Source organism: Micromys minutus, assembly GCF_963924665.1.
Source record: "Micromys minutus genome assembly, chromosome: 3".
In the NCBI taxonomy this organism is placed as follows: Eukaryota; Metazoa; Chordata; class Mammalia; order Rodentia; family Muridae; genus Micromys; species Micromys minutus.
This window is the reverse complement of record NC_137972.1, coordinates 31,798,574-31,942,752: the sequence shown is the minus strand read 5'-3', so window position 1 is coordinate 31,942,752 and position 144,179 is coordinate 31,798,574. Positions and strand designations below refer to the sequence as shown.

The 144,179-nt window shown below is 47.0% G+C and overlaps 1 protein-coding gene across 1 annotated transcript; it reads left to right on the top strand.

Annotated features, from left to right (window-relative positions):
* Nucleotides 1–47,760: 47,760 nt before the first annotated feature.
* On the top strand, nucleotides 47,761–133,104 carry HRH1 (histamine receptor H1; the record flags this gene model as incomplete). Its single annotated transcript, XM_080914887.1, has 2 exons — nucleotides 47,761–47,780; nucleotides 131,603–133,104. The coding sequence occupies exon 2, from the start codon at nucleotides 131,638–131,640 to the stop codon at nucleotides 133,102–133,104; it is 1,467 nt and encodes a 488-aa protein (XP_080771013.1). The 5' UTR covers nucleotides 47,761–47,780; nucleotides 131,603–131,637.
* Between the last annotated feature and the right edge of the window lie 11,075 nt (nucleotides 133,105–144,179).

Here is a 144,179-nt window from a genome sequence, read left to right as displayed (position 1 = left end):
CCTTGTTATCTTTAAAAATGGCATCTGTGTTGAAAGGTTATTTATGTCAGCATCATCCTTTTCTACTGTCTTAGTTTGAGGAGAATGGGGCTTACTTCATCTTACAACTCTTTCGGGTTATGCTGTAGAAATAAGGGATGTCAGAGCAGACACTCAAGGGAGGAACCTGGAGGCAGAAACTGATGCAGAGGTCATAAAGGAGTGCTGCTTATTGGCTTGCTCCTTATGGCTTTCTCTTCCTGCTTTTTCAGATACTCAGGACCACTGTACCTGGGCTGGTACCACCCTCAGTGAGATGGGTTCACCCACATCAATTATGAAAATACACTGTAGGCTTGCCCATAGTCAGTATAATGGAAGCATTTTCTCAATTGAAGTCCTCTTTTGCAAAATGACTCTAGCTGTGTCAACTTAACACTAAACTAGTCAGCGTGTATGGCACATGTACATTCACATCATGCAGTTCTTTTTAAAATAATATTTGCAGTCATAAACCAGCATAAACCATCTAATTCCAGAATGTTCTCATCATCTCAGAGAGATGCTCATACCCATCACTTACAATCAGAGCATCATGGCCTTTGTGTCTAGGCATTTTCATTTGCACAGGCTTTAGGGGTCCATCCTTGGGTCCTCCAGTGTCAGTACTGGATAACAGTGTCTATGTGTTCTTTGCATGATAGATATTTGGGCCTACTAATGTTCTCTGACTATAGCCAGGACTACAGCTCTGTCTGCTCAGGATTTCTTCTCCTGCTCTTATTCTGCAACAGGAGACATTTGGGGAAAGATGACTTGGGGACACTGTTTGGGCCCAGTGTGATATATAGATGTGGTTCGTTGTCCTTCACCGCCCTACATAAACATAGCCCAGGGTGTGATGAAGCATTTCAGTGTGTATCATGGTGTTGGGGGTCACAGAGGACAAAACAGATCAGAAGGGGACAGAGACTGACATCTTGGGATTAGACAAGACAAATTAATCCCCAGACACAGCATTATAATTGGACTAGATTCTCATCACCATCTAGTCAAAATTGCCTGTCAATCGCAGAAGCAGAGCACTCCCAATAATGTAGCATTAAACAATATTCATACACCACAAATTATCTTCTGTGGTGGAAAAGATAGAAAATAGAGTTTACCAAAACTTCTCGTCTGAAGGACCTAGACCCAAAGCCACACATGTGTGTGGCTTTCCGTGTTCTCTGAACTCCAGCTCAGTACAAAGCAAATGTAGTCAGTATCATGGTATGAGAATGTGGCCTAGCATCTACATAGAAAACATCAAGGAAGTATGGAAACTAATTGAATTGTACCAGCCTGCAACCCCACCAGCAGTGGAGGAGTGTTCCTCTTTTTTCACATCCTCGCCAGCATCTGCTGTCACCTGAGTTTGTGATCTTAGCCATTCTGACTGGTGTGAGGTGGAATCTCAGGGTTGTTTTGATTTGTATTTCCCTGATGACCAGGGCTGTTGAACATTTCTTTAGGTGCTTCTTAGCATATTCTCATTACATATTCCTCAGTTGAGAATTCTTTGTTTAGCTCTATACCCCATTTTTAAATAGGATTATTTAATTCTTAGGTGTCTAACTTCTTGAATTCTTTGTATATATTGGGTATTAGCTCTCTATCAGATGTAGGATTGGTAAAGATCTTTTCTAAATCTGTTGGTTGTGGTTTTGTCCTATTGACAGTGTCCTTTGCCTTACAGAAGTTTTGCAATTTTATGAGGTTCCATTTGTCTATTGTTGATCTTAGAGCATAAGCCACAACCACTCTGGAAATAAGTCTGGTGGTTCCTCAGAAAATTGGAGTACTACCTGAGGGCCCAGCTATACCATTTCTGGGCATATACCCAAAAGATGCTCCAACATATAACAAGGACACATGCTTCACTATGTTCATAGCAGCCTTATTTATAATAGCCAGAAATTACAAAGAACTTAGATGTCCTTCAACAGAGAAATGGATACAGAAAATATAGTATATTTATACAATGGAGTACTACTCAGCTATTAAAAACAATGACTTCATAAAATTCTTAGGCAAATGGATGAAAATAACATCCTAGGTGAGGTAACCTAATCACAAAAGAATACAATTGGTATGCACTCACTGATAAGTAGATATTAGCCCAAAATCTCAGAATACCCAAGATATAATTCACAGACCAAATAAAGCTCAAAAAGAAGGAAGACCAAAATGTAGAGGCTTCAGTCCTTCTTAGAAGGGGAAATAAAATACTCACAGGAGGAAATACAGAGACAAAGTCTGGAGCAGAGACTGAAGGAAAGGCCATCCACAGACTGTGGGGATCCATCACATGCATCCAAACCCAGACAATATTGTGGGTACCAAGAAGTGCCTGCTGACAGGAGTCTGATACAGCTGTCTCCTGAGAGGCTCTGCCACAGCCTGACAAATACAGAGGCGGATGCTTGCAGCCAACAACCACTGAACTGAGAATGAGATCCTCAATGGAGGAGCTAGAGAAAGGACTTAAGGAGCTGAAGGGGTTTGCAACCCCATAGGAAGAACAACACTATCAACCAACCAGACCCCCCAGAGCTCACAGTGACTAAACCACCAACCAAAGAGTACACATGGAGGGACCCATGGCTCCAGCCACACATGTAGCAGAGAATGACCTTCTCAGGCATCAATAGGAGGAGAGGCCCTCAGTCCTGCGAATGCTTGATGCCCCAGTGTGGGGAAATGCTAGGGCAGGGAGGTGGGAGGAAATGGGTGGAATCGGGGGTTTCTGGAGGGAAAACTGGGAAAGAGGATAACATTTGAAATGTAAATAAAGAAAATATCCAATAAAAGAAAAGAAATAAGAAACTACTAGAATAAGGTAGAATATAGAAGGAAAAAGGGTGGCCGGGGAGATGTAAGCCTGAGGCCCTGAGATCCCTAGAACCCACACAAAAAGCTAGATAGCATTTGTTTATAGTACCAGCTCTGGGTGATACTGTGCATCCCTAGGGCGTGGTGGCCAGTCTAGCTGAACGGACACACCCCAGGTTCATTGAGAGACCCTGCCTCAAAAAATAAGGCAGAAAAAAAATTAAAGACACCTAACTTCCACACGCACACACACACACACACACACACACAGAGAGAGAGAGAGAGAGAGAGAGAGAGAGAGAGAGAGAGAGAGAGAGAGAGAGAGAGAGAGAGAGAGACCCCAGCTTGGCTCTTGGTGAGTGAGTCCTATGGTCCCAAGTGTAATCTCTCTTTAGAAGCCCAGCTTCCCAAGTAACACTACACCTTCTGCTAGTGGTCAGCTCTGTGTGGCTCTCTGGACCCCAGATACTTTTCACCAATTGAGGACCAGCCGCTCTGTAACTTGCCTTATCTCCTATAATGCCAAGAAGTGAACAGGAACTGAGCTTCCCGCCAAGAGAAGGGCTGAACTATTAACTGTGGAATTTTGTCATGGAGAAAGATAGCAAATGTAAATATTTGTGGGATCTGAGCCATCTCAATTCTTTTTCTGTTACTATATATGAACACTACAAACTGGATAATTTATATAGAAAAGAAACTTATTTCTTATAAGGTCAGAGCAGCCAGAGCAGCACACAACGAGGCCCAGCATTTTGGCTCAGGTCTCTCCTCCTTGTCTTAGAAAGCCATAGACTAGGGTTCCATCTTGATGACCTCATATAACCTTAGTTACCCCCCCCACAAAGGTCAGCCTCTGAAGGCCATCAATGAATTAAGCCGCCACTCTCCTAAGCACTTCATTGTGGGGACTGAATTTCATCATGAGGACATTTAAACCACAGACATAGCCTCTGTCCTCACAGAGGTACACAGATCCCACCCCGTTTGTCCGCTGTATCATGTACATTTTCATCTCTTACTCATACTCTCCCTCCTAACTATCTATCTTCTCACCATGATCGACAGACAAGCTTTTGCTATAAAGGCAGTTGATAAGCATTTCAGGTTTTGCAGGCCATGCATTCTTAAGGCAATCTATGGAGACCATGCTGGACACAGACAACACATGCCTGTATTCCAGTACAGCTTGAGTCACAAGTATCACAGACTGTAGGCAAGAGTGTGAGGTTCCGGGAGGACTCACAGTTCAAGAGGGAAGGGCCTGAGCTTATCCTAACCCAGGATTTCCAGGCATAAGCTATGAATAGATTCCGTGGTCAACTAGGGCAGTGGGCTGTGATTCTTCATGTCTCTGTCTGTCCTTTGGTTTGCTTCTACTCTGTCCGTTCTGTCCACAAAACCTCACAAAGGCTCAGTTCTTCAGAGACATAACCCGCTGCTCCTAAACCAAGGAAGAGGACAATGAGCCCCGGTAACTAAATTATGCTTATCATCATGGGGGGCGGGTCATAGGCCATAGACAGGGGACGGGAGACACATCCTTCATTTGGTCCCTGGAAATCCTCGGCACTACCTAAGAGAAGCAAAGAGCCAAGAGGCCCCAGCCTAACCCGGGCTTGCTTCCACAGCCAGGCAGCAGCCCAGGAGAGCCCCCTCTCTTCCTGACAAGCATACACCTTTTCTCTTCTCAGTAGCAAAGATGGCAGTGGGAAGGTCAGGTTTTTTTGTTTTGTTTTGTTTTGTTTTGTTTTTTGCCAGGTTTTTGTTCCCTTCTGGGTTCATGGGCAGAGGGTCATTATTGATAGAGCAGCAGCAGGGGAGATAAGGGGTTGGTGAGCAGAGCTGAGGAATGTCAGGGGATGGTGTTCGGGGGGGGGGGGGATCTCGAAGCTCTGGCTGACTAACAACCAGGTGCTTCTTTATTTACACAGGTTTCTCAGAACAAAAACAGAGTAATGATTACAAAAAGCAGTACAGATTAAGTGTTTGATTTTTTTTTTTACACAGGTTTCTCAGAACAAAAACAGACTAATGACTAACAAAAACAGTACAGATTATGTGTTTGATTTTTTTTTTCATTACACATCCAGGGTCACAAGTTCAGTCACAATTAGAAGATACAAACAGAACAGATTTTATTGTTATTATCAGCCCTGTGACTCCAATGTAAAGAATCTAAATAATGCCTCCTCCAAATCACACACATTTAATATATGATGGCCTGTTTTTAGGCTAGAAGTGTTTATAGTTTGAAATCACTCCAGAAAACAGAAAGTATCTGAATCGGTCTTTTTTATGACTAGCAAATCTTAATTGTTGAGTTTATTCTTAAAGGAAAATATCTTTTAAACTAAAATTTTAGAGACCTCTAAAGCCTATAATAAAAAGAGTGCTTGGATCTGTAACCTAGTCTCCTGACCAGTCAGAGTCTGTTAAGTATCTAAGATTATCTTGCACCATTTATACTGCTTGAGTTTGCTCAGGGCAGATACCCCAAGAAGATTCCTGGAGTAACGGCCACATCTGTCTATCTATCTGTGTGCTTCTCTGTGCTCAGTGATCTCCGGAGCATAAGGAAGACTTCCACATCATAGCCAGACAAAGTTAATTTTAGAATTTTCCTAAAAAGACTCAGATGCGGTTTTCTCTGGAGAAGAAATAAAATGAAGCATCATGCAGAAAGTTCCTAAGAAGGCAGCACTTAGGAGCCAAAACCCTAAAGTCAGAGATAAAGGGTAGGGTTGCAGCAATCCATTCAGCTTTGCTGGAACTGTGTCAAGCTGCTGTGCTGGCTTCATAACTCTGTGTTTCCAGTGGATGCGGCTGTGCCAGTTCCCCAAGTTAAGGTTCAGTATAGTTAGCCCCTTCTGTCTGCAGGGCCACACCCACAGACTCAACAAACATGGATCCTAAATATTCTGGAGCTCAGGGATGTTGTGTTCTCTAAACAGTGCAGGACCAGGATTTGGGTAGCATCTACATTCTATCAGAGTAGAGATGAGATGACATATACAGCAGGTCTGTATGGGCTTTATGCAAATTCTACAGTGGTTTATGGAAGGGACCAGCACATCTGCAGATGTTGTTATCTGTGTCTCTAGATGACAGTGTTTACCAAGTACTGAACACTGAGGGCCGAAGCTTGGGGTCTGGCAGGTAGACAGAACACTAATGGAGTGTTTCACATGCATAAATTATGAAAATAAAATGAGTCATGGACAATGGATAGTTTGCTGAACCAGGTCTTTAGAGGTAAAGACTGCTTGTGCAACCAGGCATAGTTTAGGATGTGTGGAGGTCAGAGGCAGATACTACTTTTGAACAAAGTGACCCCTATTGATAGGGAGCTCAGGGCAGCTTTGGACTGGCTCCTTGCCCAAAGTGCTGGAGAGTGCTCTTCATCATAGAAGCAAGGCTGATGGTCAGAAGGCATCAACTCTGATGTCAGAGGTAAACTTTCCAGTACCTTGGGGGCGGGAAATAGTGTGATACGCTGGAAAAGGCAGATAGTTGGGGCTCATGGTTCCCAAATGCCCATTAGCATCCTTTCCGTGAGGCCCAACCCCCACCCCTTCAGAAGTCACCACAACAAGGGGTCCGTTTATCTTCATGGAGGATCAACAGCAGAGCCTTTGCTGATTAGCATAATGACTGTTAAAAATAAACGAGTTTCCAGAGGTGAAATTCGTAGCTTGTTAGGCAGCTTAATGGATGCTGGAAGCAAGCTCTTGAGATGAGTGCAATTCAGACTATGTAGCTTGGCTACAGCATTTTAGAGGCCTCTCTCCTGGCATGAACCAAGTGTAAGGAACCGGTCGGCCCCAGGGAGGCACTTCTCCATGTCCCTAATAGACCGTGTCCAGCCATCAGCTAAGGATGACTTGGGGTGACCTGTAGCAGCCATAGACTATGATCAGAATGTTGTCTTGCACCCAGCAACACCGGAACCTGCTTTCTAATACTAGCTACTTAATCAGTGTCTACATGGAGGCAGAACTGGACTGCACAACTCGATAGCAAGATTGCCTTTGTTACTTTCATATCGGTGTGACAAAAATACATGCCAAGGAAGGGGATATTTATTTTGGTCATGGTTTCAGAGCCCTTCAGTCCATGATGCTGAGGGAGGGGGGGAGCTGCAGCTCAGATCACAGCAAATGAGGAAGTAGATCCAAGTCAGAAGCCAGGGGCTGATAGATCTTTCAAAGGCCCACCCCAGTGACCTACTTCTACCACTAAGGTCTTACTTCCTGAAAAGTCAGTAGCCACTAGATGAAGTGCTCTAGCTCGAACCTGTTGGAGATATATTGTGTGTGCATATATGCAAGTGTATGTTTGCATGGATATGTGCATGTGTGCATGTGTGGGCATGCGTGTGGAGACCCGAGGTCGATGCTGGGTATCTTCCTCTATCACCGTGCTCTCCACTTTATTTAATAGGCAGGGCCTCTCACTAACACCTGGCTAACTGATTTGTTAGCCAGTAAGCCAGGGGTCTTTTTGGTGGTGTGCTGTCCCTCAAGGGTGTGTGTGTCAGAGACTTGGTCCTAAGCAAGACCACATGTGAAGTAGAAGAACCTTCAGAGGTGGGCTTCATGGAAAGTCATTTGGTTGTTGGGGGGCTCTCCTCTTATGACTGCTCTTTCTCTGCCCCCTCACACCTGGACCATTGTTCCCGTTAGACTTGATTGTTATAAATAAGCTGTCTCACTTTGATGATCTGCACATACTCCCACCATGCAATGCAGTCTACCTTCCACAGAGCTCAGCCGATGTCAGCCCTGTGCCCTTGACCTTAGAACGGTGAGTTAAGTTAAAAGAAAAAAAAATCTTCCTATAAGTTACACAGAGCTTTTGTTTCAGTCACCGTATTTGTTACTTTTCCTGTGTTGTGACCCCAATACCTGACAAGATACAATTTAACAGAGCAGGAAGTTATTCTGGTGGATGGTTGCAGGAGATATGGCCCATTGTGGCTGGCAGAGCTGGGGACAGGAGGTGGCTGGTCCCACTGCATCTGCAGTTGGGAAGCAGAGAGTAGTGCTTAGCTGGATTTCTCATTTTTGTGGACTCTGGCATAGAATGGTGCTCACTCAATGAACCTAATCTGGGCAACCCGTCACAGACGGGCTGAGAGAGGTTTGTCTCTGTAGGGACTCTAAAGCCTATTAAGATGACAATCAAAATTAGCCATAAAGCAATAAATATAGCCTATTGAGTGGTAGTGATGGTGCTGTGCATGCATGCCTGCATGTGTGTGTGAGTGTGCATGTCATGTGTGTGTGCGCGTGTGGTGTTTTGATTTGTTTTGAAACAGGATATCATTATATAGCCTTAGGTGACCTGGAACTGGCTATGTAGGCCAGAGTGGCCTTGAGTAGTTGGTCTTACAGAGATCCTCTTGCCTCTGCTTCCTGCATGCTGGATTTAAAGGTGTGTGCCACCATACTGGGCACTTTTTGTTTCACCTACTCCCAAACAGACTAAGACAGCACTTACTACTTTGGATGTCATTATTCACATTACTCTTCTAACTAGACTAGAGACAACCACCCCCCTGCCCCGAGGTTGAGAGGAGTCTGTCCATTTTACACCCATGCACAGAGCACACAGTAGGTGCTCAGCAGACATTTGTGGACTGGCTGACCAGTGGTCACCTCATTCCAGCCCTGATCACTATGCACAAGCCAAGTGTCCTTTGGGGAAGGGACCACTTTTAACATAGTCCCCAAATGGGAGACTGAGGGTCAGGGAGATGCTGTTGCTCACACAAGACTGTGGTTTTCAAAGTTGCTTGGCCTGAGGCACTGAAGGCTAGATGTCTGCTTTGCGCTTGAACAGGCTAGGTTGTCACCACATAGCAGAAGAGCCAGGAGTCTGAGCTGAGGGAGAACAATAGAACAATCTGAACTGGTTCTGTCTGGCCAGGAGTCACCGGGCCACTCCGGAGCCAAAGCCCTGTTTCCGTGGAAGCTTTCAAGCCAGGAAGCTGCAGACTTCAAGAGCTGGCTCTGGGCCAGAGAGAGTTTGGCTGGGGTTTTAGCCCCCAGAGCCCTATCATACCCACAGGGCCCCGCAATGCTACCATAATTATCCACATTCTGTAAAGAAGAAAGACACTCCATGGAGAGGAAGTGACTTGAACATGGTCACATGATTTGTGGATGACTCAGAATTCATGGTTTGTCTAAATCCACATTCTTTTCAATTACTATGTCCCCTTCCAGAAAGAGAACACTTTTCAAGATTAAGAAACAACAAAGGGCCTGCTGTGGTCTAACTAAAACCCAATTAATTATGTTTCTCTAATCGATTAAGGTCCAGTTCCAGGGCAGTGACAGGCAGACAGGGAAGTTAAATACCATGGCGTCCCATTCCCCAGAGAATGCCACATCCTACCACATAGATCTAGTTAACTACCAGTCGCTGTGATTTTTCCTGTCATCTTTGTGTTATGGAAATATTCTCTGGTATGGCTAAGCCCTCTCCTTACATGTAGAGAAACTGAGGCACAAAGCTTAAGCAGTTTCCTAACTGAGCACATCTAGGAAATACTAGAGAATCCAAACCCCACTTGGGTCCGGCAGCCATTCCTCTCGCCAGTGCACTTGGCTGGACTCTGTTTATCGTTCTGCACCCATTGTGTCATTTAATGCTCAGACGCTTGTGATTCTCTGTCTTATAACTGAAACAGCAAACTCAGGATGACACCGCGACCAGCCTCTGCCAGCCAGAGATCCCCTAGATGCAGCTTAGCTCCCTTGAAGTCACCTGTCCTGCCCAGCAGCTCCAATAACTCACCAGTTCCATGGGGTAGCATAATCTGAGAACTTCTGAGATCCTCCCAACCCACCCAACAGGAGTGATTTTCCTCATTGGCAGAGAAAGAAACGGAAGCTCAAAGAGAAACTTTAACCAACACAAGATCACACCACACATCTCTCGGAACAGTGATTCCTACCCCAGCCCATCCAGAATATCAACTGACCCCCCCCCCAAATCCTCAAATCTCAAGGCCTCTTTCTTGAAGCCACTCAGAGCCTGGAGAGTCAACTGCTGTTGCCCCTTGTGGTGGTTTAAGTGAGAAATGTCCATAGGCTCCTGTATTTGAACATTTGGTCCCTAGATGGTTCTGTTGTTTGGGGGTGTTATAGAACCCCAGAAGGTGCAGCTTTGCTGAGGGAAATATATCATTGGGGTGGCCTTTGGGAGCTCATAGCCTCAGCACACTCTCTGCTTCATGCTTGCAGTTAAGATGTGATCTCTTGGGATTTTGCTCCAGCTGCTGCCATGCCTCTCCCCTGTACCATTATGGATCCTCTCTCCGGAGCTGTAAGAACATATAAAATTTTCTATAAGTTGCCTTTGCCATAATATTTTTATCACTGAAACAGAAATTAGACCTACCTAGGACTCCAGATTGAGATCCAGACCCAGCTGTGTGACTGTCAAGGTCCTTCCCATTCTTAGTCTGTTGAGAAAGGCAAGCGTAGGGAATAGCTCAGTAATCTGGGACTCTGCTCAGTTGGGCTATAGACACCCTTCTAACAATGCACATGGAAACTTAGACCTTCATGCATATACTGTACACACACCTCTCTTCTTATCAATATACCTGGTAACCGAGGCCTCCTTCCAGCACTGAGCTACACACACAGCCCTCTCTAAACAATGGAATTAGTTTCTCTTCCATTTCTATTCAAACATATTCTCAGTATAGACAAGTATGTAGGATGAACAAATCTGCCATGAACAAATTTGGGGATAAACTGTGTCTTATAGATGAACTCTTAGGGAGAATATTCTATTTTCCATTTTAAGCCTATGCATAATTATCTTTATGGTTAAAATCGGATGCATAATGGGAAGGGACATTTTCAGTGGGTAGAAGCTTATGTAATGCAGACCTGCCAATCAAAATAAAGAACTTCCTTGCTATGCCCCTTAATAGCCAAATCCCTCCTTCTCTTGAACCCCTCAAAAGAAAACCCTGTACAATAACCAGTGACCTTGAGTGCCTCGCTCAGAGTGGTCCCTGTCACTCTTGACAGCTAATTTCCTTCTGATCTGTATTATTGCTTTGGATTAAATAAAATAATCTTGTGCCATTACAATCTGTGCAAATCTTCATTTCAATTCCTTCAATAAGAGTCCAAGAACCAGGAAACATTGGCCTAGACCCTGACTACCAGTTACACTGAGGCCTAAACCTCACAAAGTTGGCCCTTTCCTGCCCTTTACTCAGGAGGTGAGGGAGCAGATAAACAGAGCCAGGCGCCAGAAACTTGAAAGGCACACAACCCTTGCCAAGGAAAACGCCAGCATGTACAGGGGAAATATGGCTTCCCAATACCACAGGCTAGACTCCCATTTCCTTCTCCGCGCTCTGTCAGACACACCTCATCTCCCCAAGGAACTCTTCTTGGATCCAAATTCATCCTAAGAGGATGTATCAAGTATCAACTTTGTGCCTGAAAAGATGCTCCTAGCTTCAGGACAATAGAAACTGCCCATGCCTACTCTGCAGGGGAGATTGAAGTTCATAGGAGTGAACTGTGTGGTAACTGTGTTATCTAGTTTTATCTCAATTGGACAGTAGCTAGAGTCAATTTGGAAAAGGTAACCTCAATTGGAAAAGGTGCCTCCACTAGACTGGCTTGTGGGCAAGCCTGTGGTGCATTTTCTTGGTTGATGTGGGTGGGCCTAATTCACTGTGGGTGGTGCTGCTCCTGGGCTGGTGGTCCTGGGTGCTATAAGAAAGCATGTCTTTGAGGAGCAAGCCAGTAAGCCGTATTCCTCAGCAGGCTCTGCCTCGGTTCCTGTCTCCCGGTTTCTGCCAAGAGTTGCTGCTCCGACTTCTCCAGCTGACAACCTACAAGCTGTAAAATGAAATAGCCATTTTCCTCCCCAAGTTCCTTTTGGTCATGGTGTTTCATCACAGCACTAAAAAGCAAGCTATGGCAGTGACAAAGCCACGAAAACAGATCATAATGTGAACCCTGGTACATCTGACTTAGAAGGTAGAAAAAAATAGTGAAGTCACACTTGGAACACACATGAGCATCCGGATTCCAGCCTTGTGCAAAGCAAGCTGAGAAGTGCTTCCCTTGTTTGGGGTTTTCCACAACACGAACTCTGATACAGTCTGTTTCTTATGAACCATTAGCTGCCTCTTCTTTCTCTTTTATGAACATTTATAAATCGGTCTCAATTCATAGCAGACGCAGTTTTGACACTTCAGAAATAAATTTTTTCATATGTTCCTAGGGGAACATATTGTGTGTACAGAAAAACTTGCAAGCCTTTTAGGATGTAAAGGATGGCTTCTATGTATCTATTTAATAGATTAATTGAGGTGTAGGGAGAAGGGGCAGGAAAAAAATAGGCTAGGCTAGAAAAGGAATGAAAGATGAGAGGACAGGACAGGACTGAATAGGACAGAACTGGACAGGACAAGACAGGACTGGATAGGATGGGAAAGGACAGGATAGGATAGGACAAGACAAGATTGAGCTAAATTGAGCAGGACAAAACAGAATGGGACTGGACAGGACAAGATAGAACTAAATAGAGCAGGACAGGACAGGACAGAACAGGATAGGACAGAACAGGACAGGACAAGAAAGGAAAGGAAAGGAAAGGAAAGGAAAGGAAAGGAAAGGAAAGAAAAGGAAAGGACTAAATAGGACAAGACAGGACTGGATAGAGGCAGGGGCCCAGAGAGTTGGCTCAGCAGTTACAGCTCTTGCTGCTTTTCCAGAGGACTCAACTTTCCTTCTCAGCATCTATGTTAACTGATTCACATCTTTCTTTAGCTCCAGTTAAATCTGCAGGCACATGTGTACACACACACAAACACACACACACACACACACACACACACACACACACACTGTGTGTGGGGGGGGAGTGGCTTGTATATACACAAAAGAATAAATATCTTTAAGAAGTGGTTCCAGTCAGGCAGTAGTGGTGACACCTTTAATCTCAGCACTCAGGAGACAGAGGCAGGTAGATCATTGTGAGTTTGAGGCCAGCCTGGTCTACAGAGTTAGTTCCAGGACAGCCAGGGCTACACAGAGAAACTCTGTCTCAAAACAATCAAACAAACAAACAAAACCAAAAACCAGCCAAATGAACAAAACAAAAATAAAATAGCTAGTTCCAACTGTCTGGAGAAGTAGATTTGGCTTAGCCTCAGCTCTGCCTCACACAGCTGTGTGACCTTGGGTTGGATTTTCTCACTTCCCTTCTCTGAACCTCACATATAAATTGAGGAAGTTGAACATGATCTCTAAATTTCCCCCCATTCAACTCTAAAACCATTTATTTATTTATCTAGGTAGTTAGAGTGCTTGTGTGTGCATGAGCACATGTGTGCAGACATGTGCTCCACAGCATACGTGTAGAGGTCAGAGGGCAACTTGTAAGAGTTGCTTTTCTCTTTCTACCATGTGAGTCCTGGGGATGAAACTCAGGTCAGGATTGGCAGCAAGCACCTACCTCCACACTCTAAACCCTCTTGCCATCCCTGGGCCTTCACATTCCACTCCCTGAAATTTAGTATGTTCCATGACTGCCTTCCTTAAAACAATCAGCTTTTGTTTGTCCCCTGGAAGCCATTTAACAAGTCATGGTCATATAACAGAATGGTAATTGATAACGCAACATGTATGGACCATCATGTTAGCTGGATGACACTGTAAGCCCTACGGTCTGGTGGCAAACTGTGGTAGTGGCTGCTTTGTGGTGGGAAAGGGGGGATTTGTGATATTGATTGAAAAGTCCCAGGGGACATTGGGGATATGGTGGAGATGATGTGGCCCTTGATTCAGAAAGAGTTTGCAGGGTTATAAACAGGGAAACTTAATGAAACCGGAAACCAGGGAGGCAGATTACTGGTTAAGAGCTGATTGCTTTTCCAGAGAGCCTGGATTTGATTCCCAGCACCTACATGGCAGCTCACAACCATCTGTAACAGTTTCAGGGAATCCAGACCCTTCTTCTGGCCTCTGAAGACACGAGGTACACACATGGTACATATGCACACGCAGGCAAAATATATATAGAATAAAATTAAACGTTTTTAATTTAATAAATTAAACTGGATATGCTTCATCAGTCCTTTACCATGTCCACATTATAATCCATTCCATACTGTGAACATAGTGAATCCTAACATGTAAATGGATACATGCATGTGTGTTGTTTCTAACACTGTGAATATGATACATGTCACGAGGAAGCCGCTAACACCAAGTTTTTACAAAACAATTAGCCAGTCTACCTCTTGGGAATAATCACGCTTCTGAGAGGAAAAAAAATGACCAGATCTGGCTTGATAAGCGCCCTTCTCGGTGAGGCTGGAAAACAGCAGCATTTCCAGGATGAGGGCTAAGGAAATCTGTTTGGGTCTCGTGGAACCAGACAACACCATGAGTGGAAATGGGGGATATAGCTGGTAGCCAATCCCCTGTCCCCACCCCAGCTGTGAGAATTGTTATCTGGTTTTGGCAGCCCTACCACCAGCCCTGCCTTTCTTGGCACATTAGGAATCCTTAAGGGAATGGGCGGATGTGTCTGGTGACTGATGTGTCTGACTGAGCTCAGGCCCTGCTCAGCCTGTGGCCCCTGGGAGCCACCTGGCGTCATCTTTCCATCACTCTCAGACAGAGCCTCACCTTCTTTCCAGGAGAAGTTCTTTTGAAGTCCCCAATGGTGATGCCCGATTCCAGGTAGACCCCCTTGTCAACTTCCTTGGGCTGGGAACAAAAGACCAGTTTCTGGTAAAAGCTCCAGCTTAGTGAAATCAGTCTTCTGCTCGGAAAGTGTGACCAGGTACCCATGAGAGCACCAGGTTTCAAAGGACAACAGACAATCGAGCCTTTGAAGGATAGTGACTGGGACAGGAAACAGAAGCCTGCAGGACGAGGACGCTCACCTGGAAAGTCCCCAAAGACAGGCAGACAGGATAAGTGGTCTGGTACCAAGGTGAATCCATGCAAGCTGCCCCTTAGGGGTGGAGAGAGGGAGGGGTCTGCTTGCAAGAAAGTGCCTGCCATGTACTCAAGACACAGAGTGTGGAAAAACCTACTCCTCCTCTTTCCCGTTCTGAACAGAGGCATTAGGATATGCATGTTTTAAGGAAAAGACAGCAGCCAGAGATAGATGGCAACTTGAGCAGAATCCCACAGCTAGCAGACGTCAGGACTAGAGTCAAAGTAAGGTCCATCTGATCCCAAAGGTTTTCTAGCTAAGTTTTTATTGCATGGTGAACACCATGACCAAAAGGAACATGAGAAAAGGGATTTATTTAATCTTTTGTGGTCTATCATGAAGGGAAGCCAAGGCAGGAACCGAAACAGACAGAGGAGGAAGAATGCTGTTTATTGGCTTGCTCAGCCTGCTTTCACATATAACCCAAGACTGCCTGCCCACTATAGGCTGGGCCTTCCCACATCAGTCAATGAACAAGAAATGGAAGAGTTGGCGTGACAATTAATGGCATCAGCTGCTCTTTCAGAGAACCTGGGTTTTGTTCCCAACAACCACGTAGCAGCTCACAACTGTGAGTTTCAAGAGATCTTCAGGCCTCCACAGACATAGCACACACATGGGGTACATACAAAAATGCAGGCAAAACAGTTATACACATAAAAGCAGACAGACAGACAAACAAACAAACATGAAACATAGAAGCAGTCCCTCAACTGAGTCTCCTTTCTCAGATGGCCGTAGCTTGTGTCAAGTTGACAAAAAAAACTAAACAGCACCAAAGTCTAGTCTTTCCTTCCATGAGGCTGTGATCCTCCCAGGCATGAGACTAACTTGCTCTTTCTAGAAAACACTCTCAACAGGGTTCTGCATTGAGCAGATACTGCCATGTCCAGGGTCAGCACTCAGACTTCTAAATAAATATGACAAAAACCAGAGAGGGCCCTCCCCACCACTCCACACCCTCCCTAGGCAAGCACTAAGGCAGGGCCTCTGCCAGTTTCTGGCTGTTGAGAACTTCAGCCACAGCTTATGACCAGTGAGTGACTCCACTCTACAATAGATGGGTGTTTACCTTTGGGATGGAGTGCTTTTCCTAATGCAGTCAAAACACAGTTAACACTCCCTCATGACCTATTCCATGTAACAAACAGTCTAGCAGGGGTTCTTTTCCACTCAGAGTAAGCCTGCCATCCACCCTTCAACTGTGTGCTCATTGGCTCCTAAGAATTCACAACTGTCCCGCCTCCTTATTTCTAGAGAATTGTTCTGAACAGAAACCCCCAGGCTCTAGGACTTATGGCTGAGATGAGAATATGGAACTGGCGCATCTCAGCTGAGGCAGAAGTACCTCTGTGATGCTTAATCAATGCTGGACCCCCTGAGGGGTCAGGCCAAGGCCAGATTTACACCCAGATTGCTCCCTGTTTTGTTCAGCCCATCCCTAGCTTGCCAGTTCACCACGCCTTCCATAAAGGACATGACCTGATGTCCCCAAACAACCCCAAGTCATTTTACAGAAGAGTTGATTGAGCTTAAGTTGAATGTCTTTGGTTTGGTCTGTTCCCCAAATCCAGTTCTTTGTGTCCTTTCACCCGGCCTCCACTGGCTGTAGCCTCAGCTCCCCTTGGCTCTACCCCCACAGTGAGTCATTGTCCTTGCTAGGACTTTATGTCATGGTCAGAAATCGAGGCGTAGCCACAGGAGAACATGGCTGACACTTTAAATGAGATTTCCCAGAAGCCTCATTTGCTCTGTCTAGGGAGGCACATGGGAGCTATAGACACATACACAAAAGGCAGAGCCTGAGCCCTATGGCCACCCCACCTGTTCAACATCTGGCCTCTCTAAAAGGAATAGGTTGGTTCATTTTAGGTATATGAGTGTTCTACCTGCATAATGCATGTGCCCAGATATATGTGCACCACATGTATGCCTGGTACGATTGGAGGTTAGAAGAGGGCATCAGATCCTGTGCAGCTGGAGTTACAGAAGGTTGTGAACCACAATATGGTATTAGGACCTGAACCTCAGGTTCTCTGCAAGAGCAACCAGAGCTTTAACCAGCAAGCCATCTATCTCTCCAGCCCTGAGGCCACAGACTCTTTAGCCCTGAATGCCTGGCTCTTCTCTGCACATAATGCATCCTCTAGCCTCTCATCTGTCTCTTGCAAATTAAAGCAAAAATTACACATTGACCTGCAGGGGTCCTGGGTGTACAAATTTATGATCTTTGACAGAGGTTATTGACACAGTTCTGGGAGAACGGGATCTTCCTGTCACCCTGCAATGTGTCTCTGTGCGTTTCCACTTAAATCCCTTAGGCTGTCACTGTTCTGATCTCTATCACCATGAATTAGATGGACCTGTCCTGCTGCTTGCAAATGAAATCACACACTGGGTCTACAGCCGTCTGGTTCTTACTGGAGTGCTGTTTCGTCTGCCCCAGTGTATCCATCCATTCTTGGTTGATGGACACCTGAGCTGGTGCCACTCTCTAACTGTTGTGAGGTTAATATGAGCTCTTCTCTTCCTTTTCCTTTCTTCCTTCTTTCCTTTCTTTTTCTCCTTTTTTTTTTTTTTTTTTTTTTTTTGGCAGTTTCTTCCAGTTCCTCTGGCTGGCCTGGAACTCCCACAGAGCGAGGCCATCAGTGGACTGTCACCATGCCCTTCACTCAGCCTCCCCTCTCCCTCTCCTTTTTTTACTGCTAACTAACTACATTTCCATTCGAAAATATTGCGATATTCTATGAACCATCTTTTCTTAAAAATGGTGCTGAGGCTAAGTGTTCACTGCCCTTCCAGAGGACTGAGTTCCATTGCCAGCACCCATAGCAGGCAGCTCACAAGCTCCTTTAAGACCAGCTTCAGGGATTGAATGGCCTCTTCGGGCCTCCCCGGACACTGGAACACACACACACTCACACACACACACACACACACACACACGCACACATGCACGCACACACACACTTTAAATCTGGGACTGAGTGGAAATTAATTCCTATGCACTTCTGACATGACGGAGAAGCATCATAGCAGAAGTCTGCCTGTGGCTCAGCCAACACCTCCAGCCAGCAGGTGCCTGCTGTAAGAGATGCATCCTCTCCAGGAGTTCTGTGGCCATGGAGACGCAGTCACGAAGCATTCCATGTGGTAACATTTCAGCTTAAATTTCCCCTAGATTTCACACCATCCCTGTGTGTCTTTCTCACCACTGATGGGATATGGGATACGTTTATATCAGGAAATCACATACATAAAAAATTTGGACAGCCGTATTCTCTTGAGATAGCCTGATTCTTGCATCCAGCTCCCGTACATGTCGTGCTAGCCCCCATTAAAATTACACTGAAGCTTTTAATTTTGATAAAAGTTCGACATATCCAGTTTTCTTTTGTTGATTATGTTTTTGGTATCATACCTCAGAGATGAATTGTTTCTGATCTAGTTTGTAAATGGCCCATGATCCACTTTACACAGGGTTACTCAGTTTGAAGGAGGATGATTGGTTAGCATAAGGAGCCAGTCTTCCCAGCTCCGCTGGGTGGAAAGACTCTCCGGTTGAATGTCTTGGCACCTGCCAAAGATCACTGGGTTACCATGGAGGGGCACCTCAGTTCTTGTTCCCCGGTTTATGTGCTGCGCATCTCTCCTGTCCTTAGCACAGGAAATTTTGAATATGAAAAGTGTGACTCACTTTTTAAAAAAAGTTTTGCTATTCTGGGTCTTTCCCATTTCCATATGAATTTTAGAATCAGTTTGTCAATTCTTAAAAAAAAAAAAGAAACAAAAAATAAACAGGCAACTCTATGTATGGTAGGAGGGGCATTAAATCTGTGAGTAGATTTTGGCAGCACAGATGTCCTAACAAAACCCATGTCCTCCAGGGCAGGCGTCTTTCTTCATGTGGAGCTTTCTGATTGCTTTCAAGGAGTCTTTGCTTCACAGTTTCTAATGTCAAAGTCTTCTCAAATATTTTAGTGTTATGTTTATGTATTGGGCATGGGGCATAAAAACCATGGTATGGTGTATGGAGGTCAGAGGACAACTTGAGAAAATTGATCCCCACTTGGCACCAAGTGGGTTGGGGGATAGAACTTAGGTGGCCACATTTGGTGAGGAACACCTACCTTTACTTGTGTCAGGCTCCAAAGAAACTCAGGACAAATGGCTAAGGGTATTGCCTATTTAACACACCAAAGGAGAGTGCTGGCCCAGGGTTAACACACCAAAGGTGCACACTGGCCCAGGGTTAACACACCAAAGGTGCACACTGGCCCAGGGTTAACACACCAAAGGTGCACACTGGCCCAGGGTTACTCAGGACCTGTGGCCCCTCTGCTCTTCTTATCCTGCTTCCCACCCTAAATGTCTCCAGCCCAAGGCTTTGCTTTCCTTCCCCAGCTACTGATCCCTATATGATCTGTCCATTTTCCCATGTGCTCTCTCCCTTTTCTTCCCCTCACTCTTCCCTTCTTTCCTTGCTCCTATACCTCCCATCTCATGGCCTGGTATCTCCTGTTGACCATGTTTAATCTGCTACCCTCTCTCGCTCTCTCTGCTTTAGACTTTTCCAGATGCTTCTAGCTGACTTCTCCCTTGTATTAACAATAGAAACCTCTCCTCAGCCATACCTTGCAGATGGCTCACATTTTCATCCAACCTGCTGAGCCATCTAGGCAGCCATAGTGTTACTGTGGTTTGTTTCTTTAGTTCCAGGGATTTTGGACCTTTCATTATAAATGAAATCGTGCTATCATTTTATTGGTGGGGCTTTCATTGCTAGTGTATGTCAGTAGCATTGACTTCTATACGTTGACTTACTTTATGACCGGTCCAGCCTTATCTGCTACCTCCACTCTCTCTTTCATGCATTCATTCGGCTTTTCCATCTGCAAGATCATGCACTCTTACAAACAGATGGCTTTCGTCCTTCCCAGTCTGGATGCATGATATCTGATTTTCTTGACCTTTGGCGGGGTCACTCTCCATGTTAGCCACAGCAGATGCCTGCTACTGATCAGGGTAGACAGGCTGCCTACCTTTTTGGAGTTAGTTTGTGGCTTCCACTATCCACAGTCTCTCTCAGAAGCACCCCAATTCCCTTCATTTCTTTTTAGTGGAGAAACTTCCAGTAAGTATAAAAATAGACAGAATATGTGACATGCATTACCATTATCAACTTGGTTCTGTGTTGTCCCTACTCACCCCTTCCCTCAGACATTACTTGGAAGCAAATTCCAGATATATTATTTTGGCATGCATTCATAAGTATTTCAGCACATCTTTAAAAAAATGAGAATGACTTTTAAAAACAGCCACAGTCCCATTATCACATTAAATACCAGTCATTCCTGGGCACCAGCAAGTGCTCACTGTTCAGTAGAAACTTCTCATAAACATCATAAATTGTCTTTTAGGTTGTTTGTTTCAACCAGGAACTAAACTAAGTCTACTCACGGTGACTACTTACTATGTGTTTGAAGACTCTGGTAGTTTTAAGCTTTCCACCTTTAAAATGTACTTTATTTTTTTAGACTATCATTTATTTAATTACTTTTATTTGTGTGTGTGTGTGTGTGTGTGTGTGTGTGTGTGTGTGTGTGTGTGTGTGTGTGTAGTGGGTGTGCATGTGGCACCCAAAGGATAACTTCTGGAAATTGGTTCTTGCCTTCTACCATGCAGGTCTCAGGGAGTAAACTCAGGTTATAAAGCTTGGTCACCGGTTCCTTCTACCAGATGAACCATCTTACTGGTCCTAGAATGCATTTCCTTTTGGCTTTTATTCTTATTTTATGGGTGTGGGTGTTCTGTCTGCATCGTGTTTGTAAAGTGCATTTGTATGCCAGAAGAGAGTGCTGGTTCCTCAGGGACTAGAGTTACAGATGGTTGTGGCTGCTATGTGGGTACTGGGAATTGAACTCAGGTCCTCTGCAAGAGCAGCCAGTGCTCTTAACCACTGAGCCATCTCTCCAGCCCTGTCTTAGTTAAGTTTTTACTGCTGTGAACAGACACCATGACCAAGGCAAGTTTTATACATGACAACATTTAATAGGGGCTGGCCTACAGGTTCAGAGGTGCAGTCCATTATCATCAAGGTGGGAGTATAGCAGCATCCAAGCAGGCATGGTGCAGGAAGAGCTGAGAGTTTTACATCTTCATCTAAAGGAAGCCAAGAACAGATTGGGCATTCTCAGGCAGCTAGAAGGTGGGTCTCCAAGTCCACCCCCACAGTGACACACTTCTTCCAACAAGGCCACACCTTCTAATAGTGCCACTCCTGAGGTGGGCATATGCAAACCACCATAAGCCCCTACATTGCACCACATTTTTTAAAGGAAAACATGCCGGCCATCTTCGTGGTATCCCACAGTTTGGATTTTGCTGGTTGGACCACTGTGGTGTATGGTTAAATGAGTTCCTCCTTTGAATCACCTGGAGACCAAGGGCTGGCCCACAGGTGTGTTGTCCAGAATGGTGCTCAGCAGTTTCACGGGAATGTGTGGGGGTGAGGGTGTGGGTGGTGGTTATCTAGTCCTGACTGAGTTATATGTATTTCAAATGCTAAACACAGACCAGATTTCAAAGACTTAATAAAAACTGGAAATAATTTCATTCCTTTTTATCACAATGACATACTTGGATGGTAATAGTTTGGATGTGTTGGTTTTAGGAAGGGATGTTAAAATTGATTCCACTTGTTTTTTATATATATATATATGTTTGCAGGTTATTTCCAGAAAATCTCTAAATGCATATCTGACATGTGTGTCCTATATCTGTGAGTTGGGTCAGAGCTGGAAAACAAGTGTGAGTGTGTGTGTACATGTGGGGAGATCAAAGGGCAACTTTGAATGTTGTTCCTCAGGCACCATCACATTTGCACAAGGGCCAGACTAGTCAGAGGGTCCCAGGGACTCCCCTTCCTACTCCCCACCAACACAGGGGTCACAGACACTTGCTACTGTGTTTTGTCTTTTTTTTTTTTTTTTTTGGCATTGGTTCTGGGATTCAAATTCAGGTTCTCATCCTTACATGGAGATTACCTACTGAGACATTTCCCTAACCCAAGATTTACCTTTGATTTTCTTTAAAAAAAAAATATTTACTTATTTAATGTATGTAAGTACACTGTAGCTGTCTTCCGACACACCAGAAGAGGGCATCAGTTCCCATTACAGATGGTTGTGAGCCACCATGTGGTTGCTGGAAATTGAATGCAGGACCTCTGGAAGAGCAGTCAGTGCTCTTAACCACTGAGCCATCTCTCCAGCCCCCTACCTTTGATTTTCTAAAGACTATTTGGTACTGCATTATGTCCCCAGAAAGTGCACAGGGTCTTGCTGTTTTCTTTGTAGTGTTTGCAATTCTCAATTCCTCAAACATGCTTCTACACTGCCACTGGCGGATATGAAAGCGTGATTGTCTTCTGTTACACCATCCATATTTATTAGTCCAGAACTGATGAAGAAGAGCTTGTGATCTGAGGAATATTACTTATCTCCTCATAAAGGATTCCCCAGGTGTCTCCGAGTCCTAGTTCGTACTGTGTTGCTGCAACCAAAACCCTGAGGCTGGTAAGTAATAAGGAACATTGCTTAGCTGTTGTTCCGAAAGCTGGAAGTCCAAGATCCTATTTCTGGTGTGACTTGTAAAGTTCCCTGCATAGTGGGACAATGGAAGGACCAGCAGGCAGCTTGAGTGCCAGAGACCAAAAGGGGTGGCTAGGCAGCCCCTGCAAGTACCTGCTTTTGGTGAGAATAACCTATGCCCATGGGAAAACCTCCACCTCTAAGAAAGACATGGGTCCATCTGTGAAGGCGGTGCCCTGTGATCTCACAAATGCCATTGCCCTGACAATCAGATCTCCTAAGAAGCAAAATGCATTAAACTGCACTCCCTGTGTAAGGCCGTCCACTGGCATCCTTGTGATCTGTCCACACTCTGCTATCACCCATTTATTTGCTTGCTAGCCTTTTCAGTGGGGTGTCCTCCACTGCAGAGTGAGCCTGTGAGAGGAGGGGCTCCCTCCGAGACTTAGTCATCTATGAAGCCTTGGCCTCTTAACACAGTGCAGTGAAGCTCAGTTTACAGTATGAATAAAAACATTTTGAGGCAGTTAGCCTCAGACCTGAATCCAAGAATGCCAGGCTGCTTCACAATTCTGGCACCAATCAAAGAACCCCAGATCAATCCCCACCTCCATGGGCCCCAGTTTCCTCGGGGGTTAAGGTAGTGGGGTCACTGGGGCATGTGCCTTTAGCTCTCAGAGACTTGCCCTTGATCCACAGGTCCTAGGTCAGTTCCTGCTTTCAGAACTCTCATTCCTGCTGGACTGGAGAGGGGCAGGTGGCAGATGATTAAGGAGACACCCCACAGTGAAGAAGTCCAGAAGCTAATTAACCCCAACCCAACTGGCCTGAAGGAAGCCAGCCAGGCTGTGCAGCGATAGTGGGTGGCATTAGTACCTAATGGCTCCTCTCATCACTGTCCTTTCTGAAGTCCCTCCTGCTTACCACAGCACTTTCAATCAACTAAAGAACATCCACGGGTACCTGTGGCCCCTAGGCCCCTGGAGGGAAGAGAGCATGGTACAGAAAGCTGCTCTGCCAAGAGGTAGCAAGTGAGCTGGCCAGACTGGACCAAACATCTGATGATAACAAAGGAGCCATACAGGGCAGGGTGTCTCAGGTAGGCTTTTCATTGCTGTGACCAAGGCAACTCATATAAGGACAACATTTAATTAGGGCTGACTTATAGCTTCAGAAGTTCAGTCCATTATCGTCAAGGCAGGAAGCAAGGCAGGCACAGTAGTGGAGGAGCTGAGAGTTCTACTACATCCTGATCTGAAGGATGCTAGGAGAATACTGGCTTCCAGGCAGCTAGGGAGAGGGTCTCAAAGCCCTCTCCCGCAGTGATGCACTTCCTCTACCAAGGCCACACCTCCTAATAGTGCCACTCCCTGGGCCAAGTGTATTCAAACCACCACACAGGGGAAGGGAGCTGTTGCTCCTGCTCACAAAGCTGTTGGGAAAATTTAGGGAAGACAGAGGAGGCAGCCTGTTTGCCTACTGCATCCTGAAAATTCATATCTAAGACTAGCTTCTCACATGTCATCAGGGTCAACTTGATGGTCAGGATCATCCTGACCTCCTCTTTGAGAAACGAATCTCAGGATTAAGGCCAGTTTGTTCTGAGTTATATAGTGGTAAGGGGACAAGGGAATGGAAAGGCAATTCCTTCAGACCTATCTGGTAGTTCAAAAGAATTTCCTGGCCAGACACCTCTTCAAGAATAAAGCTGAGTCTTTAGGGTGAGAGCCAAGTGCACATACAACTTCAGTGTTTTGGAGGCTGCCATCAGCCTAGGCCCACGATGGCACCATTGAGTAAGTCCTATCTGGCATATCAGACAGGGCTCCTCATGACAGATGTTCCTACATGCATAGGTCAGAACTTAGCCTAGAGAGGCATACAGACTACAACCACAGCATTGGGTAACCAATAAGATACAGATGATACCTGTCCTAGTTAGGGCTGCCATTGCTGGGATGGGGGAGGAAAGGGTTTATTTGACTTACATTTTCAAGTCACTGTACAACATCAAAGCAAGTCAGGACAGGAACTCGGACAGGGCAGGAGCCTGAAGGTAGGAGCTGATGCAGAAGACATGAACAGAGTTGCTCATTGTGGTTCGGTCAGCCTGCTCTCTTAAAGAATCCAGGATCACTAGCCCGGGGATGGCATCACTCATAATGCGCTGGGCTCTCTTGTCAATTGCCAATTAAGAAAATACCCTATAGGCTTGCCTACAGCCCCATCTTATAGAGGTATTTTCTCAATTGAGGTTCCCTCCTTTCAAGTAAGTCCAGCTTGTGTCAAGCTGACAAAACTAGCTGGCACACTACCCTTGAGGATTTTATCAAGAGCCCTAGATACCTTGAGGTAAGGAGCCTCTTTTCTCTGGGAGGAAAAGAGATTGATAGTCCTTAAAGAAAACTTTGTGAGACCAGAGTGAGCCAAGCCCATTTCTAAGCATTTGGGAAACAGCACCCCCCTCCAATGGCTTTCACCTTTTTGGGTGCTAGGGATACTGTTGTGCAACACCAAGAGTTGCTATATGACATCGTGGTCTGTGAATGGAGACCACTGGACACTGGAGCTAATGATACACAGCTTATGCAACAGTTCAGGGATGCCCCAGGAAGAAGGTTCAAGTGACAAGTAACACCAGAAGGTGTAACGTGTACCACACAAAAAGGAGATAAATAATGAGGAGGAAGAAACAGGGAATGGAGGGGGGGAAGGTGGGAGAGGGAATAGGCTAGGAAATGGGCACAGAAAGCGACTAGGGAGATCTGAGTAACAAGGTTAGCACAGGGGTTGGACTCCTAGCAGGGAGTAGGCCATTGAAGAAGAGTTTGCAGTGTTAAAACAGTGCCTGTGACTAGAGGGAGGTCCATGGCAATCCCTGAGGGAGCAAGGAACAGTAATCTGGCCTCACTCACACTCCATCATTCCATTCATTTGTGCCTCTCATCCATCGGCACAGGAGACACAGAGTAAGGTATCAAGTGGATGCAGAGAGTTATAGAAGATGTTTTGACCCAGTGTCCCTAGTCTCCACATCCCCAGGTTCACCTAAATTCAGACAGAAACTGTTCTGAAAGTAAAAACTTCATCTGCACCAGGCAGACCTATTTCCCTCAAGCTCCAGTGAAATAAGTATTTGCAGAGGATTTATGTTGTATTGGCATAGGCAGTCATCCGGAGACTCTTTAGAGTACCAAAGCCATCAACTATCTCAACACTTGCAGGCTTTGTTCCAATAGAACCTGCACCCACTTTCCCTGGTAAGTGTAGCTTTCACTCCTCATTAAAGAAGATTCATTTTGAAACAGATGGAGACAATCACAGAGGTTCACAGCTGGTCAAAATTCAGAGAACAGACCATGGAGAGCCCAATCCTAACTCATACATCTATAACACACTCCTACACACAGTAACATCAAAGAAGAGAAGACAGACTGTAGTAGCCATAGGACCAGGATATTTGTTTCTATACACTATGGTCATCTAAATAAGACTATCAAAATGACAAACCAATCAACATGACGATGTGGGTGGAGGAAATCTCACAATATCCTATCCCTAGGTAAAGAACTATAGGCAATAATGACTGTTGAGAAAGGAAGAATCAGTCTTCTCCCAAAATGAATTCTCTGACAGGCTATGCAATTCCAAGTGGTCAGTCCTAAATACATGTGCATCTAAGCAACACTAAATAGACTCAGTAGGTTGTATGTATGCATGTATGTATAACAATTATTGTAGAGGAATTTTAATCCAGCAACATTGCTTGCTGCTCTGGCATGGGATCACATTCAAAGATGTGTTCCAACTGGAAGGCATACATGATATATACCTTTAATCCCTCTGTCTGGAATACAGTATACACCTTTGATCCCAAATAACATCTAATTTGAGGGGCAGACAAAATGATGAATCAGAGGAAGATTTGACAGAATGAGTCAGAGATAGGATATACCCAATTCTGTTGCAGTAAATATTAAAAAATAATAAATTGGTTTATCTCTTTACCAGCCCTGAGGTCTCACTCCTCAGGCCTGACCCTGATACAGAGCTGCACGCACCTCTGGTGCTTGGTCCAAGCTGCCAACATGGCCCAATTTGTCTGTGCAACTCCCTTCCCTGGTGGTTTTCAACTGCCTGTTCTCTGCCTCTGTCCTGGGGTATTTCTGTACCCCAAAATCCCACAAACACAATTCTACAGACAGATAGTTTTTCATACAGGTTTATATATTCAACTCTCAATCCATAAACCCTCTAGACAATAAGATTGCATCAAATAGACAGAGATACAAACTGCCCTTCTATATGAGATAATAGACCTGTAAAAATCCTTAATGTTCATAGCTTTTTAACACCAATCAATATCACCTGGGTGTAGCTGATCCTTGGGAAGCTCCGTGTTGCCACGACCTTCCCCCTCCATCCTCTGACCTCCTCAAACCTCTCAGCCCTCTCTACCTCCCTCACCCCGCTCAGTCACTGACTTTCCTTTATTTTACTAATTAAAATAGGAATGTTCAGTTGGAGTTACATGACTAGGCAGCCCTTCTTGGGGAAGTAGAATTAACATGAAAATTCAAACAGCTTCAGGGCAATCCACGCAACTCTTATGAGAACAGACAAGAAAGAGAGGATACTTACAATGATGGAGAGAGAGGAAAAGAAAATCAATTCAATCCTGTTGTGGTCAGCTTGATTCAGAGCAGTTCAGTTGAGTGCAGTTGAACTCAGTTCAGAGCAGAGCAGTTGAGCTCAGTTCAGAGGAGAGCAATCGAGTTTGGTGCAGTTCAGAAGCAGTGTTTCTAAGCACAGTAATTCAATCAGAAGCCATGAGAAGCCAGTTTGAATCAGCCATCTTAAGGAGTTTGAGCCAGAATAGCTGGCTGAGTTGATCAGCCAACCAGAGCTCAGAAAGAGCTAGAAAGGGTCTTTGAGGCTTAAACACTCTAGACCTGGGTTAGCAGAAAAAGACTGGAAGCTGAAGCCTTCAAGGTCTGGGCAGAAGATTAGATTATATGGAGGTTAGAAGCTTCCAGCCCTAGGCTTAGGCCTAGGGATAGTTAGATAGAAATACTCCAGGTACAAAACAAGCTGTGTATTCACACAGGTTGGGTATGGCTCTCATCTTTGCCCTTCCTCTGAGGAAATAAAAGCAACATTTACAAAAAAATAACTAAAGAAGAGGTCATGAATTTGAGAAGATGTAGAGAGGACACAGGAGAAGCTGGGGAGGAGAAAGGAAGGGGTAAATTTACATATAAAATGTATGTAAATACAATACAAAAAAGCTCTCCAAAGAAATTAAATGCAAACATATTTGAGAGGATATGCATGGCTCTGAGATGTGTACTACATTATATATAGAACATAGGCAGCTGAGAATATTTGGAGGGTTCAGGGAAGTCCTGGAACCAATTTCCCATGCATACCAAGCTATACTGATTTTACACATGGTGTCTGAGCCTAGATGAGAAGGAGGCATCCAGTAGATCATATGACATCTGAATATGAGCATTTCTAACAGAAGGATCAGACTGCCTAAGGTTAGAAAGCAAGAGGGGCCTGGATGTCCCTAGTGGGAAAGAGAAAGAAATTAGAAGACAGTAAAAATGTGGGGAGCATCCTTGGTGTGTACTTTTGAATGCCTAAAAGCCAGAAGTTCTGAGACATGAGGGGTGTGGCAACTAGGATTGCAGTAGGGTCCCCCTGGACTGTAGCTAGGCAGAGGGAGGCAGTGATCCAAGTTGGAGGCTGCTGCAGAGGTCCAGGTGGAAGATTCCAGAGACCGAGACAAGAACAGGATGAATGAACCTCCTCACTACAGGTCCAGAAACAACTGAGTCTGCTACCAGTAGACAGAAACCTCTGCAGGTGGGAACCATAACAAACCTGTTTTCCCTTAAGGTGACTTTCTCTCAGCTATAAGGTTATAGACACTGGACACTAACACAGGAGGGAGTGGTTGTAGGGAGACCCTGTTTTGAAGGTAAAGGGATAGGATTTTCTACTTGCTTATTGTTTATTTAATGCATTTCAATGTTTTGCTTGCATATATGTATTTCACCAAGCATGTGCCTGGTGGCCTCAGAAATCAGAGTTGGGCATCCCCAGAAACTGGAGTGAAGGATGGTCATAAATCACCATCATCAAAGCTGAGTCCTATGCAAGGGCAGCAAGTATCATTTCTCCAGCCCCACGACTTTCAGTAGGTTGTTTGTGGAGCATGAAACTGTGGCTTTTGTCCACTACCCCAAGCAAATACCTTTGCAATCTGTGATCCCCTCTCCTAAGATATGGTTGGGTTGCTGCTGTTAAGGGTGGGTGGGTAGGGGTCTAGGTGGGAATGTCTAGGGGTTATTGTTGTCTGGGAACAGGGGGGTGTACCTGAGGGTGCTGTAGTAGTTCTGCCCCATCTCCTACCTTCCTGAAGTGACCGCATATGAAATGAGGGAAAGCCTCTGTGCTGCTGAAACGTCAGGGAGGAGAGAGGAGGCTGAGGAACTGATGCTGAGAGCTGATACTGGAGGGCAATGCATGGCTGCTTATTAGACCACGAGCTTTAGTTTCCTGTCATTTAAAATTTCCCCACGTGCTTAATATTAAAAAAATCTTCTTGGAATTTATCTGATGTGGTTGTCACATGAATCTATGCAATGATAAATTTTAAATATCTACACACACACACACACACACACACACACACGTGTGTGCACTCCTATGTACATTAATAAGCATGGAATGATGCCAACTCTTGCTTGAACTATAATGCTTGTGATGTTGCAACTGTGTGACATGTCACTCTTGATAGGAAATGGCTGAAGACTATGGGGACACTGTATAGTGCTAGTGAAAATAGTAGCTACATGAAATCAACAGTCCTCTTCGATTTGGGGGGAATAAAAGGTCCTGTGATTGTCAACATGACTATTTGGAATTAACTAAAACCACAAGATGGTGGGGCACACCTGTGAGGGAGTTTTGCTTAGTTAGATCATTTGAAGTGGGAAGATCAGTTTCTGATCCAGATCTTTCAGGTGGGAAGACACACCTCCAATCTGGGCCACACCTTCTGCTGGGAGCCTATGTAAGGTCACAGAAGAGGGAAGCTCTTATTCTTTGCCTACCTGCTCTCACCTCACTAGCAAGTCCATCCCTCACTGCTGTTCAAGCTGACTTAGGTGTTCCAGCATATACTGAAGATCAGCTGAAACATTCAGCCTCATGGACTGAGCAATGCCTGGATACTTGAACCTTGAACGGAGAGTTTGACAGGCACATGCTACAATATGGATGGAGATGCTCTGCTTTGCTAAACCGTACAGTTGCTAGAGGACAAACATTGCATGATTCCATTGATATGAGGTCCTTAGAATTTTTATTGTACCCAAACATTGCAACTCAAATTGACCCTGATAGTGATGGAGCGCTCCTTGTTACCTGCTCTGATGCTCTGGGTTCTCAAATGACACACACACACACACACACACACACACACACACACACACACACACATGCAACCTTATATTTTAATATGCCTTAAACAGCTCAATAGCTGGACCACTTCCAAACCTCCACATGGCTAACACACTCCGGTCTGATATTCCTGAGTTATTACTTACTAAGACCTATATCCCATCTTGGTTGTCTCCGATCCAGACCTGAAGCCCTCTAGGACAGGATTCCCCAGCACCTACATGATGGCTATGCTCTCTGCCCAGCACATCTTAGGCGTGGTCTCTACTCCTTTTCTGTCATGGTGGCTCTCTTTCTTCCTGCTCCTTCCTCAGTCCCTTGCTGGAGAATCCTAAAATCCTGCCTCTGTCTCCTTGCCCAGCCATTGGCTGTTGGCCACTTTATTTACCAATCAAAACTAACTTGGTGCAGGGTCCCTCAGCATCTTACATGTGGATAGGATGATTCTCCTATTTTGGGGACCGTATTAACACAATACGTGCAGCATTAGACCAAACCAACAACATAGAATAACTAGATTCAAAGAGACAGCATGGTGGGTGCGAGGGCTTGGAGGAGGAAGAGAGTGTGTTAGTGTTTGACGTGGACAGTTTCTGTTTGGGAAGGTGAGATATTCAGAGGGTGTAGGCTGCAGCACTTAATGCTATGAAACTCTATGCCCAGAAGTGGTTAATTTTGTATTATGTATGTTTATCATAAGACTGGAGTAAAACAGATGTATCAAACCTCAGGAAAAGATAGTGACAGGGGGTTGGTGAGAAGCCACCAGGTCCCCAGCTTCTGCTCTGAGCATGACAAAAGGCAGGAGAGCTTCTGGCAGATGTGCCAGCTGACCCATGGCTCCAGGTGGTGCCTTGACAAGAATTCCAGGCAGAGCTGTCAGACAAGCATGACATTTCCCATGAGGGACTTACTATGACATTGAAAAATCACCTATCCAATGACCCACCAATCTCACAATGACAACCACCCAGGAGGGGTCTACAAGCTGACAACAAACAAAGTCGACCTAAGCAGCTAGTCAAATCCTTCACATCTGTTACGACTTAACGCAAATTTCCCTTCCTAGAGGAAGCCTGACTTGGTTTCAAGGGGAGCTGGTGCCTCTCTGTGCCATGGTACCTGTGTGCCCTCCTGGCCCAGGGCAGCCCCAGTGACTGTTAATTAGTTGTCCCAGTTTGAAGGTTAAGTCACATCCAGATTTGCTTTCTGGAGATTCCCCTGGAAGTACATAGGTGTAACTGAGGCACACATGATGTGACATGTCTCCCCTGTCCCTGGAAGCTTGGGGCATGTCTGCCTTACTCTTTGGTGGGTCCACTGCATGTACCCCAACACTTTCTATACAGACTGAGTTCAATCATTGGCTCAACATTCTGGTTACTGCGTCTGCACACAGGGATTGTGGAACTTCCCCCGTCAGATGCTTTGCTGGGCATGAAGTACTTGATGGCGGTGTCCAGATGTTGCCTCATGGTCCGCCGCTCCAGATCCTTCTGGCAATAGAGAACCAAGCCTCTTGTTCCCTGCCATGCCTCTCTAGCACCCAGCCTGTCCTATGGGTCTCCCTTCAGTTTGGCTGGGATTTTGCCATGCATAGCAGTTTATACTGTTTCTGACAACCCCCTCCCTGTTTCCTCCTGTTCAGGTGACAGTCATTATTCAAATGTAGTTAGAGGGTCCTGTAGGCACTGGCTCTGCCTTTCATTGCTTACAGGGGCTGAACCAATAATCCCTGTAGCACTGTGTCTATCCTGACCTGGCCCTGGAGGACAAGGGCCAAGTCTGTTTCTCTTGTTCCCTCTTTTAGAACCAGCTCTTGCATAGCCACTCCTACCCGACTCAGAGCAATACAATACTGTCTTTTTGAGTTTTCTTTTATCTCGTTTTGGCCACTTAAAAAAAATACTGTCTTCTCTTGCTTAGTTCCTTCAGGAAAAAAATTATTTATTTTCCTTCTCCAGTCCCAGACCTCAGCTCCATCCCTCGGTCTCAGCTGTTGGGAGTGTCTAATCTGTCTCTTATCCTCTTTATGCCCTCCTGAATTTTGATTCTCCTCCAAAACCCAGCCTTAGGAACATGACTTGTACTAGTGACATCAGCTAAACTGAAAACGTGTCTGGCCGAGTCAACAGGAGAGATGGGACTTGTGAGCCTCTTGGATGTGTCCAGACATTGTCATCCACTCACCCCAAATGTTCCGCCTTCTCTGATTAAATCTGCTCGTCTGCAGCCACAATGTTCGTGATCGATACAACCGATAAAGGGCAGCGACGGAACGGCTCTAGCCCAGCTGCACACTAGAGTCCCCTAGAAGCTTATTAGAAACAGCAATATCATGTCCTACCCTTGGAGGTTCAGATCAACCCTTCAACCCGAGGCCAAATCAATGTGGCCACGTCTGTCACAGCAGTAGCCTGTTCTCCAGCACCAATTTCTGCCTTAGCCAGGGTTTCTTTTATTCCTGTGATAACCACTATGTCCAAAAGCAACCTGGGGGGCAGAGGGTTTATTTCAGTTTACAACCTCCAGATCACACTTAGTCACTCAGGGAGGTCAAAGTTCAAGGCAGTTACTTGGAGGCAGGAACTGAAGCAGAGGCTGGCCACAGGGCTGGCTTGCTCTCTGTGGCTTTCTCAGCCTGCTCTCTTATATATCAAGGATCACCTCAGCAGGATGGAACTTCCCACAGAGGGCTGCCCCCTCTAACCCCACCACCAATCATTAATTGAGAAAATTCCTTATAGACTTGCCTGCAAGCCAGTCTGATGGAGGTGGTTCCTCAGTTAATAGTCCCAGTCTGATGGAGGTGGTTCCTCAGTCCCACTTCCTAGATGATTGTGTCAAGTTGACTAAAAACAAAAAACAAAAACAAAAAACAAAACAAAACAATAAAAACCTGACCATTACAGTAAGGAAGATAGTAAGAGCTGTCAGCACTCAAGGGAGGGCTATGGGCTACAGATGTGCATGTGGCAAAAAAAAAACATCTGGACTGTGTTCTGAGAAACATATCATAGCTGATGTCATCATTTTCAAAAACCGTGGAGGACACTTCCTCAGACTAGATGGCCTGGGTCATTCACTCCCTGTATGTGGCCTTCTGAGGCAATCAAGGGGAATAATAAACAGGATGTTTTTTTTAAAAAAGATTTATTTATTATAATTATATGAGTACACTGTAGCTGTCTTCAGACACACCAGAAGAGGGCATCAGATTCTATTATAGATGCTTGTGAGCCACCATGTGGTTATTGAAAATTGAACTCAGGACCTCTGGAAGAGCAGTCAGTGCTCTTAACCACTGAGCCATCTCTCTGGTCCCCAGTAAGCAGGATGTTTAAGGCTGCAGCCACCACCACAGGGCTTCAGCGTTATAGTCAACTTTTGTTATTAAGTCAAGAGACTTACTCTGCTGTATATGGTACAGTCATTGCATAGCTCTCTAAGTTGATTAAGTTGATTGTTAATTCCAAGTGCCAAGTACCACACATAACTGTCTGTGCAGCCCACACAGTAGGTCTATTTACACCAGTGTCACTACAAAAGAATGATAAATGCCTGCCAGGATAAGTCCCTGCCCAGACTTCCTTCAGTGACAAACTGTGTCCTGAGCAATATAGACCAAGCAAACCCTTTCTTCTCATGCTACTTTTCCCACAGAATTTATCATAGCAATAGAAAGTAAACTAGGATATTGACCATGCTATGGTCAATGCAGCCACGTGGTCCATGACTATGAACAGAATCTACAGCGGTGGGATTGGCCAAGAGAAGAGCATGAAGAGTTGAGCATTGGGTCACCCCTGCACTGAGAAGTTGGGGAAAGGAAGGAACAAGAAAAATCATCTGATAAGGCTGGGCCATTGAAACGGGAGGAATAGGAAGAGACACTGAGGCTGAGACCTTACCATGGATCCTGCCATGTGATAGCTACTTGGCAGCCTCAACAAAGAACATCACTGCTCGTAGGGGAAGAGGATACCTGACAGCAGGGGTTTAAGAAAACTGGAAGGAAGGAATGGAAGAGACTGAGGAAAAGTTTTGCTGCAGAGGGCAGTAGGGTAGTGGGGCACTAGGTGGCCTTGGCAAATCTCACCTCTTGGTATGCAAGAACTATTGTATGTAGTCCTGTGTTGTTGGATCAGGGATATATGTGTGATTGATTACCACCAAGAAAATGTGTCCAAAACAACAGTACTGCTTCAAGCTTAAGAAGCATCCACAGTCTTGAACAAAGGTGCCATATTCTAAATAGGACATGCCACTAAAGAGGGACATAGAAACCCTCAGGTAAACAATTCCAGATGAACTCTAGCCACCAGCCAGTGCCAGTCTGGCCTATAGAGACCCCAGAAGGCAATAGCCCCACTGATGCCACATGAATCAGAACAGTCACACAGCTGAGTCTTGCCAGACTGCTGGAGGCAGAATAAACTGATAGTTGCTTTAAAGCGGTTGTTACAGGCTTACTGTTGCACAACAGTAATGACCCCAGATAGACATATGAAGGGGTATTTGGGAAAGGCTTTGTCAAAAGGATTGTCATCGGTATGATGTTTCAAAGCTCGGAGGAATGACAGCCTGGTTGTGTGCTGGCTAAGAATGATCCAAAAGTAAAACAACAAACAAACAAACAAACAATGGTGTGGCACATGTACATGAGAGGGGGTTGTTGGAATGATGTTTCTAAGCAGAGGAGAGGCATGGGACATGGGATGAGTGTAAGACCCAAGCCCAGACATACAACCCCACGGTCAGTTCAGCTTTAGCAATGACTAGGAGGCAGAGTGTGTCACAGAGGGAGGGGTATTTGTTTGTTTCCTGTTGTTACTATAACTGAACAGCTGATGCTATGCAATTTATAATGAATAGAAGTTTATTTGGGACATGGCTTTGGAGACTGGGGAGTCCAATATCAAAGTGCCAGCATGGCATAAAGTCTCATTTCTTTTGTAGAACCCGGCGAAACCAAGTGGGTCTTTCCAACAAAATCACTGGTGCTGTCACGGGGACCTTACCCTTGCCTCAAGGATGATTCTCCAAATCCCTTATATCTGCTTTTGGGGACTAAGTCATCTGAATTCCAAAACAGAAGGAATTTGGGAGGACACATTGAAGGCAGAGTGGCAGGCAAACCTTGGAGTCCAGGGACATTCTGTTTCTATTTCCTGGAAGCAGGAAGTGGTGGGTGAGACCAGGAGAGGCAGCATTCAGGCTGCAGCAGGCAAAGGCAGACACACCGGAATAGGAGAGCCAGTGTGGGGGAAGTCTTGAAACAGTCAAGGCCTGGAGTCTTAACTGAGCCCAGTTGATTCTGAGAAAGCTAATGGGGGAAAAAAAGATAACAAAACAAAACCAAAAACATAGCTAATTTTCAGCCACAGGCAAGCCTTAGGGAGGCAGGGACAAGGGTATGAGAGAGAGGCGACCAGAGATGTGACTTTTACCAGGCAAGCCTGAAAGAGAAGTGAGAAGAGATAGACTCAAGGAAAATGTAACCTTGATTAAGCTTAAGATGGGTGTGGGGAGTGAGGAGAGGGAAGAAAAGAAAGCAGAAAGGAAAGCCATGTTGTAAACCAATGTTATGCAATGGCCTTCAGCATGGAGATGCTTCTGATAACAGTGGTGGCTAGGGCACAGGAGGAGACAGTAGAACCCACCTACCTCACCAGGGTCTGACCTGGAGACCTGACTCACATTTTAATTTGATCTCAGTTCTGCCTGCCTCTCCCTGTCTTTTTCTTGCTGTCATGAATTTCCCTCCCTTCACCTGGAGCTCAGCAAGCTGCCCCTTGCCCAAGCTCCAGTTCAAGAGGTTCTTCTTTCTAGAATCTTCTTAGAAGCCAAGTCCAAACCACAGTGGCCAGAAGGGCTTTCCCCCACCCAGCACTTTGATAGAAAGAAAGCTAGGCTTTGGCTTCCAGACAGGGAAAACATGAGAGTGACCACACACAGCCTGCACTGTGGAAGTGACCCTGTGACCTGAGGCGTGCCAGAGCATCTGCTTCCCACACCCACCTCCCAACAGTGTCACCTGCGGCAGTCTGAAGCCAATGTCCCTGATTATTCTAATCTTTTCTGCTTTTTTTCACCTTTTTGAGACAGAGTCTTATGTGGTCCAGACTGGCCTTGAACTTTCTTTGTACACAAAGATGACTTAATTCCTGCATCCACTATACAATTGCTGGGAATGTAGCCCTGCACTTTCATATCTAAAAGTCATTTTCAGCATTTGAATTTGAGTTCCCATAATTATCCAAGCTGGTCAGTTTAATTTGCTTCTAGCCCTTAGAGGGCCATGTGAACCTGTCTTGGGCATACCCTCTAAGGTGACTTGGGTGCATATTTAAGCCTGTAATTATACAGTTGTAGCCCAGGCTTCATCCTCTGTCACCTCCAAAGTCCCTCAAGCACCTGACTGTCTACTCGATATTAAGCCTGCCATTGGCTTGTGGTTCTGACAGCCATAGCTTTACCCTCATTCAGAGTCTTAGATGCCTGTTCAGCTTAAAGGTGGGGGTCGTGGGGAAAGCTGCTTGTGTGGTATGGACAACAGACAACTTGGTTCTCTTATAAGAGGATCTGGTGATTCAGAAAGTTGACCAGAATTACAGGATGATCCAAGAGCACCCTCTACTCCCAACTCTATAGCCAAGAGAAAGTCCATCTACAGGCTTGCTCACGTGTTCATAACATCCGTGTTCATAGCAACCAGAAAGCATCAGCCAATGGATCCATTTGCAAAAAGTAGAGCATCCAGACACTGGAATGAGGTGCTGATTCAGGAGAGAGAAAAAGAACTTGAAAACAACCATGGAAAATGAAAGAAGTAGCCACAGAACACTGCAAACCAGAGGATGCTATCCACACACGAGATCCTTGGATGTCTAGACACCCGGGAGTGCGGGGGCGGGGGGAGTAGGGAGGAGTATTAAGAGTTAAAGAATTCTTTTGGAGATGATGGAACTATTCCATAAATTGAGGGTGGTGACAGTTGCTCAGTGGTACAACCATACCAAAGCCATCGACCTTTATGTTCAAAAGTATTTTCAATAACAGATTTTAAGTACCATGAATTTTTGGCTCATAGAACTTTCTAAATAATAAAAGAAAAATAATTAGCAATCACTCTGGAGGTGGTTAGGAATCAAGGGGTCAAGCTGGGGTTTAGTCCCTTTGACCTGGAGCCTGTGTGCAATGAATAGCTCAGGGGACATTCTGAAGTGGAACATCGAGGTTTCCACTCACATCTGGACTTCTGCTAGCCCCTTTGACAGAAGAGGGATGGTAGACCAAATACATTTGCCAAAGCTAGTGAAACCCCATCCATCCCCCAGAGAGAGCAGGAGAGCAGAGATGGTTTTTACTCAAAAAGGACAATGAACCCTGTCTCCTTGCTCTGTGCAATGGCCCAAAGTTCCCTCCTGCACACGCCCTGCAGCTACCATTTCAACTAACCCTTAGGGTCCCTAGATACACCTCTGCCACACACCCAGATTATTCATTCTTTCTGCTCTAGAACTATTCACCCTCTGTGCCCCAGCAAGCCCTGGGAATCCCCAGCAACTTTCTCTCTCCCTTCAGACCTTTTTGGGATCATGCTCTCCAAGGTACCCTGTTGCAGTAAATCTCCAACCCCAATAAGCCTGTGCAAAAAAAAAAAAAAACAAAAACAAAAACAAAAACAAAAACAAAAAAAACGAAACAAAAACAAAAAACAAAAACAACAAAAAAAAAAAAACCAAACTCACACAACTCAGTTGCAATATTTATAAGCTGCATGTCTACATTACAAAGATTCATCACTACACTACTCTATTCCCCGGCTATGAGATTCCTTGCTACTTGTGGCTTCTTCAGTCCATGTGGTTCTGTTCCATCTTTTTTCCACCTCCTCTTCCTCCATCTTCCTCTGTCTCCCTTCATCTCCTCGACTCCTTTTGCTCCTTCTTTTCTTCCCCTTCTCTAAAACCTCCAGCCCCACCCTCCCCCTCCACTGCCCAATTACAAGCTCTAGCTTTTTTTTGTTTTTTTTTTTTTTTTTTTTTTTTTGATCAGTTAAAATGTGGAGAAAGTTCACATGAAATCACTTGAGTACATGAGGGAATCAGAAGCACACAGCCTGCAGGCAGCTTAGCAGGGTAGAGAGTATCCTTAGGCACTCAGGATAGTGCCTCAGTTGGCCTATGCTGCTTCTGGGCAGCTCTGCAGGTCTTTGCATTTTCTAGGCAGTTGGGTTGAACTCTGCTTCTTCTAGGCAGCTGAGCATATCAGAGACTCTCAGCAGTCTTTACTGTTTATATGCTCTTGGTGAGGCAGGAGCCTAGTGAATCAGTTCCAGAGACTTCCTGAAGCTACTTTGAGTTGTTTACTTCCGGTCTTAATGAGCTTCCCACCATTTCCCCCTTAGAGCAGTGGTTCACCACCTTCCTAATGTTGGGACCCTTTAACATAGTTCTGCATGTTGTGGTGACCAGCAGACATAAAATGATTTTTGTTGCTATTTCATAATTGTAATTCTGATATTGAGGGGTTGTCTCAGTTCCTAAGATGTGTGTTTTCTGGTGGTCGCACACGACCCACAAATTGAGAACATCCTCCTGTTTTTCCTCCCCATCTTTAAATTTCCCTCCAACATGGAAGGTTTAATCTTGGCTGAAAACTGCCACTTGACGCCTGCTGATTGCCATGCGTCTTGATCTTATGTCATGCCACATGGCTAAGGGTGTGTAGGACTTCTTCCTAAGAGCAAAGTGCCATGTTCTTTTGACAGTTTCTACTGCTGTATAGGCTGGCCTGTTTCTTTGCAGAAAAATAGGCATGCATATTCTAACACTAATTAGGCATGCTTATTCCAATTAATTCTAAGCCTCTCTGGGATTAGTCAGAGGCTCTCAGGTAAGGTTGCTGTCTCTCAGACATTCTCTATTACCTCAGGCTATGAATGCAGACTCCAAAATTTCTCTATCCCTCTTGGATCCCTAGAGCAGTGTTGCCTGGAGCCATAGGCATCTGAGCTCCAACTGTCAGCCTGACTACATAGGTCTCAAGTCAAGACCTCTGCAGGGGGAGACTATCCTACCCCATACTCCACCAGCCCTTGCTTGTGGGATGGGGATTGCAAGTTCTTCTCAAAGCTTAGCTGGGAAGCTATATAGGAGGCTCGTCTGGAAGTGCCCAGGATAGAGAAGAGGAAACTTACTGCCTTGGCTGTTCAGTGGATCACCCCAGTACATAGTGACTCACAGCAGTAACAGTAATGTCTGACTCCCATAGTCTGGGTAGTTGAAATTTGAAAAGCAGCCCTGCTGAGCACTTCTAACACTCTCTCTCTTGCTTTTGCCTTCTGGTTTTGAAGGCTTAAGTTGACTGAAGGGACCTGCTGCAATGGCTCACTTCTCTGATCCCAGCCCAGTGCTTAAATGTTGGTAGGAGGCTTTGGTTCATTTTATAGTGACCCTTTCCATGGAGCTCTTGAGGGTCCTCTGTTAGGATCTAGAATGTAGACATCACATGCTGTCACTCAGAATGGTTCTTTTTGCCACACAGGTCATCCCTATTTTCCATGGGCTCCACAAGCACATAAGAAGTGGAAGGGAGGTAGAGACCACTGTGCCATCTTGGACATGAGCTGCCTCAGTCAAGGCTGGTTTCTTTCATTGCCTGTGACCAGATGGAGAGCCACTAGCCACCAGCATGGCAGGATTTGAAGTCAAAAGCCCTGCCTATGCAGGACCCACCATCTCTATGCAAATGATTGCTCAGTCATTTGCTGAGCACCCTCAGGAGGTATCTAGCAGCTACAAGGTGCATGGTGGCAGAGCCCCAGTCACTCCCATCTCTTCTGGCAGCTAGCTCATTGTTTTTTTCTACCCTAGAGAGAAAAACTACCTGGAAAGAGTCTGGCAAATCTGTGCACAGAAAAATGTGGGAGGAGTTATAGAAAATGAGCTGGCTTTAGAGCTGGGACCAGACTCCAGCAAAGATACCCAAGTGCCCCTGGTAAACCCCTTACTTTTGGGGAGCAACTTCCCAGGCCCAACTTCTAAAGACCTTGTGCATGCAAACTGTTCTTGCCATGCCATTTGCCAGACACCTGCTATGGATACAGATGGAGCTCCTGCCCAACAGTTACCCACACTCAGATGGAGGAGAGCATTCATATATAGCTGGCCAGCAGAACCCGGGAGGCAAAATGACAGACACAGGGGGATCTACATACCCACCCATCCATCCTAGGCACTTGCAGAGAGCCTCCTGTATTGCTTCTCAGTTCAGCTCTCAGAAGGACTTGCGGTTCCCACCCCACAAGCAAGAGCTGGTAGGGTTTGGACTAGCATAGTCTCCCCCAGGTGAGGAATGATTGATGTTGAGAAGGTGCTCCTGAGCATGGCTGAGCCTTGGATTTTCCTGGCAGACAGAAGAGATAGCTGGGCACTGCCAAGGCAGGGTAGAAGCTGAAAGAACCTGTGGGGCTGCAGAGGGGCCAGAGTGGGCATGAGCCAGTGAGTCAGTGACAGTGAGATTGAGAGACAAGGACAGAACAGGCACAGGGATCAGATGACATGGGTCCCTGTAGTCCCTGGGAGTATGTGGGCTTAACTCTAGGGCTTAAGTGAGCACAGTCAGCTGGGTAGCTGCAGGGTCCTTGTTCTACTGTGTTGGAAGTGGGTTACAGAGGGCAATGATACTGTTAGTTTATTTGTGGCCAAGACTGGCAGATGAAATAGGAAAGGACAAGAGGGGACATCACCAGGCTGTATCCTAGAACCATCTGCCAGACTCTGAGCTCACATCCATCCTGCTGCATAGGAACCTCAGATGACTCTGTCTCCAAAAGGCACATTGGCTGGCACTCTGGTCTCCCTTCTGGATTCTTCCCTTCCCCTTGCATGGTAAGGTCAGCCTGGCCCTTCACATTCCCTCACTGTCTCCCTTTCTTTCCGGTCTGCACAACTTTTCACCTGAAATCCAGCTTTCCCATGCCCACCCAGGCTTAGTCTGGTGTCTTCCAAATGCCACCTCAGAATTTCATGGACTTTTAAGTTTATTTCTATTGCATTCATCTTGAAAGGGTTTGAAGTATGTGCTTTGAATTGTGGGAAAGTAAGACCATAACCATTTTCACCATATGCTTCACAGCATAAACCCAGCATTGCACAACCATCACCCACTGTCTACTTCTAGAATGTTCCATTCTCCTAAGCAAAGGCTCGGTGATCACATAGTCTTTATAAAGGGGTCTGCATCCATTAGAATACTCTCAGGAAGGGATACAACTCCAGTCATCAAAAGTCTGGGTTAATTCCAGGCATGGCTGGGTCTAGGCTCAAAACAGGAGCACCCTGTGTATGGTCTTCCATCCTTCACTTTCTGCTTATTCGAGTGCTGGTATCTTCAAGCTGGTTCACCCTGCCTTGGTGGCCAAGTGGCTATTAGCAGCTCCAGCATCCGCCTGCTGAGCAAACCCTCAGAGAAGACACACTTCATTACCAAGGACACTAGCATTTCTCAGGACTGGTTCCCTTTGGCTTGGTGTTGATTGTGTGCTGGTCCCTGAACCGATCCTTGGAACTGGAGAGCAGGAACATGCCGATTGGGCCAGAGTCACGTGTCCTACAGCCCAGTGGCTAGATGTCCTCAACAGAGTGGTCTCCACAGCACAAACTGGGTTCTTCCTCAAGGAGAAGGGGAACAGGAATAAGAGGATTCAACAGACTGCTCATCACTCTGACACTTGCAAGTGCCCCTCCCCCTAGTCTTTTCTTAGTAAATGGCTTCACATTGTCAGGAATCTCCTTAGCTGTCCCCACCCCTGCAGCTTATCACTGCCAGCTCCCAAAGCCATTCTGCCAGGCTTCCAGGATCATCTCCTTCTCCTTCCCCTTCCCTCCCCTCCCCCTCTCTTGATACTAGCCCTCATTTGTTCCTTTCCTGGCTCCATGTGCCCCACCCCATCTATTGAGCTATTGAAGACTTTGTGACCATCTCTTTACCCCCTTCATGGTCATCATTCTCAAGCCTAACTAATCACTGCTCTCTGGAGCCTCCCAGGCTTGTGAGGTTGTGTTGCACATCAGTTCCCTCCCATCTGTGGCTCTCCCTTGCTGTCTGTTGGGCCTCTCAGGCAGGATCTGAATTTGGCACAAGACCTCAGCACCCTTAGACAAGTCTCAGCCAATCAGAATGTGGAGAACAGTGCCTCTCTTAGGCAGGGGTGTGTGGGTACACCGAGGAGCCTCCTGTCCCCCCCCCCCATCCCCAGCTCTCTAAGTTCCAGCTGTCACAGAGCTGAACAGTTTCCCTGGGGAATTTGCAATGTGTCCTTGAAACTGCTGAGAGAGAGAAGAGACAATTTAACATCGACCTATGTGAATGGGAGCAAAGATGTCTCCACAGATACCAATGTGGAGTCAGAGACTTCTGCACCAGGGCCTGGCAGACGAGGAATTAGAAAGACTATTATATACTGACTGTAAGGACCCTGAGGGAGGAAGAGAAAGGCAAGAGAGTGACACAGAAAGCACCCACATGTGTAACATCCTGTGCTGTGTGGTGTACAATGACCCTAGGACACTGAACATGCATGTGACCCACCTTCTACATAGGCACACACAGCTTGTGTTCATGGAGTCCCTGCCTTGTGAGGGCATTTATTCTGTTCTGTGGAACTGAGTCACTTAACCTTTTCTACTTGCCATCATCCTCATTTGTGGACGGGGAGAGAGGCTTATGAGCAAAGTGGCCAGTACTTTTCCAGGACGCTGCTGGGATTTGGGTGCAGTCAGCTTGATATAGCTGCCTCTGCTTCTTCCTTTTCCAGCCCTGTGGCGGGCTCCCTGGTGACTTACTCTGCATGAAACCCTTTCCCTTAAGCCGGTAAGAGAAGAGAGGTGTGGGCTGGAGAGATGACTCAGTGGTTAAGAACACAGACTGCTCTTCCAGAGGTCCTGAGTTCAATCCCTAGCAACTACATCGTGGCTCACAACCATCTGTCATGAGATCTGATGCCCTCTTCTGGTGTGTCTGAAGATAGCTATAGTGTACTCATAGACATAAAATAAATCCTTTTTAAAAAGAGAGAGATGGGACACATCCACTCATTCCAGTATGAAATCTTTCATACTTAGCACATTCAATGACTTGGGTTTATCCCAGCATCTTCAGATAGAAGGGATTGGTATCAGCTCAGGACTTCCCAAGACAAAGTTCTCATTACAAAGGAGATTTGTTTGCCTCCCCAGGGGGGAATGAAAAAAAAAAAAAAAAAACAGGAGGCAGGGAGGCAGAGGATGGAAGAGAAGAGGAAGGGATATTTGTCTGGTAGGGGCAGAGGCAGAGGGAAGGATGGTGACAAAGGACTGTGAGGAGACAGACATGGATCACAGGCAAATGACAGTTTATAAAGGTAAAAGGATGAGGTGTTTAGTTTTAGTTGGACATATTAATTAGGTGAACCTAAGGGGGCTTCCAATTGCTGCACTGCAATACTGTGATAGCTGGACTTTGGCAGCCTCAAGAGGAGGAAGTGGCCAAATAAGGGATAACCCTTGGGGGTTAGCTTTAGGAATGTAATCTAACAATTTTTAGCAAGACAGAGAGGATGGTGGATAAGGGCGAGGCCTGCTGGAGCCATGCTTGTCAAGCTTGAGCTGGCTAGATTCCCTTCAGATAGACAGATAGTAAGATAGATGGACAGACAGACTTACTGCGCACTGTGTATCTTGCTAACTTTGAAGTGGAAGAGTGAGACTTCTAGTCTTAGCTTTCCATCACTGTGACAAATCCCTTGAAAAAAAGAATCATCAACTTTGGGGATAAGAAAGGGTCGTTTTAACTCATGGCTTACAAGATCTGCTCAATTATTCCAAATTGAGGCAGAAGTTCATGACAACAGAAGCTCATGGGGGAGGAAGAAGATGCTTCTATCATGGTGGCCAGAAAGCAAAGAGAGAGGGAAAGACTAAGAGAAAGAAGCAGGGGATAAGAATCAGCCATCAGATACTGTTCCCAGAGGCCTCGATCTTAATCCTCACTCTCTCCAATAGTGTCCTCAGCTGGGGACCAAGGCTTGAACACACCAGCCTTTGAGGACGTTCCAGATCCAAACTGTAGCACTAAGGCCAGGAACTTGGGCTTGGGTGAGAGGCAACTGAAAGGCTGACTATGATGACAGAGCACCGCCTGCTCTTTCCCCTCTCTGGTCCCGGAGCAGACTCTTTGTTCTCCCAAACCAAGCAGAAAAGCAGCCAAGCAAAGAGCCATCTTGTCTAATCTGGGCAGTTTCATTTAAGAAGAAAAAACAGCTTTGGGGGTCTCTCAGCACCCAGTGTGTGCTATCCCCCGAGGGACTGGCTGTGTCAGCTCTAATGGGTGGGGAGTTGACTGGGCACCCTGCCCAGAACTATCTTGTCTAGAACTTATGGCGTTACTTGAGAATCCAGCATAAGAGGCACTCACTTCCTTTGGGTTGGAAAGGCTTTGTGAGCTTACAGTCACATCTATGCAAGGCAGTCAGCTTCCTCCTCTTCAGTGGGGGAGGGGGGTGGGCTGCAAGTTGACAGCTGATACTTTCCAGTGGGATTTGTTCCCAGTCAGACATGTTTCTATGGCTGACAAGCTACGGGTACCTTGGACAGGTCCCTTCTATGGATCTTCCTCAGTTTCCCTATGTGAACCTGGAGAAGTTTGCCTGGATTTTGGTGAGCCACAGTTCCTGTTTTCCAGAGGAGGAGGGAAGGGAGGCAACTCAGTTACTGAGCACCCACCAGAGTCAAGGACTGCACTGACTGACTTCCAGACACACACATTGGCCCAATCCCAGCAACAGTTCTGGAGAGAGGGGACTCCTGCGACCTCCAGATCCATTGTCATATTTCACTCATCACTCCTGAGTCTGGGGAGCCAACTCTTGTTCTCTTCTAGTCCCTAGTGGCTAAAGAGTGAATGACTCTACCACTAGACCATCCATCAGCGTAGGACTCAGGCTTGGTCAATCAAGAGCAGCCATTGTAATTTCAGAGCTCTGTATGTGGCTCAGCCCAGGCCAACAAGAGTTAGTCTTGAGATATTTGCTGAAGTATTCAGAAGTGGTTTCTGTGTCAGTTGGCCATCCCTCTGCTTTCCCTGTGGAAGAGTTAGCTTGTCAGTAAAGTAGACACAGACTGGTTGCAGACTTGGGCAGGCTCATAGGGATGTTTTTGAGCTTCTGGAATGGGCTGTGCCAAATCTAGATGCATCTGCTAAGCTTTGAAGTTCAAGAACCCTTTCTGGCCAAACCTGCCTATTACTGGTTTCTGTTGCTTGCAGCAAAACACACTGGTCATACAAGTTCTGGATAAGACCTGGATGCTGTACTTATTTTACCTACAGTTAGGGAAACTGAGGCTCTAAGTAAATGCAGAGATGGCAAGTGGCCCAGAGGGGTGTTTTAAGGGGCTTTCCCTCTTTGCCTCTAAGCCCTGCTCTGAGTTCAGAGCTCCCTTCTCTCACTGGCCTCCACAAAGTGCAGAGGCCAGAGCCTCCACAAAGTGCAGAGGCCAGAGCCTCCTAGCTTCTAGATCGGGTTTAGGACTTCCTCTCTGGAAGTCTTGGCATGATTTAATAAGCTGACTGCTCTAGAAAACAACAAGATCTTGCTGGGTAATCTAGGTTGCCTTAAACTCAAAACCCTCCCTGACTCTACCTCCCAAGTGCCCTGATTACATCACACTCAGCTTACTCATTTGCAAACCAGAGAAAGACAGAGCCTCCTCCTAGAGCTTCTTTGAGACTAGCCTTGTATTTTCACTTGCTGCCTACCTCTTGGTAGTTGGCTGACTTCAGATGGACATGGCCCAGGTTACACTATGCACTGTCAGTCACAAATATCACAGCAGAAATTACAGCAAAACTAAATGAAACAAACCAAACCAAGCAAAACCCAACCCTCCTCCCAAAACAACTGAGGCTTCACATAATTTCTGACAATTTGTTTCTAAAATGCTGATTTTTCTAAAAATCCCACATGTAGAACGGGACCTAAGTAGGCCTTAGGAAGTGAAACCTTCTCGAGGAGAGTTCCAAGTTATCAGGCCTTTGCTGACTTTCAGGAAGCAGAGAGATGAGAGGGACCCCACTATTTCCGAGGCTCTCTGCCACATGCCCTGACTGCTGTACGCTCCACAGCTGTGAAAAGGAAATTTCTTGCCTTCCAGTTTATAACAGGTGCAATCCTAGCCGCTCACTCAGTTCCAAATTGTGCATTAGTCCCACAAAGAGTAAACATGGAGGCCCTAGTGTAGCAACCGGAAGTAGACCATGTTGTAGATTCCTGTGCTCCTTGGTCTCCTGAGGTACAGGTCAGAAAGGGTCAGTCTTCCTTGGTACCCAGGCCTGCCAGCTGTCCTGAATTCAGTCACTTGTTGCCTGGGTTCCTAATGGCATTTCAAATGAGTCTGGAGCCCCACCTTGCAGACAGGCACAGAACAGGCTCAAGGTCAAGGGCTACAGTGGTGCTCTTACCAAGAAAGTCCTTTGTGTAAATGTCATCATGAGCTTGTCCTCAGCTCCACTACGTTGAAAACTTAGGCCCTTGGATAGAAATGCAGTTCTCTCTGTGACGCTGCAGATGCTAACAGGCCTCGGTTTCTTCATCCGTAAATAGGGATGATTGCTTCTTTCTTTCTTTCTTTCTTTCTTTCTTTCTTTCTTTCTTTCTTTCTCTTTTTCTCTCTTTCTTCTTCTTCTTCTTCTTCTTCTTCTTCTTCTTCTTCTTCTTCTTCTTCTTCTTCTTCTTCTTCTTCTTCTTCTTCTTCTTCTTCTTCTTCTTCTTCTTCTTCTTCTTCTTCCTCCTCTTCCTCCTCCTCCTCCTCCTCCTCTTCCTCCTCCTCCTCCTCCTCCTTCTCCTCCTCCTCCTCCCCACCCCTACTCCTCCTCCTCCTTCTTTTTTTTCTGGTGTAGTTTGAGATTTAAATACAGGCCCGAGGACAAACAGTGAACTAAGGCCAGATGTCCACAGAGACTAAGGCCAGAGTTCCACACAACTCTGTGGAAATGAGGGCGGGGCTTGCATTCCTATGACTACACACCACTGCAGGAGGATGAACCCCTTCTAGGGGGCAGGGTGTCATAGCAAGGAGGGGCCACTTCCCTTCCTTCCCTGAATGTTGCCTGCCATTTGAAGCCACAATCGTACATTAAAAGGGTTTTCCTGGTAGCAAAGAAGAAAGGAGAAACGCCCTCTCCTAGCTCAGAAAACAAAAACAGTTCCTTAAGTTTCCCTGACACACACACACACACACACACACACACACACACACACATGCCTTCCCCTCTTAGACCACACAGGTGAACAAGGCCTTGAGTTCCAGCTCAGCACTTGCTGGATGAGAACGGGAGGGCAGGAGGGAAGGGAGAGGGAAAGAACGAGAGCACATTCATTCTTCGGGGGTCTAGAGAAACAGTGGCCCTGCGGTTCTAAACCTCCCGAGTCTTGGTGACCCAGATCAGTGTCACTTTTTTTTTTAATTTGTCCCTCTATCCACCTGTGGTTGAATTTGAGAAGCACCCTGTGGGCGCCTCCTATCTGAAGTCTGGTCTGTTGCTCTGCGCGCCTCCGGGTGAGCATGCGGTGGCAGTGGTCAGGTTTCCTACCCGTCCTTGGCATGTTGCCAAGCTCAGGGCTTCGCCACGGATGCGGGGCGCGGCGGTGGAAGCTGGGCGGAGGAGGGTGCCCTGGGGACCGTGGTAGGCGGGCCCCTCAGCGGCTCCTCCCCCGCGCCCGCCTCCGAGTGCTCCCGCCACCCCCGCGGGCTGTCGCCACCGCACGGAGCAGCCTGGCCACAGCCGCGGCCAAACTTTCCCCGGGAGCTGGCTGGGGTGAGTCGGAGCGCAGCGCGGGCAGGGGCGGGAACCCGGTGGCGGGCAGCGGGCGAGGATGCGCTCAGGCCCAGCTCTGAGCTCCGCGCCCCCGCAGGGCGGTGGGGACACCCCGCAGGTGGCCGTACGAGGTGGGCACGCAGGATGCTCTGGTAAAGCGGGCGGCCTGGGCAGGGTAGCGGAGCTGTGGCTGCTACGCCCAGATGCGCAAACACCTGTGGCTTCCCGGATCTGGGGCCAGGCGCGCACCGGTTAGAGTCGGCCTCCTGACTTCTGGGCCAAGGGTCCTCCACCGCGGCTCCCCAAGCTTCCTCAGGGTTTGACTTGATGCTAACCGTGGACACAGACCCTGGGTGGAGGTGCGATCTCCCTGCCAAGCTCCGGACACCCACTATCTTACAAATCCTTCTGAACCCCCAGGATCCAGGTATTACTAGTATACCCACTTTTCAGAGGAGGAAACCGAGGCTTGGGGAGGGAAAGTTGTCCCTTAGAGAAGAGTCTTGAGCCTGAATTGGGTGAATCCATGCTTCTTAGCTAAGTGGAACCCAAACCAGGTGTCTGGATATGAGAAGCGTCTGAACCAGCGCTTCCTCCTTTCCTAGCTGACTGTATCTTTTTTCCTGTCGGAACCAAAAGGTTTGGTGCTGTGGCCAGGGTGTGTTCTGATAGCAGAGATCTTGGAGGGCTGCCTTTTCCGGGACAGCATTAGGGGGATATCAAATTCTGGATTTACGCTGGGTTGCTCTGAAAGTTAGAATCTTGAACCAGAGCACAACTGTTCTTTACAGAAGCCACCTCTGAGGCGCTTGCTGGCCTGGGAGATGGAGATACAGGGTTGCTTCCAGGCAGGGTGGCTGTCCTCCGACAGGGGGCTCCCACCTCCAGACGGAATGGAGCTGAAGGAATTGGAAGAATCCCTCCAGAAGATCCCCAGACTGGGTGCTTGGAGAACGCATTCGCATTCCATTATGGGGGGGGGGCGGGGTAGGGGAGAGGGAGGGCAGGACCGTGAGCCTGGGTGAAGTGTGCTACTGGAACTTGAAGGAGAGGGTAGGTGGAGATCTGATAGTAGGGTTTGAATGCCACACTCTTGAAGGCCTGGAGGCCACCAGCAGCTCTTGGAGACAGTGAAAACCCACCCAAGATGATTATGGATTAACATAGTTTATACAGCAGCCACGCAAGGCACCATTATTGAGCAATAGGCGGGCACTCAGAGAGGTTAAATAGATTGCCTAGAATTGGCCAGCTGGTCCCTGGTGGAGTGGACTGAGTACCAATCTTGCTTGTATCTTAGACTATTGGTGAAGCTCAAGTGGCAGATGGAACCTCAGGTCCTTCTGTGCTGTGGCTGGCAGCGGTGAGATAAACAATAGAGGGATGCTAGGCAACAGGTCCACAGCCTCCTGCTTCTGCCTCCAATAGGTCTCTTTGGGTGGGTTGCTGCTGTTGAGTAGCTTCTCTGCAGGAATCCCTGCTCAGCCCATGTAGACACCCTGCTGTCTCGGGGCTCGCTGGACCTTCCATCCAAGGCCACCTAGCCATCCCCAGAACCCTGCTGCTGGTGGAGGGCAGGGTTTGACTGCTGCTGTGTTTGAAATATGTCAAAGACCTGCAGAACCAGGAGGTAGCTGGGTATTACCCACTTACAATTTTAGAGCTGTGCTGCCTGACAGGGTCCTAGAACCCACTCCCCAATACTGGACAGTTCTGGCCTGGAAGGGGTCCCTAGCCCTGAGCTGAGGGTTGTGGGGAGGCATTTGTATGTGAACTTCTCTTCTGCCCACACTCCTCTGTATAGTCAGGGAGCACCTGGCAGAAACACAGTGGCTTTTCCTCAGTACCAAGGCATGGCAGAGAGGTTGAAGGTGCATTTCTGGGCCCAGTCACCATGCTATCTTATGTGTCATGACAAGAGTCTATACCTATTTCTATTTCCCCATGTTTTGATTGGAGATACTCATGGCTCCTTCGTTCTGAGGGGTGGAGAGAATTAACTGTGTTCACACTAACTTGGCACTTGCAAAGGTACCTTGTAACTCACCAAAGTGCCCTTGTAGGTGCAGTAGTTGCCAGTGTGACACAGACAGACCCAGCTAGGCAAACCTGTGAACTCCTGGACACTATGCACCCCTTGCTGCTTTGGCTTTGCTTTGTGACACTGGGAATTCCAGGGGAGCCTTGTTCATGCTAGACAAATACTCGCCCAAAGAGCTGCATCTCCAGCCCCAGGTCTCCTGGATTCCTCAGTTGTAAAATGGAACAGATCTAGTTAGATGTTGTGTATGGCAAAAGTCTTCTTGCAGCCTCTAATTTTAACAGGTAGAAGATTCCTCAGCCAGCCAGCCCTGTGCCAGGTCCCAGGGACACGCCAAGCATTGCTGTCATTGTCACTGTTACCCAGCCCCATCTCCTTACCCTGGCAGATTCAACCTTGTGCTCTTGTGTGGTATGGATCTGGAGCAGTTTCAAACACATTTTCTAAAAGGAAGTGGTCAGGTTAGGATGGACTTGGGGAGTCTTGGGTTGGAGGACAGAAGTTGTTTCCTGTCTCCTGGGTTTGAACTGTGTGGCCATTGCTTGAGTTCTCCAAGGAGAGGAAGGAGTCTCTTGACAACCACAGGGTTAAAGGGCACATATGAGATCTATTGGTATATTTCACAAGATCTGTTCACAGCTGTCCCAACAAAAGACAGCAGACACTGCCTCAGAGAGAGTGCAGCTGGCTGTGGGGATGCCACTTGCCTTCTGAGCCAGGAGAGTGCATTCAGAGTTCTGCAGGCTCTCTCTCCCAAGGAAGCATACTCAAGGTCGAAACTCATTTCTGTCCCTGAGAACTGAATAACCGTGGACTCTAGTATCCTCATCTGTGAAATGGCCATGAATCATCCTTACTAGTGTCTGTTTCTCAAGATTATCTCAGCCAGACAGGCACAGAGGAGAAGAAAGGGGGTGGGGGTGGGGGACAGCTGAGTGTATAAATGGCAAAGAATTACATGCAATTGTAAATAATTCTCATTAGCATTCAGGCCAGGCATTAGCTGTAATTGCTCCTGATCCAAGACACTTTATCTGAAAGCTGTACCTGGCAGAGAATCATTCAAGCCTCAGTCACCCGCTGCCCTCTCTTTCACAGAGATGCGGAGCATTGCTGAATCTCGGGATGTAATTATAACAAAGCTTCTGTATCTTACTTATAAGTGACTCACTTCTGCCATTAATGGTGGCAGAGGACTCAGCCACAAACTCTTAGGGAACAGTGCTGCTGCTGCACTCAGGGCAGGGTGGGGGCGGGGCGCCTCACCTCTTTTGCGCATCCATCAACCCCTTGGTAATTCTCTGATGATCCTGCAGGAGGATCACAAGGACTGAAACTAACAGCTCTCACTTGCTTGCATGGCAAGGAGCCCTTACACCTTGTTGAGCTTAGAAGAATGTGTGTTAGCAACCACTGTATTGTTAAAGAGGATGGGGTGGGGAGAGGGGGCGAAGGCAACTCCAGGGATGAGTTGAAAGCATGGCCACTGGCATCCACTGGAGTTGAGTTTGTCTGTGAGGTTTGGATGGGTTCCCAACTAGAGGATGACTCTCACAGAGCAGGGACTGTGTCTGTCTTACAAAAGGCACTTATGGATGCCTAGTGGAGAACTGAACCTAGTTTTTTCTTCTGTAGACAGAAGTCAGATAGAACATACCTCCCCTAGGGTTTGCTGTGAGAACTAATGGATGGAAAGTTATGATCAGAGTAAAGGCCTTGGTGATGCCTTTGGCGACAAAGAGACAGACAGCAGAAGCACACCGTTGTTCAGTGTAGAAAATAGAATTCTCTCACTCACAGTCTACAAGGAAGCAGTAACACAAGGCAGAGCCATATCCTGTATTAGACAGCACTCTACAAGAGCATATAGGTATCTGTTTCCTCCTCACTCAGAGGCAGGAATCCCTGTTCTCACTTTACAGGGGAGGAAACTGAGGTTCAAAAGAATTGATTGAACAGTGTGGACATTTTTAGCTACTTCTACAAACAAGATAAATACACACGAGAGTCTAAAAGCATTATGGGATGGAACCTCAGGTCCTTCTGTGCTGTGACCGACAGCAGTGAGATAAACTATAGAGGGATGCTAGGCCACAGGGTCCACAGCCTCCTGACCCTGCCTCTAATAGGTCTTTTAGGGTGGCTTCCTGCCATTGAGTAACTTCTTACAGGAATCCTTGCTCATTTCATGTAGGTTCCCTGCTGTGAGTCAGGGCTTTCTAGACCTTCCATCCAAGGCTACCTAACTCCCCGCCACAGATCACTGCCCTTGGGGGGGAGGGCATCATTTCCTCTATTTTTAAGTCCCAGCTCTCGGTTGCCCTCTGGTGGGTGGAATGTGTAGTGTTTTGTCTTTCATGAACATTGTACCTCTTCGCTTTAGGGTTTCTGTAACCATTTTGTAAAAGCTCTGTAGCCATTTTAAGAGAATGAATTCTTAATATATCCCCTCTCTGTCTATGTCTCTTTCTGTGTCTGTCTGTCTCTCTCTCTCTCTCTCCTCCCCCCTCTCTGTGTATGTGTGTCTGTGTCTGTATCTCTCCCTTCCTCCCTCCCCTCCCCTTTGGCTTCCTTGAGACAGGGTTTCTCTGTGTAGCTCTGCTTGTCCTGTAATTCACTCTACAGACCAGACTGGCCTCAACTCAGCAATCCACCTGCCTCTGGGTCCTGAGTACTGGGGTTAAAGGCATGTGCTTCCATCAGTTAGTCTCTTACTTTTCTCTTGATGGTTCCCTACATTTCTTGTTAGACATATTCTCAGGTACTTGATAGCTTGCAGCTGTGGTATTTGTTTGGTGTTTATATATTTTAAATTAAAGTTCTGTTGAGATCTTGTTAGGGAAGTGCATTTGCTTTTGCCGGGCCTGTGTAGGAGATGTTCTAATTTGCAGATTAAATATAGTTTGACTCTAGGTTTGTGGTAAATCACTGTCAGGTTGAAGGAGTCCCTTACATTCCCAATGTTTTTCTTTTCTTCTTAGTTATAAGTGGAAGTAGACATTTATGAATGCTTTTCCTGTATCTACCTGCATGACCATGTTATCTCCCCCCACCATTTTAACTTGATAAATGACCTTGATTTTTGCTTCTTTGGCATAAACCTTCCGCTCACCACCCAGCAGCATCAGCAGCTGGATCTTCTAGCGTAGGATTGTAATTCAAGTTCGTGAGTGAAATTCCTGCTGATTTCCATATTCAAGCGTATTTATCGGATGTGGGATGGTTTAACTTTCTTCTGTGCTGGAAGCAGTTGCTGAGGCAGGAATCTGTTTTTCCTTGGAGGTCACAGTGGGTGGACACACAAGTGGAAGGTGGGGAAGAAAGCCAGCTCAGCCAAATCACAAAGGAAATCCCACTGAGAGGCTCTGACTGCCTAGTGCAGAAATGGGCAGAGGCTGCCAACCATCCATCCTGGGTGGCATGGGGCAAGCCCAGCCATACACATTGCATAAGGTGTCTGCCAACCCAGGAACCCCAGAGGGAGAAGACTCAGCCACAAGCAAACCCCGATGCTTGCGGGCTGCAGTTGAGTCTCCTCCTGAGCTTGCTGCTGCTGCTGTGGGCTGGTGATTCATCATTCCCTAGGGTGTCCAGAGACAGAGGCACTTGCCTTCCTCCTGCATCAATCCTCTTCCAGCTGGTGGCGGGGGCTCTCCTCTCCACAGGCTGGTTTTTGCAGGACCTAAGACCTTTGACCTAGTACTGTGTCTCCTGACATTCCCACCCCCTCTTCCACTCCTGGGTAGATCTGGCTGAGTTTCTCAGCCAGACTCTTCCCTTTGTCCTCTTTGCTAGATGTGCCAGGCTCGGTACTGATCTGGATCATCTCTTAGTCATTATAAAAACACATGGGTGGTCACTACCTACTTTTTCCAGATGAGGAAAAGCAAGGGCACTAGTTGATTATCTTCATCAGTTTTGTGTTTCACAGTGAAACGACTTGCTTCTTGCCTCTTCAGCCAACAGTTCCCTTAGGGCTCCCCATTCTGTCTCCAGAATCTTCTTCTCCCCTTGTCTCTTCCCTTTCTTGCTTCCTGCATTGGAACTGGATGGCTTTCTGGAGGCACAGTGACAAGTGGAGTGCCACGCAGCTGTAGGGACACCACTAGCCTGAGTCACAGCTGACACTGGTGGCAGGCTCTTGTCTGGGCTCTGGTGTTCTGCTCTGTCCCACTGGCTTGAGTAGTCAGCAGAGGCAGGGAATGAGGTGACTTCAAAGAGCTTGACCAAGGAACTGTCGCCTCAGACATCAAGGAGAGGAGGTGTATGTGGGGGGCGTGGGGGGGGAAGTGAAGTTGTTCTACCTGTAAGCCTGGTGGGTGAGAGAAGGGTGTGGTTTTTCAAGGAGAGAGCACAGCATACAACTAGAACTTGCAGCCACCCTCAGTGACCCTTAGGGACAAGGTAGAGAAGGAGTCAGGCAAGAAACATCATACTCTTTCCAGCAAGCCTGGTAGCCATTGCTGGCTGGAAACAGGCAGACCAGTGGACTAACAGATAGCCAGAGGCCTTCCGAGGTCTATGCGGGTACTGAGGAGGTACTGAGGAGTGGGGACTGAGCCACAGTTTTGAGGGCTATTAGTATAGTGTGTATTTTATAGCTACCAACTGCCTGCCCAGGTGCATTTTATAGCTACCAAATGTATTTTAAGAAACCAGAAGCCTGCCTTTCTTGGCAATTTCCATGTCGTTTCTTCATTTAGCTGGGCTTCTTCATTTGCTCACTGGCTTTTCTCTGTTCTTGAAGCCGCTCACTGATCCTCATTAAGGAAATGCACCCTGTTGTCCCTTGCTCTGAGTCCCTGTGAAACACAGGATCATGGCTGAGCCACACATGTGACCTCAAGGCTTCAAATGAGACTTGTCCCTAGGGGTCTTGCTCACTGTGGATTTTGAAGTCCCAGGGACCTCTCTCTGAATTCTCTGGGTAACTTGGCTCCAGCCTCCCCGGGGGCACTGCAGACAGCCCGTCTCTTTCCAGTGTTCCCCAAGGCTCCTGTATGAATCTAGGGGAAGGATGATCTTGCATTTAAATCAGGCCATTCCTGTTTCTCCCTGAGACAGAAAGGGCCAGAGAGACTGTCGCATCCACAGATTCAGCTGTACAGTGCCACTTGCCAATCCAACCAGGGGTCACGGCTGGGGATGTAGGGCTCTATGTTGGGCCCAGACTGTGTTCTGGTCAAATGCCCTGGCTTACCTGTAATTTGATGCCCTCCCTGTGTAGTAAGCTGTGTGACAGTACAATCTCATGCCATATAAAAATATTTTGGGCAAAGATGGATTGAAAGTAGGTCAGTGTCTCCTAAGATTACCATGAGGCAGAACAGACATTTTCATCACAGGAGGTGACAGTCATGTGTGTTATAAGACCTTTCAATGGGACACATGTGATGGTAGAATGCAAGGCCTCAGTTAACATACATGCTTATGTCTTATGTTTTACCAAACATGTTGAAAGGCTATAATAATCATGATGACAATTAAGCCCAGGTATGACAAAGCATGTTTGTGAGAGCAGCAGCTGGCAGGTGGGAGAATCAGGAGTTCACGCTCATTGCTCAAGCATAGTGAGTTTGAGGCTAGCCTGGGAGACATGACGCTCTGCCTCAACAACAACAACAACAACAACAACACACACATCCACCACAACATCCACTAACACACACACACAACAACAACATCCACTAACACATACATACACACAAACCACCACCAATCTCCACTAACACACATATACAAAACAACCAACAACCTCCACTAAAACACACACACATAAAACAACCAACAACTTCCACTAACAAACACACACAACCAACCACATCCACTAACACAGACACATGCACATACATAAAACAACCAACCACCTCCACCAAAACACACACACACAGACAAAACAACCAACAACCTCTACTAACACACACACAAGCACCACCAACTACTAACACACACACACATGTACAACACAACCAAAAGCCTTCACTAATACACATACATACATACATACATACATACACACACACACACACACACACACACACACACACACACACACACACACAGCTAGCAAAATGGTTCAGCGGGTAAGAGTGTTGGTTGTTCTTACAGAAAACCAGGGTTCAATCCCCAGCACCCACATGGTGGTTCATCACCACCTGTAACTCCAGTTCAAGGGGATCTGATGCTCTAGTCTCTAGTCAGTAGGCAGGACCATGGTGCACAGACTACACATGCATGCACACCAATACACATAAAATAAATACTTTTTAAATATTATAACCATTTTTACAGAGGCTGCATGTACAATGATCCTGGTCTCTGGCAGTGAGTAGAACTTTCCCTGGGTTTCACAGCTGATAGAATCAGAGTGGTCTCTGCCCTGTAGGATCTACCCACCATAAGAGCAGCAACAGGTGGCCTAATTGTCATCTTATTTCATATATTTTGACTGCACCTTTTCTATATCTGGATTTTTTTATTTATTTATGGTTATTTTTTCCCTTAAACAAGTTTGTATGTGTTTTGAAAATGTGTCTGTTTGTTCGTGCCTCCCATGCATGCAGTACTAGAGAAGACCAGAAGAGGTCATCAGATCCCCTGGGACTGGAGTTGCTCATGGTTATAAGCTGACATGTGAGCCCTGGGAATCGAACCCACACACACCCTGCATGAGCAGTCAGTGCTCTTAACTGCTGAGCCATCCCTCCAGCCCCCATTTATGACGTTTGTTTGTTGGTTTATTAAAGTCAAGAGTCTCACTCTGTAGTCCAGGACGGTCTTTTGGTGTAGCTCAGGATGACCTTTTTATGTAGCTCAGGATGGCTACCTGCCTCAGCTTCCCAAGAGCTAGGATTTCAGGTGTGCAGCCATGTTAGCTTAGACATGTCCAGATGTCTGAATACTTACTGTGTGCCACCGCCACCTGTGGTATTTGAAGTACTCAGTGGCTGTGCTGACTTGCAGCTGGGGCCAGTGGTTCACACTACACAGCCTACGTGTGTGGCAGCCTCTGCCAGTCTGGCGTGTTTGCAGCAATGGAATGGCACGTGTCTCATAATGAATTGTGTCACATCCCTGTCCCTCGGTGATGCCTGACAATTTACTGCCAACATCGTTTATGAGTATTAAATGAGTCATGAAGCTTGAGAGAATTAATATTTGGAAAGCATCTACAACAGGGGCATAAGTGTATTCAATAAGCTGATTAGTAAGCAGCTGCCTGGAATATCCCCTCCCCTCAGGAAGTCAGCTATTGTTTGGTTAGATTGTCGATTTGCAGTGGTGTGGCTCTGTTCCTGAATGTCAGGGCCTGTGAGGCCCTTTCTGAAGGCAGTAGTGTTCTGTGAGAAGCAGCTCATAGACCGTAAGCTGCTAGGAGACTGACAAAGGCTGCTTTGCCAAGGCTTCCTGGGAGAAAGTTCTAGTAAGGCCTGCTAGAGTCTAGGGGCGATGGTTTGATGGTCATCACTGAGACTTCTGAGTCCTATCCTACACCCGTTTGGGTGCATGCATGCTTGTATGCACTGGTGTGCAAAGAGGTCAGACAGAGAATTGAATCCCCTAGAACTGAATGGCTACAAACATATATATGTGTGCTGGAAACCTTCTGGAAGAGCAGTGAGTGCTCTTAACCACTGAGGCCATATCTTCAGGCTCCGGGGCTCCAATCTTTGGCTTCCAATGAAACATTTTAATCTCCCTAGCCTCAGTTTCCTCATCTGAAAAAGGGACAAAATGGTAATACTCATCTTACAGCATTATTGAGAGCCTAGTGTCCCAGACCCTATAAAAACCTACACTTTCTCATCTCTGGGTTCCCAGCTGTCTCTTACTTGGGAAGGACTGCCTTACTTCACCCCATGATCTGACCAGTCTCTCTTTGGTTGTTTGCACAGCCCCCAGGAACCTATAGGATGGGAACAATATTTGCTGGCATCCCTTCACCTGCAGTGACTTTGTTAGCAGCTGGCACCTAGTAGGTGCACAATAAAAACCTACCATATGCAAGGTAACAGGTAGCTGTGTAGGCCGCCACAGTGTCTCTGCTTAATGCAGGGCTGGCGCGGGGCCACTCAGGCTGTGAAGCTGAATGACCCAGGAAACCCTGGGTGGAGACAAGCACTCTTCACCAGGGCTTCAGGAGTTCAATAAATATTTGTCCGTAATTTATCAATTGATTCTCACAGCACCTGGCACTGGGCTTGACTGAGGCCTTCCATTAGGAAGTCAGGAACATGAGATAGACAGAGTCTCCTCCTTCGCCTCTCCTGTAGGGGGCTGGGTGAACGGGAGGCTTTGCCTAGCTTTAGCTCTGTCCAACTGAAGGAAGATAAAAGGCAAGGCAGCCTGAGAACAAAATGTCACTGTGATTGCCAATCAGCACGGCTGAGAGGGAGAGAGACCGGAAGGCAGAGCTGGCCAGGTTCCTGCCCAGGTGCAGCAGTGCTGGGGGCTGGCCAGGCAGCCCCTCCTTTCTGGGGGAGAGGCTGGCAACCTATATACTGCCCACCAGGCTGGCTCTGACTGAGTCTGTTTGCATTACGTTCTTTTAGATCCATGTGAGGGTGAGGATTTGCATATGCCTGTGTATCCAGTTGGGTGGGAAGTGAGTGGCAGAAAGGGAAGGCTCAGCTAGGGCAGGGAGGCATGCCAGTCCAAGGTGTTGGGTTTTGGCTTACTACCTGTGTAAGTAGAGGCTTGAAAAAATGGGGTCACTGGCCTTTGGGGGAATCCCATTCTCCCTTCAGCTGAGCTCTGGGCATTTCTCTTTCTTATGTCATTCTGTTTGCTCAACCACTTGGGGGGGGGGGATGAGTGTTCATGAACCCACTGAGGCTGGAGGTGGTGGCTGACACACCAGAGGCCCTGGCAGACAGAGGAAGCCTGTTGTGGAGATCCAGGCAAGGGGAGACAGCCATGGAGAGGAGGAGGCAGGGCAGCTTTTAGGAGTCAGTGAGTGAACACTGTTGCAGGTGGCATGGTGGGACAAGGGCAGGCGGCCATTGTTGGGGGTGTTGCTGAAGCCCTGTTCTTGGCTAAGCTCACTGTGTTTGTGCTTTTCTTCATTGGGGGAACTCAGTTTGGTTTTGCACTTAGGATAGACTAGACAGGACCTCATTGGCATAGCCTCTGCAGGGGATTCAGAATTCTGCAGGCATGGTGCCACTTGCCCACTTAGGGGAGCTGGGAATGGTGCTCTCTCTGCTGGAGTGTATGCTGGAGCGTATGCTGGAGCATTCTTAGTGAGTAGAGTCTGCAGGGCTGCCATGGGGTCTGGGTGGAGAGGGGCTGGGGCCTTTAAGAGATGTGGTAGACATCCTGAAATATCCTTCCTGCACTTTAGATCCCATAGGTGATGGGTGGCTGCATCCCACTGATTGCCAAGCCCATCCCCTGCGTCCTCCCTGCCCCAGCATTAGCCTAGACCTCCACTTCCCTTCACGGGACCCTGATACCTTCCCCAGTGCCTCCCGAAGTCCATCGTTTGTTCCAGGGGGAGAGTCCGACCATGGCACCTCCTGTTTCAAACCCAGTGACGACATCTAGTGCCCTTACAAGGAATGAGCCCGAGGCTGAACCAAGAGAGGTGGCTCTGAAGAATGCACTGGCAGGGGACGAGAGTAAGTGGCAAAACCACACGGACAGCATGTACGGTGTCCCGGTTACTTTTTTTTTTTTTTTTTTTTTTTTTTTTTTTTTTTGTCAACTTCACAAAAGCCAGGGTCACCTGGGAAGAGGGAAAGGCAATTGAGAAAATACCTCTATCAGTTTGTCTGTAGGCAAGTCTGTAAGACATTTTCTTAATTGCTAATTGATGTGGGCCTGGGTATTTATGAAAGCCGGCTGAACGAGCTATGGGGAACGAAACAGTAAACAACATTTCTCTATGGCTTCTGCTTCAGTTTCTAATTCTAGGTTTGCACCTTGAGTTTCTAACTCTAGAGTTCTTGAGTTCTTGCCCTGGTTTCCCTCCATGCTGAACTACAAGCTGTAAGCTAAAATAAACCCTTTTCTCCTCACCAAGTAGCTTATGGTGGTAGTGTTTTATCACAACAATAGAAACCTAACTAGGACAGAAATCACAGGCAGCAGAGTGCCCTGGCCATAGCCTGGCTTCCAGGCCTCTTGGTAACTGTGCAAAGAAGAAAGTAAGTAACCTGGCTCTGTTCTGCCTTCTCACCCATGGAACCAGAAAGTCTGCACCTCAGTCTGTATGTGTGGCAGGTACTCTGTCATCGACACTGCCAGCCTGTGTCGGGGACAAGTCACTGTCTTATTTGGCCACATGATTGTATGTGCTCACATAGACACAGACACGCCTCTCCTGCTTCGGTCCTGCAGCTGTAAGACCCAGGTTAGGTGTGTCCTCTTCTAGGAAGCCCACCGCGATCAGCCACAGCCTGGATTAAGCCTCAGAGACCCCCTGGACCTGTGTCTACCGCACACCATTTCTCACCATCACTATAAGTCTTCCTTGGGCATGAGCGGTCTGAGGACGCAAGTGGTGACCAGCTCCTTGTTATATTTTCACAGGCATCGCAGTGCAGGAGGCACAGAGATGCCCAGGAGACTGTTGAATGAATGGATGAGCAAGTGAATGACTGAAGGTGTGCGGTGAGCCACGCTAGCTAAGGTTGAGAGATTGGAAGGCTGTATGACCAGTGCTCCTCCGAGAGTGACCTGGGAACTTAGCAGGAAGCAATGAAAGAGAGCATGGTGGGATGGGATGGGATGCTCCCTGTAGAGAGAGGAGCTTGGCTGCTATAGGGTGGGTGTGATGGGGAGTGGGATGGGCTGAGGGAGGATTCCTTCACATCTCCCTGAGTCCATGGACCTAGCTGAATGCCTCTGTCCCATCGTGGATTCTTTGTGAGGTGATGGGAGCAACCGACTCGACTCTTTCCACAGCCAGACTCTGATGTTTCAGAGGCAGAAACTGGAGGCACTCTTGTTTGGTTAGTTTTCTCCTGAAAATCATAATAAGCACAGACACACACTGCTTGTTCCTCCTCTTATATGTTTCCTCTCCACAGAGGGCTGCAGGCATAAGGTGTGCAATTCACGCTGATGTGGAGTCCTAGAAACTGTCTGAGTTCCCAAAGGAGTAATGATTACATAGCTTCCCACTCAGATAGACTCTATCCTTCTACCTGCTTCCTTGGAAGGAGTAGTTAGATGCCAGTGTAGACCTTTTGATGGGCACCCACACAGGAGACTTCCTTCTGAAGTTCTTGGGATCAAATGGAATCCTGCTTGTCTAAAGGCAGCAGGAAAGACAGTGCCTGGGGCCAGGAGCTGAGGCTCATGAAGGTTGAATAGGAGTTGGAAGCTGATTGTGGGCATCAGGAAATTCTGTGCCCTGGGAACACTGTACAAATGTGGTCTGCTATCCTGGTGGGAGACAAGGTGGACAACTAAGAGGGACACGGGGAGGGGACAATGCAGAGGGAGACTCAGAGAGAGTGATTCACTCAGCAGCATACAGCTACTGTGTAGCCAAGCCCGAACTTGAACTGGGATCTCTGGATCTACTATGTCACAAAGCCACTTGGGGTGTGATGCCACCTGCCTGGTACAGGCTTAGGAATGGCCACATTTAACCAGTTCTTACAGGTCTTCCTGTGGAGAGTCAGGCTGCTTTCATCCATTTAACCCTCTCCTAACAATGGAATGTTAGGTGTTTGCAGAGGCTGCTTTCATCCATTTAACTCTCTCCTAACAATGAAGTGTTAGGTGTTTGCAGGGGTTGTGTGTATACCCCATGCCCTGAACTCCAGGCTGGGCACACGGTTCTGGGGGACCTGATGGTAGCTGTTTGCTGACACCTCTGTTAGAGGCAGGTAGGGGTAAAGCCTGCACAGACAAGAAAGCCAAATGCTGATGGAAGTGCACTTTGGGGTGAGTCACAGACCCTGACACAGGTTCAAGACTGACACTGGACTGGTTTGCTTTGTTGGTGTCAAGAGCTAAGGGTGGCCTTCGTGACTGCTTCCATGCTCTCTCGTGATTGGCTGGAGGAGAAATCCCTGCAGAAGTGAGCTTTTTTTTCCTGCTGAATGTGCCCTGCTCCTTTTATCTCAGATGCAGAGCTGTGTGTATCGGTCTCTGAATGCCACTCCGAGAATACTTGTTTTCAAGTTGAGCATCTCCACATCCGTGCTTCCTGGGGAAATTGCCCTCATCAGTCTCGCCAGCATCACCTGACCCAAGGCGGGGTGATAATGGTGTGTGCTGAGCATCTGCTGGGCATTGGGCAGGATGCTGCGCATTTGAATGTCGCCTCCTCCACCCTGTGAGGAACTCTGGGAGCTTGGGATGACTGTTTTCTGCATCTTTGAGATGAGCTGGGAGCTGAAAAAGTTGCATCTTCAGTCTGTGGCACCTCAAGCCCCCACCTGTGCTGCTGTGGGGAGCCATAGAACCTTTGGGAGTCAAGGCCTGAGAAGAGGAAGTTAGGCCATCAGGGGACCTGCCATTGAAGAGACAGTGGGACCCACAGCCTCTTTCTCGCCCTCCCCCATCCCTCTGTTTCCTGACTGCTACAAGGTGACCAGACAGTGACCCTGAAGTGACAGTATGTGCTTCTGTCATGATATACAGTGTTAACACAGGCCCAAAGCAGCAAGGCCAAGCGACCATGGACTCAAACCTCTGTGAGCCAAAATGTCTCCTGTTCCCTTTCGGTTGGTTGTCTCTGCTATTTTGTCACAGTAACAGTAAGCTGACTAACACAGAGAAGAACTTCTCTGGGGCACATCACCTGTTGGTGTCAGCACAAACTCTGGAGCCCAGGCCTCCTGACCTCTAAGGCCACTCTTGCACTCTCTCTCTAAGGTCTGCTAAGTAAGATTTGGAATTCAAAGCACAGGCTCCGTGAAGGCTGGCCTGGCACCATTTACCGTTTGCTTGGCCTACACTGGACAGCCCCTGCGTATGACTCCATCCTTACCTCCATGCCTCTGTTGTCTGCGTGGCTTCCCACCCTCTCTACCTACTCGTCCCATGTTTCCACGTGGATGAGAAATTTAAAATATGTTATTGTGATGAATCTTACACAAAATAGGTGAATGTTGTGAAATGGTCTATACCTGCACTTCGGTGGTCAGGAAGCCGATGCAGGAGGATCCTGAGTTTGGGAACAGCCTATGGTAGAGTAACAAGATGGTGACCCTCCATTGCATAAGAAAATGCTTAAAAACGCCACAGACATGCATTAGACTTGGGTAAGGGCTAGTTGTCCAGATATGGGGAGAAGAGCAAGAGCAAACAGTGTCATTACACATGGCAGACCCTGTGGGGAGCTAAGGGTTCATTTACAGCCAGGCAGCTCCCCAAAACCTGTTGTCCTGATGTCCCTCTACAGCAAGGTGTTGTTCTCCTGTGCCAGGGCAGGGACAGCAAAATGACCATTGGCTGCCCTGTCGTCTGCTCCTGTCATGTCTTCCCATCACTCTCTACCGGCTTGCTGAGTGTGCTGGCTCCTGTGGTGTCTCTTGTTCAATGTCTGTGGCCCTTTGGCTCTGCAGCCCCATGGCTTTGTATCTTGGCTCGTTTTTTTTCCCCCACTTGCTGAGTCTTGTTAGCCGGGGACCACTTGGACACAGTTTACCCAACCACACCATATAATGCCAACAGATGATTGACTCTGATTGGTCCTGTTCCCAGTGATGAGGATGACAGAGCCACACGCTCAGCTGCCCTCCAGAGGAGCCTTGTGACCCACAGAACTCATGCATTCATTCAGCAGATTTCAGCAGTGAGGGCTATTTGTTGTTCCCTCAGTGTTGGGGACCAAAGTCCTGGGCAATAAGGTACAAGAATCGACTAGGCAAGAGGTCCTGCCTGCCTAGAGCTTTGTTCCTGTGTGCGTGCGTGCACATGCATTGGGGGTGGGTCAGTGAGAAGGAGACCCTCGGTTACTGTACGGTGTGGCACACAGGACTGAGCAGGGGCATGAGGACAGGAGGGTCCCTGCACAGGAATAGGTGAGTGGCCTGTGGCTGTGAGGTCCCTGTCCTCAGAAATGACCATCTCACAGAGAGTAGCTTCTGCCCAAATAGCCTTTCTCTAGTGAATGTTCGATAAGAAATATGAGTTTCTTCTAGGGAGTCATTAAGAAAGACAAGTTCTTATGTCCCACTTAATCTTGCAAGAGACAAACTGGTACTTCCAAGGACCCTGGTGGCTAATAAAGGGCCAGAGGTCTTTTAAAAGCAGGCAGAGGGTTGGAGAGATGGTTTAGTGGCTGCTCTTCCAGAGGTCCTGAGTTCATTTCCCAGCAACCACATGGTGGCTCACAACCATCTATAGGAGGATCTGACGCCCTCTTCAGGCAGGTGGATGTATATGCAATGGAGCACCCATACATTAAATTAAGAAAAACAAAAGCAGTCAGAACAGACTGGGGGAAGTCCCCTCCTCATCCTCTGAGTCTGGTTCCCACCTGCCTATCCAGGTGCCCTGTGCTTCTGGAAAAGCACAGAGTTATTTCTGTGGGGCCAAAGATAAAGGAGGGTTTTGTCAAAATGGCAGATGTGAGGACTGGTAAGTCTTTTAACCCAGAGAATGAGCAGTACCATTTGGACTGTGTGGAGCCTGGAGGTACACGGAAGAAAAATGTTGTCCTGGGGAGAGGCAGACGATATGCGTAGATAAGCACAGTAAGTAAGGGTGACAATGGGAGAGATCAAGCATGCTATGGAGGACAGCTCTGGCCATTGTGATGTGACTTTTGTTCAGATGACCCTGAGAGCCACAGGGCGATTCTGGGGACACCAGTAACAGGACCAAAGGTGGTGTGATGTTGCTCTAGCTCTGTTCACCTAGAGCAATGAAGAAAGAAAGCCAGGGGTGGCAGAGAGACTGAGACACTAGTACAGTCAGGCAGACAGGACAAAGAGCAGGACGTGATCAGAGGGGGTGAGATAAGGTGGGCTTCTGATGAGTTCTAGAAACAGGACGTGGTAGCACGGATGCATCTCTGAGACACCTGTTCTCTCCTGGGTGGAGGAAGGAGTGGGAATGGTTGCTGGAACGTCTCAGGTAGTACCCACATAGTGAGCCTGGCAGGCCAGATCACCCTCCCTTTTGCAGCCTTTGCCTCTACTCCTGCGGACCATCTCTGCCAGCATTCTGAAGTAGACATCTCATTGCCAGATGCTGTCATGGAAACGAAGAGATGGAGAAACAGGAGAGGCCCAGAGGAGGGATGGGGGTGGGAGGGACATCATTCCCTAGCTCATCCTATGGTCCTTTCTCACCAGTTTATTATGCCAAGTGACAGGCGCTGAGGGTCTAAGTTGGGGACAGGCAGATGGAATGATGGAGAAGATAAAGGCAGCTGCATAAGCTGGTGGGTGTAGGTGCCAGGGCAGCCACCCATGATGTCATAGGCTCCCCAGGATTCATGCACACTGGCTCCAGGGTGTGACTCATCTGGTAACTGCTGCCCACCTGCCATTGTCCCTTTGCTCAGTGATTTTCACTGAACACCTTCAACATGTCATCAGGTCAAAGCTTCTGACCGTCCAGTGCCATTGTCACAGTGTGTCCATAAATTGGCTTATGGGAATGCCTGTGCTGACTTTTCTTTTTGTAAGATAAAAACAATCTTTTTTTTCTTTCCTTTTTTTATTAGATACTCTCTGTATTTACATTTGAAATGTTATCCCCTTTCTCCACCCCATTCCCATCCTTCCTCTCCCTCCACTTGTCTTCACGAAGGTGCACTCACCACTTGTTTATTTAGTGTGTGAGTTCACATGTGTACTGTGTGTCTGTCTCAGTTAGCTTTGATTGCCAACTTCACACATCCTAGAGTCATACGAAAGGAAAGCCTCAGTCCGAGACCTGCCTTGGTCAGATGGGCCTGTGGGTGAGTGTCTTGGTTATTACGTGACACAGGAGAACTCAGCCCTCTGTGGATAGAAACATCCCAGGCAGGCAGTCCTGGGCTGTGTACAAAAATCAGCTGAGCCTGCTTGAGCCAGCAAGCATCCTCCTTCTTGGGTTTCTGCCTTGACTTCCCTCACTCATGGAGTATGAGCTGGAAGTGTAAGCAAATGAACCCTTCCCTCCCCTAGCTTGCTTTTAGTCAGAGTTTTATCACATCAAGAGAAAGGAAACTAACCCCACCCCCACCCCCAGGTGTGTGTGATGCACATGTGTAAGCTGAGGACGAGCTGTGGGGGTTCTCTTCTTTGATGAGACGGATCCCAAGGTTTGGACTTAGATCTTAAGGCTTGGCAGGAAGTGCACTTACTGGTCGAATCATCGAATCACCTCACTAGCTCTGAAAGATTTTCTTAATTGCATCACTTGCTGTGGAAAGACTCATCAGCGATGTGACTGGTACCATTTCAGGCCAGATCCTGGACTGAATGAAAAGGGACCTTCACACCAGCTATGCTCAGACTGTGATCTGACATACCTGGCTGCTTCAAGCTCCTGAAGCCTTGACCCTCTGCCATGGCAGATGGCACCTTGGAATGGGAACTGGAACAATCCCTCTCCTCCTTAAGTTGCTTTTGTCTGAATGTTTTATCGCAGCAACAGGAAAATGAAACAAAACAAGACAAAAAAGCAATCAGGAAGTGGAAATGAGAGAAGCGCATCACCTAGAGAAAAGTTTCAGTGGCTCCTCCCTTTCCCCCTTTCATTCAGACCTGATCTCAGTTCGTGGGACAGGGCCGCCCACATTACCACCTCAGCCAAACCTTCCTGGAAACATCTCACAGAGGAGTGTCTACTGGGCAACCTTAAATCCATCAATTTGACAGCCAAGATCACCATCACATTCACCTTTCAGAACGCCCCAGCAATGGTGGAGGCGGGGGTGAGGGGTGAGGAACCGGGTTCCGCCACGGGCTTTGTTTATGATTTAAGATTTCTCTGTGAGGTGGATCAAATCTTCTAAATCCAATTCCCCCTTCAATCAGGGAAGGAAGTGGTCAGCCTTACGTCATGTTGTCGGACATCCCTCTGCACCTCTTTCTTGGCACTGGGGGACAAAGGGAACACGTGCGAATCATGCTTTTGGGTTTGCTGCTGGATGGGACAGAAATCTGGCATGCCCTATCTCCATACTCTCCACACGATTGCCTTTGTGTTGTGGTCCAGAGGAACACTGTAGGTGCACAGAGTATGGGGGCTTGCAGCTCAGCCTGAGGTACACCCCTTGGAGGGCATGGGGTGCTGCAGCAGGTGAGAGGAGCGTAGTGGGTAGAAGTAATGTGTTGTGCCCAAGATATCAGAAGAAATGAACTTGTTCTGGTGGCTGGAGTCAGGGTTGAGGGCAGAGGGTACAGGAGCACAAACCTGGAGAGAGGTCTCTTCTGTTGGAATCAGAATTAATGCTGTACCATACCCTCTTCCTGGTCTAGCCTATGATCTCTCCATTGCATTGAGCCATCCAGTGCTATGCTTTGGGTAAGTGTCCCACCTCAAGGTCTTGAAGGCTTGGCTGCAAACTATGATGCCCCTGGGAAGTGGCAGGATTTTTAAGAGGCGGGGCCTAGTGGGAGATGTGTAGGCCATTTGGAAGTTATCCCTGGAAGGGGTTTGAGAGACCTTGGCAACTTTCCCTTCTTTCTGTTTTGCTTCCTGGGCAAAGGTGTCTGTCTTAATGCTGCCATTTGTTCCAGCCCTTAAAACACCTGAAGCCCAAAACAACAGCACCGGCTGATTCTTACTGGGTTTTAAAGCCATGAGCCCAAGTCTACTGTCCTCTGTGTTTGTGGGTGATTGGTTACAGGCACGGTGGGGCAAAGGAAGGAGAAGCAGGGCCCTGTGATGCCTTCTGTGGCTTTCAGAGTCTTCTAGAAGTGACCTGGAGCAGTATTTTCCATAGCTACTCTGGGGAGCATGTTGGATAGCCTGGAAATACTTCTCTCAGGCTCACACAAACCTCCATTAAGGGGCCGGACTTGGTTGGACAGAGTCAGATGAATCTCAACTCTACTACGTGTCATTGGATTGTGGGAAGTGAAATTTTTCTTGAGATGCCTTGCCCTTCTTGTCTGTCAAATGGGAATGATGGGAGTACTATTAACATGACCTCATGAGACCTCATGAACCTGAACACAGCTAGAAATACTCAGGGACAAGTGTCTGCTCACTATACGTTAAATACTTGCTATGATATTTTTATTTTAAAAATGTATTTAAAACACAACAATTATGCTTTATCTCTAAAGGCTCTGAGAAGTGCTGTCATGAAGTTACTTTGTTTTATTCGACCTAGCATTTCTGAAATCTATTTTGATTTTGGATTGTTTTCTGTTGTATAACTTCCGGGGGAGGAGAGAGCCCCAGGAAATTCGTATCCTGTGATACTCATCTCGGGAGACAGTCAAGCTTTGGAAAGAGTCTGAGGAAACCATTGACTGTAGGTCAGGATTCAGTCCAATCAGGAGTTGTCTTTCATCCTGATCCCTCCCAGATCCTTTTTTCTAGAGACTGTCTCTCGGGAAGAAAGGTATGGGGTAGAGTGGGCAGGATTTTTAGCCTATGGGTTGAAGGGGAGAGTCTGGGGAAACGCCCACTCATCCTTCAATACCACTGTTAACTCTCACTTGTAATTTCACAGCCTACCTAGGCAGAATCACTTGGCCTTCCTTGCCCAAAAGTGTTCAAGGCCTCTGGCACAGTCTCAACACACACAACACTGAACCACAGTCACATGATTGTCACCCTGGCTGGACCATGAACTCCTCAGAGCAGATATCATGGTTCCTTCCTAAGGATCCCAGCCAGCTCTTGATGGAGTGCCGATTTTGTCACCACCTCAGGGACTGCTCATGTCTCAGCTGGAGGTCAGAGAATGAATCTAAATTCAGGGTACCCTGAGGCTTGAGTAGCTGACCACTGCTTCTGTGGCTGTGGGGAAAGGTGCAAGACCTTGGAGTGTGTCCAAGGCAGGAGGCAAGTCCCACTGGGGCTTATCTTAGCCTAGGCTTGTTCAGGAAGGAGAGCACCATTGTGTGACCACAGACAGAGACACCAGGATGAGAAGAAGAGCTAATCGCGTCTGCCCCAAAGCCTGTGGGCCATGAACTTTTGACTCTGGAGGCTTATCTGGGCCAAGCAGAAGTCCATGAAGGTTCAATCCTAGGGAACAGCAGTTGTCTCCTGTGTTAAGGGCTGGGCTGAGCCTTCTGAGCAGGAACCTGGCCCATCCCAAGAGTTCTCAGATCAGTGCAGAATCCTGAGAGGAGACCCCACAAGCTGGAAGCCTAAGGACTGACCCAGGAGCATTTCAGGATCTAGTAGTGGTGGGTGATTCAGGAAACAATATGGACTTTAGGGAGCTTCTGGGAAATAGATGCCATTCTCCTCACCTTCCCTACCCTAGCATGCATTCAAGAGCTGCGCCTGGTTCTAGCTGGAGCTCAGAAGGTCCCAGTACCTTCTGAGCAGTACAAGACATATCTGCTCCCTGGTACATCTGGGTCAACCCTTTCCCCATAAGTATCTGGTGAGCAAGAACTGAGGGGATGCTTCAGCCTGGTCAGGTCAGGGCAGGGTTGCTGGAGAAATGCTAATAGCAAAAATAAAGCTACTGAGACTTAACTTTGGTCCCTATAGAAACATGGGGTCAGCTCCTGTGCCCATTTATAAGCCTTCCAGGGCCTATGGCAGCCCATGTTGCAAACAGTTCAGGATCGTCAAGATCATTTAATGTCCCCAGAGTGTTCAGCTTGTAAGCTCCAGACTGGATCTTTCTGGCTTGAAGTCATGGCTTCTGACTTCTAGGCTAAATGTTTGTCACCACAAAAAGGAAGCGGGACTCCTGACACAGAGCCAGCACTTCTGTTTCAGACCACGCCCCTTTTCTGTGGTGTGATTTGTGCCATTCTCCCAACATGCAGCCAGCATCTCTCCCAGCTACCTGAAGGCTGTGCCTTGCTGGAGTAGCAGTGATGTGGTGCCCACCAGTGAAGGAAAGCAGAAGGAAACCACCCATCACAAAATGACCGTGTCTCAGCACATGAATGGTGGCATGCCTACGCCTCACACTCCACAGCCTCAGGGCTTCCCTACTTACAGATGTGGCACAGGATCCAGCAACACAGCCCAACCCACACCCAGACTTCCTGCCAATCACACAAGAGCTAGCTCAGATGTTCTGAGCAGGTTAAACTATGACGCAGGTTTGTGGCTACATGTAAATAGAATTGGGGTTCTGGGCTCGGAAACTACAAGCTGATAGTTCTACACTATATTATGGCGAGGAAACAGTGGGGCAGCATACAGTTCCTTGTCATGTGGAAATTCACTGGGGGTCATACGTAACCCCCTAATCATTGTGGCAATTCAGAGTCGCTCCTCTGGCCATTACAGACCTCTAGAGAAGGTGTGGAGCCCTATAGCCTTGAAACCGTTTCTGTGAGGCTGACAGGGGGATGAGGAGGCAGTGATGTAACCTGGGATGGTGCTTCCATCCCTGAGCTGAGGGCACGGGCATCTCAGGTCCTCTTTTGGCCTGGGAAAGGAGAGGACGCCTGAGTGTCTGCCTGACCCTGGGCCCAAGGTCATGTGGCAATGCTGCCTTAATTCTTACAGCGCCAGCTAACATGAATGGGACGTAGGTGGATGTGGTGGCTCATGCACAAGACCCTAACACTTCAAGAGAGTCAAGTAGGGGCATCACCATGAGTTCCAGGCCAGACAATGAGACTGGAACCAGTGAGATAGTCACCCATTATCCTGAGCATAATTAGGGGTCATAATCTTAGTCCTACTGTGTAATGCTAAGCAACTTTGGAATGACAAGTTTCTCCATCTTTTGCTGGCAAACTCCTGTGCGTCCATCCCTCAATACCAACTTAAATGTCATGTCACTTGTGAATGGTCCCCAGCTTCTTTAGGGTCCTTGAGAGAGTCCTCTCTTCACTTGCTCAGGCATCTGCCTGGGGAATTGTGAGTCCCAACTTCATTATAAATGCACTCACTGTCCTTAGATAATGTCTCTACCCTGTGGACCTCTTTCTACTCTGCAGCCGTTTTGAGGTGTAGTTCACATACCCAACTAACTGCCCATCCATTTGAAGTGTGTGTTGTGATGGTTTTCAGTTTGCTTGTGTGACACGTGACTTTAGACACAGTCTAATTTAGAACATTTTCATTGCCCCCCCCAAAGAAAGCTCCCACCTATGACAGACACCCCTACCTCCTGCACCACTCCACCCTGCCTGCAGCAACTGCCGACCACTGTCAGTCATCCAGACAGATCTGCCTGCTCTGAACACTTCACATGAGCAGGGTTGCACTGCGTTAGGGGCTTCGTGACCTGTGCCTTCGGCTACTCGGCCCAGCATTCTGTCTTATTATTTATTTTAACTTGTATCCAGATATTTTATTCTTTCTCAGTTCCATGCATAATATGCAATGTACTTTGATCATTATCTCCTCTCCCGCTGAACCCCTTCCTCCTGAGACCCCTCTCACTCTGTGCCTATTTTGTCTCTGAAGCATTTAGCTAGAGTTGCCTGCATGTGCGTGGGGGGAGGGAGGGTCATTTACCCAAGGAAAGGCAAGGTAGCTATGGTTACACCACCAGGAATATGAAGCTCCACCCCAAACAGCAATAGCTGCCAGTTCTCAGGGAGCACGGGGCCTTATGAACTCATCCCTGCTCACAACCAAATGTTGATGGATTAGGTTTTGTGCATGTCTTAGCGCCACGTTCTTGAGGTTCAGTCACTGTAGCAATGGTGGGTCATGACCCCTTTGAAGTCACATGTCAGATATTTATGTTACAGTTCACACCAGTGTCTGGCATCTGTCTTCTCTGCTGCCACTCCTTGCGTCCCAGGGCACACCCAGGCTTGGGACACCCCTCTGAGGTACCCTTTCCCTCTCTTTTCCTCCCCATGCTCATCACTGCTCTTTGATTAGAAATTCTGGTAACTGTGGAGGAAACCCGAGGAAGCTATATGCCCCGCCCCACCCCTGCATCCCTGATGTTCCTATCCTTAGACACCGTCTCCACCCATCAGAACGCTCTGGTGCCACCACATTCAACCCAACCCACCTTTGCAAAGTGATGGGTGCAGGGAGGCTGAGTGAGCAGAGCCCTGCAGCAGAAATGATGGGAGGAGACTGACTAGCATGTCTGCACTCACATGACGGGGTGGGGAGGGCTGGCCGGATTCCACCGTGACCTTCCTGCAGAAGTAGAACACTGGGTAGTGTGGGAAGTGGGAGTTGCAGGGAAGGGTGCTCTTGATATGCAGTGCACTCATGCTGAGGGCTTTGGAGCTTTCTGCTCTGCCTAGGGTCTGGACTTAGCTGTACCCAGAGTTCCAGACACAGATGGAGAGAAACTTAGTCTGGACCAACCCAGAGTCATGTGTGTGTTTGACTGTGTGTGTACACGTGTGTGTATGTGTGTGTGCATGCATATGTGCATGCATGATTCTCCCTCACCTGACTCACAGGGCTTTCTAGGTACTCTGCTTCCTTTCCTGTGTCCAGGGCTTGACACCTCAAATATCTGATGAAACCAAAGGGACACACCCTTCCTGCTGCCCAGGGAGTCTGAGAGGTGTCAGTGGCTCTTGTGTTTCCTAGAGTTAGGGCGTCTCTGGACAGTCTGGTTAGGTCCTGAGGCATGCATGCTGCCTGGCCTGCAGGGCCTCACAGTGAGTGTGAAGCCAGGCTCCTGCCTGGAAGCTGAGTGAGCAGATACTTGACTCCCAGGAGATTAGAACCTGGAGCGTGGACTGGGATGCAGACATCAGAATAGGAAGAACTGGGGTGCAGCTCAGTGACAGGGTAATTGCCTAGTGTGTCCCATCCCAGCACGAGGATGATAACTACCCAGTTAATTATGATAAAGTCCAGGAGTTCTGGCCACAGCCAGCCTTCTACCAGGTTCTGCTGTAACTTGGACTGCGAGCATGGCAACAGTCACATGCGGCATGCTTCCTGGCCAGCACTGTGACATGTGTGTTATCACATGCACGAATTCTACAACCCCCACACAACCCAACCCACATGTCAGGTACGGTTACTGCCCTCATTGTACAGATGAAATTGAGGCACAGAGAGATTGAGTAACGTTTTCCAAGTCACGCAGCTCAGGGTCAGCACTAGCTTATTCTGAACATGAACGGTTTGGTTCTGCTGAGTGGCACCCCCTTTTCCTAAACAGGCAGATGAGGTGCCTCCTGGCCTGTCAGTGTCTGAGACCAGCTTTCTCCAGAGGGACACACGCTGTTCCTAGAATAACCCTTCTCCATGGAGTCAGGTGTGAGCAGTAAGAGAGGGAACGTTTCCCAGCGAGCCCAGCTCACAGCCTCCGATTGGACTTATTGGGACAGACCAACCGACAGGGGACTTCTCCCTGGGATTTCTGTCATTGCTTTTCTGTTGCACAGAGTTTTTAATCCAAGGGAACAGTGCTCACTAAAGAATCAAACAGGACAACACTTGCAACAGCTGGCCACTGGCCGGTACTCCCTCATGAGAACAGTCTAGTGCCTGGACCCACATCTGTCCTGGGCATCCCAGAGACAGTGCTGGGATGTGCTCTAGAGAGTCTCTATGCATCACCGGCCCAGGCAGTATTAATCAGGTTCTGCCTCACCAGACACCTTCTCCAGGAAGCCTTCCCTGGTTCTTCAAAGGAGTTAAGGGCTTCTTATCACCACACTCACCACACTGGGCACTGCAGATGGTGTGTGTGTATTGGAGCTTTTGGAGCAAACACTGTCTCGTCAGCTTCTCTGTCCCTAGCACCTGCTGTGTGCCTGTTGGATATGAAGCTGGTACCCCAAGAGTCTTTTACTGAATACTAAGACTCACAGACAGACACTTAGCTTTGGTCCTAATTCAATGTTTCTGCTGGTCTGGGGTCTGATCTGTTCAGTGCCAAGTAGCAGGCTGGGCCTCTGGCCACCCTCTGGCCACCCCCTGGCCACCCTCTGGCCACCCTCTGGCATTTCCTTCTCCACCCAGTTTTACCACAGCTTTCAGGACAGCATAGCTGGGGTCCTGGCTCCTCTAAGCAAAACCTAGCCCTATATTAAGGCCTTTTCTGCCCCAGGGCCCTGAGGTCTAGGAGGGCTTGGGAGAGTCCCACCCTTTCCTTCTCGTGCCATGGGAGATATGTGCACTTGGGGTGTGGCAACTGGAGCTTTAGATTTATTAGGGCTGTCAAGGAGATGGATTGCTTTTTTCCTGCCAAGTGTAGCTGAAGGAATAGACATTATTTGCCTGAGCATGAGAGAGGGCAGCGGGGTCACCATGCCAACAGTCTTAGACCTTGTAACTGCAACTTACCATCACCCCTGCCCAGTGTCTAGTGAGCGAATGTTTGGCACATGACACTATTGCTACCGTTATCATTTCATAATGGGAGAAACTGAGGCACTGAGTGGCGAGCTGACTCTGGGGAGGGCTCCCTGACTCTGAGGAACGGAGGGGTGACCTGGGTTTACTGCTTGCAATTGGTGGTTCTCCTTAGCCCGCAGGAACAGGAAGACACCTCTCCATCTCTGGCCAGAACTAGGCGCCCATGGTCACATTTACAAGGAGAGTGGTCTGGTCTCTACCGAGTCACAGGCTTGTCACATATTAATGCTCATTGTGAAGGTGCCTGTTCTGAGCTAGAGAGGCAGGTAGACAGGCAGAAAAGATATACATGTAGCTGAGGTGCTCAGTAAAGGGATGGTATCAGCTTCAGGGTCTCCTGACAATTGAAACTACAGAGGTTAAACAGGATGGTAAAGCCATAGCTCTGGTAGGGTGCATTTTCAAAGTTACCTGAAAGGAGAAAGTCTGTGTAAAAATGTTACCATGGTCGTGTCTGGACAGGCTGTTCCAGGTTCTCAGCCAGGGCTTTCTCAGTGTTGTAAAAGTAGCAAGATACATCACCCAGAGTCAAGTAGTAGCACAGATTATAGATACACTGTCTTAATTAGTCAGGGGTGGGTGAGGGCATAAGTGAGGGCTCTCCAGAGCCCTGAATATTCTTTAGTGCTTCCTTTGACTGCATGCAGGAGGAGGCATTTGGTTACTAAGGGCCATGGTAAGGGTGGGCCTCTCTTTTGATGAGAGTTAGGACTGTGTATTCCCCGTTGTGCATACCCCCCCATGCATCAGACTTTAATCATATGCATTCATGGGCATCAGATGGCAAGTAGGGGATTCTCCCTGAAAGTTCACCTGAGGACAGATTTTTACTTTATTGTAAATTGTAAATTTACCTAAAAAGGAGTTTAGACTGGATTGGCAGTTCTATTATTTATACCCAGGTACACTGGGAATACACTTGAAGAGAAACTGTCTAAATCTGATTGCTACTTAGAAGTGAAAATGATGATGCCATTGTTCAGAGACTCGCAGTGTGAGTGGCTTGCTGTAGCTTGTGGGGAGGCTCAAGATTTCTGATGTCAGGTGTGATGCTCAGAGAAGGGTGTGGGGGCAGGGAACCTGCAGGTGAAGGAACCAAGCTACCAAATGCACTATTGCAAGGGAAGAACAGTTACAAAACCCAAAGCCAAATACAGCCCCAGGCTTAACTATCCCCCTCCCCCCCCCCGTGCTTGCCTCCCTAAGGCATAACAATCCAGAACAAAGATTTTTAAAATAAACTCTAAAACTTATTATACTTTTAAAGCCCAAAGACAGATGAGTCACTTGGAGAAAATAATCATAAACACAGATCACAGCCTTGAGCTACTTTTTTCTTTTTAAATATGGAAAGGGCACCTGTCAACCAATAAAGAAAAGATCTTCCCCATGATCTTTGAAATGGTCCAAGAACTGGGCTAGCGAAGGAAGTGAAGAATGTTCCTCATGGAAGGATGTCCCTTCGCTCTTGTTGTAAGGAGCAGGAGCTAGAAGAAAGGGAGACAGGCTTCTAAGCTCCAGAGATTGAGAAAGGTGGAAAAGTTAGATGAGACATTTGGGTTTGGGGTTGTATAGCAACAAGGTCTATTGTGAACGCCAGTGCTGCCTTGTTCACAGAGGGCATTGGGACTCACACAGCCTTAAAATACAAGTCCTTCAGCCCAGAAGTTCCCTACTCCTGTAGGTCTGTCTGACAGCTAACCCTGTGAGTGTGTGAAGTGCTGACGGTGTGCAGGAAATGCCATAGGGATGCACTATGGGTTCTTAAACAAACGCTCATTTATCCTTGTGAGCTTTGCTGTGCCGCTGTGGAGGAGGAGTCCAGCGCATATGAACAGATGCATGAGGAAAATGCCATCCTGGGAAGGGAACAAGAAGGAGGGGATGGGAGTGGGTAGCCATGGCCCTGGAAGGACACACTGGGCTGTGGTCACAGCATCCAGGAATCAGACCATCTCCTTAGCTACAGAATCTCTCTCTTAACTCTGTACCTTGCTTGAACAAATAAAGAAAGAAGAAGAAAAGAAGCAGACATATGAGGTATACTAAATCAATCCCCTCCTTCCTTTGCTTGCCTCGGTTTCTTCTTTTGCGTACTGAATCTTGAGCCTATCCTCCTTTCCAGGTCACAGTGGGGATCTAGGACAATTGTCAGATGAGCACATGGGCTGACAGGGTCTGGTGTCTTCCAGTAAAATTTCAGAATTTCCTAGCTTAGGGAACAGTTGCTTATCCACTGTGAGATCTTCCTAATGCTGGGAAACAGCCTACAGTCTCAGCCTCTTGTCTTAAGGACAACATTTTCCTCTGTTGTGCAGAGGTAGCTCCCAACCTTCCTCAGTCTTTGGGAGACCCCACAGACTACACTTTTCTGACATATTTACCTAACATCAGGTAAGTTTTCTTCCCAAACTTTGGGGCTGGGCCCCCAAGGCCTGATGTAATTCAATCTTGGGTCTTCACTTCCCACTGGTGACCTAGACATTCTTTCCCCTGCAGAATTGTTTAAGAAAATAAAGTCTTTCATCATCTTGGACGCCTTTGTAAAGGATGAAGGGGCTCCTGAGAAATTGGGATACTCTTTTGGAAAGTTGACTGAAAATCATATCTTTGAGCATCCTTTAACAAAGGCTGTAGAATAGAAACATCCTGGGGGGAAGAAAGGAAGCAGGAAAAGGATCTCTAACACCTCCAGCAGACACAGAAACCTGAGAAACATTAGTCTCCTGCTAATGTCTTCCTGAGCATCTCTCCTCTGTGTGCTCCAGGCACTTGTGATGCTGAAATGAGAAGACCCTGAGTTCCAGGTCAGTGTGTGCTATATATACTGTTTAATAATAATAATAATAATAATAATAATAATAAATATTAATAATAAATATTAATAATAAAACAATAATAATGTGAGCTACATAAAAAACTGTTTCAATAACAACAAACAATATCTTTCTTTTATTTTTTCATTGGATATTTTCTGTACTTACATTTCAAATGTTATCCCCTTTCCCCCAACACTTATTCCCCTTTCCCCTTCCCTTGCTTCCATAAAGGTGCTCCCTCTCCCAACCACCCTCTCCATCTCAGTGCCTTGGCATTTCCCTACACTGGGAAAATGCACTTTCACTGGACCAAAGGCCTCTTCTCCCATTGATGTCAGACAATGCTGTCCTCTGCTGCATATGCAACTGGAGCCATGGATCTCTCTATGTGTGCTCATTGGTTGGTGTTTTAGTCCCTGGGAGCTCTGGAGGGTTTGGTTGGCAGCCACCAAACCCCAGCACTACTGCTAATGCCAAGAAGTGCTTACTAGAAGGAACTAGATACGGATGTCTCCTCAGAGGCTCTGCCAGAGTCATACAGATACAGTTGAGAATGCTTGCAGCTAACCATTCGACTGAACACGGGGACCCCAATGAAGGAGCTAGAGAAAGGACTGAAGGAGCTGAAAGGTCTGCAACCCCATGGGAAGAACAATATCAACCAACCGTATCTTTAAATTCTCCTAGTGAGGTAATTCTTTTGTAAATTATGGTAATGCAGCATGATGACATTCTGATATAACTATGAAAATAATGGGATTTTGCAGAATTTTGAGATGGGGAAAAGCTCACAGTGCCTTTGGATAGAAAGCAGAAGTTATGAAGTCGAGACTGCCAAAGCCTTGCTGGTAGGTGCTGTTTAGATAGCTACACACACAAATACTGTTGTTTCTATAAGGAACATAGAGGAGAACACCCGAAGCAAACACCAAGGTGCGTTCAAATGTTTGCTTCAGAAAATAGGGCTGAAATAATTCAAGGCTATTTTAATTTCTTTATTTATGCCTCTTTTCCTTTTTTCTATAAGAATACTTATATTAGAGTAAAACAATACATGTTTTTAAAAACCTGGACATATTTTTCAAATAACCAAATACTACTGTGCTTTTTTTGATCACCCAGGGAAGCCTTATCATGGCCTCTCACCCGGAGATGCATACGGGCACTCCATAGCCTAAAGGAATCGGATAGATGAGCTTGGCTTGGCTGCTCAAATTTCACGGGACATTTTGTTTCCAATACTCTTGAAAATGCACACACACGACAGCGATTTCCAGCAGTGGGTACACATTCCTTTGGCACACTTGGCAGTGTTGGAAGGCAGCTGCCCCGCTGGTTGCCATGGTCCCGCAGCTGACCGTTCCTACTGTCCCCATTGTCAGCATGCAGCCAGCTGGCATAAGTGAGCATCTGAAGATGCCAGGCCCCCAAATCCAGAACATCATGGGAAATGCACCAAGAATAAGGTACAGAATTAATTGCTTTTAGCCTGTATGTGAGTGAACACTGCATAGGAATCGTAACTGAGCTTCGTGTTTAGACTCGGCTTCCATTCCCAAGGATGCTTCTGCATATACAAAATTCCCTAGTCTAAAGAACCTGGGAACTGAAACACTTCTGAGGATTTCAGATTGCTTGAGCTGGTTTATCATCCATGCCCCACCCTACACCTCAAAGCAAGTTCGTTGCTGTTCCCCAGCACCTTCAGCCCAACCCTAGATTGTTGGGTAACTAAAGGCTGAGCCAAGTTCACAGGAGATGCTGGGATATGACACAGTGTCAAAAGTCAGGGCAGAACACATATCTAAGCCCTTGGTAGTATGTGCTGACAGGTGCTGCCTCTGTCTGGACCTTTCCCCACCCAGGGCTCAAGGGATCAGTGGGAGTTCGCTGAGGCAGATGCACAAGAGGATTCCCAGGAAAATTTCTTTAAATGGGCAAAGAGGCAAAGTGTGAATGGCATGCCAGGATCTGGGCAGGAGGAAGTGTATAAAGGATGCTGACAGGCTCTCGACTGGTTTGGGGTCCTCATGCTTGCCCCATTGCTTTCTGCCATCGATATCCATATCTGTGAACCACCTGCCTACCCCCAGTGATGAATGGCTCATAAAGGGAAGGAGAGGAGGAGGTGAAGTGCCCCGAGATGCAGAGATCTTGTCATCTTGTCCTTAGAAGGGGCCTGGGTATAGGTGACATTACCACTGAATACTACAGTAGTTTCATGTCAGAGCCAAAACTGATCCCCAGATGTCCCCTACAGGGTAGGCATCAAGTACAGTGCTTAGTACTTAGTACAGGAGAAGCCAGCTTAGCAGTGGTAGGGAATAAAAATGGAGTGTTTGGATCTTCCTGTTCCCTCAAATGCCATTTCAACCATCACTTGAAGTTCTCTAACAGATGCAGTGTGCTTCCTGTTCACGGGCCTTTGTTCCCAACAGTGGCACTCTGTATGGAACTGTGATGTGCACAAATGCCTCCATCTGCTGGCAGAGCACACCGCAGGATGCATTTTCACCAGTGATGTACACTGCGTAACCAGCTAGCATCCGGGAGGAAGAAGAGAACACTCCCAGCTTGGTGTGTGAGTGGGTCCCCTCCCCTCCTGCCCCCCCCCCCGGGCTGCCACAGCCATTGTGAAACATAATGGATATGCTCAGCCTGCTCTCATAGGTTTTGCCTCTTTGTGCTCCATCTGTCCTCGTGCCGTTTGTCTGTGTGTCTGTACTGTAGCTGTGGACACCATCTCCAGTTGATGACGTCAGTGTACTGAACTGAACTTCCCCAGTTCTGAGGTGGGAGGTGGCCTAAAGTGTGGCACTGTGGTCAGTAGAGCTACTGGAACATTCTGGGTCTTTGGGTAAAGGTACACACATTTCCTTGTTAGGTGGTAGGCTCTTAGTTTTGTGTATATTCTTGGAAAGAAATCACAGTGGTCCAGACAGGTCCCCACACATCAACTGAGCAGTAAGACAATGTCCCAGGAGATGGCCTGCTCTCCAGGGGACACAGTCTCCTGGTCCTCTGTTGCCACCCCAATCCCATCTGGGCCTTGCTAGCTGTGTTCTTCTCTCTAAGGGATGTTAGAGGTAGGAACACATTTTTATTAGCTTGATTCTCTTTTAACCCAGCCAGAGAAGTCCTAACTTGTTGACTACATGGTATTACCAGTGGGTTTTCTATGGCTGCCGTGAAGAGGAGATAGAACAAGCTATTTCTTGATTGCTCTGGCAAATACAGATCTCTATAACTTATACATTAAGGGATGATAAGATCAACATTAATGTTTATAAGACCCACAGCTTACTCCTCCTGAGGGCACATTAATCATAGAAAATCCTTTTAGAAGTTTCCTGTATGTTAGCTGATGTTTCTTGCCCCCCCCCACCTTGGGTGAAAATTGTTACAAAGTATTTCATTTTATTTATTCACTTACTTACTAGACAGGGTTTTCCTGTGGACCCCTGGCTGGCCTGGAGCTTGCTCTGTAGATTACACTGGTCTTGAACTAACAGATCTATCTGCATCTGCCTCCTAAATGCTGGGATTAAAGGTGTGTGCCACTAAGCCCAGCTTGCAAAGAGAACTTTAAACTGTGCAACTTGCACACCAGTGATGCTGGTGGCAGGTTGCAAGCTACTGGTGTTCTACTCAGAGGCTCCTGTGTTATGTCTGGAGTTCAATACTTTTAAAGTAGGTTTCTTATTCCCTTCAGGCCACTTTAACAAATCGCCATAAGATTGGTAGCTTTTACAAATGAGAGATTTCTTTGCCCCACTTCTAGAGGCTGGAAAATCTGAGGTCAAGTCTACAGAAGACTCTCCTGTGTTCCCACATAGCAGAAAGATTAAGACATTTTTCCTCAGACCTCTTTATAAGGACATGTCATTAGTTCTTTATCTATTGCTGTGCTGAAACACCACCGCCAAAGACAGCGTGTGGAAGGAGGGTTTATTTGAGCTTATCTGTCCAGGGGGATAAGAGGCCAGCACCATCACAGTGAGGAAGTGTGGCAGCAGATAGGCACAGTGGTTAGAGCCGCAAGGTGCAAGCTCACATTAAACCCTAAGCATGAAACAGAGGATGGAGAAGGGAGGGGGAGCAGAGGGAGGAGTAAGGAAGGAGAAGGAAGGAATAGTAGAGCCCCAGAGTGTACTCACACACAGGGAATGGAACAGGCTTTGAAAACTCAAGTGACATACTTCTTCCAACAAGCCTACACCTCCATCACCACCAACTGGGACCAAAGGTTCAAAGACATGAGTCTATGGGGGATATTCTCATTCTAACGACCACAGGCACTAATCCGATACCCAAGCCCTTCACCGTTCCTCACCAAAGGTCCCATCTCCAAATTCTTTTCCAGGGGGACTTCAACATAGGAGTTCAGGAGACACAAATACTCAGGTGTCGGTGACTCAGATCCATGGCACCACGCCACGCTACCCCTTGCTGCTCTGTCTCCGGTGATCTCTCTGATCTCTCTGCCTCCACAGCTAACCGCATGCAGTGGCTGCCTTCCCCAGACTGGCTCTCTGCTGTGAACTCTGCTCACATTACCAGCAACTGTCCCCTGTGGTTATTGTCACAAGTCCCAATAACCCAGTAAAATCAAAACTCTAGAAACTTGTAATTTATCAGATTTATATCAGTAAGTTCCCTCTCCACAAAATGTCCACACAATAAACTCAGAGCCAATTGATATTGGTATAAACTGCCCACCTAGAGAAGACAAATTGTCCTATAATAATCCATCCCTTATAAGATATTCATAGCTACCTGTGGCTATTTAAAGCCACACTGAGGTGGATCATCTTCTTTCTCCTCTATCTTCTCTTCTCTTCTCTTCTCTTCTCTTCTCTTCTCTTCTCTTCTCCTATCTCCCCCATCTTTCCAAAATCTCCACTTTTTTCACTTCCCAATCACAGGCCTTGCTTTATCTTGTGCCTATCCTCACCTGAATATAGACATCAACCACAGTCTGTTGCTATGTATTATAATGCTAAATACTGACCCCCAAGATCAGACTACACACACACACACACACACACACACACACACAAGTTATGCTTTATGACCTTGGTCCTTAATTTAAGACTATTCGTTGAATAAAGATGCTGATAGCCAATAGCTTGTCAGAAGGGAGGTGGGTGGGGCTTTGGTTCTCAGTCTTGGAGTCTGAGGAGGACCACAAGTGGAGTAGAGAGAAGATGGAGAGAGGGGATGACATAGGATAGGTGAATCATAAAAAATGTGCTCACAGGGGCTGGCCAACTGGAGTAAGAACAGCACAAACAGAACTTGGTTACTCATATCTTAGGGTTGTTGGCAGGAAAGTAGACATAATAGCACAGAGGGTAGATATCTGCCCAGCTTTAGTGCTTATTATAAATATAAAGGTTTTTATCTGGGAACTGAATGATCAAAGGCTGAGCAAAACTCCTGATTGAGATTAAATATTTATTGTAACACTCAATACCAGCAGGGTGGGAGCAAGGGGGAAGGTCAAGGCGGTCTCTTCAGGTGTCTGTTCTGGTGGCTATGGTAGTGAGCTTTCTGCTTAGCAGAGCCGTGTGCTTTCTCATCACTTCATGAGGGAATGTAAACTCTTCTGGTCTTGGACCTTCAGTTTGCTGATTGGCTGTCCGTGTATACATGTACATACACAGTACACTTACAGGGATAAAATGGCTGTGCCCAAACTGGGGAAAGAGGAGGTGTCCTCATGAGATGTCCAGGTGAAGGATATTTTTCTAGAGGAGGAGGTGTAGTTTGTGTTGAGAGCATGCTGTAGTTAGAGAATCAGAAGACAAAAGGGAAACAGACCTAGGTTCAAATCCCATTATGACCTTTCGGAATCTGTGCATTTGGGCAAGGTTTCTTTTACCTTTCTCCCTCTCCCCTCCCCTCTCCTCCTTCTTCTCTTGTCTCTCCCTCCCCTCTTCCCCTCTGTCTGTCTGTCTCTGTCTCTCTGTGTCTGTGTCTCTCTGTCTCTCTGTGTTTAGCATATGCATTTATGTAGACCCTTGTGTTCAGCTGTGTGTCTTCCTCTGTTGGTCTCAGTCTCAGCCTTATTGCTTTGAGACAGTCTCACTCACTGATGCTCACTCTTGACTAGGCAAAGCCCCAGGATCCACTGTCTTCACTCCCCCAGCTTTCTGTTTATTGGCACACACAGCCATGCCTGGCTCACATGGGTGCCAAGGATTCTAGCTGAGGGCTTCAGGCTTATACAGAAGTCCCCTTACCCAGAGCGGTCTTTCCAGCTCCACACTGGTTTTGTTTTGTTTTTAGCGTTAACACTGCAATAGTAGCTCCTTCCCAAATTACTGGAATAATTAAAGATAATGAAGCATGTTTTAAATGGCAGCCATTACATTGGGCTCTGAGTGTCCCATGTTCTGCCAGATGTCAGCTTTCCATCCCTGAATACCTGAGCTAACCTCCTCGTGAGGAGAATTGGGGTTATGTGAGCTCACAGCTTCGGAGCTTTCTGCTCATGCCCAACAGTTTGCTCACAGCTGTGGTGAGCACCATGTTGGGAGTGCGGAAGAGCCAAGTTCCTCATCTTGGGGTAAGGAAGCAAATGAATGGAGAAGAGACCAGAGTCTATATTGTGTTCCCCATCAGGCCCATCTCTTAAAGGTTCCACTGTACCCTCACCCCCTCACAGAGCCAGGCTAGGGACACAGAGATTAGCATGGGAGCCTTCACAGGGCACTGCAGGTCCAAGCTGTCGATAGGACTTAATCACAAGTTTCTCGGTGTCTTGTTTAACTCTCACTGCATTGTGACTTCACCTTCCAAGCAAAAGCCTCCCTTTAGTTAGGTCTCCTGCTGAGCACGAAGCACTGCGGAATTACTAGTTCCATACACTCATTTTGACTTTTTATAAAGACAGACAGAGCTGCACGGCGTGTGTGTCTGTGTAGAGGGTGTTCTTTGGCTCTCCTTTTTGGTAAAGAATCACTACAATGTAATTTCTGCATTAGAGAGACGCTGTGGTTCTTGGTGTCACCTCCATGCTCACCTGTGAATGAACAGCCCTGTGCAGGGGTGTGGATGGGCAGTGTGCAGGGGTGTGGATAGGCAGTCCTGTGCAGGGGTGTGAATGGGCAGTGTGCAGGGGTGTGGATAGGTAGTCCTGTGCAGGGGTGTGGATGGCAGCCCTGGGCAGGGGTGTGGATGGGCAGCCCTGTGCAGGAGTGTAGATGGGCAGTCCTGTGCAGGGGTGTGGATGGGGAGCCCTGTGCAGGGGTGTGGATGGGCAGTCCTGTGCAGGGGTGTGGATGGGCAGTGTGCAGGGGTGTGGATAGGTAGTCCTGTGCAGGGTGTGTGGATGGGGAACCCTGTGCAGGGGTGTGGATGAGCAGTCCTCTGCAGGGGTGTGGATGGGCAGTCCTGTGCAGGGGTGTGGATGAGCAGTCCTCTGCAGGGGTGTGGATGGGCAGTCCTGTGCAGGGGTGTAGATGTATGGTCTTATTCAGGGCTGCCCTGTCCCTCTAGAGCATCAGTAGTGGGTCTCCCCTGCTGACACTGTGCTGACACAGTTGGAACCTCTATAAGGTCACTTTGACATCCTCCGAGACAATTTCCTTTGAAGAAAAGCCTTTCTGTTTCGGAATTCCCATCGTGCCTGTAGCCAAAATGAGGAGAACTGAATCCCAAGTGCGTCTCAGAAACGAGCAGCTTCTGGGGAAGGAGATGTTCTCTTTTTCTTTTTGAAATTATGTTTTATGTGTTTCGTGTGTGTTTGAATGTGTGCCACTCCATGGTGGGGGGTGGCGTTCAAAGGACAACTTTTGAAAATCGGTTCTCTCCTTCTGTACAGATTGGGTTTGAAGGCAAGTGACTTCACCCCCGAGCCATCTCTCCGGAATGTTTTTTTTTTTTTTTCTGAAAAGGGTCTCATTTGCCTGAGCTGCTCATAGATCAAATCCAAGACCCACCTTTCCAAATGACTTGAATATCAAGAGCCCTGTGCAGGAAGTTCGATAACCAAAGCAGGCTACAGACAGGCCTGCCTGCCACATGTTCTTCCCCCCACCACTCCCACCCTGTTCAGGCTAGAAACTCTACCGCAGCATGCCCAAGGCAAAGACAGCAGCCTAGCATTCCCCTGCCTTGGCTTATCAGAACCAAGTGACCACCATGGTAATGGAGCATCACAGGGGGTCTAGAGGTTCTGATCTTGTGCCTGCAGATGCCTTTCATTCAGGATGACATAACTGTGTTATGTCAGCAGCAGTTAACCACCTCATCTGAAGCTCTCCTCATGGATGGAGAGGCATCACAAAGAAATCAAGGCAGCAGAGGAGAGGATCAGGCAGGGCTGGAACCAGAGGCAGCTTTTGGATGCAGATCAATCCAGATCTCTTGCAATACCTATTGCAAGCCCTTTGGTTGCTACTGGCTACACTCCCAGCCACAGTGACTTCTTCTGTCTCAGGTCTGAAACCACATGCCCCAGTTTCCAGTGACCTTGCATCACAAACTAGTCAATGCCTTTCAAGTCTTCTGTCCCCCGGAGACTGAAATGCTTTCTACCAGGCCTACACCCATGAGCCCAGGGAAGAGGCTGTGTAATCTAGTACTCTGCACAATGCAAAGGTGTGGGGGCCTTCCTTCCCAGCACTCTGTAAGGCACAGGCTCTCTCTGGACGAACACAGGTCTCCCCAGCCCCTGCCTGACATGCATGCTACCTTGTTTTACAGTCTTGGCTGCCACTGGCCCTATATAGAACCACTGTAACCTCCTTCAGCTGTGCCTGGTTCTTCCCCCTCCTCCCCTTCCTCACATTCTGCCACTCATAGTCACACAGAGCACTTGTTACAGGGTCCCTGGGAGTCTTTGTATCTTACTGTCTACTCCCATCAGCGGTTCCTTCCACAGTGACTGTGGAATGTCTGTTCAGTCACCTCTTACATAGTAGGTGCTCCTCATTTGGTGGCAGAGCTAATGCTGGTGTCCTCTGAAACCTCCTGGGCCATCTCAAATAGGAAATGTCAGGCCACTGCTCTTGTGAAAACCACATGATTCCTCCAAGTGAACTGGACCCTGAACAACAAGATATTGTTCAGCCAGGTGTGGTTGCATTTGCCCTTAATCCCAGAACTCAGGAGGCAGGAACAGTTGATCTTATGACACTAAGGCCAGCCTGGTCTACAAAGAGAGTTCCGTGGTTCACCCCCTGGCCTGCTATTCCTCCCATATTCTGGCTCATTGCCCACTACCCACTACGGCTGTTTCCCAGCTAAAAGGTTCACGTTGCATCCTTGCTCAAGACTGACTCTGGACAGATGCTGGACCAAGTCCCTGTCTTTCCCCAAGCTGCTCCGTCTCCTCCCAGGAACCAAGAGCTGCTCTTTTAAACCAACTTCTCTATCTCACCCATGTTTCTAGATCCTTCTGCTACCTTTTGGAGTTCAAGTTGTTGTCACCTCTTAGCTGGCAGTGTGCACCGACTTTATGTCTCTTCTCTGGTCATTCAGTGACTTTCTCCTCAGCCCAGGCCAGTATCCATCACCTCCTGACAGCTCCTCCTGGGGAGGCCTTTAGCTTGGCCTCTTCCTGGTTACCTTGGTGCCAGGGATTGGTGCCGGCAATGCCCTCCCCCACCTTAGCCACACACCTGTAACACTGGGATAGCCATTCAAGTGTTCTCCAAGGCCACCATCCAGCCTTTGTCTTGGGAACGTCTCCCACACCCATCCTGACCTTCTGTTCTCATTTCGATGCTTTACTCATGGCTTTAGTGTTCCCATGGGAACACTGGGATTCTTTTCTCACTCATCTGCCTCCCCTGCCTCTGCTCTCTGTCCACTGATGCTTTGTGTTTTGTTGAAGAGATTTGCCCAGGATGCCAGTCTGATCATCCTGTTCCCCCACTGAACACTTCCCTGGCTACTGCATTCCACAGCCTCAATGCCAGGCTCCCCTAGACCCATAACAGAAACCACAGTTCAGCCATGCACCGTCTTGCCCTGGTCCCCAGATGTTAGAGTGGGCTCAGGGCTAGGGCATCTCCTGCATAAATGTGCTCACTCTCTACTTTTATACAGTTCTAGGGATGGACCCCAGAGCCTCACGTGTGCTAGGCAGGTGCTCAGCCACTGAACCACAGCTCCTGTCCCCAGGTCAACCACTGGGTCCCAAAGATCTTGCTGTCCTATTCTGTCTCAGAGAACAGCCCTGCCACCCACACGCAAGTCCAATCTAAGCCCCAAACAGTTGCTCAAAAATAGCAGTAATTATTTGAACAATAAGAGATAGTTCTCTTGGCCATTCCCATGGTTCTTTCCCTTTTATTCCTTCAGTAAAGAAAATCCTGGCAGTGGAGCCTTGGGAAGATGGCAACTGGAAAGAGAAGAGAAAAATAATGTGTGGAGCCAGAGCAAGTGGGCTATGATGGGAAGCTGGCTGGGCTGTAGGTGGGGGAAGGGAACACATGTGAGCCCTGGGCAAGCCTGTGGGCTGAGTGGAAGGGGTGCAAGCTAAGGCAATGTGAGGCTGGGGTGACCTGATAGTTGTTGTCACTGTCCTAGGGCTCTGCTGAAGCCTGACTCAAGGCCAAGGCCTCTTGGGCTCTACTCCAAAAAAAAAAAAAAAAAAAAAAAAAAAAAAAGATGTGAGAAAGGCTGAGGGTAGAGGGCCCAGGGGGGACCACAAGTCACTGGGTACCTCAACTAGGGGGTGAATGGGTGACCACCAAAGTGAGAGGGCTGAGTCCTCATTTCTACGTGAGGAGAGAACAGCGCTGAGAGGCAGAGGGCAGTCACCAGCTGGTATAAGGCTCAGGATGCCCCACAGCCTTCACTGTAAGAGTCTGTCCCAACCTTACCAGTGTCTCCCAGATGCTTCACTAATACCATGACCAAAGTAGGGACTTCTCTAGCCACAAAGCTGCCACCCATGGGTTTCCACCAAGCTCCCAGGTGACTGCTGGGTGTCAAGAAGGCACATGGGCAGGGGAACCTGTGGTGAGCTGTTACCCTTCTTCATAGGCTGAGTCTATGGTGTATTTCATAACTCCCAACACAAACACTTACTGGAATGCTCTTATGGGAGGTCTTCAGGACATGTGTACAGTGACCTCTAGCCAAGAGCTGTGAAGTCACAGTTCCTGGATACTTCTAAATCAGACAGCATCTATTTACTTATTTTTATTGTAAATTGTAATATTCTAGTATGTACCCACAGTAAACATTCGAACCAGTGCTGAGGTCATGCCAGATTCATGTGTTTGTTTCTTCTGGAGCTCCAGATTGAACCATGGCCTCACACATGCAGGACAAATACTCATCTACTGAGCTACGTCCCCAACTTTTAAATTTTAATTAAACCAATTAATGGTTTATGATGACTTAGCTCATGCCCATTTGCAACATGAACTCTTGTGGGCATGAAGTCCTGGGCATGGCTTATCGGTGATGTGCTGTTTGTTAGACTTTTGCAGAGCTGGAGTCAAGGTAGGGGCTAGGGTTGGACTCCACTGAGCAAGGAAGGGATTGCTCCTAAGAGCACAGCTGGTTAGGTTTTTAGGACATTGTTCCTGGTGGATTATTAAGTGAGGGCTTCAGTTCTTCTGTAGAGATTAGCAGGGATGGCCCTGAGGTCCTGGTCATATAGAACTCTGTCATAGATATGGCCATCAAAACTGTCAAGGTAATGATGCACATGTAGCATAAGTCCATGAGTGACATCCTGCTATGTTTGTTATGTCTCCATTATCAGAAGAGAGCCATGTGTCCTGGGACATGGGTTCCAGGAGGTAGGGGCCATGCAGGCTGCGCAACACATTGAAATTGGCCTCTAATCTACTGGCCTTGGTATCACCCCCTTGTACATCTGCCATTCCACCTCCTTCTCTGAGGACTTCAGAAGAGGCTCCTAGACAGTTTACCCCCTGAGCCATGTCTTTAGCCTGCTTCCATCTTGCAGCCTGCTGCCAAGCTGGGACTTTTCACAGTGCCTCCTTCTGCACAGCGGATGCCATGTTCAATAGCACAGCTCCCTGCTTTGTGGGCTTGATGTATTATGAAAGACAAGGTTGACCCTCTCCTGGGGGATAATTTTAGAGAAAAATAAATCTTTTCCTTTGTATGGCAGGTGTTGGAGTTGCAGGGTTGGGGAATACATTCCCAACCCCCAGATTTCGGGAAGCTTGCAGCCTAGAAGAAAGGAGAGGCACCCCACACTAAAGAGACAGGCATGGATAGAAAGAAGCAGAGAGACACGGATAGTACAGGAACTTCTGGAAGGTGGTGCTTGCTGGTCTGCGGCTTGACAAAAACTAACATCTATACATAGTCCAGGAGAGGTGGGTTGTGGTAGGGCCTGGGTACTCCATTTCTAATGAGCCAACGTGATGCTGATCTGCAGGAAGCTGCATCCCAAATACATACATTACTGCAAGGGTAGCAGTCTTGATATCTTGTATGGATTTGTAAGGCTCTGAGAAGCAACTCTTCAAAAGGTTCCATCATTGACCCCGTCACCATCGAGGGGCACCTGCTTTGCACCAGTTGTCTAAACAGTCCTGTCCCAATAGAGGGGGCTTCTAGAGGAGTGGATAGCAAACCCCAAAGATGTGTTACTACATAGTTCTTGGGAAGAGGGACCCTGCACCTCTGCACTGTGCAGAGTTGGTCAGGATGCAGGGAAAAAAACAGTGGGAGTTTGGGGGGTACAGCCTTTTCGCTGGGCTTGTGAATGTGGCTTGCTGGAAAACGTCTCAGTCTCTTGAAAGCCATTGGCCACTTTGAGACACTAGGCTACTAGAAACTGGGGCATATGGTCTGAGAGCAGAGAGGGAATTAGAGACTCAGGAAGTCACTGGGTCTCCAGGGGGCTAATGTTCTTGACTGAGTATGAGGCCAGGCCGACCATTGAGGAAAGTGTGGGCTGTGCCTAAAATGTGGCGCACTAAAGCTGGGTGAATATTCTTCCTCTGGCATTAACTCCCCTGACCTCCAGGCCTACACACAGTCTGAGGCTCAGGATAAAAGAGGCCCTGGAATGAACTACTATCTACCTACAGACCAGGGCAACTGGCTGCATTGCCAAGCGTCTTCACTACAGGGATGGAGACATCTTGGATTGGTGGAGGTTCAGGCACCAAAACGTCATCTCAGGTGTCCTGAGTCAGGTGTATGATGGCCGCCTCTCTATGAAAGAATCCTTGGCCCTGTGCTCCTGGGAGGGTGTGTCTTTATGTTCACTTCTCTTCATCTGGTCATCCTGTTGTCCTGATGAGCCATTTCTTGGGGACCCAGCAGCCACAGGCCCATCACCAAGTGTGTCTGCACTCTTTCTTGCTCCTCTTCTGTGAACGGTGCTACTTGGCATGAGTGCTGTGAAGCGGGACTCACTAAGCAGATAGGCGGCTGGGACAAGGAGCAAGGTGCATCTAATGGTGAAGTGCAGACTGAAAGCATGGCAGGGAGTCAGTCCTGGGACTGTTACCCTCTGTATTGTTTTACGTTACTGTGACCAAACTAGTCAAGGAAAGCACCCAAAGAGAGGATAGATTTGTTTTTTCCTTTGTCCCACAGTCTGAGGACATTTTGGTTTATCATAGTTAGGAAGCATGGAGAAGTGACTCCCTCTGAGGGAGCAGGAGGCCATGACAGAATCTATGGCAGCAAGATTTTTCTTACATCATGGCAGTCCAGGAAGCAGAAGGGTCCGAGAAACCAGGAGCTCAGTGGTAATCTTCAAAGATCCATCCTCGACGGCCTATTTCTTCCATGTAGGCACACAGCCTCTCCAAGTAGTGACACTCCCAAAACAAATGGAAGAAAACATTCCAGACTTGGGCTTGTGGTGACATTTCAGATTCAAACTGTCACACTCCACTCTGCCCACTCAGAGACTCATGACCATCATAATCACACAGAATGCATTCAGTTCAGCTTTGAGTACCCCAAATCTTAACACTGTTCAACATTTGAAAATTCAGGGGCCTGAAGAGGTTGTTCAATGGTGGCATTGCTGCTCTTCCAGAGAACCTGGTTTGATTCCCAGCACCTACATCACAGCTCAAAACTCTGTAATCCCAGTTCCGGGGGCTCCAGTGACTTCTTTGGTCTCTCTGTGTGTGAATGTACATAGTTCACAGACATGCCTGTAAGCAAAACACCTTCATACATAAAATAAAAATAAACAAATCTTTTAAAAATCCAAAATTGAAAATCTGTTCAGAGACTTAAGATCAGCTCTAGAGTTCCTGTTCCCATCTGGAACTTTCTGAGCATGTCACCCAACACCCAGATTTTCTATTTGACAGGAACTCTGCTTGTCTTCAGTGCTGTGTTGACTCTTCTGGGGATCTCTTTCCTCATAGAAACCGTAGGGTTTATCTGTACAAATTCACACAGCAGCTTGTTATAATTTTGACTAGGGTTTGTTACATCTGTAGGTAATGTTGGGAACAACCGGTATTCTAAGACAACAGTGACTTCTCTCTGTGCACATGGAGCTACCTTGGGTAAGATCACAGCTGCCTTTTAAACTGGCTAACCCCCCATTTCCTACTGTCCTTATGCAAAAACGGGGTGCCTATCAAAAGTCTGATGTATACCCCAGATTGTGCAGTTCTTTTGTATGTAGTACCTGTGGGTAGAGTAATAATTGCTGTCAGGTATTTACAGGGTCCTGAGGTGAATTTTTTACTCTGCTAAGCCCCAATCCAGGAGCTTCACTGGTGCCACAGCAGTGCTGTTCTACATGCTTGCAGAGTTCAGTAGGTAGGAAGTAGAGAGCCACTAATGACATTCATTGCCCCCAGGTGGATATGGGGCCTGAGAGTCTGCCTGTAGGTGGCACTGTTGAGCTGATATGTAGGTCCCCTGTTAATATGGACCCCATTGAGATGGGCCAGGGGCTCCAAGGAAAGTCCTTGGGGCTAAAACGAGCCCAGAGCTTTCCAGGGACCCAGGGCTGTATGTGGCCAGAGGATGGGAGGAAAAATGGACAAGATGAGGTCATTACATCTCTGAGTAAAGACTCGGCTCTGCATGGCCTTGTGGGGTTGAGGACATAGAGAGAGGGCATGGAGAAAGAGGACAAAGTGCATGCTACTGGTGCACATGATTTTCGGCAGTCCTAGTGATGACCACTGTACCACAGTTGCCATCTAACACAAGGGAACGGAGGCTCTGAGGTGCTGGTCAGCAGCAGAACCAGGCTTGCTGCCTGCACCTGGTCAAAGCCCGGGCTCATCACCCCACAGCACCAGCTGCAGTCTCTGATGCCGTCCACTGCGCCTCCCTTCCCAGGTGTGAGGTGGCCTGCAGGGTTAGCTCAGCCCAGCACCCTCCACCCCCCCCCCCTTTTTTTTGGCCTCTGGCCTGTCTCTGTGGCATCTTTGCTTAGGATCCCAGAGGGAAATGTGGGGTCTGGTAATTGGATTCCATTAAGCCTAATTAAGATGCAGATTTGTACAGTGAATGAAGGAAGCAATTTGGAGGCAATTTGGCCAGGCCAGGTCTCTCATCAGCTTCTCTTCTCCGTGGGGAGGTTGGGGAATGAATGCACAACCACACACAGGCCACATCTGGCCCACCTCTAGGGAGGAACTCTTCATGTTGGAGGAGGACACAGCGTGCAGACACAGCCCGCTCACAGCATCCCCGGGGTGAGGCTGGCTGAGCTCTGGCCTCTTCATACCCACCTGCAGCGTCTGCCTGCTCCAAAGCTCCAATGCAAGATCCAGGCCTGACTCAGACATCCTGGACCCAGATCCCAGCCCCACAACATTCTAGCCGTGCTTCCTCAGGCAAGTGTATGAACCTCTCAGGGCCTAAGTTATCCATCCCTAAGTGGGATGATATAATCGTGGTGCATCCCGAGAAGATGGCCATGCAGACGAAACGGATTACGTGTGCAAAACACTTAGCAGGCATCTGCTGTGTGCAGGGGCCATTGTCATTAACTCTTGTGACCAGAGACTGGGCATGTCCAGGAGCTGCTGTCTGTATAGCTGTTTTGGGATAGCCGTTCCTCTGATTTTTGAGTACCAAAGTTAGCCTCTCAGCTGTCCAGCAGCTCTTGTTTCCACTGCCTCAGTGGCAATTTTTGTTTCCAAGCGAATCACGTAACTGGTACTGTTGTTGTCTGTGGCAGAGTCACATTGCCTAGTGCCTCACCTGTGATGATGTTTCATACCCATGGTCTGTAAAAACGAAGGCTCAGAGAGGTAGATGACTCGTCCAGAGTCACACAGCTGGGAAGATGCCTGCGGAAACTTACACCATGCTTGATTCCCAGACATGTCCTCATGCCTTCTAGTCAGCACGCCCTCTGGTTCCCAGGAACCTATTGCTCAACTGCAGCTTTTCAGAGGCTCTGCATCCATGAGCACTTCAAAGGAGAAGCATGCAGACATGCAGGACGGGGAAGAAGGGGGTTGAAATGCAGAACATGCGAGTCTGAGGCAGAGGGTCTGTGGGAACACTGAGTGACCTGGGTCATCCTAGGGAGAAGCTTAGGAAGGGGTCAATCAAGCTGCCCTTAGCCTCAGTGTTGAGGGAAGGATGGGAGTGTGAAAGGATTGGGTGGGAAAGGTATCCCTAGCGCAGGCAGGGATGGGGTGTGACAGTTGGGTGGCAGTTTAGTGACTGGGGTCTTTGGATGGGTGGGGATGACTGTGAGGAGGAGACAGTAAAAGTGGAGAGGGGCCAGAGCAGATTGGTCCGGAAGGAGCCTCCGGGAGAGCGTGTTGGAGGGTAGGGTGTTGGTCGCTAGCATCACTTAGGTCTGGGTCCAACTCTGTGCTCCTCTACCTTCTTGCTATGTGATAATGGACAGAACCCTTCACCTCTCTGAGCTTTGTTTCTTCCTTAGTAAACCATCAGGGGGTAAGTGAGAGCTCTCACTCCTGGGGTGGCTGGGAAAATCTGTGAGTGAATGCCAGCTAATCTCCACATAATGCCCCCTGCCCCTGTTTTGAAGACAAAGGAAGCAGCCACAAGATCATCAGGAGAGGTGTTCTGCCCTAAAATAGAAAAACAGCTTTCAAATCTGAACATCATCAAAAATGCAAATGAAACAAACAAACAAAACACTCTAGTCACTGAACAATACTAAGATCAGGCTGAGTAACTGGCTCTCTGATTTAAATAATATGGCAAAGCTATAGAATTAGAAACAGCATGGCATGTAGCGAAGAGCATAAATGCATGTCAGTAGAATGGACTAGGAGCAGAAGTCTACTCACATATACACGATTCACTAATTTTTGACTATGTCATTATAATGGTAGTCTTGTCCATAATGGGCTCTGAGAGACTTGGTGTCCACATGTATGTGAATGGATGTGACCCTCAGCTTACCTATACAGAGAAAATACCTCAACCTCCTCAAAGAGAAAGCAAGGGAAGTCCCTTACTGTGGACCATGGTCCAGGCTACAGTAAGTAAATCAATTTCCTCCAGCATTGCATCGACCAAAGCTTTGTGTAGCATGGAAAGCAGTGAGCAAGGTGAAAAGTCAGCATGGGGGAGAAGTAACAGCAAGTCACACTTTTGGTGAGGCGTGATGCCTGAAATGTATAAGGAAGCTTAAAGCACAATACAGAGTCAGGTATGGTGGGACAGAACATGGTCAGTTCCGGAACTCACAAGACAGAGTAGGCAGATCTTTGAGTTGGGGGCCATCCTGATCTACATAGCAAGGTCCAGGTTAGCCAGGCTACATAAAGATCTGGCTCAAAAAAAAAAAAAAAAAAAGGAAAAAAAGAAGAGGACAAAGGTCCTTGTTATAAGCTTTTTCAAAATGCTGACAATGGTAAGAAGAAGATATGGCACCTCTGGCAGGTAAAGACCATGCCAGCTACTTCCTGGACAGGATCAATCTTTACAGTCAAGGTTCCAGGAAGTACCTCTTGTGCCATACACGGGCAGTCACTCTCATCAGAGAAAGAGCCCTCGCCAGATAGGAACTTGACAAAACCTTAATCCTGGGCTTACCAGCTCCACAGTGTGAGAGTAAATCTCTGTTCATTGTAAATTATCCAGTCTCAGGCCCTTTGTGACAACTATACAAAATTACTAGAGGTAAACTATCTTGTCCAGCATGCAAACCTCTCTAACCATGCAGATCTCCCACAGAGCAGATCTTTCTCACCATGCAAGCCCATTTTAGGAATGTACAGACTACGGATCAGAGATGCTAACCACACAGAGACAGTCACACAGCTAGTAAAAAGCAAAGCCATCCAGTTAGCCAGTTAGTCGAGGAACCCTTATTATGGTTCTACAGTACATTAGACATATGGGAACATAAGTTTTCATGCCTCTCTCACCTTCTCATCTGGAGGGTAGACATCATTATATTAAGTAAAATAAACCAGACACAGACAGATATGGCCTCACTTGTTCATGAAGCAAAGTACTGCATCAGAGAGAGGGGGAAGGGAGGACACTTTAGTTCCCACGGGTGGTGGGTGGGGAGCACAGAGGACGTGAACAGCAGGCACACACATAGCAGAGCTAGTGGGGCCAGAACCCTCTTTGTAGCTAGGCACAAAGGTGCTCTGGACTAGGGACTTATGTTCTGTAAGCAGATTTTAGCTGCTCTTGTCAGAAAAATATGTAACTACGAAATGATGAATATATTAATCTCTGTCACCATAGTGACCACAGTCTACATAGTTACTGTCTATACACCACCAATGAAGTTATACCATAAATCTAAATGCACACAAGAAGATCTATTTAAAAGTTAAAGGACCCAAGGCAGGTGGATCAAGGGTTCAAGGCCATCCTGTACTGCACAGTGGGTTTGAGGCTGTCTAAGCTTCTCTCAGAAATAAAAAGGGGATTTAAAAGTGTACTGTCTCAGCAATGAAGCTGTGTCCTGCTCTTGCATAGGGCATGAGTTTAGTTCCCAAAACCCATGTCGGGGAGGTCACAACTACCTGTTCCAGCTCTAGGACATCTAATACCTTCCTTCTTCTGGCTTCTGCAGACACTGCACTTCTTTCTGTGCATAGCTGCACACGAGTGTGCACGCGGACACGTGCCCTCTCTCTCTCTCTCTCTCTCTCTCTCTCTCTCTCTCTCTCTCTCTCTCTCTCTCTCTCTCACTCACGCACTTTTAATAATGCTTCAAAGAGAGAAGCATGGTCACCCCTATGGCCCATCTGGCTCAGGTCCTGGTAGCCATCAGGAAGGATGGGTGTCATGGCTCATCCAGAGCTATGCCATAGTAAGGAGAAGTTTTCTCACGGAGGTGTGTTTCCACTTTGTGGACTATTTGCAAGAGCAGGATGAAGATTTGAAAGCTGGGTCTGGAAAATTTTCCCTGATTTTAGCACATCATTTCCTGTCTGTTCTACTACTACCTTAATATTTTCCTTTAAATCAATTTTAAGTTGACTTGTTTCATTACCTTGCTTCTTTCACCCCTAACACTGTATTGAATATTTTGGGGAAAACACTTGAAATACTTCCCCCAAAGCAAAGCCACCGGGAATGTTTTAGGGAACATTTTGTAGGCTTTCTGCAGGCAGGCACACACATGCAGGTGTCAGTGTCTTCCTGCTGTGACGAAATGCATGACAAGAGCAGAAAGGTTTATCTGTCTTACAGTTCCCATTGTTCATCATGACCATGCTATGGCGACAACAGCCTGCTTGGTCATATATTCATGGTCAGGAAGCAGAAGGAGGTAGATGCTGGTGCTCAGCTCACTTTCTTCCTTTTATTCATTATCTATCATTATAATTTATTATTTATCCCATTATTTATGGGACCTCAGTCCATACGATGGTGCTACCCACACTCAGGGCGAGTCCTTCTACCACAACCTACTCTAAATAACTCTCACAAGCTTGTGTCCTCGGTGATTCCTATCAGGTTGACAGCTCCCTGTGACACCTCCCTCAGCCAGGTCCTCACAGTTGGTACTGTCTCCATTCTGCTATTTCCCCAGCCCCATGATGGCCACTCTACGTATTGTATCTAATAATCTGTAAGTCTGAAGCACCCCAGAATGCGAAGCTTCTCTCAAAAGCTAGGACCTTGTACAAAACCATCTTCTCCTACAGGCATAATACATGGCAGACATAGTCTCTGTACACACGTAGTGCATGGGAGACATAATCTTTGCCTACAGGCATACTGCATGGAACACGTATGTCAGTCTCTGACTGAAGACATAGGACATGCTAATCTCAGATTTAGACCTGAGTCTAATAAATACCTCATTATGCAAATAGTCCAAAATCCAAAAGTGTCTAAAATTCAGAATGTTCCTTGCCCTAGAACTTCTGGCCAGATTCTCAATCTGATACTCTGCTGAATATCTTTTGGTACCATGTGGCATGAGGTGTTCTCAGAGATGACTTGCTGGGCCAAAGGGCAGACACATTTTACATTTTGAACTAAAAGTCACCTACTGCCACTCTACAGGAAGTAGTGCAAGCCTCTCTCCCCAGTGCTCCCTGCCTCCTCCTCCTCAGTGCTCCCTGCTTTGTTTCTCTGGTGCTCCCTGCCTTGTGCTGCTCACCCAAAAGCTAAAATGTAAAACTCACAGTTCGGAAATACTTATGAACAGAGGGACTTGGGAGTGGTTGATTTGTCTTGTTTTCACTCTTTTCTCTGTGATTTTGACAATGAAACTGTCATGTGGGTTAGAACTGAGTGTGTCTGCGTTCCCCAGCATCTGGGGGCTGCCCCACAGCTCTCAGACTACCTAGGTTTGTCAGGTCCTGACAAAGTGCCATTGAAGAGGTGGCTTAGCAGACATTTGTCACCCTCCTGGAGGCTGGAAGTTCATGCTCAGGTGCCAATGTAGAGGCCTTCAATAGCCTCCTGCTTCATCCTCACTTGGCCAGGGAGGAAACTAGTGCATTCATCCTTTTCTTACAAGGACCATAATCTTGGGATGGGACCCCCTAATGACCTTCTCTAACCCCAATGACTCCCTAAAGGTCTTATCTCCTAATACTGTCCCACAGAGGGTCAGGCTTCAACATGTGTATTTGCTAAGGAGGAGTCTTAGCACTCAGTCCACAGGACAGGTCTGGGATGAATCACTGCTTTGAGTGGTCTCTGGCTCTAGTGGTAGCCAATGAGCCCTGTTATTTGTTGGACATTTAGTGTGTCAAACTCAGTGTGGGCCCACACAGTCTTACAGGCCAGATCCCCTTCCCACCATATGCGAGCATTATTAGCTCCGTTTTGCAGGAGAAACCATGGGCTCAGCTGGAGGGGAAGGAGCCTTGGAGACACTTGCTCCTTGTTCAGTTCTAGCTTAGGGAGACCAGTTTTTAGGAGTTGGAACCTGGGCTTGCTCCTCTGAATCCCACACCAGTGTTGATACAAAATAGTCACACCACACGTTAGTAGGAAGCAGCTTATCCCTGCCTCTGTCTGGGTGTCTTTACCTTTGCTCTTTTCCTCTGTCTGTCTTTCGTTCTCTCCCTCTCAGATTTATTTTTATTACTTTCTGTTCTGGGAAGGTGTAGGTGTGTGTCTGCATGAAGACACATGCATGGGAACGTGGGTGCCTCTTGAAGCCAGAGACTCTGGGTCTCCTGGACCTGGAGTTTCAGGTGGCTGGGGGAAGCAACCTCAAGTCCTCTAGAAGAACAGCAGGTACTCTTAACTGCTGAGCCAGCCCTCCTGTCCCTGCCTTCTTCTTAAAGATTTAAGTGTATGTGTTTTGCCTGTATGTATGTTTGACTACTCCATGTGTACCTGGTACCCACAGAGGCCAGAAGAGATTCCCCAGTATTAGAGTTACAGATAAGTTTTCATGTGGGTGCTGGGAACTGAACCCAGGTCCTCGGCAAACACAGCCAGTGTTCTCAGCAGCTGAGCCATTTCTCCAGCCCCCTTCTCCTTGTCTCTTAAATTGGGCTAGTCTCGACCTTGTCGAGCTGCCTTCAGGACAAATTCGATAATGTTGTTCATACATGTTAAGCAACGAATTAAAGCACCTGCCATTATTCTCTGTCCATCCATTTAGAGGTGAAACCCTGGATCCAGTGAGCATGGAGACAGATGTAGCTCTGCTCTCTCAAAGCCCACGATTCAAAGCCATCTCAGGAAATATTAGCTGAGTGCCTGTTCCATGTGACATGTCTGACCAGTCCATCAGAAGCTAGAAAGGTAAACCAGAACCATATGGAATACCGAATACTCCTAACCTCCCACTCTTGGAGCCCAGACAACCTGAGGAACACTTCTGTAACAAGCACCGCTAAGCTGAATTAGCTCAATGGTTGGCACTTGTCTAACGTGTGCGACTCCTGAGTTCCATCCTCAACCCTGGAAGAAATGTAAAAAGGAGCAGGATGTGGGGACAGCCTGATCATAAAGTGTTTGATGAACAGGCATGGGGACCTGAGTTCAGTCCCCAGCACCTACCTAAAAAGTCCAGCACTGGGGAGGAAGGGAAAAGACAGGGGGTGTCAGGCTAGCTGGCCAGTCTAGCTTCCAGCTTAGCAATCTCCAGGTTCTGCAAGAGAGACTGAAGACCCTGTGGTTAACACTGATTCCCACCCTCACAGTGTGCCTTCACGGGCCTCTGGTGTCCACACCAGTGGGCTCTCTCACTCAACAGATTTTGGGAAGGGCTGGGTCAAGTGGACAGCCAATCGGAACACTTGCAGTGGAATTCATCCTGGGGAGAGATGGCAGGGCATGCTTGCATCTGGCCGTCACATGGCACTTCATTGTGAGCCTGGTGCCAGCCACAGACACACGGTTTTATATATATATATATATATATATATATATATATATATATATATATATATATATATATATATATATATATATATATTTGCCTCAGAGAGATTTGCAACAGGAATCTCAGATGCCAGTTTCCTCCCGCTGTGAGGCGGTTGTCTGCAGGGCTTTGCCTTTCTTCAAATGGGGAGGGAAAAGAAAAGGCTTTTCTATCTGTTCTGAGGCTAATGTGTCACTTCAAATGGATTCTTTCCCAGCTTGGATGCAGTTCTCATCTCTCTCTGGTGAGTCACTGCAGATGTTGCCTTTTCTTGCCGCCTCTGGTGAGCAGAGAGCAGAACACATCCCAGGGACCGTCCTGAGAGGCTGATTCTCTGAAGGTCACCGTAGAACTCCACCTAGCCTCGTGGAGAGGGCCCTGGTCCTGTGGCTGAGTGGAGGGTCTTTTTACTGTAGTGACTTGCAATCCTTGTTTGCTCAGATCTGTGTTGTTCTCAGACTGCGTGGTTGGATGACAGCCTGCTGATTTTGATGGGAACAGGGCCCCGGTTTCCTTGTGATGTTCATGCATACAGCTAGTCGATCGGTCAGTCAGTCACAGAACACAGCCACTGAGAGCGTGGATGATGGAAATCATCCCCCATGGCTCCTTTTTAGCCTCAGGTCAAAACCGAATTTCTTATCATATCTCAATTCTATTCACTGTCCTCTCTGACCACACCTAACTCTTTGTCATTCATCTCACATGCCAGGGCATGTCTGCCCCAGGGACTTTGCATGACCGTATCTTCTTTCTGGGATGTTCTTTCCCAAAGATGTCAGCACCATCGATTCTCTCATATTTTTAGGTCCCTGCCTGGATGCCACCATTTCACCTCGACCATTTTAATCTATCAATAATACCCCAGAGCATTTTTACTACCTGGCATATTATTTATTTCCTGGAGTTTTTCTTTGTGGCCTGTGTCTCGCCACTAGAATAATAGCACTTATAACTAGGACTTCACATATGTTCTCGTATGTCTAACATACTGTAGAACCATAATAAGGATTCCTTGACTAACTGGCTAACTGGATGGCTTTGCTTTTTTACTAGCTGTGTGATTGTCTCTGTGTGATTAGCATCTCTGATCCTTAGTCTGTACATTCCTAAAATGGGCTTGCATGGTGAGAAAGGTCTGCTCTGTGAGAGATCTGCATGGTTAGGGGTCTCCATGGTTAGAGAGGTTTGCATGCTAGACAAGATAGTTTACCTCTAGTCATTTTGTATAGCTGTCACAAAGGGCCTGAGACTGGATAATTTATAATGAACAGAGATTTACTCTCACACTGTGGAGCTGGTAAGCCCAGGATTAAGGTTTTGTCAAGTTCCTATCTGGCGAGGGCTCTTCCTCTGATGACAGTGACTGCCCGTGTATGGCACAAGAGATGGAAGAGGTACTTCCTGGAACCTTGACTGTAAAGATTGATCCTGTCCAGGAAGTAGCTGGCATGGTCTTTACCTGCCAGAGGTGCCATATCTTCTTCTTACCATTGTCAGCATTTATTGATAGTGGCATTGAGACTCAAACCCAGGACCTCAAGCCCACCACACATGTGTTCTGCCTCTGAGCTACACCCCAGTGTAGATCCACTTCCTAATGCCATTGCATTGGGACTTTAAGTATCAGTTAAGCTGCCTGGAGGGACACAAACATTCAAAACATATCTGCTCACACATCCTAGTGATTGATCTACACGATGCTCAAAATGTTTGTGCCCATTAGACTGTTACAAAGACCAGCAAAGTAAGATAGAACATGCTAAAGAAAAGCTCCCGAAGGATAGTCATGTCCAGAGATGGCAGAGTTCTGGCCATGTGGCTCAAATGCAAAGGCTTCTCAGGACCGATGTGGTGAGCTGGGCTCCTGGGCACATGGAATGGTAGTATACAGGGTGGCACGGTGTGAACCAGGGGGCTTGGGAGGGGGAAGAGTACCGTGGAGCTGGTCAGAAATACTTCTAGAATGTGAGGAGCAGGGACATCAGAATATGGAGGGAGGCATGCTTTTCCTTGGTGGGAGAGGAGATGCTTCTAGTGCCTTCTGGGAAGCATAGTTGGTGGAACTTAAAGGAGGCAGGGTGATTCTGAGCCTGCTCAGAGCAGAGGGCTATGCAGACAGAAGCCAGGTGCCCGAGCATAATGCTGCTCCCCGTCACGGCCCCTCTGGAGGGGGGAAGAAATGATTGTAAGCTTGTTATTCAAATGCCAGGGCCACCTGACGGTATCTCTGAATGGAGTTTCATACCCAGAAGAAACCAGCTGCTGGTGGTGATATTTCTGGGCACCAGACACGGCGCTGTTTTGTAGACTGGGGGAGCCAGTCGACGAGGGAAGGAAGAATGGAGGCTCGCTCTGCATTTACCATCCACTCCTTCACTCATCTATGCCCTCAACCAACACAGAGTGCCTGACTATGTCCAAATCACTGTGCTCAGTGGGAAGCCCAGGCTCGGCACTCTGCCTCAGTGTCTCTGTCTTGCTTTCTCCTTGGAAGGGAAAATTCTGTAACGGAAGAGACGTGGTAGAGGCAGTTTCTGGCAGGTTCCTGTTGTGCGTCAGCTCCAGTTGGTTTGTCAAGCCACCCACGGTAGGTTTCTGAGCCCACAATGCAGACTCAGAAGGAAGGAATCCAGTGGTGGGTTAGAGATGGCTGCTTTGTCATTAGGAGGCAGGACAGGGAGATGGTGTTGCTTGCACCCTCTGGTGCAGTGAGCTGGCTTCTGCCTGCACTAGGCTGCCCCCCGCTGGGGAATATAGCACAGCAGAAGCTCCCAACTCCGCACCGTTGGCATGTGTGATGAGGTTAATAACTCACTGCAGAGAGTTGTGAAATTTTAGAACAATATAGAGACAAGAATGGACGTCTCAGTGAGAACTCAGTGAGCAGGGTCCCTTCAAAGAAGTGCTGTGCCCAGGCTCTTACAGTCAGCTCCCTCCCCAACCCCTCTACTTCCTCCACTTGTTTATTGCCTGTCCCCAGCAATCAACCTCACTCTCAAACCCCCAGACCCACATTTCAGCTTCTTTTTGTTTATACTTATTGATTTCCTTGTTCTTTGGGGGCTTGTTGAGCCAGCGTCTCTGCTACATAGCCCAGGTTGGCCTTGACCCAGAGAAGCTCCTGTCTCAGCCTCCTGAGTGTTAGGATCATATGTATGTACTGTGTACTGGATGTAATAAAATGTCTCTCCTCAGCCTGTAAGTGGAAGAAAACCCTGCCACATGCTGCAAAGTGGCTAGACTATAAAACCAGTCTGTCCCGAACCAGAAAGAGCTGGAGCAGCAGGTAAAGGCACTGGCTGCAAAGCCTGAGTTTAATCCCTGGGACTTATACAATGGAAGGGCAAAATTGACCTTGGCACGTTATCCTGGGATCTCCCGTTCATGACCTGGCTTGGTGTAACACACACACATGCACATACATGTGCACACACACATGATAGATAGATAGATAGATAGATGATAGATAGGTAGATAGATAGATAGATAGATAGATAGATAGATAGATAGATAGATAGATGGATTGATAGGCTGATAGATATAAACTAACAATAAGACCAGTTTGTAGAGGAACAAGATTGTGTGGCTCTGTGTATATTTGGGAGTCAGGTTCATAGAGATGGAAGGAAAGTCGAGTAGGTAACCAGAAGCTGGGGGAGGTGGGAAGTTATTTAATAAATATGGGGTGTCAGTTATTAAGGAAGATCCAGAAACAGGCTGCACAATAGGACCATAACATCACTGAACCGAGTGTTTGCAAGGTGAAGAGGGCACTTTAAAAAAAGTTTTTAAGGGGACAAAGAAAAAGACAACTGTGTGAGGTGCCAGCTACTTCCAAGAGCTGGGAATGTAAGACAACCAGGCATCCTGTGCCTCCTAGAAAGGGCAAGCTCCTACTTGGAGTGTCAGACCTGCTTCTGAGCTGGTGTAGGTCTGACTTGCAGAGCGCACAGAGGGCGGGACAGTGTGTGACTGACAGTGAGCCCAGCCTGCAGCCTGCACACCAGACCCATCCTTTTCCATCCACTGAATCCCATTTTTTTCTACCCAGAAAGAATAAGGAAGTGAAATGGATGAGAGAGGAACCCACACATTGAAACAAACTGAAAGGGGGCTGGAGAAGGCTCCACAGTAAGGGTTCTTGTTGCTCTTCCCAAGAACCCAAGTTCAGTTCCCAGCACCCACCCAGTAGCTCAGAATCATCTATAATTCCAGTTCCAGGGTTATGATGCTCTCTTCTAGTCTCCAAGGGCACTGCATACATGTACATATACATACATACATTCATGCGTATATGCATGCATACATACATACATATAGGGCTAAATAAAGTTGGGTTGTCTTTTTCTAAAGTCTGATTAAAGGTCAGAGGCCGAGGTGTGGTTCATCAGGAGAGGGCTTGCCACTCTAGCATGGGAACTGCTCTGGGTTCTATCTTGGTGCCTCAGGAATTAAAAAGGCTTATCAAGATTTTTAAATGTGCAAGAATATAAAGTCTTGGGGTCCTCTCCCTTTCTCCCTCCCTTCTTTTCTACATATCTACCTACCTACCTCTCTCTCCCTCTCCCTTTCCTTCCTGCCCTTGTGTGTATGTGTGTGTGTGTGTGTGTGTGTGTGTGTGTACATGGTCATGCATGTGCGTAGGTATGTGTGGAGGCCAGAGGTTGAGGTCAGATATCTTCCTCTATTGCTATCCACCTTTTTGGAGGCAGGGTCTCTCAGTAAGCATGGAGCTCACTAGTCGACTAGAGTGGCTAGCCAGACAGCCTCAGATACCCATCTGCCTCCACCTTCCTAGTACTAGGGTCAAAGGTACTGTAATTATTTGTATTTGCTCAGCCCAGGGAGTGGCATAATTAGAAGTTGTGGCCCTGTTGGAGTAGGTGTGTCACTGTAGGTATGGGCTATAAGACCCTCACCCTAGCTGCCTGGAAGTCAGTCTTCCACTTGAAGCCTTAAGATGAAGATGTAGAACTCTCAGCTCCTCCTCTACCACGCATAGATGCTGCCATGCTCCTGCCTTGATGATAATGGACTGACCCTCTGAACCTGTAAGCCAGAATCAAATATATGTTGTCCTTTATAAGGCTTGCTTTGGTCATGGTGTTTGTTCACAGCAGTGAAACCCTAAGACAGATGTGTTCCACTATAGCTAGCTTCCCAGCACTGGAACCACAGCTGGATTTTATGGAATTCTGGGGTTCCTATGTTTGCACTACAAGCTCTTTACTCCCCGGTCCTTTAGAGTGCATTTCTTTTTACAAACACTAGGAGTCTTTAAAGTCAAAATACATGTTTCTTGTGGGAGCCATAGGTGTGTGTTGGGGGAGGTGGAATGAATGCCAAACATTTCTTTCTAAGTATTCATCTTATAGTCATCTATGAATCCATATGTTACATTTATACAGTGTTTATATTTTATTAGAAACAAATAAAAAACAACCTTTGGAGTAGGGAAGGCAATGTCACATATAAACAGTCATTACAAGAGCTTGGGTCCAAATCTGAATTTGCCCTCTAGTTAGCTCCATGACCTCCTGCAAACTGCTTAACCTCTGCATGTCTTGCTTTCCTGTCTGGAAGAGTAACAGTAATCACCTCTTGGCATTGTGGCGGGAACTCAGAAAGACAATGCAGAGAAGTGTTCAGGCTCCACATCTGACCTCAGACAAGCACTGCTGATCAGGTAGCAGGGAGAGGCCTTGAAGATGAGGTCAGCAACACCCCTTCAGCTCCAGCCTGACCTGTGATGTGCTATGTGCTTTCTGAAAAGCAGCCTCTGTCTGACATTGCGTGCCCCTGTATGATGACCCCAGTTCCCATCATGAACAGAGATACTGAGTTTGAGTGACCTGCTTGCTGCAACAGGAGCACATAGGAATAATCCTTGGACTCTGGATCCCCTGGGAAGCTGTGATGAGCAAGAGGTGCAGCATGGCGAAGTTTTCCATGGGCACCTGCAGGTGAAAAGATGTGCCTAACACACAGCTGAGGCAGTAAATTGGTTTCTGTCACCCTGTGTGTCCAAGTCAAGCTGGCTTTTCCCTCCTAATCTTAAACTGCAAGCCCCGCCCATCCCCCTACATCCTGAGCCAAACTCCAAAGAGCAGTGAGTTCAAGGTCACTATAGCAAACTCAGAACTGATCAAGGTTACTATAGCAACTTAGGAATGGCTGCCTGCTACTCCCATCCCATCTTCTTCCCCTGTGTTTCGGCTTTCTGTCTGTATGCATCATTTTGTCTGTCCTCTTTGGGCATGGAACCTGGGACCTCATGTATGCAAGACAGGACCTTTGCCAAGAAGCCATCCCCCAGTCCCATGTGCCATAGTTTCAAGAGGGCTCCACATCAGTCATTAAAACGTAACAAATACATTCACATTTTATACTGGGGCTCCATTTAGAATGCTCCTTCTCTCTAGACTGTGGTCCTAGATGCAGATCCTCTGGGAGACAGGGCCTATGTGGGAGAGTTGGAGTGGGTACAGTGTCTCTGGTGTACAGGGAAGGCGATATCATGTAGAGTGAGTGTCTCCAGGCTATACTGGATCCACTTGAGTTCCTCCCACCCTGCTACCTAGGACTCTAGAAAATGTCCCCACCTTGGTGAGCTCATCAGCGGAAGGCCCCATTTTCAATGCTGCCAGGCCTCTCCTGACTCTTTAGTTGTGGCTCAATGTGAGTAACACAGGACTTATGATTCTGAGCATTTCAACAGTGTAGTTCAGTGACGCCAATTGAGTTAACAGGCACCTGCTTTCACTGCTCCTCTCTAAAATGCCTTTGCCTTCCAACAATTGAACTCTATTCCCTTCAATCTTAGCTCTCCTTTCTGCCTACCCCATTTCTAAACTGGGCATTAAACCTGAGGCTTTCTGTATCCATCCTTTTTTTTTCTGAGAATTCATTATCCCACAAGAGTGGGCTCTTGGGTCTGGAGAGATGACTCAGTGGTCATGAGTGCTTGCTGCTCTTACAGAGAGCCTGAGTTGTGTTCCCAGCACCCACATGATGGCTCACAACCACCTGTAACACCAGTTCTGGTTGATTTGGCGCCCTCTTCTGGTCTCTTCAGGTACCTGCACATAGGTGCCATACATTCTCAGAGACACACATAAAATTTCAGTTTAAAAAATTTTAAGGGACTGGGGAGATAGCTTAGCAGTTAAAAGCACTGATGACTATTCCAGAGGTTCTGAGTTCTATCCCCAGCAACCACATGGTGGCTCACAGCAATCTGGGATCAGATGTCCTCTTCTGGAGTGTCTTGACAGCTACAGTGTACTTACATACATAAAATAAATAAATAACTTTTAAAAAGAATTTTAAGGTGGATCTTTTTTTGGTCAGTGCAAGGGATAAAACTCAGGACTTTGCAAGTGCTAACCAGGTACTTTGTCACTGAGTTATCTGTGAAACTGGCCCTGCATGATGTGGTCAAGGACCTCTGTGGCATGTGACATGTGGCATGTGGCATGTGGCAGAATAACTTATAAATGCTATTGTAAGATCGAATAGGATCCCACTGTGGATGAGGTACTATTCTCTGACACACACACACACACACACACACACACACACACACCCCTGACAAAAACCATCTCAAGGAAGGGAGGCTTTATTTTTGACTCACTTTGAGGATACAATGTATCTTGGAAGTTATGGCAGGCACAGCCACAGGAGCATGGAACAGCTGGTCACCTGCAGTCAGGAAGTGGAGAGCTGGCGAATGCTGGTACTCAGCCATCTGTCTTCTTTTTACCCTATCTGGGGCTCCAGCCCATAAGATGGTGACACACACAGTTAGGATGGGGCTTCCTACATCTGATAACCTAATCTAGAAACTCCCTGACAGACGTGTCCAGATGTTTGCCTCCTAAAGTGTTTCTGCATCCTGTGAAGTGGCAGTCGATGTGAACCATCACATCCGTATGTTGGAACCACACTGTGACCACTCTTGTCTCTCATGAACTTGTGGGCTGTTTCTCCATGTGGCTGCTGTGAATGGTGCTGTAGAATCCAGGGCTTTCTCTGACAGGGTCCAAAGCTGTGGCTGTGTGGTAGATCCCTTCCATATCTGCGAAGCCCTAGGCTCTATGCACACCACAGAAAACCATCCTGCTATCCTTATGTAACCTGGCGTTCCAGGGAAACATCTCAAGGAGGTGCTCCAGTCAGCTGGCAGCTTCTCCGAACCCTGCCCCTGGCTCAGAGACTAGAAAGACCCAAGATATCCAGGGTCAGGGTCTGTGTGAGGGCAGCAGGGCTGGGCTGGGACAAGGGGTCATAACATCCTGAATATTTGAAGAGGTAACCTCCCTGCACTGGGAGGCTCTCCTGGGAGCCATTTGTGATTACTTCCCACTTCCCAGCATCTGCATCCACTTCCCCAAGAAGGAGAACAGTTGCTTAGTGGTTGGACAGCACATCGTCCTGTTGAGTTTTAACTGAAACATCCAAATATGGGCTGCTGGCCTATCATTTGTCTGTCCACTTATTGCCTGTTCCCAGGGAGTTCACTGTGTGGTTCAAACAGCTGCATGAGTTCTGGAAAGAGGAAGGCAGGGAGGAGATGAAGGAGAGTTAGGAAACCTGTTTCACAAGCTGCAGCAAGGTGCAGTGGCTCATCTTGCTCTGTATCCAGATTCAAGGAGAAGATGGAGCAAGTCATCCCCTGCCCAGTGTGTTCAAAGGCACCTGGGAAATCCTCTCACTATCCGGAATCGGTCCAGCCTATTGTTTCTCAGCAGGATGCCTTGCCTGCCTCCCTTCAAGCAGTACAAAGCTTGGTCACCCTTGTCCAGATGTATCTGGAAAAACTTCCATTTCCAGGCTGCTCACTGCAGTGCAGATTTTCCTGGGGAGCTGCCCTCTGTGCTGGGGGATGTTGAAGCCCTTCTCCATGTTGCTAAGCTGCTCTCTGGGGGAGCACAGAGCAAGGGAGGCGAGGAAGAGCCAGAACATGGGGCTCTGAACCCCCCGAGCATGTCAGTTCTCGTTTATCTGCTTTAGAGAAATATCGACATGAGTCAGCAGTAGCACTGCCCAGACAAAGGGGAGAAGGGTGAAAAACTCTCCAGCCCTGCTCGATGAAGAAGTTGGAAGAAGGGGATAAAACGATGAGCCAATGAGGCAATGTGAACAAAGACTGAGATGATCACCTCATCTCTATTTATCTTCATCCCCCCCCCCATAAGTGCAGGCAAAAGAAAGAAGCTATACCCCTCTGCCGCCTGCTTTTCTCTTTTCTGAGCCCCTGAAGTGTGAAGCTGGTTAGTGCTGGGCTCTCCTAGCTGAGCAAGGCCTGTGTTCTTGAGCTAGTAGAAGTTGGTACTGGCTGTGATCAGGGACATGATTACTTGCTATCCTGCAGTTTAGGTCTGGGAGAGAGGAGGCATCTTGCTCAGGCAGGAGACTAGGCTCAGCACCTCTCTGGTGTAGAGTTTAGGTTAAGGATGTGTCTATCAGAGGCAATGGTATAGAGGTGTCTTTAGATCCGGCTACAGTTCACAGAGGCTCCACCTTGTGACTGTGAGCAGAGACTAGGGGTGGCACCTCCTCGAAAATGTGGCTTAAGTAAGAGATGGTGCAGGACTAGGAATAAGGCTGAGCTGGGGCTGAGGCTCTGGGGCAGACTCAGCCTTCCCAGGTGACTGTTCACTCTAGACACCGAGATGAGGTGAGAATGGTGTGGACGGGCTCAGTGGCTGCTGGTGTTCAGAGGGACATGAAGGATGCAACATTTGAAAATGTTGTCAAGCTATGCCAGAATCAGATCTGTGCCTCCAAGGCCTCTGGTGGCTGTCCCAAATCTAGGACCCCAGAGTTCACTTGGTTAGGGCCAGCAGGGTTCCACAAGTCCCTTGAAATCACGGAAGGATCAGGTATGGTCTGAAGATGGTACAATTCCCACTTCCTGTCAAGAAGCTGCTGCCTTTTCTTCCTGGAGTGGCAGACTGTTCAGAACCACTTGAGAAGCAGGCCTGCAGGGTCCCAGGGCCAGGTCTGGCCTCTCCAGAGGACAAGCAGGGAAGAGGGGACAGAGACAGTCTTGCAGGGCACAGGCAGCCTCTGATGTCTCTGAATACCCTAGGGAGAGCCTCCTGGGATCTTGGCACCAAGGACCCAGACATGACTCAGCCCTCTCTAGTCAACACCCACAGTCTGAGCAAGTCTGCTTGGCAATTAAGCCATTACAGCCCAGCTTGATAAGGCTTAGAACCGAAGGATACGGAGCTGAGAAAACCCCAGAGAAGGAAGTAGGTGAACTTGCCTTGTGAGGTCAAGGAATACCCAACAGGAAGTGATGTCAGAGCTGGCGTTAGGAGCCAAGGGAAGGCCTTGGTGTTCCTGGCAGAGAGAACAGCGTAGACACAGGTAGGTGGCAAGGTGCACTTGATGGGACTGGGTGTGGAAGCTCAGGTGTCCTAAGCAGCCTCTCTCTGTGCCATGGGCCCCTCCACGGAGTGCTTGTCTCTATATCTGTAACGGGGGGAGTAACGAGAAAGAGACTCTTAGGGAAAGCCCAGGTTGATTTGTTATACAAAAGGCTCGGTGTCCTTCCAATGTTCAGAATGAATGACCAGGATGGGGAAGGGAAGAGAAAAGAGGGAAAGGGGGCGCACTGAGGCAGGCTGGAGGTTTTAGGAGGAGGGAGGGAGCTTTGAGGGCAGGCAGATGTCAGAGCCAGTGAGGTCTGCATAGAACATAGGATCCTGCCTCTTCAAGACCTCAGTAGGGCTTAAAAAATAGGGTTTAGATTTATGTTTTTCTTTAAATTATATGCGTATGTGTGAGTCTGTGAAGGAAATACATGCACGTGTGAGTGCTGGTGTTTGCCAAAGGCAAAAGATGACATCGGTGCCCTGGAGCTGGAGTTACAGGTACATACTCTTAACTGTGAACAGCTCTTCAGGCCTCCAGTAGAGACTTCAAATGTGCGCACGGATACCCGTGTATATAACTACAAACACGTCTCCTCCTCTTACGTTGTTACAACTTTGATGTTGTCTGGGATGCCGTGGGTGGGGAGCAGATGCAGCCCCATGTCTTGTGCTCACCTTTGTTTACATACAGCTGGGTTTCCATTATGATCTGACACCAGAAGTCCAGAAGATCTTGGAGCAGGGCACAGAGGTGACAGGGGTCGTGGCTGTAAGGACGCTGCCTGGCTTCTGTATGGAGTATGGATGGAGCAGGCAGTCCAGCGAGGAAACAGCTGAGGATTTGAAAGAAGGGTTTACTCTGGGCTGGCTCTGAGGGCCAGGCATCAGCCTCTCTGTCCTCCAGTGTATGGTTTGGCTTAGGTTTTGTTTTTTTGTTTTTTGGGTTTTTTTTTTTTTTTTTTTTTTTTTTTTTTTTTTTTTTTTTTTTTTTTTTTTTTTTTGAGGCAAGGTCTCTTCCCTATGGAAACTGGTTTGAAACTTGAGAAGCTCTTGGTTCTGCCTTCCCCCTGGGCTCATGGCTAGGTTCTGCCCACCAGCTTACATAGACAGTTTTCAGGAAAGGCTGACAATGCCAAGACAGTGGCTGCTGTCTCCCAACATGCAGGGTTATTAAGAGCTGGGCCTTTTGCTGGGGGCTTTTCCATTTTTTTGTGTAAACCCACACCCAGAGAGAAGCACATGTTGGCTGCACAGAGCTTCGGTGAGGCACCCGACTCTCCTGTCTTCCTGCAGCCTGTGAGGCTATCTAGGTGAAGTCACTCTGTACTCGGTCCAGCATCTGAGAACTTCCTGTCTCCTTAAGGGAATATGCTCTGTCCTTACATAACCTTTGCTACAGCAAACAGCCCAAAGTGAGTGAGGTCGGCTGCCTGCAGCCAGAGAGATGACGGCTGGCGAGCCCGACCAATTAACCAGCAGGACAGAAAGTTCTTGGAAGAGCTGGGTGGCACATGGCCCCCATGCTCCCTAATTCTCAAGGGACCCGGGAGAGAGGTGGGCATCTTGTTTATGGCCCTGTCTCCAGCAGCTCAGCCAATCATAGCACCTGCTACCATGTTACTGCTTAATTAATAGTTCCTGAATATATTAATGAATTAGCATAACATGAAACCCAGCAATGGATGGTATTGGGTCTGAGCTGGATGAGTCAACGACAGGAATCACTGTTGGGCCTCTCCGCCTGCTGGATGTTGGGTTTTGGTGGCGGATTACAATCTTGGGCCACATTGATGCCATGTGGAAGGTTTTCAAGACTGTATCCTAGGCCAATTGGAATTGTGTCCTTCGTGGGACTCATGCCACAATCCTTAAAGTTCCCTGTGTGACATCAAGAGCTGCCAAGGCTGAGAGCCACTGGGCCAGGTGCTGGAGATGCAGGTAAATGTCTTGTTTCCCCTGCTTATGTGAGAAGTACACATGACCTTATTCATTCATTCATTCATTCATTCAATTAGTGTGTAAGAAGTCTGAATAGAAAATTGAAATTCCATTGCAGAATGGTTAGCACTCAGAACTCTGACTTGAGTTTTGAGAATAGTACGGTGAGAACTCCCAGAAAAGAATATATCACTTCCATAGCTTGCTTCTGTCACGGTCTGAGCCTACTTCAGAGCCTGCTGAAGGACACAGAAAAGCTTGGCAGAGAAAGGAACATTGAAGATAGGCTTTGTGAGTGACCATCAAGGTGGATCAGGTATTAAAGACACTTGCTGTCATGCCCGACAACTTAGGTTCAATCTGTGGGACCCCATAGTAGAAGGAAAGAGCACACACACACACACACACACACACACACACACACACACACACACCATACACATTCATCAAATAAATGAATGGAGAACATTTTTAGAAGGGCTTTGTAGGATAAGCAGAAGCCCGCTAACGTCGTCCGTATTCCTCTTCTCCTCCTATCCCTCCAGCACTGGAGAACAGGGTGGGACACGTGCTTGACAGACATTCTCCTACTGAGTTATTCCTCAACCCTCCATGATCAATAATACTGCTTATATTGTTCCGGGAGAGGTATGTGAGTATGTGCGCACCTGTGTGTGAGTACGCGCTGATGTATGCAGATAAGTTCACACACATGCACCTGTGCTGAGGTCAAAAGAGGAAGCCAGGCACCTTGCTCTCTCTTGTCCCTTTGCGACAGTCTCTCACTGAGCTTGGAGCTCACTCACCTCCCCTGCACCCCCCCCCAGCCCAGCTGTCAGCAGGTCACAGTAATCCCCATGTCTCAGTGCCCTCTCTCTGTGTTCTAAGGCTGCACAGTCACACCTGGCTTTTTAACATGGGTGTTTGGGGTTTGAACTCGGTTTCTTATACTGCAGCAGCAAGCACTCTCTCTCCCCTCCCGTCCCTGTTCCTCCCTTCCCTTTCATTCAGTACTGGAGTTCTAACCTAGGCTTTTATACATACTATTAAAGTGCTCCCAATTCTGGAAAAGAGAACTGGTTGCTCTTGCAGAAAACAAACAAAACAAACAAGCAAACAAACAAAAAACAGGTTCCTAGTACCCACAAGGTTGTTCACAACAAACTGGAAATCTAATCTGAAAAGATCTGATGCCCTCTTCTGGCCTCTATGGGTACTGCATGCACACAGTGCTCCTACACCCATGCAGGCAAGAACATTCATACACATAAAATACAATAAATGAATCTTTTGAGATTCTGCCTTACCACATTGTCTATGTCCACTCTGAACTTGAAATCCTCCTACTTCAGCCTCCCAAGCACTGGAGTTACAGATGGGATGTGCTTGGACTGTCCTGTAGTGCTCAGATGGACTTAGACGTAGATCTTCCTTCAAGGATGAGAATAGCGGCACTGTGATGAGACTTCAAATGCTCCCACAGTGGAGGGTGTCTGGAATGACCACAGCACACATATGTGGTGGTGGTCACTATTGTCCCTGCTTTGTGTTTGTCTCAGCCCTCCCCTTACTCCCAGGAGCATGGCGGCTCTAATGCCCTTCTTACATAGGCTTAGCTGGCCTTCCTCAAGGCTAAACCTTCTCCACAGTTGCTGGCTAGAATCCTCTAGAACTCAGTTACATTCAGCTTTTCATCCAGCGGGTTGGGAATGTTCTGCAGAACCTTGTTAAGCACAGCTGCCCCACTGTATACAGAGATTTCCACTCAGTATGAGGCTGTGCCTGGAGGCCAGCCCCCCCACTCCTGCCCTTCCTCCACAGCCTCTGCGAGCCTCCCCTCTCCTCCCTGCCTCTGTTGGTAGTGTCTCCAGATGCCGCTCAGGAGTGACATCCTAGAGTCTTTGCATTTCAGTAGCTTTCTATTAGTGAAATAAATGGAAACACTTTTGAAAAGTAGGTTATTTACAAAATACACAAAGTAAATTAATGTTGACCCAGAAAACACACAGATTCAGTAAAGGGGGCTAGAAATGGAATTGATGGAAGAAGTACAGATTTAGGGAAATTGCTTTTTTATTTCTTTTTATGTGGCTGTACAACATGTGCATGCAATACTTATAGAAGCCAGAAGATGGCGACAGATTCCCCCAGAACTGTAGTTGCATTTGGTTGTGAGCTGTCCTGAAGATACTGGAAATAGGACTCAGGTCCTCTGCAAGAGAAGCCAGTGCTCTTAACCACTGAGCATTCTTTCCAGCCTCCAAGAAACTGCTTTTTGATTGATAAATTTGCTGGCAGGTTGAGACAAGAAGCAGGCCAGTGCACTGGGAGCTTTTTAGTAGCCTGGGCATAAACTTGAGTTTGAATCTGAGCCAGGACCCAGCAGACTTCAGGCAGAAGAAGGAAACAGGTGGGTGGCATTGCTGGGAGACCTAGAGCTGAGCCCCAGGAGGTGACATGGGTAGGAGCCATAGACTGGCCCATCAGCAGAGGAGGATTTTGGCCTCAGTACCCTATTCTGGTGCTCAGATGGAGAAATCACTGGAAATGAAGACAGGAAGCTGTGGACTCAGTTATTACCTTGGGGCCACAGGGAGCTTGTTCCCAGAGAAATTGGGGATCAAAAGGCACACCTGACTGGTTAGCCCCAAACTTGGCTAGGGGAGAAGGAATTAAAGACTAGATTCCTAAACCACAGGCCAGACCTTCTGGGCTCTTCTTCAGAATTTTGCCCAGTATATCTTTTCTTAGTTGCCTTGGTAAATCTTTTCTCTCTATTGTGACATTTTAAGGTGAATATATATTTATTTTTATTATCAGCTCACTTGTGGATATTATTGGGTCAGAGAATAGCAAAGGGTTCCACTTATATAATGTGTCTCCATTTAGTCAGGGCAGTGAGGAGCCCCATCTCCATAAAGGCTCTAAGTCTTTCCAGTTAGTAACATCACACTCACACGGCACAGCGTGACGTTTTCACCGTGTGCACAGAACGTCACTCCTGTTTCCTTCTTTCTGTGGCTGTGTTTAGAGCCTCTGTGCTCCTCTCTGTATCGACTCTTAAATTAGAGAGCACTGGTCTTTATGAGCAGTCTACCTCCTGAGCTGCCCTGGAAGAACAGTGCCTCGTAGTAAGTGTCCAATGTCCTCCCCTCCCTCTCTCATTCCTCCCAGAGCGATCCCTGCCTAACATGCAGACTATTGTTTTTAGCACATGCTAGATAACATGCAGCTGTGTCTGAGTTATCGAATACTATCCTCCAGTCCCCACTCCTCTTTACAACATGTCACGGGGCATTGTTCTTTTTTTATGACTGCATAGTATTTCACTATGTGTGTACTTCTTCCCTTTTTGTCTCTCCATCCATTAATATTTCCCAGGCATTTTTTTCTTTTATTGGGTATTTTCTTTATTTACATTTCAAATGTTATTTTCTTTCCTGGTTTCTCCTCCAGAGACCCCCACTCACCCACTTCCTCCTGCCTCCCTGACTTGGCATTCCCCTACACTGGGGACTTTCAAAGGACCAAGAGCATCTCCTCCCACTGATGCCCAACAAGGCTATCCTCTGCTACATATGTGGCTGGAGCCATGGGTGTCTCCATGTATAATCTTTGGATGGTGTTTTAGTCCCTGGGAGCTCTGGGAGGTGTCTGGTTGGTTGATACTGTTCCTTTTCTTATTTGGTTGCAAACTCCTTCAGCTCTTTCAGTCCTTTCTCTAACTACTCCATTGGTGATCCTGTTCTCAGCGCAATGGTTGGCTGTGAGCATTTGCCTCTGTATTTGTCAGGCTCTGGCAGAGCCTCTCAGGAGGCATCCATATCAGGCTTCTGCCAGCAGGCACTTGGCATCTTCAATATTGTCCGGGTTTTGTGGCTGTATATGTGATGGATCCCCAGGTGAGGCAGTATATGGATGGTCTTTTCTTCAGTCTCTGCTCCACACTTTGTCTCTGTGTTTTCTCCCATGAGCATTTTGTTCTCTCTTGTAATAGATAATGTGAGAGTGGGCAGCCTTGTCTAGTCCCTGATTTTAGTGGGATTACTTCAAGTTTCTTTCCACTTAATTTGATGTTGGCTACTGGTTTACTATATATTGCTTTTACTATGATTAGGTATAAGCCTTAAATTCCTGATCTTTCCAAGACATCAAGAGGTGTTGAATTTTGTCAAAAGCTTTCTCAGTATCTAATGGGATGATCATGTTTTTTTTTTTTTTTTTTTTTTTTTTTTTTTTTTTTTTAGTTTGTTTATATAGTGGATTATATTGATGGATTTTCACATATTGAACAATCCCTGCATCCCAAGGATGAAGCCTACACTTGATCATGATGGATAATCATTTTGATGTGTTCTTGGATTTGGTTTGGAAGTATTTTATTGAGTATTTTTACATTAATATTTATAAGGGAAGTTGATTTGAAGTTTTTCTTTGTTGGGTCTTTGTGTGGTTTATATATAATCCTAATTGTGGCTTAATAGAACAAATTGGGTAATGTTCCTTCTATTTCTATTTTTGTTGAATAGTTTGGAAAGTTTAGGTATTAGTCTTCTATGAAAGTCTGATAGACTTCTGCACTGAACCCATCTGGTCCTGGGCTTTATTTGGTTGGGAGACTTTAAATGACTGCTTCTATTTTTTTAGGAGTTATGGGACAGTTTATATGGCTTATCTGATCCTGATTTAACTTTGGTACCTGGTATCTTTCTAGAAAAATCTCCACTTCATCCAAATTTTCCAATTTTGTTGAGTATAGGCTTTTGTAACAGAGTTGATGATTTTTTAATTTCCTCAGTTTTTGTTGTTATGTCTTCCTTTTCATCTCTGATTTTGTTAATTTGAATACTGTCTTTTTGCCCTCTGGTTAGTCTGGCTAAGGGATTGTCTATCTTATTGATTTTCTCAAAGTACCAGCTCCTGTTTTTGTTAATTCTTTGTATAGATCTTCTTGTTTCTACTTGGTTGATTTCAGCACTAAATTTGATTATTTCCTACAGTATACTCCTCTTGGGTGGATCTGCTTCTTTCTGTTCTAGAGCTTCCAGCTGTGCTGTCAAGCTGCTAGTGTATGCTCTCTTCAGTTTCTTTTTGGAGGCCCTCGGAGCTATGAGTTTTCCTCTTAGCACTGATTTCACTGTATCCCATAAGTTTGGGTATGTTGTGCCTTCGCGTTCATTAAATTCTAAAAAGTCTTTAATTTCTTTTTTTTTTACTTCTTCCTTGACCAAGTTATCATTGATTAGAGCATTGTTCAGTTTCCATGGGTATGTGGGCTTTCTGTCATTTTTGTTGTTATTGAAGACCAGCCTTAGTCTGTGGTGATCTGATAGGATACATAGGGTTATTTTAATCTTCTTGTATCTGTTGAGGCCAGTCTTGTGACTGATTATATGGTCAGTTTTGGAGAAGGTACCATGAGGTGCTGAGACAAAGGTATATTCTTTTGTTTTAGGATGAAATGTTCTATCAATGTCTGTTAAGTCCATTTGGTTCATAACTTCTGTTAGTTTCACTGTGTCTATGTTTAGTTTCTGTTTCCATAATCTGTCCACTGATAAGAGTGGGTGTTCAAGTGTCCACTATTATTGTCTGAGGAGCAATATGTGCTTTGAGATTTCATAAAGTTTCTTTTATGAAAGTGGGTGCCCTTGTATTTGGAGGATAGATATTCAGAATTAAGAGTTCATCTTGGTGGATTTTCCTTTGATGAGTATTAAGTGTCCTTCTTTACCTTTTTTGATAACTTTTGGTTGAAAGTTGATTTTATTTGATATTAGAATGGCTACTCCAGCTTGTTTCTTGAGACCATTTTCTTAGAAAAAATTTTCCAGCCTTTGACTCTGAGGCAGTATCTGTCTTTTCACTGAGGTGTGTTTCCTGTATGTAGCAAAGTGCTGGGTCCTCTTTATGTATCCTGTCTGTTAGTTTATGTTTATATTGGGGTATTGAGTCCATTGTTGTTGATATACATTAGGGACCAATGATTGTTGTTTCCTGTTATTTTTGTTGTTAGAGATGGACTTATGTTTGTGTGGCTATCTTCTTTTGGGATCATTGAAAGAAGATTACTTTCTTGCTTTTTATAGAGTATAAATTCCCTCCTTGTGTTGGAGCTTTTTTTATCTATTATCCTTCATAGGGCTGGATTTGTGAAATGATATTGTGTAAATTTGGTTTTGTCATATAATATCTTGGTTTCTCCATCTATATAGTAATTGAGAGTTTTACAGGGTATAGTAGCCTGGGCTGACATTTGTGTTCTCTTAGAGTTTATATGACATGGGCTGACATTTGTGTTCTCTTCGAGTTTATATGACATGCATCCAGGACCATCTAGCTTTCATAGTCTCTGTTGAAAGGTCTGTTGTCATTCTAATAGTCCTTTATATGTTACTTGACCTTTTTCCTTATTATTTTTATTAGTCTTTGTTAGTTTTGTACATTTGGTGTTTTGATCATTATGTGATGAGAAATTTCTTTTCTGGTCCAATCTATTTGGAGTTCTGTAGATTTCTTGTATGTTTATGGGCACCTCTCTTGGCTGGATCTGGGTATAAAGAGCTGTGACACAAGGTCAGCACAGGGCACAGTTGGGAACTGGAAGGATTCTGTCCCAAACTGCTCCTCAGCTCCTGTGTCCTGAGGGCTCTGGGAATGTTCCTAGAAGCAGAAGTGGTGGTCTTACCTGTGCTCTCAGCACTCCTGGGAGACCAGCTTTCTTTGGGTAGAATTTGTGTATGGAGAGCTTTGCACAGAGTCAGCTCTAGGTGCAGATGTAACCAAGAAGAATCCCTGGAAATTCTTAGGATCTCAATCTAAATACAATCATTGTGAAGAAGCTCTGGGTATAAGGTGAACCAGCAGCATTGGTATCAGTGGGGACTCTGCTACAGTACCCAAGATGTTGCCTCTTACATTTTAACTTGATCCCCAGAAAATATATGTATGTAGTAAGATACCCAAAGCACTAGCTTAAGCCATGCTGCTTGTGTCATTCCAGTACTTAGAATGTGGAAACGGCAGGATCAGAAGTTCAAAGAATTTGAGTCCGCTTGGGCTACATGAGGCCCAGTGTCCCATTAGTTAATTAATACAGAACAAAGAAAGCATGCAGAATGATCTCATGTCTCTGTCCTTGGTTTCCTTCCAGTGGAGAAGTCTGCAAAGCTTTTGCCCAGCATCACAGTCGGCATGCTGACATCACTGCTTCCAAGGATCCACAGCCTTCCTTGCCTCTGGTGACCACTCATCTCTTGTCTATATCTTCAATTTGATCCTTTCAAGGGTGCTGCATGAACATAATCATGTAGTGTGCAGCTTTCTGAGTTGGGATACTCTCATCAGGATGCTTTGTGACATCATTCACATTGCTGTGCCTATCAGCAGACAGTCCTCTTGTGCTGCAGATTGGAAGCCAGGGCTTCTCCAAGGCTATCACTCACACACACACACACACACACACACACACACACACACACACACACAACCCACCACTGAGCCACACCTTAGCCTCCTGCTCACTGCTGTCTTATTGCTGATTGGTATTCTGTGCTGGGCTACATTCGGGGGCCATTAGCATACAGCAACTGGGTGATTCATGAGTGAGTTTTTGTGTGAACACCACTTTCTTTTCTCTGGGATAGATGATCTGGGGTGCATTGCTGAGCTGTAGGGAGCCACATGTTTAAGACTCTTCTGTCTCTTCTGTGTCTGCATTGTTTTCGGTTCCCATTGGGAGTGTGCTGAGAGCATGGTACAGTCTTTGCATGAGCCTCGGCATTCCCGCCACCATTCCATCGGTGTGCAGAAGTGTCTGCTATCCTTCCATTTGCATTTCCCTTGTGGCCAGTGGTGTTGAACGTGGTGTGTGTGTGTGTGTGTGTGTGTGTGTGTGTGTGTGTGTGTGTGTGTGCATGCGCATATGCGTCCTCTATCTCCTAGTGAAATGTCTTTTCACAACATTCCCCTGACTCCTGATTGGTCTTCACTGTTGAGTTTTAAGAGTTTGTTTTTTTTTGGTTTTAGTTTTGATTTTGTTTCATTTGTGAGGCAATGTGACCTAGACTGACCTCAAGCTCACAGTGACCCTGATCTTCTAATCCTCCTGCCTCTACTTCCCCAGTGCTGAGCCAACTGGCATGAACCACTGTGTCCTGCAAGAGCTCTTTGTGTGCACTAGATGTTAGTCCTTGGTGGCTGGGTGACTTGCACATAGGCTCTTCTTGACTTTTCATCTTCTTAGTGTGCTCTTTTGCAAAGTTTAGCATTTTGATGAAATCCACTTGGACCTTTTTTCTTCTTTTATGCCTTGCTTTTGGCCTCAAGGCTGAGATGTCTCAGCCTAGCCCTGGAGCTTGGAGGTTTGTAAAAGTTTTACAGTGTCATATTTTACAGTTTAGTATGAAAACCAGCATGAGGCTTGAGTTATGCTTTTTGCCTGAGGGCTCAAGGATGCTTTGGTACCATTAATGAAAGTCTTTCTGTTCTTTAAAGTGCCCAGACACCTTTACTATATCTGGGAACTGCTTGCTGATTACTGTTCATGCCCACCCCCAAACCCCCAGAGCTGTAAGTGTTCTGACCATGCATCATCTCAAAACTGGGTGAGCAGGATTCTGTATTTTTTTAAATGGTTCATTCACTCTAGGTGTGGCAGTACATACTCCTGTAATATTAGCACTTGGCAGATGACTGGTGAGAAATCCAAGGTCAGCCTAGGCTGTGAATGTAGTGAGTCCAAGGCCGTCATGGGCTACATGAAACCCTGTCTCAAAATCAAATCAGGCTGGTGAGATGGCTCAGTGGGTAAAGACAACCGATGCCAAGACTGACTGAGTTCCCACACATGCTGTGGCATACTCAGGACCCCTGTCTGCAAAAAGCAAACAGTATAATTAGAGTTTGAGTGTTTTTGTTAATTCTAGTTCTTTTGCATTTCTACATACACGCTAGAATATTCTTTTTATTTATGTTTAATTTTTAATTGTGTGTTTATATACACATGACTGCAGTGCCTCCTTAGACTAGAAGAGGGCATCAGATCTCCTGGAGGTGGAGTTACATACAGGCAATTGTGAACAGCCTGACCTAGGATAGGGAACCAAATACCTATCCTCCGGAAGAGAACAGAGCAATGTTAATCAAGAAGCTGTTTCTTCAGCCCCACAACAATCTTACCCATATGTGCTTCTTCCTGTGAACTTAAAGTAACCATATTGAATCTGTATCTCACTGAGCAACTATTTACTATGCTGAGCCTCATGATCTGTGGCGTGAGCTCTGGGTGTCTCCAATCACTTTCCCCTTTTATTTCTCCATCCCTGTGTGGTTGTTTCCAGCATGAAAGTCTTGTTTAAGTTCTTTATCTGTGGATTGTTGGTTTCATCACTGTCTGTGAGCCTCTGAGGGTCCCCACCCACTCCTTTCTCTGCCCGTAGGTTTTTTTTTTTCTCACCAGGAGAGATGTTCTCATGGTAAGATGTTTCCTTGAGGTTTAGTCTATGGAGTGGAGCATGAGGGATGTAGGTAGACATGTGCTGGACAAGTAGCTGGGAGTTCTGTATTCAGATCTACAGGAGACTCCTGAGCAGGGTTGTATCTTTGCTCACAAGAACTTTAGGACCTTCTGCAGGACTTGGCTGGAGTGCAGCCCTTTAAGACAGAAAAGTTGCCATTTTTTCCAGGCTACAACTTTCTGGGGCCTTTAACTAGACACAGTGGGCTTTGCTTGAGGTTTCTCATTCTGTCTGCCCTTCTAGTTCTCTCTGTACCTTATAGTTCTATTCACGAGGCCAAAGAGTCCAGGAAATGCATCCTCAGATCATTCTTGGGCTTCCAAACTTCATAGTTAGTTGTCTTCTGCATCTCCAAGACCTGCCAGCCTTGTGCTTATCTTAAGAATAGTGTCTGGTACGGGTGTGCTATTGCACACTTTTAATCTCAGCACTCTGGAGGCAGAGGTAGCAGATTTTTGTGAGTCCAAGTATACCCTAACCCATGTATCAAGTTTTAGGACAATCAGGACAAAATAGTGTAGCCCTGTCTTTACAAAACAAAAACAGTGTCTTGGAGCTAGAGAGGTGGCTCAATAACTAAGAATGGAAACTGTTCTTGTGGAGGATTCCAGGGTATCCAGTGCCTCCTTTAGACTTCCTTGAGTAACTGCACTAGGTTCACATACCCCCACATACTCTTAAACATAATTGAGAATAGAAATCTAGACTACTTTCTGGGGATTGGTTTGTTTGCTTATTTGTTTATTTGATTTTGAAATTGAATCTCATGATGTTGTCCAAGGTGTTCTCACACTACTGGGTTCAAGCGATCCTCCTGCCTAGCCAGGTAGCTGGGACTACAGGAATGTTGCAAGTATGTATGAGAGTTACAGTTGTGTTTAGTAAAGTATAGGAAAAAAAATATGCCCACCATACTGCTAGGAAGTAGAAGGTAGAGAAAAATGAGATGCAGTCTGGAAAGGCAGGGGTGAGACCTGCTGGTAAGAGCTGCCCACTGCAGAACAGCAGGGGTTGAGCTTTGTTCTATTCATAAGGGGGATTTCCTTCAATAAATATTTTGTGAATGAATGAATGGGTGGAGGCAGAATGAGTGGTCAGGTGGTTGATTACAAAGCTGAGTGAAGGAACATCAGATGGTGCCCACAGCCACACTGGTTTCCCTTCTGCATGCTCTTTGCTCTGAGATAAAACCAGTGGTGTTGAGGACCCCTCAGTGTGGGAGCAGGGGTGACAGCATGTCGGGTCCCACGTTACTTGGCTGAGGGAGACAGAGGTAGCACCCAGTTCTACGAATGCTCACCCACTCTGTGCCCACCTTTTTGTAGTCTTTTGTTCGCTGCAGTTTTGTAAATCTTTTTTCCTCGGAAGCAGAGAACATCCTGGATAGCTTTGGTTTTTGGAAGTGTCTTTCTCAAAGCTGAATCTTCAGGGATTTGAGAGAAAAAGAAAACTTTATTCCTTGTATCCTGAAGTGACACTTACATGCCTTTTTGGGAGTTGCATTGACTAGTTCTAACCTTAGCGTAGATGTTCATATTTTCCATTTCCTGACATTTTTATTTAAAGCATCTATTTCCTTCCTTCTCTTCCAGTGAAAAGGAAGGCTAGGAGCTGGGGTGGAGATGGTCAAAGTTCGCCAGAAGGTCTGGGAAGTCGGTGTGCTGTGGTGTGGCCCTTGAAATGAACCTTACTCTCATGACTGCTGGACATCTGTGTTTGTGAAGCCTGAGGCTGGTCCCCAGGGTCTCCACCCTTGGCAAGCACTCTGTCACTGAGTCACACCCCAGTCCTACCTTGGGTCTCTTAGTGTTGGTATGAAGCCCTATAAGCCTTGGTTCTACATCTTTGATTTAGGGAAGGCCACTAGTGGTGTTGGGGTGAGAAGAACAGATCTCTCCCAGACTGATGGGTCCATACACCTCCTCATCGCTGAGGTCCAAAGCCAGGGGGAAGAAACATCTGGGCTAAGCTTTCCATTCATTACTTTTGGGGGCCATGTATCCCTCGGCACTCCTTTCCTGCATTCATCTGTCTCTGTGGGAGTGGTCCAGACAGACAATTCTCATCTCCTAAGCCAGTGATAGTCAACCTGTGAGTCAGATGATTCCTTTACAGGGTCACATATCAGATATTTATATTATGATCCATAACAGCAGAAAAATTATAGTTATAAAGTAGCAACAAAAATATTGTTTTCGTTGGGTGTCACTACATGAGGAACTATATTAAAGGGTCATGGCATTAGAAAATTGAGAGCCACTGTCCTAAACCCTTATACTGCTGCAACATGGAGAGGATGGGAAAGTTCTGATGACTAACTCAGAAGTAGACTGTGACAGCTTACTGTGTACCTTTACCAAGAAGCTATGAGATTAATGTGGTGTGTGTGTGTGTGTGTGTGTGTGTGTGTGTGCATGTGTTTGTGTGTGTGTAGAGTTGCTTTATTTGTTCGGTTGAACTTAGAGCCTCAAACATGCTGATTTGTGCTCTCACCACTACCCATGCAACACTTAAGTCTTGGTGTTGGCTGAAGCAATCATTCTGTTTGTCAACTGGCTTGTTGTCGTTTAACTGGCACTGAGAGGCTGGAGGTGGATCAGCAGTTGAGGGCAGTCTGCCCTTGCAGAGGATCCAGGTCTGGTTATCAGCATTCACACGGTGGCTCACAGCCATCTTCCCCGACATCCTCCTCTGACCGTCCCAGGCCCGGCACTCATATAGTACAAAACAGTCTCAGGCACCATACACATAAAATGTACATTTAATATTTTAAGAAGAGAAATAAATCAATGGTCCTAAGAATCTTGGAATCCATTCTGTTTCACACACTAATACAGAGAAGTTGATTTTAACAGATTCTGAGATCCAGAGCCCTGGGCAGCCTCTGCCTCCTGAGGGCTGGAGCTACAGGTGCATGCACTGAAAGTTTAATATATTATTCTGGTTTGGGTGTGATTTGAGGTAGGGTCTTACTACCCAGCCTAAGCTGGCCTTGAACTTAATGCTCCTTCTACTTTGAAGGAATTAAAAATAATCTTCAACAACTTTATCGAAGCATATTTTTTAAATTATAAGGTTCAGTCATTTATAATGTGTGCCATATAATTCAAATACTAAGGGCTGGGGTGATGGCTCAGTGATTGAGAATGTCTGTCAGTTCTTTGTCCCTTCTCGCTGGTTGGCACACAATGGCTCTTTTAGTAATAGTTAGTGTAGTTAGTCACCAGCTGCCTTGTAGAGAACCCAGGGTCAGTTCCCTGCACTGACATGGCAGCTCACAACCATCCTTAGATCTACTTGGAGTGAATCTGGTATGTTCTGACCTCCTCAGGCCCCACGGTTATACATGCTGCACATCTATACATATAGGAAGCACGCACACACACACACACACATGAACCAGCTGTAGCAGTCTGTTATTCCCCAAAGATTCCTCCTGTTCTTTAACTACCCTGAGTCCTTACAAACTCTCTGTCTCTGTCTGTCTGTCTGTGTGTCTGTTTGCTAATCTTTCTGATTTGCTTGTTCTGGATAATAGCTGCCTTTGTGTTTCACTGTGTGGAGGGGTTTTTTTTGGGGGCAGAGGGGGGGAGTGGGAGGTTGGCGTTTCTGTTTTGTTTTAAGACAAGGTCTCTGGGGATCATTGTGTAGATCAGACTGTCTTCAAGCTTGCAAACAGATGTGCCTGCTTCTGCCACAGTGTTGGGGTTAAAAAGCACACACCACTGTGCACGACTCAGCCTGTCAGTACGTTTTTCCTTCTCATTGACTGGCGTCCAGTGACCCTTCTAGTAATAGACTGTGTAGTTAGGATACAGTCACCAGCTGCTGTCTGTGGTTTCTCGAGGCCAATTTCTAGGCATGCCTGTTTCCCGTTTTCGTTCTCTGGCATGTGGATAGCATCTAGGCATGTGATTTCGGCTCCAAAAGTGACTACGTTTAGACATCTGAGGAACCTGCGCTGCCCCCCACAGCCCTTGAGGCTAACGTGCCTACATCTGGCACTGACAATTGCTCTTTCTTAATTGTTAGTCAGCCCAGTAGACACGAAGTGGTGTGTCATTGTAGTAGTGATTTACATTTCCCTGGAGACTCATGCCATTGCTAATATTTTCATGTGATTGGAGGGCATCTCCTATCTTTTGGGTCTTTTCAGTGAAATGCCTGTTCAGATCCTTTCCTAGTATTTAAAGGAACTCACTTCTTATCTTCTCATGGTTGTGTGAAGGAGTTTTTTTCTGTAGTCACATGCCCCTTCCAGATGATGGTATGCCCTAGAAAGGCTTTACCAGACTGTTTCATTCATGTGAGCATGGTATGCTTCCCAATGTGCTCAGCACCACAACTTGTCCACACACTCCTACATGACCCCAGTTACAGCTGCAGTGCATTGTGGGTGTATCCCGGATATGTTACATACAGATCAAATACAGACTAAAGGATCCTCTGACTTCCACAGCCATATGCCTCCTTTGAAACACAAGTTTCCTATGGTGTTTGTTTAAAACAAGATCTCCTTAAGTTTCCAAGGCTGCCCTGGCACACACTGCGTAGCTCAGGCTGACCTTGAACTCATGCCGATCCTCTTGCCTCAGCCTCATGAGTGCCAGATTACACCCCACACCATGCTGGGCTCTATGTTGGGCTCTAAGTCTGGTTTACCAATTTCTCCTTTCAGGCTTGAACCTTTAGTACCACATCTAAGAAATACTACATTTTGTTCTAAAATATATCTGCTTTAATTTTAAACATGTATGCCTACGTTACCTTCGTGAATGGATGTGTGCCCTATATCAGCCTGGAGCTGTCAGAGTCAAAAGGGGGTGTTGGATCCCCTGGAACTGGAGTCACAGGTGGTTTTGAGCTGCCATATGGATACTGAACCAAGGTCCCCTTTGAGAGCAGTAAACACTTCACTGCTGAGCTATTTCTCCAGGATGTAGACCTGTAACCCCAGAGGATCCCCTGAGGGCCTCTGCTTAGACTCAAGGTCGCCTGCTAAACTGCTTCTTCCAATTAGGCTGACCTCTGCAGCAGAGCGCAAAGGCTCTCCCACCACCGGCATCTGCTCTGTGCACACAGAAGACGGCTCTGCCAAGCTTAAGGCCTTGTGGGAATTATGCCCTCCCAAACACAAGGAGGATGTGCCATCCTTGGCACAGCCTTGCCCAGGGTGCTTTGTACTTGGAATGGGAGCCAAGAAATCAATGTTTTTACTTTCTCAACTAGAAGTATCATCTATGCAAATAAAGGGCACAGGCCAGAATGGGGATCGGTTCAGAATGTGCCCAAGTGGAATCCTGAATTCTCATTCCTTGTAGAGAAAATAAACCTGTTTTTTTTTAAATAAATAAATAAATAAAATAAAACAAAAAAACAGATCCTTTTATTATTTTTAAATAAAATTTATTTTTATTGTGTTTTTAAAAACAAATGTGGTTTATGTGCTCTTATTTTTTTTCTATCATTAGATTAGGACAAATATCATTTCTTTATACTTTGGGAAATATTAAAGGTAATGTTTTTCACAGCCCAGAGAGAGCCATGAGTACAGCGTAGGTCTGCCCTCTCTCAGAGTCTTTTGGTCAGTAGAATTGGCACCACCCAGTACAAACAACACCTTGAAGATTTAATTTTGTCCTCATATTTTCTGGTATTGTCATGAGTGGCCTAAGACTGGGGTTATCAGTGACTACATGATAGTTTCTGCTTCTTTGACCCTCACTCTCTGTTACTGTAACAAGATGTCCAAGGCAGGCTAACTGTAAAGAAAGAAAGATTGATGCAGTTCATAATTCAGGTGATCAAAACGCCAAGGCTGGGCACTCCCAGTGCAGCAGCCTCTGGTGGGCACAGCTTTGGAACATGTATGGAGGGCAAAGTTCATAGCGTGTGAAACAGGAAGCCAGAGGGAGCCTGGAGTCAGCTTCAGGCTTCAGCACCAGTGGGTCTTCCAAGATTTGAAGGTTCCAGAAGAGCTACCTTGAGCCCCTGATGAGCAGTTCCCCCAGAGGGGCTAGAGGCTCCATTAGGCCCCTCCCATGTTGGTGACTAGAAGCTCTTATTGGTTGGTCTGCTTCCATATACAAACCACACACCTGCAGGTCAGTCTTTTGGGGGGGACTAATGCAATGAAATTGTTCTAGATTTTTTTTTCTTGAGATCATTAATAGCCAGAGATGGCCTTTAACTCCTGTCCTGCCTCTGTGTGTTGAGATTACCCACCTTGGGTCTGCATCTTTATTCATGTTTCAGATTACTATGAAAGATTTTTCTAACTCTGAAGCTTACAAGGAAGACTAGGGTCTAAATGGCATGGAACAATATTCAGCAGTAAGACAAGTAATTTCTAAAGTTCAAGTTAGTGCTGGCACAAGCCTTTAATCCCAGCACTTGGGAGACAGAGGCAGGCGGATCTCTATGAGTTTGGGGCCAGCCTGGTCTACATAGTAAGACCCTGTCTAAATAAATAAATAGATAAATAAATAAATAAATAAGCAAGCAAGCAAGCAAATAAATAAAAACAGACGGTGGCTTCTTTAGACTGGGGCAGCTATGGCTGTTGGGAAATATGGTGGTTGCAACAATTGAGCACCTGCTATATTCCAGGCACAGTCCTAAGCACCTTGAAGACTACATCCGAAGCCACCATTACTATTAGTCTGATCATTTAACTTTGATAAAGATGGGTGGCATTTAGATTATGTGGAAGCTACCTCTTATGTGTTTCTTATAAAAGGGGAGCTTAGATGTCTCAAGCTATCTCTTGGCTTTCCTAGATAAGATCAGACTCCTGAAGCACCCATATTGGGCCTGGGGAGGTGGCTTGGTTGGCAGCATTTGGGAAATTGACTAGCATTCAGGAGGCTCTGGGTTTTGTCCCCAGGACTGCATAAAACTTGGCATGGTGGCACATGCCCCTCATCCCAGAACTCAGGAGATAGAGACAAGAGAATGAAAAACTCAGGGTCATCCTTAGCTATATAGGGAGTCTGAGTTGGAGGCTAGCCTGGGATACATGAGTCCCTGTCTCAAAAAACAAAACAAGGACTGAAAACATGGCTCTGTGTCAAAGAGTATGAACTGCTCTTGCAGAGGATCTCAGCACTTATGTCTCGAAGTCTTCAGTGACTTGTATTGCCAGCTCCATGGCATCCAATGAACTCTCTGAGCCCCCTCCCACATACACACACATACACACACACATACACACACATATACACACATATACATGCATACACATATACACACACATACACACATATACACATACATACACACATACACATACACACACATACACATGCATACACACACACATATACACATACATACACACATATACACATACATACACACATACACATACACACTCATATACATACACACATATACATGCATACATATATACACACACATACACACATATACACATACATACACACATACACATACACACACATACTCATGCATACACACACACATATACACATACATACACACATACACATACACACTCATATACATACACACATATACACATACATACACACTCATACACACACATACACACACATACACATACACACACACACACACACACTTTTTAAACCCACAACATAGCAAGTCCCCCTTACTGTGAGATGCGTGTTGTGTCCTAGGCTAGACAAATGTGCCTTTGCTCTGGGCACATTTTCTTAGGTACCCCAGGGAATATCTGACATCAGATACGTGGTTGTAACTCTGGGAGGTTTCTGCTACTGGTGTACTGTGCACAGAAGCTGGGGCTGTTTGCACAGATCAGGCACAGAGCAGACCCCACCACAGAGAAAGGCATCTCCCAAATGCCAGTGGTACTCAGGTGAGAGACCCAAGGGGACTACAGTCTCAGCAAACACTCTCAAGCTGTGTGGCTTTGAGTAAATTTCTTGGCCTCTCTGAGTGTGGGCTACTCAGATTAATATAGCAGATGAGAGATGCCCAGGGCTTGGCTTCTTACCGTCTGTGGTCCAGAATGTGGGAGGAACATTGACCTTGGGCTTGTTTCATGGTACTTGAGCTTGGTTGGATTTTACTATTTATAATCACTAGTTAAAGAGCCTGCTCCTCCTGATGACTTTGGTCTGTGTCCACCACTGTAATTCACAAGGATGTTGGCCTCCTAGCATGGAGGAAGAAAGGGAGGGAGGGAAGGAGAAAAGGAGGGGGCATTTTTTCTGCTTTTGATATAAAAAATACCTTGCCAGAATCTAGGTTGCTCAGTCTTCTGGGGACTAAGAGATGTGTGAGGCTGAAGGGACCCATGTCCCTGCCCTCATCCTCTCTGCAGACCCCTTCTCTACATGCCCCTCCCTTTCTCTTTAGTCCCTTGTGTTATGTGAGATCAGATGAGAGCCCATGTTCCTCATGTTCTCTTCCGTCCCTGCTGGGATAGGTGGGGGACCCTGTGTCTGTGTGTTCCCAGCCTCTTCACAGTCTCTTATGAGAAGTAAGACTGGATGGGTCTTGGCTCCTCCTTCTCTGTAGTCTTTGTGGGCTGTGAGGCCGGATGGGGTCTGTGTTACCATGCCCCTGTCTTACCACAAGCCCCTCTCCCTCTTTTAGAAACTGTTGTGAATTTGCTCTTCAACCTGCTGATCTGAAAGGAGGGAGAAGCACACTGGTTTGTTATTTCCTGGCTAGGTCCTGGCTAAGGGTTGGATATAGCACAGGTACTTTCCAGACACTCTGTCCCTGTAACCCTGCAGCTGCCAGAGAGGTCCCCAGATGCTGGGATGCTCTGCACCTCCTGACACCCAATTCCTGGTCATTTGGACATTTTTCTTTAAGGTTGGAGGCCTGGTGGCAGAGCACTTGTCTGGAAAGGATGACACTCTAGGTTTGACTCCCAGTATTGAAAAACATCTTTTTTTTTCCATTTTATCAGTACTTTGGCATTTTGTTTTCTTTTGTTTTAAAGTAGCTGGCCCTGAGTGAGACATGGAGTGGAGGAAATCTCTCTCACGGGCCCTCTGCAGTCCTCTGTGTGACCATATGCTCCAGACCTAGAACCCATGTGCCCCTGAGGCATCTCTTTTTCTTGGGAAGTCCCTAGCATTCCCTCAAGCCTGTCCCTAAGTCTCCCCCTCCTTTCTTGGAAATGCAGCAGCGTTTCTCAGGCCAGCGTTGTTTGCTGAGCTCCCTGTGTGGCCATTTCTTTCTGGGCTCACAGCCGGCTCACAGAGCTCCCCAAGGCTTTTCCACTTCCATGGAACTGCAGGCATTCCTCTGTGCTCACTATGTGAGCTGGGCACAGGGCTCTCTTTCTAAGTGCTTTCTAACAGCTCCACCCCTGCAGCTCCCTCCCAAATGCATCCCTCCAACAGCTGCCCTCTTCCAACAACAATTTGTGAGCAGTACCTTAAGCAAATAACATATTTAGCTACTATACAAGCAAGAGTGCAGTTACTTCAGCAACTGCATGGTGACAAAATTCTAAACTGCAACCTCTGAGGTTTCCTTGATATTCCTAACTACCTCCAGTCACACCCCAAATACCCCTTCCTTGATTTCTTCCAGGAGTAGGGTAGGGGGGAAGGGTGATTTTTTTAATAGCTTGGCATCTTTGTCACAGAGGAAGAATGCTTTTGAGCCCTGCAGCCTCTTTCTGGCCACAGTTTTGTCTCAGGGCCATCAGAGAGGACCCAGATGATGAGGCTGCTCAGGATGTTCAGGACATGTTCTAAATAAGACTTGTACCTGTTGTGATTAAACTCTGGGATCTGAACTCCACACCATCAGAATTTTTTCTCTGGTCTGTTCACATGGTATCTCTGATATTCATAGTAATGCCAGGAGTCCAGCAACTAGTTTCTGGTGGGATGTGAGGACCGCAGGAACGTGTGAGTGAATACATGGTCCCAATAGTGGGATGGGTGTCCACTGACCCCAGCAGCTTCCACTCCCAGTCTGACCAGCATGGTGCTCATAGGTGACCTCTGATCATTTTGACCTCTGACCCTGATCTTGTGTCTTTTCTCCCAGGGAGGGAGCCATCACTGGAGGCTGCCCTGGTGCCAATGAGCCTTCCCAACACCTCCTCTACCTTCGAAGACAAGATGTGTGAGGGAAACCGGACGGCCATGGCCAGCCCTCAGCTGCTGCCCTTGGTGGTGGTTCTAAGTAGTATCTCCCTGGTCACAGTGGGCCTCAACCTGCTGGTACTGTATGCTGTGCACAGTGAGCGCAAGCTACACACCGTGGGCAACCTGTACATTGTCAGCCTGTCGGTAGCAGACCTGATTGTAGGGGCAGTCGTCATGCCCATGAACATCCTCTATCTCATCATGACCAAATGGTCATTGGGCCGCCCCCTTTGCCTCTTTTGGCTCTCTATGGATTACGTGGCCAGCACGGCATCCATCTTTAGCGTCTTCATCCTGTGTATTGATCGCTACCGCTCTGTCCAGCAACCCCTCCGGTACCTGAGGTATCGAACCAAGACCCGTGCTTCAGCTACCATTCTGGGGGCCTGGTTTCTCTCCTTCCTGTGGATTATACCCATACTTGGCTGGCATCACTTCATGTCCTCAGCCCCAGAACTTCGGGAAGACAAGTGTGAGACAGACTTCTACAATGTCACTTGGTTCAAGATTATGACTGCCATCATTAACTTCTACCTCCCCACTTTGCTCATGCTGTGGTTCTATGTGAAGATCTACAAGGCTGTACGGCAGCACTGTCAGCACCGACAGTTCACCAACGGCTCCCTCCCTTCCTTTTTAGAAATCAAGCTGAGGTCAGAGGAGACCAAGGAGGGTGCCAAGAAGCCTGGGAAAGAGTCTCCCTGGGGGGTTCTGAAAAGGCCATCAAGAGACCCTAGTGGAGGACTTAATCAGACATCAGCATCTGAAGACCCCAAGATGACCTCTACAACTGTCTTCAGCCAGGATGGGGAAAGGGAAACAGTCACACGTTCCTGTCTTCGTCTTGACATCATGCAGACTCAGTCTGTGGCTGAGGGAGATGTCAGGGGCCCAAAGGCCAATGATCAGGCCTTGAGCCAGCCCAAAATGGATGAGCAGAGCCTGAATACTTGTCGGCGGATCAGTGAGACATCAGAGGACCAGAACTTGATGGATCGACAGTCCTTCTCCCGGACCACAGACTCAGACACCAGTATAGATCCGGGGCTGGGCAGAGTCAAACCAAGAAGCGGGTCTAACAGTGGCCTGGATTACATCAAAATCACCTGGAAGAGGCTCCGCTCACATTCCAGACAGTACGTGTCTGGGCTGCACTTGAACCGGGAGCGGAAGGCGGCCAAACAGTTGGGTTTTATCATGGCTGCCTTCATCCTCTGCTGGATTCCCTATTTCATCTTCTTCATGGTCATTGCCTTCTGCAACACCTGCTGCAGCGAACCTGTGCACATGTTCACCATTTGGCTGGGCTACATCAACTCCACATTGAACCCCCTCATCTACCCCCTGTGCAACGAGAACTTTAAGAAGACATTCAAGAAAATTCTGCACATTCGTTCCTAAGACCATACCAAAAGAATGCCACATAGTGGAAAGACAGCGTCTGATGTCCAAGAGGGAACCAGAGGAAGGAAGCATGGGTGTCACCAGACCCCTGAGCATTAGGAAGTGGAATCTAAGGTCCTGGGCTGAGCAGTATGAAGGCATTCCCAGGGACTGTCAGAAGGAAAGCAGGCGGCAGAGCAATTGTACCCTGGGTAGAGTGCAAAGCATCCGGAAGAGATCCAGGCAGAGCATACCTGGCCCTCAGGGACTGTGGGAGTCTCAGATACTCCTTGGAAGTCAAACTCTCTGACTTAGGTTCCTCAGTAACCGAAATGGGAATGTGTGGCTACAGTTCTGGAGGGTTAGCCTGGACTCAGACTTCCCGAACAAAAGCTATGTGACTGCAGACATGCACACAGAGGTGCCCCCTTCCAGGGCTTTACCTGAAGAGGCATGGCAGCTATTCCACGGCAGCCACACTTCTTAAAACACAGTCCTTCTGAGCCTCGCCTCTCTTATAGCATTGTCCTGCGCTGTCTGCCCCACTGTGGAACCTGCCTTACCTGTGTCCCAGAGTTGCTAGAAAATTAGGCAGCTGTGAGTCTGTCATTTTCAGCTCTTAGTTCTTTCCGGCTCTTAACGTGGCGGCAGCAACAGCCACAACAACAGCAGTACAGGAATGAAAACTGTCCTAAAATGTCCAGAGGAGGAGGAAGTGGTTTCTTGAATGGTTGTATTTTAAGCAAAGGAAAGGCAATAGAGCCTTGTTTCTTGAAGACTCCACCAGGGGGCTCTCAGTCCAGACCCCTGACAGGACAGGTTAAGGGAAATGGTTCCTGGGACCGTTTGACACTCACACTTGGAATGTGAACTATGTGCCACCTCAGCTTGTCACTTGTCTTCTCCAAAACGCAAGAAGTGCCCCATCACAGCGCTCCCCAAGAGAAGTGACAGTGTCCCAAGTAGCTGGCATGGAGCACATCTGTCCACAAAGGGTGACCCTTGCAAGGGACAAGTGAGATTTTCTCTGTGAGATTGTGTGGTTTCTAGTCTCACATGCTAAGGGCATTCTGCTGACGGCATGGGAACGCCCAGTTTTATTTATGCCACAGTCGGTTGTGATTTATGTTTTAAAATGTAATGTTAAACATCAATGTGTGTTGCAAGTAGGAACCCCTATAAAAGCTGGTCTTTTGTGTCTGTGTTCCTGTTTGCATGATCTGTCCAAACGAGATATTTTTTGCTTACCTAAAACATGACATTTGAAAGGATACCGTTATATGGCTGCTTTGTGTCTACTTTTCTGAGTGTCACGGTGTGTTGGGGGACAGTTGGAAATGAAAGCCTGACAAGGATTTCTATCCGGTTTCAACTCAAATTTATAAATGTCCTTTAAAAGGACTTGTTTTCTAGAACATAGGTGGAACAAGACAGCCACGCCCAGCCCCCAGCTGCTGCCCCTGGTGGTAATGTCTTACTCCTTCTTGCATCCTGGGACAATCTTCATGCACAAGCTTTGGGTGTGTGGGGGGGGGACGTCTTGGGGCTATACTGAGGACTTTGACTTGGGTCTGACAAGGACAAGAATGGATCAGTGAGTAAAAAGTTGTCATCTAAGGAACACAGTATGCCCTGTGACAGTGTTCAGAGCTTCCAATACTTACACAGGACACTTTCTCATGAACCTAAAAATAAAACATTGGGGCCGGAGTGATGGCTTGGTGGTTAAGAACACTGCCTAATCATACAGAGGACCCAGGTTCAGCTCCCACCTCCTAGATGGGAACTCACAAGCGTCTATAACTCTAGTGCCAGCTCCTCCTTCTAGTTTCCTCAGACACAAATCACACGCTTGTCATACATAAAGGTAACACACACAGTGCACATATATACATACAAGGAAATATACACGTATAAAAAATAAAATAAATTTAAAAACGGGTGTGGCAGCATGCAACCGTAATCCCAGCACTGGAGAGAGGGAGACTGAGGACACCCAGCTCATTCAGAAGGACAAGGTTCAGCAAATGACCCTGTCTCAAAAACTAACCATCACACCATGCACATGTGCCAGAAGTCAGGCTGTGTGCCTCAGCACCACTGTCTAACACCATACTTGGCTCGCCTTGCTTTCCTAACCAGGCAAACAGACACATGGAGAGGCTAAGAAACATGTAGCCCACTGTGCAGCGCTGGGATGCACTTCTCTGCTCTGTGAGCCATGGGTGCTCCTGTCTACATGGTGGAATCCATCATGAAATGATGAAAAGTCCTGGACTGCAGTGCATAAGTGGACTAGGACCCTGCCCATTTGGGAAGAATCATTGGTGCGGGGCTTGCACAAAACCCAGGAGAAGCCAAGCTTTTCCCCATAAATTTAAAAACATATAAAAACTAAAACTCCTCCATGAAAGGAGTCAGTTGTGGATAAGAGGCTTCAGATGCTTCAATTTTTCCAGGATTCTCTCCATGGGCTGATTAACTTCAGGCAAGTTCTCTGGATGATCAACTCGCTGAATTTACTAATTTACCTAACACTGACTTCTGTATTGGGGATTAGTTCTAATACTTTATCTTAATTTGGTTCCCAAAAACCTTGCTCCCAGATGCTAAGGGTCCCTACCCCAGCTGGTTTTGATTGGTAATAAAAAATTGTCATACAGCCAATCACTGGGCAGAGAAATGGAGGCAGGACCTTTAGATTTTGTGGGCAAGGGATCAAGGAGAAAGAAAAAGAGAAAGGAAAGACCATGACAGAGAAGCAAGAAGAGCCGACTTAAAGGCCCACCAGCAGGTAAGATTCTGTGAAAGTGGCACTAGGGGCCATTCCCCAAACTGGGTCTGGGGTAGTAGAGATGAAATATAGATTTTTAAGAGATGTTAACTCAGGAATATACCAGAGGTGAGTGTATGCTAGCCATGGGCAGCTTTAAAAGTGCCCAGCCATTCCCAGGGCATTTCAAAATTAGCTGGTGTGTGTGTGTGTGTGTCTTTCATTCGTAAATCCAGAGCACTTAAGTGGGTGCAGCACACTCACAACCTGCCAGAAGCTGACCTTCTGGGAGCCAAAGTATTCACTGTTACACTTCTGCATAACTATGTGCAAATATCATGATTTAGTTTGGGTATTGCTGCAATAACAAAATACATGAGGCAGGATCTTTTGTAAGGAATAAAGGTTTGCGTTGGCTTATTGCTCTGCATGTTCAGGATCAAAACAGAATGGTGCACGCTCTGTTGCGGACTCTTCTAGGCTGCATTACATCATAATATCTGTATGATTGTGGGTCTGGTCTGGTCTTTCCTTATTCTTATATAAGCCTTCAGGATTTGGCCATTAAGCCTGCCCCCCCCCATGACTTTATCCACCCTAACCAAGTCCCAAAAGCCTTACCACCAACCACACTGATACTCATTTTCACCTTCTTAATTTATCTAACATAAAATGCTGGTGGTTAAACTGCATTATCTCAGAGAAAGATCATATTTAAGTCATAGTAATTTATAATAATTCATAAAATGTAAAGCTCTCTCTTTTAGGAGATCTCAGGTGTCCCTGGCTGGCCTAAAACACACAGTAATTTAGCCTCAAACATACGGAGATGCACCTGCATCTGCCTCTCCAGCGCTGGAATTCAATGCCTGCACCACGTCTTCCCCCCGCAGTTTTCTTAATAATAGTTTAATACAATTGATGTTGTCATAACTGATATTTTAAAAAATATTTATGTAGTGGGTATTTGCATGTGTTTCTGTGCACCACATTCAAACAGTGCTATGGAGCTCAGAAGGTACTGAATTCCACAGAGCTGGAGTTATAGGAAATTGTGAGCTGCCTGATATGGGTGCTGGGAACTTAACACAGTCCTCTGGAAGAACAGCAGGTGCTCATAACCTACTAAGCCATCTCTCCAGACCTATAGCTGCTTTAAAACAACTGCTGCCAGCTCACTGCATGAGGGGAAAGGCTAAAGCTACAGAGAAAGGAGAGGTGGGGGCTGCAGAGGGAATCTATCCCAGTGAATCAAGAATCCCTGGGGCCAGTGCTGACCTTCACGTTGCTTACCTGTGATGAACCAAACACCACAACAAGATCACCCCTGTAGCAAGAAAAGCAGGGCCACCTCTATCTAAATGCTGGATCCATGTAGCTGCAAAAGCAACTCCTGCAGGAGGACCTAATTGAGGACTGCCTGAGAGAGCAAGAATTGCTAGTACAAACAATGCCAGCCAATCAGAAACTGCTGTTTAGAATAGATACTTTCTTGGGACCAATGGCATGTGGGTGGAGTGTATTAAGGAAGCTTGCAGCAGCACTCAGATAAGCTTGCTGCAGAATTTCTCACCTGCTTCCGGAGTCTGTGTTGTTGACTGTGCCAACTCACCTCCAACCCCCAAGAGCAGGTAGGGTCAGACAGAGAGCTATTCAGGGTACAAACAACACACCCCGAGGAGAAACATACTTCCTCAAGCAAGGTCACACTTCCTAAACTTCCCAAGCAGTAGCACCAAATAGGACCAACTTTTAAAATTCCTAGTTATTCTAACTAAAACCACTACAACCTCCAAAATATGTTGTAACAGCATACAGTTAAGAAAGGAAGCAAACATATTTCACTTAATAATTGATTTATTTTAAATAATTGTTTTGGATCTTTAAAATTCTCTCTATAAAAAATTTATATTTGTTTTTTTATAATGTGTGTATTGTGTGTACATGTGTGTGTGTGTGTTGCACATGTGTACAATGCCGATTGAGGCCAGAAGTTGGTAACACATCATCTGGGCCTAGAGTAATACATACACACACACACACACACACACACACACACACACACACACACACACTGAAACCCAAGAAGACTATGCTAATGTGAAATTGTGTCAAGGTTAGAGTGGGACATGGTAGAAGTAGTTGGCAGACTGACAAATGACTGACACACTAACCAGGAAACCCAACAATGATGACTATACCTGCTACATCCCAGTGCCCTCCTCACATGGCTGCATCTTGGAGATCATATGGCAAGTAGGGGAAAGACTCCATATGTCCAAGTGATCTTGAGCAGATTAATGCCTAGCAACACATGGTTCACATCATCAAACCGTCTCATTGGACTGATAGCTCTTAGAGGGGTATTTGAGAACCATGGCTAGGAATGGCATTTTCTGCCATGTCAACAGCCACCTACTCCACTTAGCATGTATGTGTGTGTGCATGTGTGTATGTGTGTGGTTTATACTCACAGAATGGATGCAGACTGGGGAGCTGGGGTAACAGGAGAAAACACCTCTCTCAACATACCACACATGCACTCATGAGATTGGGGTAAGCAGTTACAAGTTTACTCACTAAATATATAAAATAAATATAAAATACCAATCTCTGACCCCCCCCCCAATATGGCACAGTTGTGAAAAAGTTTTACTGCTCCTGTGGAGAATTTTTCTACATTTCCATATTTGTGAATGCTCATAATACTTGTAACCTATTTTCATAGTAACTGATGGCATGATTTCCAAAGAGACATGGACATGTAAAGAATTTTAAAAACCCAAACAAAATAATATCAATGAATTTTTTTAATATAAATTGTCTGTCTATGTTAGATCGGCAGTCTTAGAGCATAATATGAGATCAGATTGACAATAAACACACCTATGGACAATCAAAAGCCTCAGCCACAACACTCACTTATGGAAGAATTGAGTGGCTTTACCTTGAAGAAGATGCAGTCTTAAAGGAAGAAAGTAATTACCACCAGACATGGTATCAGTTGCCTGCACTGTCGGCAGCAAGACCAAGAGATAAAAGGACGGGATAAGTGAAATACAGAAAACAAAAAGTGAGTTTGAGGCCACCGCGTGTACGCTGAGTGCTGGAAATACAGACAAAACTATATGACATCATGGGTCCTCTTATGAGTTTCATGGATTTATTTTTATGAAGGTAGATAGGAAATAAAATGCATCCCTGAGTAGCATGAAAAAATGGGGGGGGGGCTACACAGCTGCTGTTAGATCATGAGGATTGGAAAACACTGCACAGAAAACTTGACTAAATGGTGGATAGGTGAGTTTGTGTGTGTGGAGGTGAGTGGGATATGAGATGTGGTATGAGGGCTGCTGCTCTTGGATCTGGAAGGGGCAGAAACATGCCTGTGCTGCTCAGTGGCCTAGGACTCCCTGCCTGATCACTTGGAGGCCCAGGCTTTGATCCTGGGTAGCAACAAAACCCTTGAATACTTGAGTCTTGCCCTCTCATAGTGCTGGCTTGCAACAAGCATGGAGGCATGCCTAGGCTTCAGATCAGATGCTCAAGTCTGATCTCTGCTCTGCATGTATGCTTGGAAAGCGACCTCACACACAAAGTCGTCTCTGCATCTTTACACACTGCATTTATTCCTTCCAGATGTTTCTGCAAAAAGCTCAGGATACTCAAAGCCTGCAGTAATGAATAGAGGGGGTTTTGGTGTCCCATGTGGATTTGAACTACCATGCAACTTCATATCTTCTGGGATGTTCTTTATACATATAAATGGACCAAAGTCTCAGACATTCCCTGTCCTATGGGGCCAAGGTCAAACAAAATATGCATGTACCACTCATCATCAACTATCTTGCTGTTTTCTGTTTGCTTGCCCTCTGTCATTTGTGTGTGTGTGTGTGTGTGTGTGTGTGTGTGTGTGTGTGTGTGTGCTTACGATTGTGGGTGACTGACAGTGTCTCTTTTATCACAGGGTGGTAGGAAGTTCTCTCTGATCCTCATGATGAATGATAACTATAATATCCCAGGTTCCACTTTGTCTCTTACTGACATTCTGGATGCCTCCTACAAGTTGGTGCTGAGCATCCTGAGCCTTGTAAACAACCACAACAGCCTTTCAAAGTGAATGAATGGCACAGGACATACCTCCAAATAAAATTCACTATGCCATAGTGCTGGTCATTCAGACTCCTCTCAGGCCTTGGTCGTAGATTGAGGTCTCTTGTGTCTTAATCAGGTAAATATCTGTAGAGGCAAAGAAGCCTTGCATTTCTCATACTCATGGTGGCTGAGGAACTGCTGTCACAGTGGAAAAATTCAAAGCCTGCAAAATTTGGGATACAGCATAATACAATTGTATACAAAACAATGGAGGAAGTGTCATGATAATGGGAGGTAATAAGAACTTGCAAAGTATCAAAAGGGCTATAACTGCCTGTGCACAGCCTGTGGCAAGTTATTTGACAATTCTACCCTGAGAGGGCGTATTGCTTAAAGCTATGCCTGAAAAAGACAAATAAAAGGATGACATGATGTCACCTCTCTTCCCTAAAAGAAAGGAAAGAGCAGTAGACACATCTCCCACATTATGTTTCTTCATTCAAATTGGAAGAGTGAAAAAAGTAAGCATAGCATTAAAGAGAAAATGGAAGGCACATAAAGTCAGATTAACCTGCTGGACTAAGAAATGATTCAATGATTTGTTAACATTTCAGCATGGTGAAAGTGGTCAAAAAACAAATGACAAGGTAGGAAATACAAACACACAAACACACACACAAACACACACACAAAACCGCACACACAACCACACACACACACAATATGACAGGCAAACAGGAGGCACAGGTTGATCCTCCCGCTCTTCTAAACTGCCTGGGCTGGGATGATGAACGCGACAGAGAGGTCTGACAGCAGCTTGAAAGCTGTGGAGCCAGCTAGAATCCTGAGAACATGTCTGAGTGTGGCTCCTTTGTTTTCCAAATTCCCATAAGTTAAGCTGCTCCTTAGTACACTGCAGCCTCCTCCCTGAGTCCGATTTTGTCTCCTTTGTCAGAGCCAGAGGCTTCCGTGGTATACTGATCCCAAGCTTTTCTTGTCTTCCAGGTAGTCCCCTTCCTTTTCACAGATTTTATTTAGTCTGAGCCCATCTAGAACTCTTAAGTACTGGTCAGCTGGCTCCCGGGACCTCTTCTTTGGATGGGAGATGCCAAAAGGCAAGAGCAAACAGGTCGAGGAATGGTCCCTTTACCTGGGTCCATGGTTGCCTGGAGCTCTCTACAAGATACCCCAGGTAAGTTCAAGCCTGGAAAGAAAGCTTCTGGGTGCTCCAAGCACGATGCTTCGCTTCCCCGTCTTTCTTGGCCAGTCCGGACCCGAGACCCAAACCCGGACCGGTGCCCTATCCTTGCTGGAGGAGGTGGCCCTGTGTAATGGTGGCATCCTGGTGGATGGCTGTACTACTTGTACACAGTGAGGGTCAGGAATGCCTCCCGTAGGAGGTTCTCAAAGGTCCCTGTGCCCTCAGTTTACCATGAGTTCGGTGGCTGTGTGTCCCTAGGAAGGGGGGCATTAAGGAATGGGTCTGGCCTGGACTCCTGTAGTGTCTCTTTTGGGAGCCTCTGGAAGAGTTGAATCGCCCAGGTGGTTTGTGCCTTAGATTTCAGCCCAGGGAGGTCGAGGAAGAAGATTGCTCCTAGTTGCAGGCCTTGTGGGGGCCTAGGACCATCCCGATTACCCGCGAGAACTAATCGCAGGCGAGAAAGAAGACCGCCAGGAGCAATCACCCCGTGAACATTGAAGGGCGCAAAGTCTTGCCGAGTGTCCACTGGACACTGCAGAATCCCTCGGTCCCGGTTGACACGGAGGACAGGTGTGCTGGGGTCCTCTGGAGTGGCTGGCAGGACTGCAGAGCCTTCCTGAGAAGAAGCCTGAGCCAGAGGCTGCAGCAGGCTGGAGTTACACCCCTCTCAGCTCGGTGCTAGGGACCCGTTTTTCCCAGGCGCCTGTGAGCATGCACATGACCAAGAGCCCACATTTGAAAAAGAAACAAGAGCCTTCCAGTTCAGCGAGGGGCCTCGCGACTTGCACCTAGGCTTTGCAAAGACCCAGGCGGATGGGGTCTCTCCTGCTCGATGGCCATGCAGGGCGGCCTGGTGACTTTCAGGCCGGTGTGGCGCAGCAAGTGCGTCTGGCGCACATGCCCTCCGAGGTAGGCCTGTCCGACTTCAGGACAGGAGAAGGGGAGAGGTAGCTTTGGAGGTGGGCGCGGGCCCTACTCAGCGAAAATGCCCTCCATTTAGAGGAGGGAGAGCGGGACTCACCAGGTAATACCGGATAGAATTTGGCGGTGCCAGATCGATCTACCAGACTGTGCAAAAATGATGCACCGCTCGAAACTACTGAAAAAGAGCGGTTCCAGCAGTAACCGGAGCTACATTGGTCAGGAGCCCCTCCAAAAGGCAGGGACGCTGAATAGTCCCGAGGCCAGATCCTGGCACAAGCAGGTTTTAGGATGGCCCTATCCTTCGTGGACAACGCAAGACAGGGCTTATAGAGCCACCAGAGGCTCATGCCTTCTGACCGCGCCTGGATGCAGGACTTCCCTCTCTCCTGTCTGAAACCTAAGCCCAAGAGCCAACACTGGAGTCCCCTTCTGGTTCTTCACCAAAGGGCGATTGTCCCATATTTTGCATGTAGATCCGTGTGTTGTGTTAGTGGGGATGGAGGTAGGAGTGAAAATCATCAGATGTCTGAACTGAGCTCAACCCACAGGAGAGTCCTACATCCTGAAGTCTGTCCCGACTTGAGCTGCTATCAGCCCAGCATCACCATATAAGCTCCACGACAGAAAAAAAGGAGTTCACAATGTGCAGTCTCCAATGCTCCACTACGGACGTCTTCCCCATCATCCTCGATCAAAGATGCCTGGAAAGTGTTATGAAGGAGAAAACACTGCAGCCCTCTAAAACACGCATACACAGAGAAACACACACACACACACACACACACACACACACACACACACACACACACACAGAACATCACAGGCACACATGAAGGCACAGGCTGATATTCCTGCACTTCTAGACTGGCCTGGGCTGGGATGATGATCTCCACACAGAGGTCTTATAGCAGCTTGAAAGCTGTGGAGTCAGCTAGAATCCTGAGAACATGTCTGAGTGTGGCTCCTTTGTTTTCCAAATTCCCATAAGTTAAGCTGCTCCTTGGTAAGCTGCAGCCTCCTTTCTGAGTCCGATTTTGTCTCCTTTGTCAGAGCCAGAGGCTTCCGTGGTATAATTTTCCTAAGCTTTTCTTGTCTTCCAGCTAGTCCCCTTCCTTTTCACAGATTTTATTTAGTCTGAGCCCATCTAGAACTCTTAAGTACTGCTCAGCTGGCTCCCCGGACCTTCTTTTTGGATGGGAGATGCCAAAAGGCAAGAGCAAGCAGGTCGAGGAATGGTCCCTTTGCCTGGGTCCATGGTTGCCTGGAGCTCTCTACTAGAAAGCCCTGGTAAGATCAAGCCTGGAAAGGAAGCTTCTGGGTGCTCCAAGCAGGATGCTTCACTTCCCCGTCTTTCTTGGCCAGCCCGGACCCGAGACCCAAACCCGGACCGGTGCCCTATCCTTGCTGGAGGAGGTGGCCCTGTGTAATGGTGGCATCCTGGTGGATGGCTGTACACCTTGTACCCAGTGAAGGTCAGGAATGCCTCCCGTAGGTGGTTCTCAAAGGTCCCTGTGCCCTCAGTTTACCATGAGTTCGGTGGCTGTGTGTCCCTAGGAAGGGGGGCATTCAGGAATGGATCTGGCCTGGACTCCTGTAGTGTCTCTTTTGGGAGCCCCTGGAAAAGTTGAATCGCCCAGGTGGTGTTTGCCTTAGATTTCAGCCCAGGGAGGTCGAGGAAGAAGATTGCTCCTAGTTGCAGGCCTTGTGGGGGCCTAGGACCATCCCGATTACCTGAGAGAACTAATCGCAAGCGAGAAAGAAGACCGCCAGGAGCAATCACCCCGTGAACATTGAAGGGCGCAAAGTCTTGCCAAGTGTCCAAAGGACACTGCAGAATCCCTCGGTCCCGGTTGACAGGGAGGACAGGTGTGCTGGGGTCCTCTGGAGTGGCTGGCAGGACTGCAGAGCCTTCCTTAGAAGAAGCCTGAGCCAGAGGCTGCAGCAGGCTGGAGTTACACCCCTCTCAGCTAAGTGCTAGGGACCCGTTTTTCCCAGGCGCCTGTGCACATGCGCACGACCAAGAACTGACATTTGAAAAAGAAACAAGAGTCTTCCAGCTCAGCGAGGGGCCTTGCGACTTGCACCTAGGCTTTACAAAGA